This window comes from Erpetoichthys calabaricus, chromosome 16, assembly GCF_900747795.2.
Source record: "Erpetoichthys calabaricus chromosome 16, fErpCal1.3, whole genome shotgun sequence".
Taxonomy (NCBI): domain Eukaryota; kingdom Metazoa; phylum Chordata; class Cladistia; order Polypteriformes; family Polypteridae; genus Erpetoichthys; species Erpetoichthys calabaricus.
This window is the reverse complement of record NC_041409.2, coordinates 92,489,603-92,612,943: the sequence shown is the minus strand read 5'-3', so window position 1 is coordinate 92,612,943 and position 123,341 is coordinate 92,489,603. Positions and strand designations below refer to the sequence as shown.

General features: G+C 44.2%; 4 protein-coding genes across 6 annotated transcripts; 1 reads left to right on the top strand and 3 right to left on the bottom strand.

Annotated features, from left to right (window-relative positions):
- Positions 1-22,424: 22,424 nt before the first annotated feature.
- On the bottom strand, positions 22,425-53,083 carry isoc2 (isochorismatase domain containing 2). 3 transcript variants are annotated; one of them, XM_028821610.2, is made up of 6 exons: positions 52,944-53,083; positions 31,963-32,164; positions 31,656-31,868; positions 23,820-23,890; positions 23,391-23,508; positions 22,425-22,573 (listed from the first exon to the last, which is right to left on the bottom strand). In XM_028821610.2, the coding sequence occupies exons 2-6, from the start codon at positions 32,095-32,097 to the stop codon at positions 22,499-22,501; spliced, it is 612 nt and encodes a 203-aa protein (XP_028677443.2). In that variant the 5' UTR covers positions 32,098-32,164; positions 52,944-53,083; the 3' UTR covers positions 22,425-22,498. The 3 variants fall into 3 exon arrangements, with proteins under 3 accessions (XP_028677443.2, XP_028677441.2, XP_051775796.1); XM_028821608.2 differs by lacking the exon at positions 52,944-53,083 and adding an exon at positions 52,143-52,256; XM_051919836.1 differs by lacking the exon at positions 52,944-53,083 and adding an exon at positions 37,464-37,487.
- Positions 52,600-67,937, top strand: atg12 (ATG12 autophagy related 12 homolog (S. cerevisiae)). The gene is made up of 4 exons (XM_028821612.2): positions 52,600-53,042; positions 53,435-53,571; positions 61,243-61,305; positions 65,243-67,937. The coding sequence occupies exons 1-4, from the start codon at positions 52,895-52,897 to the stop codon at positions 65,300-65,302; spliced, it is 408 nt and encodes a 135-aa protein (XP_028677445.1). The 5' UTR covers positions 52,600-52,894; the 3' UTR covers positions 65,303-67,937.
- A 9,825-nt stretch (positions 67,938-77,762) lies between these two features.
- Positions 77,763-107,052, bottom strand: si:ch211-149k23.9 (germ cell-specific gene 1-like protein). The gene is made up of 7 exons (XM_028821453.2): positions 106,842-107,052; positions 99,432-100,082; positions 99,099-99,287; positions 92,433-92,480; positions 86,195-86,347; positions 85,893-86,004; positions 77,763-80,075 (listed from the first exon to the last, which is right to left on the bottom strand). The coding sequence occupies exons 2-7, from the start codon at positions 99,637-99,639 to the stop codon at positions 79,643-79,645; spliced, it is 1,143 nt and encodes a 380-aa protein (XP_028677286.1). The 5' UTR covers positions 99,640-100,082; positions 106,842-107,052; the 3' UTR covers positions 77,763-79,642.
- Positions 107,053-107,838: 786 nt separating this feature from the next.
- Positions 107,839-116,094, bottom strand: rcvrn2 (recoverin 2). The gene is made up of 4 exons (XM_028821583.2): positions 115,901-116,094; positions 111,252-111,702; positions 108,381-108,492; positions 107,839-107,996 (listed from the first exon to the last, which is right to left on the bottom strand). Exons 2-4 carry the CDS (start codon positions 111,630-111,632, stop codon positions 107,908-107,910), a joined length of 582 nt encoding a protein of 193 aa, XP_028677416.1. The 5' UTR covers positions 111,633-111,702; positions 115,901-116,094; the 3' UTR covers positions 107,839-107,907.
- Positions 116,095-123,341: the final 7,247 nt, after the last annotated feature.

Below are 123,341 nucleotides of genomic sequence, written 5' to 3'. Positions count from 1 at the left end.
GGCACCTTGACTGCCATTAGGTAGCGGGATGAAATCCTTGGACCCATTGTCAGATCCTATGCTGGTGCAGTGGCTCCTGGGTTCCTCCTGGTGCACGACATGTGGCGAGAGTATGCAGGCAGTTCCTGGAGGATGGAGGTATTGATACCATTGTCTGGCCCCCATGCTCACTCACCTGACCTCAATCCAATAGAACACCTCTGAGTGGGACATTATGTTTCGGTCCATCCGACGCCACAGACTGTCCAGGAGCTCAGTGATGCCCTGGTCCAGATCTCTGGAGGAGATCCCCCAGGACACCATCCATCATCTCATTAGGACGTTGTCGGGCATGCATACAAGCACGTGGGGGCCATACAAACAACTGAGCACGATTCTGAGTTGCTGCAATGAAATTTTGGCACAATGGACTCGCCTGCCTGCCTGCCACATCATTTTTTCCCTTTGATTTTCGGGGTGTCTTTGAATTCCGCCCTCTGTACGTTGATCATTTTCATTTCCATCAAACGATGTGCCATCCTTTCATTCCTAACACATTACCAGTCCATATCAGCAGAGACAGCCAGCAGGATTTTTTCCCCATTGAGATCTGATGTGTTTCAAAGCGTTCCTTTAATTTTGTGAGCAGTTTATAACAAATGATAATAAAATATTCAGACTAAAAGATTTTTTTGTGTTTGCATCATTAGTCATCTTCATTCAGAACACTTTCATCATGGGGGTGCTGGTCTGGGGATTTGTGGCTGGTAGTCTGCCAGTCTGACCTTTACCGGAAGGGGGTCAGTGCAAGGAGAGCATTTCTTTAGATTAAGATTTCAGACATTAAAGTCTAGAGAGCAAAGAAATAGCAACCAACGTCTTCACCATTTAATGTTTTAACACCAGGGATAGCAGTGCTGGTGCTCCTAGGGGAGGGGGGGGGGGGGGGGGAGTTCAGTAATGGAGGACAAAAATTAGAAGAGAAGAACAAGCAGAAAGAAGAAAGAGGTGCTAAGAGAAACATGGTGATGGGCACGGCCAGGAGAGTGCCAGAATGTGTGAGTGGAATGGCTGGTAACACGAGCTGAGGGTAATAAGATGGCCGGTGGGGGGAGGGCGGGGGTCCTTTCGGTTATGGACAGTAGAAGACAGGTGCCACCTGTCAGCGGAGGGAGGGGGTCACCCTCACCATGACATCATTGCTGGACGAAAACAGCTGCGTCGACATGAAGCCGTCATGTTTTCAATCAGCACTTTTGCACCTGGGAGCCTCCTAAGTGATGCCAATCTGTGGGGTGAGGTGCGGAGGTTAACACAGATCAGGTTGTCCCTCGTTAAAAAGTCATTATTGTGATCGGTCAGCAGGGAGGATAATTATAACAAGTTTTGTGAACTTAATCCAATTTGTTTGGTGCTTTTAAAACAACATGAAATGCACCCTAAAAAGTGCTCGCTCCTCATCTGATTTTGATTCTGTTGTATTTGGTTTCTCTTAGTTCTGCTACTTTACACCCGGGCTTCTGCCACTCAGACATGCCGAACATGTTGTGCCAGGCACGTAATGAGGTTGCTCAGTGATGTGGGCAATGCAAGTCGGCAAGTTGTTGTCTTCTCCCTAATCTAATGTCTGTCTTCAGCTATGCCATTCATTTCCTCGAGTTATGCTCTGCCATGTGTCTAATTTTCCATACCCTGTGAAGATGGCACGTCCCTCCATCTTGCATGTATATACGGTCTAAACAGGCTGGAAACCCACAAAAAGTATTATGTTTTGTGTTGAGAGTGGCTAGGTTAGCCATACATGTCACACAGAAAGTTTCATGGGCCACCAAACCCACTCAAGTCTGCTGTAGACATGGCTACCCTGTAAAGTACCCCCCCCCCAACACACACACACACACACACACACACACACGTCCCCCCCCTCTCTCTCCAAAGGGTGGGAGGGATTTAAAGTAGGTGGTGTCCAGTGGAGAGACACTAGCAGGACCACCACATGGAACGTGCTTATGTAATTGCTGCCCTCCATCTCAAACTCCAGTCCTGGAGAGCCACAGTGGCTGCAGGTTTTCATTCCAACCCTGTTCTTAAGTGGTGACCAGTTTTGGCTGCTAATTAAATTCTTTTGAATTCATTTTAATTGCCTTGTTTTTTAAGATTTGTTCCCCTGAATTTCTTCATCGTTCCTCTGAATTGTTTCAGTTCTTTCCTTAAGCAGAAACGAAATGTGAAGTGAGTGAGCCAAAGGGACACAAACTCCAACCAATTTCACTCCAACCGGTTAATTAATTAGGCACAGAGTCCTGTCGTTCACTAAACCCGTTCTTTAATTCCATGGCTTGTTGCTGCTCTCGTTGTGCAATAGCAGACATTTCTGAAATTATTGATTTTTCTCTTTTCTAAGAGAACCGTTAAACTGATTTGAGGACCTGAGCAGATCAGCATTCCTGAGACCTCCACCCTTTTAATGTTCAGATATTGTGTGATGGACACCAGATGTTTTGGCTCATTTTGTATCTCATTATTGTTTGGCTGCTAATTAAGGAAAAAGAAACAATGAAGGGGTCTGAGTCTTCAAGATCAACTCAGTTACAATGAATTCAAAAGAAGTTAATTAGCCGCAAGAACAGGTCACTAATTAAGGTCACTGTGGCCCTCCAGGACCAGAGTTTGAGACCACTGGTTCAATTCAGTTTGTGGACAGGCTGCCAGTTTCCATTACAACTTGTCATTATTGTCTGAGGTGAATTCCCATTTGAAGCTGAACTACTTTACCTTTTTTATTAACACAATGCATAAACTTTGAGTTAACTTTCATGAATTCATGCTGTGGACGGCGTGGTGGCGCAGTGGGTAATGCTGCCACCTTACAGTTAGGAGACCTGGGTTCGCTTCCTGGGTCCTCCCTGCATGGAGTTTGCATGTTCTCCCCGTGTCTGCGTGGGTTTCCTCCCACAGTCCAAAGCAGATGCAGGTTAGGTGCATCAGTGATTCTAAATTGTCCCGTGTGTGTATGTCCTGCAGTGGGCTGGTGTCCTGCCCGGGGTTTGTTTCCTGCCTTGTGCCCTTGTGTTGGCTGGGATTGGCTCCAGCAGTCCCGCGTGACCCTGTAGTTAGGATGTAGCAGGTTGGATGATGGATGGATTATTGTTTTGCTGCTAATTAAGGAAAAAGAAACAATTAAGGGGTCTAAGTCTTCAAGAGCAAGTCAATTAGGGTTAGGGTTAGGGAAGCAGCAGAAGCCAACACATTACACCGATTTTAAAAACCCTACACTGGCTGCCAGTTAGATTTAGAATTGATTTTAAGATACTCCTCTTAACCTATAAGGCACTAAATGGTCTAGCCCCTGCCTACTTGAGTGTCTTGCTCCATCGTCACAATCCCCCTCGTGTTCTTAGATCCGCAGATCAGCTGCTCCTAACTGTTCCCAAGGCACATTTTAAAGTTCGTGGTGAAAGGGCTTTTTCCATCTGTGCACCTAGGCTCTGGAACTCCTTACCTTTAGTGGTTAGGCAAGCCGCTTCAGTCGCCACATTCAAATCACACCTAAAAATGCACTTCTTCACATTGGCTTTTAATTCTTAACCTGTCTTATTTCCACTTGCTTTTTGCTATTTCTCTGTTTTATTGGGTCCCCTGACCTGTTTTTAGTGTCTCTGTTTTAATTCTCTCTTAATGTTTGTTTTCAATATTTTGCTTTTAGTCTTGCTTGTTTTAACTGTACAGCGCTTCGGTCAGTTGTAATGCTGTGTTTTTAAGCGCTTAACAAATAAAAATGGTATGGTATGGTATGGTAATTAAAATTAGTTCAAAAGATGTGAATTAGCAGCAAAAACAGGTCACTCATTAAGAAAAGGGTTAGAATGAAAACCTGCTGCCATGGTGGTCCTCCAGGACCGGAGTTGGGGACCCCTGCTGGCCTAAACCAATTTATATCAGTCCCAGATAAACCAATCCATTCCTTAAGATGATTTAAAAGTATATTGTGGTCAACTGTGTCAAATGCAGCACTTAAGTCGAGGAGCACAAGAACAGAAGCATTATTCATTCAGTCCAAAGAGATGCAAGTTAGGTGCATTGGTGATTCTAAATTGTCCCTAGAGTGTGCTTGGTGTGTGTGTGTGTGTGTGTGTATCCTGCAGTGGGCTGGCATCCTGCCCGGGGTTTGTTTCCTGCCTTGCACCCTGTGTTGGCTGGGATTGGCTCCAGCAGACCCCCGTGACCCTGTAGTTAGGATATAGCGGGTTGGATAATAGATGGATGGATGGATGAATTCATGCTGTGCTCCGTTGACTCATAATGGGGGAGCCTACTCTTTAACGGGCTCCATATTCTTTTGCTGTGATTTGCATCTAGTCAAAAGGAAGGTTTGTGTTGAAAGGGTGGTTATGTTATTAGTGCTCATATTTCTTTACTGAATTGCACCTCTTCACCCAGAATTTTAAAAATGTATAACCCTGAAACAGGCCCTTCCATGAACTGAAATTCCATCTGCGCATTTCCTGACTGTAGTTTTGCCTTTTCTACAACTTGCCATTTCAAGGCTATACTGGCAGTCATGGGCTCATAACAGGAAGGAACAAGCTCTATTGACGCAAACGATATCAGCCGTGAGAAAAGTGTCTCTGATTGAGATTTGTTTCACTTTTCTCTTAGTGTTTAGTATTTGGCATATGAAACATCCGATGCTGCTGTCCTTCATGCTTATGGGCACTATAAACCGTTCTTCATTTAATCAGGGTGTGCTGTTGGTTGCTGAGCACAAGGTCAGGAAAACACTTTAAAGGAATACTCCACACAAAAACTTTTTTTTTTATATGCTACCCCTTTGTGATTTGTACTGATGGGTGAGAAAAATTTTGAATCTCATGGTTTCATGGTGAACGGAGATAATAACGGTTCTGACAAAGTGGGAGCCTTTGGTGAATAACACTGTACTCTTAAAGACAGGACTCTTGACCAATAAATGGTGGTGGGGCGGGTCTTCAATTCAAAAGCACGATCCAACGTGCAGGAACTTCCCATTTGTGAAATATTTTTCATTTTTCCAGTGGTATTTATTTAACAATATTTCCCTGAAAAATGCATTCGTTTTGTACATTGTGAGCATATGACTGGATGATTTGACAAGTGCATTAGGCAACATGAATAACAGATTTTTTTTCATGGATATTTTTGTTTGCCGTTGTCCAGCATTTGTCAGCACAGGCTCCCATTTTATCAGAAACATTGTTATCTCTGATAAAAAAAAACAATCTTGGTCATCACTACAAACCACATGGTACAAGCAATATATAAAAAAAACTAGCTGTCCCCCGCGGCTTCGCCCGCGTAGGAGTGAAACAGGACAGTGAGGCGGGACCCCACTCCTGACGTCACGTTTCCCCCTCCCCTCGGCCCGCAGCCTCCGTCTCAGATTAGCGTTAATATACAGTGGTGTGAAAAACTATTTGCCCCCTTCCTGATTTCTTATTCTTTTGCATGTTTGTCACACAAAATGTTTCTGATCATCAAACACATTTAACCATTAGTCAAATATAACACAAGTAAACACAAAATGCAGTTTGTAAATGATGGTTTTTATTATTTAGGGAGAAAAAAAATCCAAACCTACATGGCCCTGTGTGAAAAAGTAATTGCCCCCTTGTTAAAAAATAACCTAACTGTGGTGTATCACACCTGAGTTCAATTTCCGTAGCCACCCCCAGGCCTGATTACTGCCACACCTGTTTCAATCAAGAAATCACTTAAATAGGAGCTGCCTGACACAGAGAAGTAGACCAAAAGCACCTCAAAAGCTAGACATCATGCCAAGATACAAAGAAACTCAGGAACAAATGAGAACAGAAGTAATTGAGATCTATCAGTCTGGTAAAGGTTATAAAGCCATTTCTAAAGCTTTGGGACTCCAGCGAACCACAGTGAGAGCCATTATCCACAAATGGCAAAAACATGGAACAGTGGTGAACCTTCCCAGGAGTGGCCGGCCGACCAAAATTACCCCAAGAGCGCAGAGACGACTCATCCGAGAGGTCACAAAAGACCCCAGGACAACGTCTAAAGAACTGCAGGCCTCACTTGCCTCAATTAAGGTCAGCGTTCACGACTCCACCATAAGAAAGAGACTGGGCAAAAACGGCCTGCATGGCAGATGTCCAAGACGCAAACCACTGTTAAGCAAAAAGAACATTAGGGCTCGTCTCAATTTTGCTAAGAAACATCTCAATGATTGCCAAGACTTTTGGGAAAATACCTTGTGGACTGATGAGACAAAAGTTGAACTTTTTGGAAGGCAAATGTCCCGTTACATCTGGCGTAAAAGGAACACAGCATTTCAGAAAAAGAACATCATACCAACAGTAAAATATGGTGGTGGTAGTGTGATGGTCTGGGGTTGTTTTGCTGCTTCAGGACCTGGAAGGCTTGCTGTGATAGATGGAACCATGAATTCTACTGTCTACCAAAAAATCCTGAAGGAGAATGTCCGGCCATCTGTTCGTCAACTCAAGCTGAAGCGATCTTGGGTGCTGCAACAGGACAATGACCCAAAACACACCAGCAAATCCACCTCTGAATGGTTGAAGAAAAACAAACTGAAGACTTTGGAGTGGCCTAGTCAAAGTCCTGACCTGAATCCAATTGAGATGCTATGGCATGACCTTAAAAAGGCGGTTCATGCTAGAAAACCCTCAAATAAAGCTGAATTACAACAATTTTGCAAAGATGAGTGGGCCAAAATTCCTCCAGAGCGCTGTAATAGACTCATTGCAAGTTATCGCAAACGCTTGATTGCAGTTATTGCTGCTAAGGGTGGTCCAACCAGTTGTTAGGTTCAGGGGGCAATTACTTTTTCACACAGTGCCATGTAGGTTTGGATTTTTTTTTCTCCTTAAATAATAAAAACCACCATTTACAAACTGCATTTTGTGTTTACTTGTGTTATATTTGACTAATGGTTAAATGTGTTTGATGATCAGAAACATTTTGTGTGACAAACATGCAAAAGAATAAGAAATCAGGAAGGGGGCAAATAGTTTTTCACACCACTGTATCACTCCTACAAGCGAACTATGATACTTAATGAGATGAAAGAAGTCGCAAAATCAACCGGAATGTTCAAGCAAATTCTAGAAAAAAAAAACAATCTAAATCCGTTCTCTCATTCGCTAGCTAAGCGGAGGTAAGGTACACACCTCGAAGGCTGGGGCGTGAGTGAGGAGTGCCCTGCCCCTCTCTTGTTGGTGCGCTGCGTCTCTCTCAGCTTTGGCAAATAAATCGGCACTGCAAGACAACTATGATACTTGACACGATGAGAGTTGCAAAAACAACTGGAATGTTCAATCAAATTTTAGAAAAAAAACCGATCTAAATCCGTTAAGCGGACAGACATACAGACATGTGGACGCTGGATTTTATATATACAGTGCATCTGGAAAGTATTCACAGCGCATCACTTTTTCCACATTTTGTTATGTTACAGCCTTATTCCAAAATGGATTAAATTCATTTTTTTCCCTCAGAATTCTACACACAACACCCCATAATGACAACGTGAAAAAAATTTACTTGAGGTTTTTGCAAATTTATTAAAAATAAAAAATTGAGAAAGCACATGTACATAAGTATTCACAGCCTTTGCCATGAAGCTCAAAATTGAGCTCAGGTGCATCCTGTTTCCCCTGATCATCCTTGAGATGTTTCTGCAGCTTCATTGGAGTCCACCTGTGGTCAATTCAGTGGATTGGACATGATTTGGAAAGGCACACACCTGTCTATAGAATGTCCCACAGTTGACAGTTCATGTCAGAGCACAAACCAAGTATGAAGTCAAAGGAATTGTCTGTAGACCTCCGAGACAGGATTGTCTCGAGGCACAAATCTGGGGAAGGTTACAGAAAAATTTCTGCTGCTTTGAAGGTCCCAGTGAGCACAGTGGCCTCCATCATCCATAAGTGGAAGAAGTTCAAAACCACCAGGACTCGTCCTAGAGCTGGCTGGCCATCTAAACTGAGCGATTGGGGAAAAAGGCCTTAGTCAGGGAGGTGACCAAGAACCCGATGGTCACTCTGTCAGAGCTCCAGAGGTCCTCTGTGGAGAGAGGAGAACCTTCCAGAAGGACAACCATCTCTGCAGCAATCCACCAATCAGGCCTGTATGGTACAGTGGCCAGACGGAAGCCACTCCTCAGTAAAAGGCACATGGCAGCCCGCCTGGAGTTTGCCAAAAGGCACCTGAAGGACTCTCAGACCATGAGAAAGAAAATTCTCTGGTCTGATGAGACAAAGATTGAACTCTTTAGTGTGAATGCCAGGCGTCACGTTTGGAGGAAACCAGGCACCGCTCATCACCAGGCCAATACCATCCCTACAGTGAAGCATGGTGGTGGCAGCATCATGCTGTGGGGAACTGGGAGACTAGTCAGGATAAAGGGAAAGATGACTGCAGCAATGTACAGAGACATCCTGGATGAAAACCTGCTCCAGAGCACTCTTGACCTCAGACTGGGGCGACGGTTCATCTTTCAGCAGGACAACGACCCTAAGCACACAGCCAAGATATCAAAGGAGTGGCTTCAGGACAACTCTGTGAATGTCCTTGAGTGGCCCAGCCAGAGCCCAGACTTGAATCTGATTGAACATCTCTGGAGAGATCTTAAAATGGCTGTGCACCGACGCTTCCCATCCAACCTGATGGAGCTTGAGAGGTGCTGCAAAGAGGAATGGGCCAAACTGGCCAAGGATAGGTGTGCCAAGCTTGTGGCATCATATTCAACAAGACGTGAGGCTGGAATTGCTGCCAAAGGTGCATCGACAAAGTATTGAGCAAAGGCTGTGAATACTTATGGACATGGGATTTCTCAGCTTTTTTATTTTTAATAAATTTGCAAAAACCTCAAGTAAACTTTTTTCACGTTGTCATTATGGGGTGTTGTGTGTAGAATTCTGAGGAAAAAAATGAATTTAATCCATTTTGGAATAAGGCTGTAACATAACAAAATGTGGAAACAGTGATGTGCTGTGAATACTTTCTGGATGCACTGTAAATCCGTTAAGCGGACAGACATACAGACATGTGGACGCTGGATTTTATATATATATAGAGATATAATTTCTGGGTGGAGTATCCCTTCAATAAAAAATTCAATAATAGAAGAAGCAAATAAGAAAGACAGCATAAGGACAACATACAGTACAGTTAGTCTGTGCATCTTGGCTTTGTGAAAGTCTAGTGCAGCCCCCTGGTGGATAAGGTGTTGAACTGTGACTCACGATGTTGGTTATTCTATCTGTGATAAAGCCGTTTGGATGAAGAGTTAGCAAATAAACTAACGTAACTATCTGAGTTGAGTGTCTAGCAGGGGGCACTCATCTCCCGTTCACTGAGTTTGCAGAATTCTTTCCAAGTCACCTCTGAATGCCTAGGGCTGCAGTGGTCTCACCTTAGAAAGGCACTTTGGCATTGATCATCTCTTGCCATTTGAAACTGCTTTCATTCTCACCCACATTTCTCTCTGTTCTGACCTACATGATAACACCTTTTGCTCACAACTGATTTTGTCACAGTGATTAAAGACACCAAAATACTACTTTGTAACTTCATAGACTCCATGTTCCAACCAGTCAGGTTGTCTTCTGAGGCAAACACATCATAAGGTGACGTATGTATTGTGGTAACTGGCCCGGGCACAGACAGGCGGACACCGATGGTTCACCCAACACACATTTATTATACATCCAACCTGCTATACCCTAACTACAGGGTCACGGGGGTCTGCTGGAGCCAACACAGGAAACAAACCCCGGGCAGGGCGCCAGCCCACCACAGGGCAAACACACACACCAAGCACACACTAGGGACAATTTAGAATTGCCAATGCACCTAACCTGCATGTCTTTGAACTGTGGGAGGAAACCCATGCAGACACGGGGAGAACATGCAAACTCCATGCAGGGAGGACCCGGGAATCGAACCCAGGTCTCCTAACTGCGAGGCAGCAGCGCTACCCACTGCGCCACTGTGCCATCCTTTGTACAGGATATGTAGGAGGGAAGTGTGACAGGTCTGCGGTAGGAGTGATGGAGGTGGCATTACATCAGGGATCGGCTCTGAGCCCTTTCTTATTTGCAATGGTGATGGACAGGTTGACTGACGAGATTAGACAGGAGTCCCCGTGGACTGTGATGTTTGCTGATGACATTGTGATCTGTAGCGAGAGTAGGGAGCAGGTTGAGGAGACCCTGGAGAGGTGGAGATATGAGAGGAGAGGAATGAAGTTCAGTAGGAATACCACAGAATACATGTGTGTGAATGAGAGGGAGGTCAGTGGAATGGTGAGGATGAGGGGAGTAGAGTTGGCGAAGGTGGATGATTTTAAATACTTGGGATCAACAGTACAGAGTAATGGGGATTGTGGAAGAGAAGTGAAGAAGAGAGTGCAGGCAGGGTGGAATGGGTGGAGAAGAGTGTCAGGAGTGATTTGTGACAGATGGGTATCAGCAAGAGTGAAAGGGAAGGTCTACAGGATGGTAGTGAGACCAGCTGTGTTATATGGGCTGGAGACGGTGGCTCTGACCAGAAAGCAGGAGACAGAGCTGGAGGTGGCAGAGTTGGCAGAGCTGGAGGTGCCTGGCAGGCGTTTCAGCCCCTCTTCTGATCCTGGCCCTCTCATTCAAACCAATGTAGGCGACTCTCTTTCCATTCTGTACCTTGCAGTTATCATTTTGTCTCGAGCCTGGCAGATGACTCTTTTACACCTGGACGGCATCTCCTGGTCAGTATGCCAGCTGTCTATACCAAACAGGGGTCTCTCTCTCTCTCTCTCTCTTTTTTACAACTAGCAAGCAGTTTTGTGTTGTTGTCCACAGTAACAAAAAGACAGGAGCTCAGACAGAGCTGGAGGTGGCAGAGTTAAAGATGTTAAGATTGGCATTGGGTGTGACGAGGATGAACAGGATTAGAAATGAGGACATCAGAGGGTCAGCTCAGGTGGGATGGTTAGGAGACAAAGTCAGAGAGGCGAGATTGGGTTAGTTTGGACATGTGCAGAGGAGAGATGCTGGGTATATTGGGAGAAGGATGCTAAGGATAGAGCTGCTGGGTAAGAGGAGAAGAGGAAAGCCTAAGAGGAGGTTTATGGATGTGGTGAGAGAAGACATGAAGGTGATGGGTGTGACAGAACAAGATGACGAGGACAGAAAGATATGGAAGAAGATGATCCGCTTTGGCAACCCCTAACGGGAGCAGCTGAAAGAAGAAGAAGAAGATCACAATTGAGAGTATCCTCACCTATTGTGAATTTCCCCTTGGGATTAATAAAGTATCTATCTATCTATCTATCTATCTATCTATCTATCTATCTATCTATCTATCTATCTATCTATCTATCTATCTATCTATCTATCTATCTATCTATCTATCTATCTATCTATTCCATCACAGTCTGGTTTGGGAGCAGTACAGCAATGGGATCACAATACAATTTACAACACCATTTATTATTGTATAGCCCAAAATCCCACTAGAAGTGCCACAATGGGTTTTAACAGGCCCTGCCTCTTGACAGCCCCCCAGTCTTGACTCTCTAAGAAGACAAAGAAAAACTCCCAAATAAAAAAAAAATGGAAGAAACCTTGGGAAAGGCAGTTCAAAGCGAGACCCCTTTCCAGGTAGGTTGGGCGTGCAGTGGGTGTCAAAAAGAAGGGGGGGTCAATACAATACAATACAATACACAGAACAGAACACAAGGCTCCACAGCGGGTGATAAAATTGGGGAAGAATATCATTGGAACAACACCGGCTGCCCTACAGGACACCGATAACAGCAGAGTTCTCAGGAGGGCCCAAAATCTTATTAAGAACACAACCCTTCTTCAACATGAACTGTTCATACTGCGACCGTTAGGGAGACGCCACAAGAGCAGAGCAGCGAGAACATCAGGGTTCCCTCATGCCAGCAGGCTTGTATAGTAAACCCTTCGACTGACCCTCTCCTCAGCACTGCAGGCCAGCGCGCGTCTGGAGGATCGAAGGCCATCTTGATACCCCATACCTGCAGAGCTTACATTGAATCAGTTCTTTATTTGCACGTGCACTCTTAACTTCTGTTTGTTTTCTCATTTCGTTTGCACCGGAGTGTTTTTGGTTATTGTTGTCTATTCTTTGTATATTGCTGGAGGACTCTGAATCTTCTGGCTCTGAGGTTAGGGATCTGCACTGGCAATCGGAAGGTTGGCGGTTCGAATCCCGTAAATGCCAAAAAGAGGGACTCTGCTCTGTTGGGCCCTTAACCTGCAATTGCTGAGTGCTTTGAGTAGTGAGAAAAGCGCTATATAAATGCAAAGAATTATTATTATTATTATTATTACTCACAGATTTTATAGAAAAATGTATTCTTGAAATTGGTAATCTCTACGTATTAGAAAAGTATTATAAGCACATGAGTAGTACAGAAGTAGATACTGAATTTCACTAAGCATTAAGATGTAAGAGTTAGGATTTATGCCGACATATTTTTTATTATTCTGTATGAGATAGAAACCACCAATAGTTCATAAGGCTAAGGTTCGATGTGCAGGAGAGCTGGAGAAGGATGGACCCCTCGCTCAGAGCGGGAATGTGAACTCTTTGGCTGTAGATAATGGCAGCCAAGTGAGTAGGGAGTACAGGTAGGCCTTGTCAGACTGACATGATGGACAGAGAGGGGTTTAACACAAGCTGAGAAATAAAGGTGGAATTAAGTGTTGAGGAGTCAGATGAGGATGAATAATGACTTGTGTGATAAGAACTGTAATAAATAGAAGAGCTGTCCATGGTTACTCGCTCATTGCATCGGAGTTGAGTCTGTATGCGCCCTGCGGTGGGGTGGCGCCCTGCCCGGGGTTTGTTTCCTGCCTTGCGCCCCGTGTTGGCTGGGATTGGCTCCGGCAGACCCCTGTAGTTAGGATTTAGCGGGTTGGATAATGGATGGATGGATGAGTCTGTATGTACACCGTACAATAAGGCCTGATTCTGCTGCCTGTCCCGAGACTCTGAGTGACTTCTTTGGGGCTGAGGGTGCCCCGTGCCAATCTGCTCCAACAATTTCCATTGTACTGAGTACTTATGACAATAAAGTTTATAAAATAAAGATCACGTAACTGACTAATACCAAAGAAATGAAATTGTCTGTTTTATATGGGGTCTGTCTCAAGGAACTTGACTGCTATACCATAAAGACACTATATAAGATCAATACTGAGTGTTTAAATAATCTTACACAGCTCCTTTAAATTATAATTATTGCACATTTGTTTACATGCCGCCCCTTGGGTTACTGGAGTTGGCCAGAGCCGCACATTGAGTCCGTGTTGACTACTGAATTGAAAACCTCGAGGTTTACAGGCCAGTGCCAAAGTCTCTAGACCAGAACAAAATAAATGTAAAGTACTCCAATATTAGAATCACCATTAAACACGCTATATAAACCAGACAGATAATAATAATAATAATAATACATTTTATGTATATAGTGCCTTTCCCATGCTCAAGGCACTTACAGAATATAATAAAGAACGGCAGCATATACAGTATATAGCATTGTACAAACCAGATAAATAAATAAAGAAGATTAAGACAGTGAATTCTGAAAAAAAACAGATAACATAATTGATGGTCTCGCACACACATACAGGTTACATGAGCATCTTGACAGAGAAGTAAACTGAGAGAAGGGTAATAAAGTCAAGTAGAGCTAAAAGCCTTCCTGAACAGATGAGTTTTGAGTTGTTTTTTAAAAGAATTCATGGAGTCAGCTGACCTGATTAATTTTGGTAGGTCATTCCAGAGTCTGGGCGCTATACAGTTGAAGGCCCTGTCACCCATGGAGTGTAGATTAGTGAGGGGCACAACAAGATTGCCAGAATCAGATGGCAAATCAGATGGAAAATCAACTTTATTCTGTAGAGCAGGGATGTCAAACTCCGGTCCTGGAGGGCCTCAGTGGTTTCAGGTTTTCATTCTAACCATGTTCTTAATTAGTGACCAGTTTCTGCTGCTAATTAACTTTTTTCTTTAGTTTTAATTAACTTGATTCAGGCCCCTTAGTCGTTTCTTTTTCCTTAATTAGCAACCAAACAATAACGAGACACAAAACAAGCCACCAAATGACCAGCTCACCTGTGCCCATCACACAATATCTGAAAATAAAGAAAGGTGAAGGTCTCGGTGAGGTTGATCTCTCATGTCACCAAAACATCTTGATGGTGTTCTTGGAAAGAACAGAAAATCAGCAGTTTTGGAAATGTCTGCCGTGGTAGAATGAGAGAAGCAACAGGCCAAGGAATTAAATAACAGGTTTAATTAACAGCAAGACTCGTCTTCTCATTAAGAAACTGGTTGAAGTTTGAAGACCCAATTTAGTTGGTCACCTGTTGGCTCGTTTCACATCTCATTACTGTTTGGCTGTCATTTAATGAAGGAAGGAATAAATTCAGAGGACCGAATCCTTAACAACAGGGATACTAAATTGAAAGGCAAAGAAATTAATTAGTAGTGAAAACTGGTCACTGATTAGGAAAATGGTCCGAATGAAAACGTGCAGCCATTGTTGTAGAGCATCTTTCTACAACAGACACCATCTGCAGGTGATTTGCATGGACGGAGTTTACTGTAGGTAATATTGTTCACAATCAGAGTACAGGCAATTGCAGTTATGTGTTCAGGTTAACTCAGCAAGTCGATGGCAAAAACAGAGCCATCATCTTTGTGGTGTAAAATAATAATAATAATAATAGATAATAAATTAATAAATAACGTTTTAATAAAGTTGTTAACGCAATAGTCATATTGAATATCTGGTCGGATAGGGGACACAAGGCATTCGCATACCCATTCTAAGCAAAATGAAGAGATTTCGAGTACAGTACACGAAAGCTGGCAAAACGCAGCGGCAAATTTCGGCAAAAGTTCGGCAACTCGGCACAAGGCGGCTATGCAGTGTCCGCAACGGACGTGGCCATACGCCGTGCATAAGATACCATATTGACACTGGCGGGCGAAGGGGCCACCGATTCTTTCTCTGCCCAGGTCCGCCACGAGCCTAGAGCCGCCCCTGGTGGCAGGATTGGCACTACCTGCTACACTCGGGTCCCAGTCCAGGTGGATCGTCGTGTGGTGGGTGCGGCAACGCGCTCTCTGCGCCTGCTCCTAACCTCTCTCTCTCTCTCTCTCTCTCTCTCTCTTTCTCTCGCTCTCTCTTGCTTGACGATGGCGTTGTGACGAATATCAGGGCAGACAAACTTTTTTGCTTATTTATTAGTGAGAAGTTAAGCAAAATGGCACCTTTCATTGCCTAACGTAAAAGATTATTTTATTAGATATTGAAGTAACAGGGGAATCTGAATAGATAATTCAAAGAATGTGTTAGTATTCTTTCCACCACTAGGTGGCACACTTTATTCAGCTTTGAGCTTCAGTGGTTACAAGCCAGTTGATTTTTTTTTCAGCTAAACAGTTCTAATTTATCGTTCACATTTGTTTTTGCCTAAAGTAGGATGGAGAACATCTCAATCATGGTCTGCAGTGTGATTCAATCCACCAATCCATTTTTAAACTCTTCTCTCCCATACAATAGTGAATACAAATATACAGGAATTCACCTTGAAGGAGACACACTGAGGCTAAGAATCTGGAAGGTTGCACCATTACCCCACCAGCAAGCCTGAACTGCTGATACAAGGCAGAATGGATCCCTGCTTTCATGTTGTTGATGCCAAATTCTGACCCAATCAATCGAATGTCGCAGCAGAAATTGAGACTCATCAGACCAGGCCATGTTTTTCCAGTCTTATATTATCCAATTTTTGGCCTGTATGAATTGTAGCCTCAGTTTTCTGATCTTAGCTGACAGGAGTGTCACCACGTGGGGTCTCCTGCTGCTGTAGCCCACCTGTTTCAAGGTCTGACGTGTTGTGCGTTCAGAGATGCTCTTCTGCACATCTCGGTTGGAACGAGTGATTATTTGAGTTCCTGTTGCCTTTCTATCAGCCTGGCGATTCTCCTCTGACTTCTGGCATCAACAAGGCATTTCCACCCACAGGTCTGCCACTCACTGATATTTTCCATTTTTCAGATCTTTCTCTGTAAACCCCAGAGATGGCTGTGTGTGAAAATCCAAGTAGATCAGCAGTTTTTGAAATACTCAGTCCATCTGGCACCAACAGCCATGCCACCCTCAAAGTCACTTCAGTCCCCTTTCTTCCCCATTCTGATGCTCGGTTTGAACGTCAGCAGGTGGTCTTGTCTACAGGCTGAAATGCTTTGAGGTGGCACCATGTGATTGGCACATTAAAGATTTGCATTAAATACAGTTGAGCAGGTGTACCTAATATAGTGGCCAGTGAGTGTATATAGCAACCATTTTATTCAAAAAGACAGAAAAGTATCATAATCCAGACATTCAGAGATATCTATTACAATGGACAAAAATATTCAGTAGGTGATGATTCACACTAAAAATATGGGCAATGTGTCACAAGAAATGCAGAGGGCCATAAATATGAAAAGAGAGGACATCATGGTGTCACGTAATGACCTGTAGATGCCAATGATGTAAACACAGCAAGCAATAAGTGGAAAGGCTACAAGATGTTCTTCTTTAGCATCATTATTCATTTGTAAGGCTCCATAAAAGGAAGCTAATGGTTTCAGAACACTGAAATAGTTTTTAAAATAGACACCAGGGCAGATATGTCAATAATATCTGAGTCAACACTCTCAAAACTGAAATTTCTGCCTTAATTAAAGAATGCAGGACCAGCTGCAGTGAGTCCAGAAAGGGAAATGCCGCGCCTGGGACAGCTCATTGCTAAAATGTGAGTCAGCGACTTACTAGGCCAGGATGTTGTGACATCATGAGAACACCAAATAGAGGGGGGCTACACTCAGTGGCCACTTTATTAGAGATAAGAGTATCTAGTATCGGGTAGGAACCCTCTTTTTTATTTCCAGGACACCTGAATACTTCAGGGAATGTAAAAAAAGATGATGGAAATATCCCTTTGGTCCCGGGACATTCTCACTTGGTCACATCAAGCACTTCCTGCAGGGTTTTGAGCCACACATTCATAACGCAAATCTGTCAATCCACCTCAGCCTAAAGATATCCTAATGGACTGAGATTTGCAGGTCTTTGGAGTTGACAAAGTCAAGAACATATTTGGGAGATGATGCATACTCCAGGTCATGGTGCATTATCCACCTGAAAGAACGGCAAGGTTAGCAGGTTAGGTGGACTGGCGATTCTAAATTGGCCCTAGTTTGCGTGTGTCCTGCAGTGGGTTGGCACCCTGCCCGGGATTGGTTTCCCGCCTTGCACCCTGTGTTGGCTGGGATTGGCTCCAGCAGACCCCCGTGACCCTGTGTTCGGATTCAGTGGGTTGGAAAATGGATGGATGGATGAAGAACGGCAACGTTAGCAACAACACATATGTCCTGAGGAGTTACGAGGGAAACTTTAAGGAGTTAAACCTTTAAAGTTTAAGCAAATTGAGCTTAACAGGTGACATAACTGCAGTTTTTAAAATTATGGAAGATGTAAGTGCAGTGGTGCCTCGTACTTCAAATTTAATTCATTTCAGGAGGCATTCAGACTTGTTCAAAGTCCGAATCCATTTCCCTAATAGAAATAATGGAAAGTGAATAAATCCGTTCCCAGACCATACACAATACCCATATCGATAAACTTAAACAGCGAATACACATAATTTATGGCCAAAAATGGCACAATTAAATGCATAAAGTAAAACATGAAAACAATAAATATGTAAATACCGTTGTAGCCGCCGAAGTATAAGGCGAGATCGAGCACGGGTAAAACGCGTGCTGAAAGAAATCTCTCAGTCCAAAAGTTTGTTTTAAAATTATTTAGTGAAAGTTAAATGCAAATAATCCACACAAGAATAAAGGAAAAAATAGTTACACACGTAGAATAAAAGGCAAAAACAAAGAAAAAATGTAACTTCTCTAAACTTAGCTTTTCTTGAGAAACTTTAGTTATTTCTGTACTTAAAGGTTCTTTCCTTCTTCTTTCTATACTTAAGGATTCTTAGCTTCTTCTTCTGTACGCTTTAAATGTACGGCACAGTAGTTAAATAAGCGCCGTTTTCTTAAGAGTTATTTCACACACTCAAAAGGCCCGTAGGCCTGTAGGCACGAGAGACACAGTTTAAAACCTTATGTCTTCTACACCTTACACATGGCAAGGCTGGTCACTAACTGAAGAATAACGTTTACTCAAAGCTATTAGAAATGGCAAGAATATACCAATACAATTCTACTTATGGGGGTTTTAAGAACCTCCCACAGATTATGCATTGTCATCTTAGTAAAATATTTATGAATCTTATAGAACTAGGAAAATGGCTCTTACAACCGTATAATAAAATGAAAATTGCTTTTACTGTACCTTCATGCTTCGCAATAAGTACCTTATTCGCCTCAATCGTCGATACTACAACCTTCCTCTTCGGCTTTGTTGCTTCCACACTCTTCTTGGATGCCATGGTTAATAGACAAGGGTTTAAAAAAAAAAAAAAATATATATATATATATATAGTCACGGGCGGCACGGTGGCGCAGTGGGTAGCGCTGCTGCCTCGCAGTTGGGAGATCTGGGGACCTGGGTTCGATTCCCGGGTCCTCCCTGCGTGGAGTTTGCATGTTCTCCCCGTGTCTGCGTGGGTTTCCTGCGGGCGCTCTGGTTTTCTCCCACAGTCCACAGACATGCAGGTTAGGTGGATTGGCGATTCTAAATTGTGCTTGGTGTGTGGGTGTGTTTGTGTGTGTCCTGCGGTGGGTTGGCACCCTGCCCAGGATTGGTTCCTGCCTTGTGCCCTGTGTTGGCTGGGATTGGCTCCGGCAGACCCCCGTGACCCTGTGTTCGGATTCAGCGGGTTGGAATATGGATGGATGGATATATAGTCACACACATGCACATGGAGGAGGAAGAGGTTAGGAGCAGGTGCTGATACAGCGCATTGCCGCACCCATCACATGACAAACCAACTCAGGATCCCAGGTTAGGACTCAAGTGCAGCCATACAACGGGTGACACCTCAGCACCACACTAGTTCAGTTGGAATGGAACGCAGGCAGCTGAAAGCAACAAAACAAGGTAATTCAACGCCAAGCCAGGGGGTGGCGGGGTACAGTAATCCTGTCTCTTTTGTTCCTGAAGACAAAACATGGGAAGTTCTGCCTGGACCCGATGATGTCATTTCCAGTTCCGGCCACGGTGACATCACTTCCTGTTCTGGCACCGATTATGTCACTTCCTGTCCCAGCCTCAGATAGATAGATAGATAGATACTTTATTAATCCCAATGGGAAATTCACAAAAAAGTAAATCAATAGTCTTATTTCCCCGGGTGTTACAGTCCACATACTGGGAGAATGCAGGTAATGTTTTGTCCAGCGTCACATGGTTAAAGTCTCCAGCAATTAGCACAAGCGCCTCTGGGTGCTGCGTTTGTAATTTAGCAACAGCAGAATGGATGATGTCACTCGCTGACTCCACGTCTGCCCGAGTTGGGATGTATACAATAACAACGACGTGTCCAAACTCTCTGGGCAAGTAATAGGGACGTAAACTTACGGCCAACAGTTCGATGTCCCTGCAGCAAGTGGAGATTTTGACGTTAACATGTCCAGAGTTACACCACCGTGTATTAAGGTACTTGCATCTCTGTCCGCTCTAACTGTGCTAAACCCGGGTTTAATTAATTCAATTTAATTTAATTCAATTACATCATTTCTGGTTCTGGCTATGACAACATCACTTCCTGTTCCAACCCCTCTGACATCACTTCCACCCACCTGCCTTAAATACCAGACACTCTTCCGCTTGCGAACTCAGTTCAGTTTTGGACTTTATCTGTACACAACTGTACTACCAATTTTCATTTCTTTGTAGCCTTATTCAAGTATACGGGTGGCTGCCCCAAACCTTTTTCCTGTGTCAAGGCATTTCCTTTCACAATATATACTGTATATATATTGTGAGGGACGGCCGGCATTTCAGTCCAGTCGGGACGTCCCTCAACAAAAGACAGCCTTTTTAGGGCACTACATCCCCCGGGACGCTAGATGGCAGCTTCCATGGATGGAAATGGTTCCTCGGATTCCCACAGGGCAGCATGGAACATGGAGTCCGCCTCTTCAGCCCTGTTGGGTACTATGGGTGCTGCCAGGGGGAGCTCACCAAGAACCAGGGGGATATTATGATGATGTCAACCCGGAAGTACTTCGGAAGCCCGCAATACTTCCGGGATAATTGATAAAGGAAGATGTGCAAGATTACATCTTGCCTGAAGAAGGGGCCTGAGTTGCCTCGAAAGCTTGCATATTGTAATCTTTTTAGTTAGCCAATAAAAGGGGTCATTTTGCTTGGCGTTTCTCTACATTCATAATGGCTAACATGGTACAACACCCTAGTACTATACACAATAATGATACTTACAAGTACATTTTGAGTCAGGGCAGAACTCCTGGCTAAAGCACGACAGCTCATGTAAGGTGTGATATTGAAGCGACACTCAGCTTGGTAATAGGAGGCCTAACATGTGACAGTATGCCCCACACCTACACTCTAGACAGTAGTAACATACATTAATGATGCAGGACAGGATGGCTCTATGGACTCATGGAGTTTATACCAAAATCTGACCCCACCGTCTGCAGCACAAACCGAAATTTGACAGATCAAGGGGCATTACTTTCAGTCTTCAATCACCCAGCTGTGGTAGCTTCCTGTGCTTAATGGATAAGATCTGAACCTCGGCGGAGTTCACTGGTGCATTTAGAGATGGCCTGCTGTGCACCACTTTTATAATGAGCTGCTGTTTGAGTGTTTGTGGCCTTTTTTTGAGCTCAGACATGTCAAGGCCTAGTACATGTAGGCCAGTAGGCTTCTGCTAGGAAAGGACATTTTGATAGATCGGTTATGATGGGCCATTACCCAGCTGGGATGCCAGCTGAATGGAAGGGGAGAAGGCATCTGCAAGGCACTACCTTCCCCAGGACGTTACAGGGCATCCCTCCTGGGCGGCTGTGGCACCATGGATTCCCGCAGGACATGCTGGGAGTTGGAGTTTGGCACAGCCCTGTTGGATTCCGTGTTGGCCACCAGGGGGAGCTGCAGAGCCCTACTTTGTACCTGGAATCACTCCCAGGTGTGGTGAAGGCCCCGTCGACGAGCCACCTGGAACCATCCCAGGGCCAACATAAAAGGAGCCGCCTCACTCCATTCAGGGAGCCGGAGTCGGGAGGAAGAAGGACGAAGGCTTGTGAGGATGGGGTGGAGGCGGAAGGACTGTGAATTGAGCTGTGGTGCTCTATGGACTGTGCTGTACTTTGGGGAGTGAGGTACAGTAGATGCACTTGCTCAGCCGTATATAAACGCGTGCTGTGCTGAACTCGTGTCTCTGCCTGTCTGTGTTGGGTTAGGGCGGCTGTACATGCTCCAGTGGTCCACATAATATTTAGGAGTAACGCACACAAAAGAAAAACTAAATTCCCTGTCTGTCCCCCTGGAGGAAAGTTGTGGCCCCCACTGGTTCTGTGAGTAGATCAAGACCTAGTCATTTGACAGAGTGAGGAGATATTGAGGAGATAAGTAAACTGACTGAGCCGTGTGTCCTTATTGTTCCAGTTGAGCCGTCAGAACATCACAGCATCAGATAGCAGCCATCGCTTGGTGTATTGTGGGAGACTTGGATCCTGCTCCGTTATAAGCGGAGAGAAGAAAGTGACAGTGAGAGAGCTGCTCAAAAACAGCGCAGGAAGAGCAACACGCATCATAATAATAATAATAATTCTTTACATTTATATAGCGCTTTTCTCACTACTCAAAGCGCTCTCCACACAGGGAGGACCTGGGAAGCGAACACACAATCATAAACCGTGTGACTTGGCAATCCACGCAATTGGTTGCTTTAAACGGCATCATACATTTCAAAATTGGCAAATGCAGAGAGCTCATACATTTGCTAGTTGGGTTTTCCACAATCTGAGTAATGAAAAATAAATTTGACATTTTTGTTTTATTTAAGCACGTGTTTAAAAAAAATAAAGTCACCCTCAAAAGATTCCATTCAATTTGGGGGTACGGGGACCCACAGTTCGTTCCAGCTGACCACTGATGAGGCGCGGATACTCTCACCGTCACCCCTACACTCATTCATACTGGAATAATTTAGGGTGATCAAGTGAACATAAGTGTGTTTGGGGTATAAAAGTAAAAGATTACCCAGAGGAGGAGACAAAACAACACATAGATATGAGACGAACACACAGACTGCATGGAGACATGGTGACCGGGCCACTGACTTGGAAATTGGTTCCCTTTTAGTTTTTTCCACAGTAGTGCGATAGATGCACCAAACAAGCACCACGGCACCACACAGCAATGTCATCCACTTTGCCCACAGGACATTTATTTTGGCTAACATTTAAACAGAAGACAGTTTAACAGACGAGCAGCTCATCCAGACAGGGGGCTCTGAAAAAATGAGAGAAGGCCAGTGTCCGCCGAAGGCTTAGTGATCAGCTGCTGAATCTGAAGGGGGGAAAAGGAGAGAGCCAACTTTACATTCACTTTATCCAAGGCGACTTACAACATTTATGACATAACTGGTTACATTTCTTTTGTCCCCCCCCAAACCCCCCAATTGGAGCAAAGGCAGGTGACGTGACTTGCTCAGGGTCACACATTGTGGGATCTGAACCCACAACCTCAGGGTTTGAAGTCTAAAGCCTTAACCACTATACCACACTGCCTTACCAAATTACCAAAGAGGTCTCCTAGCCCGCTGCCAGCGTGGACCCCCACACACATGCAGCCCAGAATTCAGACTCTACTTGTATTAGTGTCCTGGCCCAGCGACGGAGACACTGGGCTTCCAATCCGCTGTGTGATGCTCTGTGAGCCACTTGACCTGAAGGTGCATGAATCCTAAAATTTTGGGTAACAATCGTACTATAGTCCTGTATTTGTAAAGTCTCTTTGGTTGTGATGCTCACTACCATTTTTTGTTTCCAATGTAATCCAATGCCGCCTTTGCAGGGGGCAACACTGAATAGGGCACCAGTCCATTGCAGGGCCCACTCATAAATTCAAGGGGGGAAAATTTAGAGGTTCTAAGCAACCTAATAACGTGTGTCTTTAGGATTTAGGAGGAAACCCAATGCAGTCACATTCAGACCTTGTGATGTGATCCCCTGATGTTGAAGCTATGAGGCAACAGGACTATCAACCATACTATAGAAACGTGCGATATAAAACATTACTTGTGCTTTATGGTTATCTCTGTCCACTTTTATAACACTTGGGATCACCCACTGTACACTTCAGTTCAGTGTTCCTGCACACATACCTCTTTAAAATTGGGGTGAGCCGCGTCCCGCACGAGCTGCAGCATGGCACCCTCGACTGTGGTGAGAAAGGCTCCGTTCTGTTTCAGCATGGTCATGGCGATCATCTGGTCCACCTGACTATGACATAAATTGGAGGTAAGAAAAGCAAGGACCCCAAACCAAGACAGAAGGAAGTTATTACAAGATGGTGTGGGTTGAGTGGGATCTTCAATTGTAGACAGAAAAGGTCAGCAAAGCGCCAGAGTGATCAAATAGACAATCATTACAACATGAGACCATCTACTTGATCCCATAGTGTTCTTAAAGACAACCAGATATCTATAATAAAAGATGGCGAGAAGTCACCCACAATGGTCTTGGATAAACATGTGGGCCTGAGCTGAAATGCAGAAGGCCAACAAACCCAACATTAAAAATGGAGGTCTTACGTTCGTGAGGAACAGGCGTCTGCCACCAGATGGACTTGCAAGCCTCTCTCCATCAGGTCAAGCGCTGTACACTAAAGAAACACAAAGTTAACATTTATGGCAGTGTGACAGGATTGCAGGGTGGCAATCATCTTCTTCTTCTTCTTTTGACTGCTCCCGTTAGGAGTGACTTGTGACAGACGGGGGACCAGCAAGAGTGAAAGAGAAGGTCTGCGGGACGGTAGTGAGACCAGCTATGTTATATGGGTTGGAGACGCTGGCACAGGAGACAGAGCTGGAGATGGCAGAGTTAAAGATGCTAAGATTGGCATTGGGTGTGACGAGGATGGACAGGATTAGAAATGAGGACATTAGAGGGTCAGCTCAGGTTGGACGGTTGGGAGACAAAGTTAGAGAGGCGAGATTGCATTGGTTTGGACATGTGCAGAGGAGAGATGCTGGGCATATTGGGAGAAGGTGGAGCTGCCAGGTAAGAGGAAAAGAGGAAGGCCTAAGAGAAGGTTTATGGATGTGGTGAGAGTGGACATGCAGGTGTAACAGAGTAAGATGATGAGGACAGAAAGATATGGAAGAAGATGATCCGCTGTACCATGTATTCTCCTTAATGATAGGCAGAATGTGAGCCAGAAAGGCTGAGCTACGGAGCAGAGCAGCTTTAGAACAAGGAGCCTGGTAATTGATGTTTGGCGAGATGGCAGATGGGTAAACTATTGGGTGCCTTTAAGGTCAAAGAAGATCAAAAGGGCACAAAGAAGGGGTTGGGAGGAGAGAAAAGCTGAGATGTGTGGCACCAAACTTAAACAGATTTATAGATACCACCTGCAAAATGTGAAGGTACCAAAACAGGACGTTAGCACCCATCTAATTCTTGTTTTGTACACCTGGCAGATGCTGCTTGCCCTCCTTATTGTACCCAACACATTACCCTCTCGTGTAAGGCTGGTTACCCTCTCAGTTTTCTACCTGGCAAACAGCAGCAGCTCTCTTTTCATCCTGGCAGGTGTCTCTCCCAGTTCTCTACCTGACTAGATCTTCTTTTCCCTCCTGCAGTTCCCACTCTTTTTGCTGTACCTAGCAGGTGCTCTCTCTCTCTGTATTTCACCTGACACCTCTCCTTGTCCTATACCCAGAAGGGACCTGTTTCTCCAAGTTCTGTACCCTGAGGGTTACACTCTCGCATTTCCAACAGGCATAATCTCTCTCTCTCGGTCTCACTCTCTCTCAGTTTTTACACCTTTCAGGCAGTTCAGACTCTGTTCTGGTTGGTGTGCCCAATCATTTACACTTGGCAGGTGGCACTCTGTTGTTTACCTTGCAAGCTATCTTTCTTAAACCTGGCAGATGACACTTTTACACTTGGAAAGCATCTCTCTGTTGGTTTTCAACCTGCCAAACATCTCTCAGTTCTGTATCTGGCATGTTGCTCTCTCATTGTTTTCTCCCTGGGAGTCGTCTGACCTCTTTCAGTTCTGTATCTAAAGGATGGCTCTCTTCCTCTTTATACCAGACAGGCATTTTTGTATCCCAGTCTTGCATCTATCAGACAGTGCTGGCTAATGTCACCCTCTCAGTTCTCTGCCTTGCAGGCCTCAGCTTCTCCGTGTTTAACACCTGGCAGCAGGGGCGCATCTACCATTAGGGCATTTTGGGGGTGAACCTAGGAACTCATGATGGCAAGGGGACTTTCTAAAAATCCCCGACCTTATTAATTAAACCCCATACCCATGTGATGAAACGATAGAGCATCACGAGCCAAAGAGAAACCCCACCCTTGCCCGATGAAACGATCAAGAACTAGGGGGACCCCTCGCTGCTGAAATGAACAAGGAGGACCCGATCAAATCCCATGCCGAAATCAAGAATAAGAAATGCCACGCTGCATTATTAAAAGCATGACCAACTCTGTTTAGGAACTAAGTCACTTGGGGGCTTGTGGGAGGTCTTAATCGGGCTCATTGCTCATTCACACCAATGTAGGTGACTCTCTTTCCATTCTGTACCTTGCAGTTATCATTTTATCTTGAGCCTGGCAGATGACTCTTTTACACCTGGACGGCATCTCCTGGTCAGTATGCCAGCTGTCTATACCTAACAGGGGTCTCTCTCTTTTTTACAACTGGCAAGCAGTTTTGTGTTGTTGTCCACAGTAACAAAAAGACAGGAGCTCAGACAGAGCTGGAGGTGGCAGAGTTAAAGATGTTAAGATTGGCATTGGGTGTGACGAGGATGGACAGGATTAGAAATGAGGACATTAGAGGGTCAGCTCAGGTTGGACGGTTGGGAGACAAAGTCAGAGAGGCGAGATTGCGTTGGTTTGGACTTGTGCAGAGGAGAGATTCTGGGTATATTGGGAGAAGGATGTTAAGGATAGAGCTGCCAGGAAAGAGGAGAAGAGGAAGGCCTAAGAGAAGGTTTATGGATGTGGTGAGAGAAGACATGAAGGTGATGGGTGTAACAGAGCAAGATGGAGAGGACAGAAAGATATGGAAGATGATGATCCGTTGTGGCGACCCCCTAACGGGAGCAACCAAAAGATGAAAATGATGATAGATAGGTAGTTTGGAAGAGAGGAGAAGAAGAGACTACACGAAGGGCGGAGTGGCTTCAGAAAGTGTCATATCAGCAAGAGTGAAAGGGAAGGTCAACAGGATGGTAGTGAGACCAGCTATGTTATATGGGCTGGAGACGGTGGCACTGACCAGAAAGCAGGAGACAGATCTGGAGGTGGCAGAGTTAAAGATGTTAAGATTTGCATTGTGTGTGACGAGGATGGACAGGATTAGAAATGAGGACATTAGAGGGTCAGCTCAGGTTGGACGGTTGGGAGACAAAGTCAGAGAGGCGAGATTGCGTTGGTTTGGACATGTGCAGAGGAGAGATGCTGGGTATATTGGGAGAAGGATGCTAAGGATAGAGCTGCCAGGGAAGAGGAGAAGAGGAAGGCCTATAAGGAGGTTTATGGATGTGGTGAGAGAGGACATGCAGGTGATGGGTGTGACAGAACAAGATGACGAGGACAGGAAGATATGGAACAAGATGATCCACAGTGGCAAGAGCAGCAGCTGAAAGACAAAGACAAATGCAGGTTGGTGTCAGTTCGTAACCTGGCTGATAGATTTTTTGATAGCGGCTCTCCTTCTGTTCATTTTTCTGTGTCCTGGCAGCTTACTCTTTCACACTTGGAAGGCATTTCCCGGTCCGTTTTCTACCCGCACCAGTTTTCTGAACCTGGCAGGCAGCTCTCTCATTGTCTTCTACATGGCAAACAGTTCTTTCTCTGCACTGTATCTGGCAGATGCCCTCCGAGTGTTAAAGAATCATCTGTTTGTCGGCTTTCTACCTGCCAGGCTTCTCTCAGTTCTGTACCTGGCATTATAGTCTCTCATTGTTTTCTACTTGGCAGGTGGCCCTCTTTCAGTTCTGTATATGCTGGACAGCTCTCTCTTCATCTCTCTTTATACCAGCTGGGCATTTGTGTTCCAGCTGACGGCTAATGCTGGTTTGTGACCCTCTCTTAGTTTTATACCTGATGGGGACCTCACTCTCCTGGCAAGCAGTTCAGTCTCTTTTCCGATTCTGGTTGGTGGCACTCTCTTTCTATTCTGTATCTTCCAATCATCTCTCTCGCCTTTAAGCCAGTGTCATACGTGTCACAGGGTCACCTTCCAAGTTCCTCACAGGCAGGTGAAATCCTCCCAAGCCGAGAGGGGGCGCTGCCTCAGTTAACTACCTTGTCTTCTCTTTATTCTGCAGCACGCGAAGACCACCCACTGAGGGCAACTAACTCCACCCTTTCTTCTCCCTGGGCTATAAATTCAAGACCATCCTGAGGAAAATGTCAATTACGGAGTAAGCAATCAAGAAGAGCTTCACCAGCTGACTGAGAGCCTTGAGAGACACATTATCTACCCAATCACTGTGGGACAACCTTATTTTGTTTATATGCGTGTTAAATGCCATCAAGCATCGTCTTACTTTGTATAATGGAGACAGCCAGCTTGGCACCCCAAAGAGCTGTGAATTGTATCGACCTGTAATTCCTCGAACCACCGCACCAGACAGTTAGAAGGCACATCCCGGTCAGTTTTCTACCAACAGGAGCCTCCATCTCAATTCTGTACCTAACAGGGGGTCTCTCTCTCTCTCTCATTCTCACGTTTTTACAATTGGCAGGCAGTCTGGTGTCAGTTCTTAACCTGGCTGGTTGCTCTTTGACGGCGGTGGTCTTTCTGTTTGTACCTTGTAGTCATCTCTCTGTGTGTGTCTCTCTCTCTCACATTAACCTGGGGGCAGTTCTCACAAATTGGCAGACAATGGTCAATTGCTTTTCAGTTCTGCACCTGGCTGGCTGCTCTTCTACCAGTGAGGTGGCCGTCTCTCCCTTTTTAGACTGGGAGCAAGGCTCTCCTCCAGTTCTGTATCTATCACGTTTCTTTCTCTTTGTTTTACACCAGGGGTGCAGTTCAGGGTTCCTTAACTGGCTGCTGGTCCTCACCGTGTGCTGTGTTTTATAATTGGCCCTTGTGTTAAACAATCATCTTTAGCTATTCTAAATTCTAAATTATAGCCTTCAGTTAATTTTATGGCCAAAAAAACAAAAACTTCTCTCCCAAATGTCTCCTTTGGTTGTTCAGGAGGTGTCTGTATTGAATACACAGATTGCATATTTACTCAATTCTCTGGAAATTCCTAGTTTGGATTTGTCCAAAGCTAAAGCAAAACATTAAAAGGCTTACTGTACAATCTGCAACAGACTTCTTAACTAGTTGGCTCAGTAAACCTTAGGATTCTTTTTGTTTATGTGTTTAGGATTGTATAGTGCATCCCCTTCCCCAATCCTTATCTTAACCCTTTTCTTTTGAAGGCCCTAATCTTACGATTGTATTTGTAGGACTTTCTTTCACTTTTGTTTCTCTTTTTACCCTATGCATAGGATTAGTTAAGTTATTATATAGGATCTTCAGGAGGTGGCAGAGTTAAAGAGGCTAAGATTTACATTGAGTGTGACAAGGATGGGTACGATTAGAAATGAGGACATTAGAGGGTCAGCTCAGGTTGGACGGTTGGGAGACAAAGTCAGAGAGGCGAGATTATGTCGGTTTGGACATGTGCAGAGGAGAGATGTTGGGTATATTGGGAGAAGGATGTTAAAGATAGAGCTGCCAGGAAATAGGAGAAGAGGAAGGCCTAAAAGAAGGTTCATGGATGTGGTGAGAGAGGACATGCAGGTGATGGGTGTAACAGAAGAAGATGACGAGGACAGGAAGATATGGAAGAAGATGATCTGCTGTGGCGACCCCTAACGGGAGCAACCAAAAGATGAAAATGATGATAGATAGATAGATAGATAGATTGAGTAACAGGTAGTTTGGAAGAGAGGTAAAGTAGCGAGTGCAGACAGGGTGGAGTGGGTGGAGAAGAGTGTCAGGAGTAATTTGTGACAGATGGGTATCAGCAAGAGTGAAAGGGAAGGTCTACAGGACGGTAGTGAGACCAGCTATGTTATATGGGTTGGAGACGGTGGCACTGACCACAAAGCAAGAGACAGAGCTGGAGGTGGCAGAGTTAAAGATACTAAGATTTGCATTGGGTGTGACGAGGATGGACAGGATTAGAAATGAGGACATTAGAGGGTCAGCTCAGGTTGGACGGTTGGGAGACAAAGTCAGAGAGGCGAGATTACGTCGGTTTGGACATGTGCAGAGGAGAGATGTTGGGTATATTGGGAGAAGGATGTTAAAGATAGAGCTGCCAGGAAAGAGGAGAAGAGGAAGGCCTAAGACAGCGGTTCTCAAACTGTGGGGCGTAAATGTTGCCATATGTGGCGTACTTTCACTATTTGTAGGTAAATTTTAAACTTGTAGCAGTGTATCGGCAGCAAAAATATAGGAATAAATTTTATTAGGGTTTCAAAAAAACGTTAGGGGGGCGCGATTAAAACTGTTATGAAAACTTGGGTCGCAAATACTTAAAGGTTGAGAAACGCTGGCCTAAGAGAAGGTTTATGGCTGTGGTGAGAGAAGACATGCAGGTGATGGATGTAACAGAGCAACACGCAGAGGATAGAAAGATATGGAAGAAGATGATCCGCTGTGGCAACCCCTAATGGGAGTGACTGAAAGACGAAAATGATGATAGATAGATAGATAGATGATAGATAGATAGATAGATAGATAGATAGATAGATAGATAGATAGATAGATAGATAGATAGATAGATAGATAGATAGATAGATAGATAGATAGATAGATAGATAGATAGATAGATAGATAGATAGATAGATAGATTAACAGGTAGTTTGTAAGAGAGTTGAAGAAGAGAGTGCGGGCAAGGTGGAGTGGGTGGAGAAGAGTGTCAGGAGTGATTTGTGACAGATGGATATCAGCAAGAGTGAAAGGGAAGGTCTACAGGACGGTGGTGAGACCAGCTATGTTATATGGGCTGGAGACGGTGGCACTGACCAGAAAGCAGGAGACAGAGCTGGAGGTGGCAGAGCTAAAGATGCTAAGATTTACATTGGGTGTGACAAGAATGGACAGGATTAGGAATGAGGAAATTAGAGGGTCAGCTCAAGTTGGACGGTTGGGAGACAAAGTCAGAGAGGCGAGATTGCGTTGGCCTGGACATGTGCAGAGGAGAGATGCTGAGTATATTGGGAGAAGGATGTTAATGATAGAGCTGCCAGGAAAGAGGAGAAGAGGAAGGCCTAAGAGAAGGTTTATGGATGTGGTGAGAGAGGACATGCAGGTGATGGGTGTAACAGAACAAGATGACGAGGACAGGAAGATATGGAACAAGATGATCTGCTGTGGCGACCCCTAACGGGAGCAACCAAAAGATGAAAATGATGATAGATAGATAGATAGATAGATAGATAGATAGATAGATAGATAGATAGATAGATAGATAGATAGATAGATAGATAGATAGATAGATAGATAGATAGATAGAGTAACAGGTAGTTTGGAAGAGAGGTAAAGAAGAGAGTGCAGACAGGGTGGAGTGGGTGGAGAAGAGTGTCAGGAGTGATTTGTGACAGACAGGAATCAGCAAGAGTGAAAGGGAAGGTCTACAGGACGGTAGTGAGACCAGCTATGTTATATGGGATGGAGACGTTGGCACTGACCAGAAAGTAGGAGAAAGAGCTGGAGGTGGCAGAGTTAAAGATGCTAAGATTTGCATTGGGTGTGACGAGGATGGACAGGATTAGAAATGAGGACATTAGAGGGTCAGCTCAAGTTGGACGGTTGGGAGACAGTCAGAGAGGCGAGATTGTGTTGGTTTGGACATGTACAGAGGAGAGATGCTGGGTATATTGGGAGAAGGATGTTAAAGACAGAGCTGCCAGGAAAGAGGAGAAGAGGAAGGCCTGAGAGAAGGTTTATGGATGTGGTGAGAGAGGACATGCAGGTGATGGGTGTAACAGAACAAGATGATGAGGACTGGACGAGATGGAAGAAGATGATCTGCTGTGGCAACCCCTAACGGCAGCAGCCGAAAGAAGAAGAAGAAGAAGAAGATTGTATAGGGTCTTCCCCTCCCATAGTCCTTATCTTAACCAACTTTGTTTTTAGGCCCTAATCTTAAGTAGTTGTCCTTAGGGCTTTTCCTTAACCCTGGCCATTGGGTAACCCTAGTGTTTAGTAAATGTTATGCTATTGTCTAGTGTCTTCTCTTCCTCAGTCCTTAGCTTAACCTTTTTTACTTTTTAGGGCCCTTATGTTAATAATTTATTGATAGGGCTACTTTTTAGTTTTTGCTTTACTTTAACCCCGGTGTCCTCAACCTTATGCACTAGGGCTAATGTATGTATTGTTTTTCTTTGTTAACCCTCACCGCAATGCACGCCTGGGCCTCGATTCCACACAGGATTGCTCTTTTGAGATCTGGAACACGGCTCAACTCTGCTTCAACCTCAGGAGTCAACATTGAGAAAGTGGTCTTGGAGAAAGTCGGAACGCCTTGTGCCCCAAGCTCAGGCACGGTTGGACCAAGACCTCGAGGGTACTGTTCAGTTGCTAGATGAGGAAGCCCCAGTATTCGAAAAGCCTGCAATAGACCCCCCCCCCCAAAAAAAAATGAAGAATTATATCAGTGGTGCATAGGCAGTAAAATAAAAAGAGAGATGGGCAGATTCTCCTACCTGCAGAAGCCTCGCTGCGTTGGACACAATCTCTCCAAAGTGGACAATGTTTGGGCGGAACTTCTCCTGCATATCACAGAGAAGGAGGACGGTACCCCGCATCGAAAGTCTTCCAATCTTTGATGGAGCAGACATGTTTGGCTGAAGTTGTCTTCGCTTTGGGTGTACCGGCCAATAATGTGACAAGCGAACAATGGGTCACCTTATAAAAGTAAATGACATGACATGATAAGAGAAGGCGATTTGCCGATTTCAGTTTGTTCTAACCTGCTTAATCCAGACCAGAATCTGGGGTGGGAGCCTATCACTGGGGGCAAGGCAGGAACAAACCCTGAAGAGGGTGCCAGTCCATCGCACTGCCTGGTCTTTCACGCATTTGGACATATGCCCACCACACTTTAAAATATGTAAGTAAATGGCACAAAGTAAAACGCTCATATAGGCCTCCATCCTTAACTCTTCTTGAATGCAACTTTATGGTGCCCATCCTTAGTCAAATGTCTGACAACGAGGACCAAGAAGCACAACCTAATCTGTAACCCTTCCTTTCTTCTGTCTGTCGGTCTTATCGATTTCAAAGCCACCAGACAATTACTGTGTTTCGATTGGCACTGTCACCCCACTTGCTGTGCCATGTGAAAGAAATAATGAAATAAATGCATCCAAGAGCAAACAGTTCCAGACATGAGGCTTGAAAAAGGTTTGACTTAACACAATAAAATATAAAAGGGTTACTTCAATGAAATGAAACCTGGAAACTTGAAAGAACTGCACCGATTTCCTAAGAACTTGTTTTTTTTTGTAGTACAAGATCTTTGCTCCAGGCATTTTTTTAGTTACCGCATATACTAGCGGATAAGTTCTCCCGTGGATAAGCCGGGGCTTGATTTTACTGTATAATTTCTGGTATTTTATAATGTCAGTCATTTAAGTCGAATGCAGGAAACTCACACTATTGGTCCAAGAGATTCTGATATGCTAACGCCCACCTGAGAGAGTAACCACGGAGCACACGGCCTTTATTTTCTCTGTATTGTGCCTACGTGACCACACGGTAAGACCCGAACTATTCCGAAGCGACGTTTGCACTGATTTGTGTTTTTCGTATCTCACACCCTCATACGCATTTATCGTAAGAGCATCCCTTATCTACGAAGGAGCGTTCGATCAGAAGAAAATATGAACCTGGTTTTAAATTAAAAGTCATTGAAGCGGCGAAAGAAAGTGGTAACTGCGGTTTTGAATGGGCATATAAGTCGGGGTTTGATTTTATGGTCGATTTTTCAGGTTTCAAGACCCGACTTATAATGTGAGTGTATACCAGCGTTTCTCAACCTTTAAGTATTTGCAACCCGAGTTTTCATAACAGTTTTAATCGCGCCCTCCCTAATGTTTTTTTGAAAGGAGCCCACTAATACCAATTTGTTCTTTTTTAATTAATGATATATCATAGATACATATTTTATTATACCTACTTAACTTTTATTGACATTTATCTAACTCTATATTTATTTTTCTAGTATCAGAATGTTGTTTAAGTTAATTTGTTTTGGTTTCAATAGATGTATTTTTCATATTTTTGATTCTTATTTTTCTTTTTATAACATCTTCACGCCCCCCTAGGGGGACCCGCCCCACAGATTGAGAACCACTGGTATATACGGTTACGGTGTTTTGGGTCATTGTCTTGTTGGAATATCCAACCCCTGCGTAACTTCAACTTTGTGACTGATGCTTGAACATTATCCTGAAGAATTTGTTGATATTGGGTTGAATTCATCCGACCCTCGACTTTAACAAGGGCCCCAGTCCCTGAACTAGCCACACAGCTCCACAGCATGATGGAACCTCCTCCAAATTTGACAGTAGGTGGCAGGTGTTTTTCTTGGAATGCAGTGTTCTTCTTCCGCCATGCAAAGCGCTTTTTGTTATGAATAAATAACTCAATTTGTGTCTCATCAGTCCAAAGCAGTTTGTTCCAAAATGAATCTGGCTTGTCTAAATGAGCATTGGCATACAACAAGTGACTCTGTTTGTGGCGTGAGTGCAGAAAGGACTTCTTGCTCATCACCCTGCCATACAGATGTTCTTTGTGCAAATTGCGCTGAATTGTAGAATGATGTCCAGATACACCATCTGCAGCGAGATGTTCTTGCAGGTCTTTGGAGGTGATCTGTGGGTTGTCTGTAACCATTCTCACAATCCTGCTCATATGCCGCTCCTGTATTTTTCTTGGCCTGCCAGACCTGCTGGGTTTAACAGCAACTGTGCCTGTGGCCTTCCATTTCCTGATTCCATTCCTTACAGTTACAGAAACTGACAGTTTAAACCTCTGAGATGGATTTTTGTAGCCTTTCAACAATCTTTGTTTTCAGATCTTTTGAGAGTTGCTTTGAGGATCCCATGCTGTCACTCTTCAGAGGAGAGTCAAAAGGGCAGCACAACTTGTAATTGACCACCTTAAATACCTTTATATCTCATGATTGGACACACCTGTCTATGAAGTTCAAGGCTTAACAAGCTCATAAACCAATTTGGTGTTGTAAGTAATCAGCATTGAGCAGTGACAGGCATTCAAATCAGCACAATGACAAGGGGACCCACATTTGTGCTCAGCCAGTTTTTCACATTTGATTTAATTTCATACAACTAAATACTGCTTGACTAAAAATCTTTGTTCGGAAAACACCGCAGTACTCAGATGTTCCTAGGAAATGAAAGACATACCACTGTTATCTTTATTGTTGAAAGGAGAGTCAATTATTATGCAGGCTGAGAGGAGTTCCCAAACGTTTTCATATGACTGTAAATGTAGAAGAGAAGGTGGGGAGAAGTTCTAAAGTATAATACCTTATAAACAGTGGTAAGTCTGGGAGATTTGAGGCATTCTGACAAAGACTACATATTAATAACACAAAAGGGGAAAGTAGAGTAATATATTTCTCTACCAAGACAAAACACATACGTTGAGTAGCAGCAAGAGAACATCTAAAGAAGCAAAACCGCAGCAGAGCAGCCATAAGGAGTGAAGCTCATTTCTTCCACAGCCTATTTGTTGTAAACCTTTCCAGTCTGCCATTTGGGAGGTGGGAATTTCCCCTTCAGCATTAAGTTGTATTTATTTATTATCCGTATTAAGAACATATACGTATTCCATTCATGATTTGGTGGGGGGGGGGGGGGGGTCCAGTGCTTATCCAAGGTCTGGATGAATAGGACACACTCACTTCCACAAGGCCATTAGAGTTAAAAAGTGAGCAGGAGGTGGAAGCTGAAAAAGAACGCTTGGGGATTTAAATTCCAGCAGCTCAGGGCCTGCCATCGCATTGATTACGACTGCCCTAAATGAATATATAATGAGGTTTATGCTTTATTTCCACACTAATCTGTAAATGACATGCAGAACACTCTTTCAGTTTGAATGAGTCACAGAGTGTGAGGCCCTGCAAGGGACTGGCACCCCGTTACAATGCTGTGGGAATGGACTCTGGTCCTACAACACTTACAGTGGTGTGAAAAACTATTTGCCCCCTTCCTGATTTCTTATTCTTTTGCATGTTTGTCACACAAAATGTTTCTGATCATCAAACACATTTAACCATTAGTCAAATATAACACAAGTAAACACAAAATGCAGTTTGTAAATGGTGGTTTTTATTATTTAGGGAGAAAAAAAAATCCAAACCTACATGGCCCTGTGTGAAAAAGTAATTGCCCCCTGAACCTAATAACTGGTTGGCCACCCTTAGCAGCAATAACTGCAATCAAGCGTTTGCGATAACTTGCAATGAGTCTATTACAGCGCTCTGGAGGAATTTTGGCCCACTCATCTTTGCAAAATTGTTGTAATTCAGCTTTATTTGAGGGTTTTCTAGCATGAACCGCCTTTTTAAGGTCATGCCATAGCATCTCAATTGGATTCAGGTCAGGACTTTGACTAGGCCACTCCAAAGTCTTCATTTTGTTTTTCTTCAGCCATTCAGAGGTGGATTTGCTGGTGTGTTTTGGGTCATTGTCCTGTTGCAGCACCCAAGATCGCTTCAGCTTGAGTTGACGAACAGATGGCCGGACATTCTCCTTCAGGATTTTTTGGTAGACAGTAGAATTCATGGTTCCATCTATCACAGCAAGCCTTCCAGGTCCTGAAGCAGCAAAACAACCCCAGACCATCACACTACCACCACCATATTTTACTGTTGGTATGATGTTCTTTTTCTGAAATGCTGTGTTCCTTTTACGCCAGATGTAACGGGACATTTGCCTTCCAAAAAGTTCAACTTTTGTCTCATCAGTCCACAAGGTATTTTCCCAAAAGTCTTGGCAATCATTGAGATGTTTCTTAGCAAAATTGAGACGAGCCCTAATGTTCTTTTTGCTTAACAGTGGTTTGCGTCTTGGAAATCTGCCATGCAGGCCGTTTTTGCCCAGTCTCTTTCTTATGGTGGAGTCGTGAACACTGACCTTAATTGAGGCAAGTGAGGCCTGCAGTTCTTTAGACGTTGTCCTGGGGTCTTTTGTGACCTCTCGGATGAGTCGTCTCTGCGCTCTTGGGGTAATTTTGGTCGGCCGGCCACTCCTGGGAAGGTTCACCACTGTTCCATGTTTTTGCCATTTGTGGATAATGGCTCTCACTGTGGTTCGCTGGAGTCCCAAAGCTTTAGAAATGGCTTTATAACCTTTACCAGACTGATAGATCTCAATTACTTCTGTTCTCATTTGTTCCTGAATTTCTTTGGATCTTGGCATGATGTCTAGCTTTTGAGGTGCTTTTGGTCTACTTCTCTGTGTCAGGCAGCTCCTATTTAAGTGATTTCTTGATTGAAACAGGTGTGGCAGTAATCAGGCCTGGGGGTGGCTACGGAAATTGAACTCAGGTGTGATACACCACAGTTAGGTTATTTTTTAACAAGGGGGCAATTACTTTTTCACACAGGGCCATGTAGGTTTGGATTTTTTTTCTCCCTAAATAATAAAAACCACCATTTAAAAACTGCATTTTGTGTTTACTTGTGTTATATTTGACTAATGGTTAAATGTGTTTGATGATCAGAAACATTTTGTGTGACAAACATGCAAAAGAATAAGAAATCAGGAAGGGGGCAAATAGTTTTTCACACCACTGTAAGTGGACCAGGAGGGTTCAATGCTCAATACGTAAAAGCGTACGAGGATAAAAAGTGCAAACCATGAAAGTCACCACATATGCACAAGATGGAGTAGTTGTTTAAAACAAACAATTTGAAGGCTTACCCGAGTCAGAAATTCCATGTGCATCTGTTAAACATGACAAATGGTAAGTTCTAGTTTCCCGCCCCCACAGTATCTGCACATTTAATTAATGCAGCAAAATCTGTGAAAAGCTCAAGCAACACATTTTAAGAGATGTCTGGAGACGGCTTTCTAGATGTACAGTAAACTGAACTGCTTACATCTACTGCAATGGACCCCACAGCACCCAGTCCAACATATATATTTTTTTTAGGGTTATATAATAAACATACTCAGTCGGAGTTAGGTGTGCCTGTGATGGTCTGGTGCCCTGTCCAGGGATGGTTCCATCTTGTACCCAGTCATTCTGGGTTAGGCATTGGCTCCCTGCCACTCTGAAATGGATAAACAAGTTAGAAAAGTAGATGGGTGCAGGGTGGGTTGATTGAAGCTTTTTTGGGTTCCTCACTCCCAACATTACCCCTTTTCCTGTGTGTGGGCTGGTGGGGGGAGGGGGTCTTCCACTGATCTGGGCACCCAATGATGTCTTAGCCTACTTATGCTAGGAAATAACTGCAGATGGATGAAATCTAAATGGTCTTATGAAATATAAAGGTATGGGTCGGAGATGAGCACAGGTCCCTTGGGGCTCCCTCCTGTGGCGCCGCTTACGATTCCACGCTGTGTTAAGGGTACTCCAGTAGTGGCCAACAGTTGTGGCAGTGACACAAATGTTGTGTTTTGCAAAATTTGCGGTGTCACACACATGCGATTAGGAAGGCAGTCAAAAAGCCTAAAGGTGAGTGAAACATCACAAGTTGAAGGGTTGTCACATGGTACTTACCGGAATCTCTTCTCTCAACAGAAAAACCAAGGAAAAATAAACATCAACATTTCCAGTTTTCAAAATGGCCACCACGATGCCACTTCCGGTCACATGAGCCGACGTCACTTCCAACATTTACAAAGGACATCACTTCCGGTTTTCATCAAACGATGTTGTTTCCGCTTCCTGTTGCAACGTCACCTCCTGCCAACCATTTCCTATTCCCATAATACAACTGTACAAAAACGCCATTTTGTAATATAAGCATCATCAAATGTTACCTCTTTGGTTTGTTTTGATCATTTATTTTGCTACTTTGTGTCGGGGACGGTCCCCAACACTTTGTGTTGTGAACTCTTCGTTCTTTATTTGAAGATTCTTTCACAGCGGCTTCCGTTTTTGTGGTGGTGATTTACGTTGTTTTTATATTATTGTGCAGAGAGATCAGAGGCATATGGATTCATTGCATAAAAAGTCCACTTTATCACAAAAACCCATTTTTACTTCTTTTGGCCCTGGCACAAAATGATCAGCTAAAAGTGTCCAGTGAGTGCCAGGCTCGTCTCCTCCTGAGAAGTCAGCTACAGAATCAAGTTGCCCACCAAGGCGGAGCTCACTCAGTGTTGGCACCAGGTGGGTGTGAGTGAGGCAAAGACTTTAGGACAATGGCCTTGCGTCAAGAAGGGCATCAAAGAAGCCCCATCAAGGACAGACTGAAATTCTGCAGAAAGTACAAGGACTGGACAGCAGAAGACCGGTGCAAAGTTATTTTTCCGGATGAATCCTCCTTCCGACTCTTTGGGTCATCTGGAGAAGGAAAAGGTGAATGCTACCGTGAGTCTTGTGTCACTGTGCCAACAGTGAAGCATCCTGAGACAATCCATGTGTGGGGCTGCTTCTCATCCAAGGCAGTGAGCCCACTCATAATTCTGCCCAAGAACACTGCCATAAATAAAAAATGGCGTGAAAACGTCCTCTGAGCTCAACTTTTCCTAACAATCCAGGCGTAATTTGGTGACGATGATCTGTGTATTTTCCAGCTTGATGGAGCACCATGTCACAAGACAAAAGTGACAATGAAGTATCTCGGAGATCACAACATTGAAAGTATGGACCTGTGGCCAGGAAACTCCCCAGATCTTAATCCCATTGAGAAACTGTGGTCAGGATGTGGGTGGACAAGCAAAAGCCCTCCAAATTGTGATCAACTCCAAGCACTAAAAAGGCAAGAATGGATCAGCATCAGTCAAGATTTGGTCCAGAAGCCGATATCCAGCATGGCAGAGCGGAGTGTAGAGGTTATGAAGAAGAAGGGTCAGCACTGCCATATTGACTCTTTACATAAATTCGATGTATTTGCCAATAAAAGCCTTTGAAACGTGTAGATTGATAAAAATTGTTCATCAGTATACCATAGAAGCGTAACAAAAAATAATCTTCGGTGGCCATTTTTAAATGTTTGTTATACTGAATTTGCACTTTGTTAAAACAAAACTTATTTAGCATGATGTTGTGAATTTCCCATTGGGATTAATAAAGTATCTATCTATCTATCTATCTATCTATCTATCTATCTATCTATCTATCTATCTATCTATCTATCTATCTATCTATCTATCTATCTATCTATCTATCTATCTATCTATAAACGTTTGTCCAGGCCCATAAAAAGTATTTGTCTTCTTAAAACTTCATTACTTTGGTATTCGTTATTAACGGTATTTGACCCTGTATTTGTAGTTGGAGGTGTACAGAATGAAGAGAAAAGGTATCGTTCAATAAGGGCGCACACAAAAAGGCGAGCTTCAAAAGGGTGACCTCAATTGAGCGCGGCGAATAAAGGCGTTCGTAGATAATTTAGATAATAATAGATAGATAATAATAGTAGATAATAATAAAATATCTACGTGGCATTGCACATACTGTAATCTACAGCTTCAAGTGTAACACAACAATGAGTAAGAGCAGAAAACAACGAAATATAGAGAGCTTTAGAAATAGTTTGTTAGAAGTTCATGCATTAATTAATTGGATGTTTTAATATTCTTGCTTTCGCCTTTTTATACGTGCAGTCATTGCCTTTATCTAATAAATTTTCAGTAATAATTTTGTTGCGTTTGCCTTTATTCGCTGCGCCCAATTGAGGTCGCCCTTTTGAAGCTCGCCTTTTTGTGCGCGCCCTTATTGAACAGAACCAAGAGAAAAGGTCTAGTGCTGCTCACAACCTGCATATCTCCGAGTTTACCCCTTACAGGGGTGACTGGATGATACTGAAGCCACTGGAGAATTCAAATGGTCTCAAACCACCATCAGCACTCCAACCACTCTCCTGTTTAGTTGTTATTGAGGCCCATTAGTTAATTCTCTGGCTTCTTAGTCTTCTCATTCTGCTACACCAGTCACTTGTAAAACTGAGTGTCTTTTTGCAAAAATCACCATTCAAATGTTCTGCTAATCACAGACCTTCACTTTTTTCTTTTCAGGTATTTCATTGAGACATATTGTATAAAAGAAGTACAGCAGTAAATAGGATATACCACCTGCACTTCAGAAGCGGTCATCCACCTGATGCAAAGCATGTTCAGGCCTAATCAAGCTCAATCCTGTGGGGAACTGCGGATGGTTCCAGAGCCATGGACTGCAGCACTTCTGCCACACTAGGAAGTGCTGCTGGAACAGGAACCAGGTGCACTCGGAGTGCTTCTGGGTGCCCATGCAGGAACACGCCAGGAAGTGCTGCAGGAAGGCCATCAGGGAGCACCTGGAGCACATCCGAGTGCAGTAGAAAAGGAGCCGCCTCACTCCATTCAGAGAGCTGGAGTCAGGAGGTGGTGGACACAGCTTGTGTGTGGTGCAGTGAAGGCAGCAAGAAAGAAAGAAAGAAAGAAAGAAAGAAAGAAAGAAAGAAAGAAAGAAAGAAAGAAAGAAAGAAAGAAAGAAAGAAAGAAAGAAAGAAAGAAAGAAATTTGTGCACTGTGCTGTGCATAGGAGAAAAGAAAAATAAAGAGTGTGTGTTCTGGACATTGTGGGTCTGCGTCTCTGTCTGTAGCTGGGCTGATCTTTCCACACTCAATAGGAATACTAGCTTTATTAACTCAATTATTGTAAATAATACAATAAATTCTGTATATACTTGTGTATAAATCGGGTCTTGAAACCCAAAAAATCAATCATAAAATCAGACCCCGACTTCTATGCCCGTTTAAAAATGTGACACTTTTTTCTTTTTTGTTACATCTTCTTGCCTCCTCCAATCTCTCATCAGTTTCTCAGACCCATCAAATTTTGTTGCAGCAGCACAGTTACCAATTTCTTTTGTCACTTCTATGACTTTTAATTTAAAACCAGCTTCATATTTTCTTCTGATCGAATGCTCCATCGTAGATAAGGGATACTCTTACGATAAAGGTGTATGAGGGTGTGAGAAAATATAAACACTGCTGGCCTTCCCCCTTAGGTTCACATGAGAACCTCAGAGATGTTAATACCAAGAAATTTAAAATATCCATCCATCCCGCTATATCTTAACACAGGATCACAGGGGTCTGCTGGAGCCAATCTCATCCAGCACAGGGTGAAAGGCAGAAACAAACCCCAGGCAGGTTGCCAGCCCAACGCAGGGCACATACACACACACCCAGCACACACACACACAATTTAGGATCACCAATGCACTTAACCTGCATATCTTTGGACTGTGGGAGGAAACCCACGCAGACACGAGGAGAACATGCAAACTCCACGCAGGGAGGACCCGAAAAGCGAATCCAGGTCTCCTTACTGCGAGGCAGCAGCACTACCACTGTGCCACCATGCCACCCTCAAGCAGACCTATCAGTTATTATCTGTGCTACCCATCCAAGACAAATTCAAATCTAAACCTGAAAAATCAATCAGAAAATCAGACCCGACTTATACGTCTGTTCAAAAATGCGACACTTAAATTTTTTTTTTTTAACATTATCTTGCTTCTTCCAATCTTGCACCAGTTTCACAGACACATCCAACTTTGTTGGAGCAGTGCAGTTACCAGTTTGTTTTTATTTATTTATTTTTAAAATTTTATTGATTTTATTGTAATTATTCCATACAAATAGATCAATTTTTACAAAAAATAGGATTGAAAACAAATCAACCCCCACCCCTGAGAAAGAGAGCATGGCCAACGGAGTAAAACTTAAAGCTAGTAAAAATAAATAAATTGATGAGTTTAATAGGCGGATAAAGGAAGAGAATCTATTTCCTCAGCGCTTTAAAAGCTTATTCTAAAATATTATTGATCAGATCCTGCCAGGTTTTGAAAAAGTTGTGCACAGATCCTCTAAGTGAGAATTTGATTTTTTCCAATTTCAAATAATATAAAACATCAGTTACCCACTGACTTAAAAGAGGAGAGTTAGGATTCTTCCAGTTTAGCAAAATAAGTCTGCGCACCAATAGTGTAATAATAATAATAATAATAATAATAATAATGCATTTTATTTATAGGGGCACTTTACATTAGCAGTAAATCTTAAAGTGCAAATTAGGGTTAGGGTTAGGGTTAGTGAAGTGAAGGCAATCACAGTTTGTTTGTCCTTCTCCACTGTAAGCCCCTCTGTGAGCCCACCAGTCACAGCTGTTACTGGCTTAAGAGGGATTGGGACACCAAGGGTGACTGAAAGGCGCTTAAAAACTTTGGTCCAGAATGATGTTAATTTGGTGTAGGCCCAAAACATGTGACCCAGTGAGGCTGGGACTTGATTACAGCGTTCGCAGGTTGGATCTCGCCCTGGAAACATTTTGGACAGTTTTAAGCGAGACAGATGTGCTCGATATATAATTTTGAGTTGAATAATTGTATGCTTTGCACATATGGAGCTTGAGTGAAATCTCTGCATTGCTACCTTCCACTCCTGTTCTGATAGGTTGATCAGTTACCAATTTCTTTCGCCGCTTCAACGACTTTTAATTTAAAACCAGCTACATATTTTCTTCTGATCGAACGCTCCATCGTAGATAAGGGATGCTCTTACGATAAAGGTGTATGAGGGTGTGAGATACAAAAAACACAAAACAGTGCAAACGTTGCTTCAGAATAGCTCGGGTATTACCGTGTGGTCAACGTAAGCACAATACATAGAAAATAAAGGCCGTGTGCTCCGTGGTTCCTCTCTCAGGTGGGCGTTAGCATATCGTAATCCCTTGTACCAATAGCGTGAGTTTTCCGCATTCGATTTATACGACCGACATTATAAAATACCAGAAATTATACAGTAAAATCAAGGCCCGACTTATTCGCAGGAGAACTTAAACACGACTATATACAGTACATACACACAAGAATAAACTCTGTGTTTTGCATACTCACAACTGAAAAGCTACTTTTGCCCACCCCTGCGTATGGTTGACACGGCAACAAAAGTCTTTGACTTAACCCTGGCCTTGCTGACATCCCAAGAACCCTGATATTCATGTCTTGTGGATCATCCGTTGACTTTAGTGGCACCCATTTCTGCGGAACTCACTTTCCATCTATCTGTGTGTGAAAACGGTGAAAATGGTCAGCAAGCCTGCACTTTTTAATAATCTTCAGATCGTAAACAGCTGCTTTGATCATTTTCTGCAGGTAATCCTTACCACCCAATGCATATTTCTTTTGGTTATTTGGCCGTTTATGTGATTGACGAATTTATTTTATAACACTGTTTAAGGGCAAGAACCTTACAAGCTGCTACTCGGGGTCCTTGCACGTTACGTCCCGCCGCTCACCGTGAAATGTTACAGCTAACCCTAACCCTAACCTAATGAGAGGCAGACTTCACACTGCCTCAGTGAGTGCTGGTAACTTTGAATGATTGGTACAGTTTTATACAGGCTTTGTTATTTTACAAATATAGAAAGCAAGCAGTAGTAGTTGGGTCATAAGAAGTTAGTTATTCTACTGTATATAAGAAGGTAAAGTAGTAAAAACCACAGATCATGGCAGCGCAGTGTGGCGACGTGTTGTGTGTTCATCAGCACATGCAAGTTAAGAATTTCACTGTACTCTGCATATGGAAAAATTTCCGACTCCATGACCTTATCTCTCTCCCCCCGGGTCTATCTGTAAGACTCCATGAAGTTCCGTCCCCTTTCCATCCCACTCTCCAGGTCCGCTGTGCCCCCATTTCATTCTTTTATAGCCGACTCTTCTGCGCCTACTGTACTAATGCGGACTCTGCTGTGCTCTCCATCAATTCTTACTGCCAGTCAACTCCCACGTATGTTCAGCGCATTATGTTTCTTTCTGATTTCATGTCAGAACATCAGCAGGCTGCACTCCTTATATATGAAATTACTGATGTGGGTTGAATACTTTTTCATGATGTCAGCTTTCTCATGTTCTGAAAGCTCTTGCTATGCAAGTCTCTGCAAATGAATATTCCCCTGACGGCGAAGTCACCCCAAGTCTGTCTATGAACCCCACACATGTCCCTCTTTTGCATTTTTGGCATCTTATTCCATAATAAAAGTATAATTTCAAACCTGTCTTAAACTTGTAGCGGGGGGCACAAGGCTGGAAAAATTGTGGGACTGAGTGCTAGTCTAATTGGTGATGGCTTATTCCTACCTTTAATTCTGCCTGCACAGCCTCAGCCTTGACGGGCAGCTCTGGCCATTCACTCCTTTGTTTTATAGTCTACATTGACATCACATTTGCAGGCACCATCTTGTGTCTCCATATTACCCTGTGTGATGGACGGCCGGCGTTTCAGTCTTGAAACAGAAAGAAGGAGGAAGAGCAGGCTTTTTAGGACACTGCCTCCCCCTGGACACCAGATGGCAGCTCCCCTGGAGGAAAATGGTTCCCCGGATTCCCTCAGGGCATCATGGGACATGGAGTTCGTTTCCTCAGCCCTGTGGCGTGCTGTGGGTGCCGCCAGGGGGAGCTTACAAGGACCCTGGGGACTCTTACTATTATTATGACCCAGAAGTAGTTCGGAGGCACGAGGACGGAAGCCCGCAGTACTTCCGGGCTACTTGAGAAAGGATGATGTGGCGTTTGACCCAGAGAAGGAACACTTCCGGGCCATGAACTATTTAAAGGACTTTGGGAAACCCAGCAGCAGAGCTGGAGCTGCTGGGAGGAGTGGAGGATTGCGATTATTGTATTGATTATTCTTTATTATTATTGTTATTGGAGAATTGTGGAGTGTGCAGAGCTTTGTGCACTTTATTTGAAGAAATTCTTCTTGGTGCTTTTAAACGTGTGTCCTGGACGTCTGTCTGTGGGGTTTCACGGGGCAACAGTGCCTCTAGCGTCCATTCCTGTCATACAAGTTATATTTTATTGTACTCCATAGCTTCATAAGTTCATGTGGTGAGAGTTCGGTGAAATTCTTACTCTCAAGTGCTGATCAACTTGTAACACGTCGCCACTGCCCGGTGCCAAGATCGGCGAGTATGCCAACCTTACCTTGTAACTTCTGCCATTCTTAGCATAAGACTTTGGTCTTCCTAACCTCAAGTACTTTAAAATGTTATTCCTGTTTGCTTTATATAACTCCTTGGCACCATGCTGTGATGAAATGCAGTCAATCTCACACCCACCTAATCCAATTCTTACCTCATCACTACTAAGAGCAAGGCAGAATGCAGTCCAGGAAAGAGCGCCATTTCACTGTAAGGCCCACCTATGGACGCATTCACTTTCACACACACACACAAAGGACAGGACAGGGCAACATGCAAACTCCACACAGATAACAGCTGGGTGTTGGACTCAAACACTAACTGCTATGCCACCGTGTCACTCTGTTTGTGAAAGGCACTACATACAATGATTCTTACAATGTCGTCACCTTAGATGTGGCACTCTTGTTTGTTACACACAGGGTCTTCCAATTTGGCCATCTGACATGTCTTCTCTCCTTTCTTCCTCTTAAGAAAAAAAGTTCAGCGCTTGGCCTGATTTATATAAGTAACAGCCAGAATCAGATGACATCATTTTCTAACCCACTTATTGCTGAACAGGGTTGTGGGGGGTGTTGGAGCCTATCCCAGCTAGCACAGGGTGCAAGGCAGGAGCAAACCCCTGGACAGGGTGCCAGTCCATCACAGGGTGAACTCTCACACACACACACACACACACACACCATCCACAGACTAAGGTCGAGTTCACCTAACTTGCATGTCTTTGGACTGTGGGATGAAAGCGGAGAGAAGCAGGTTTGGGCCCGGCCAGTACTCGGATGGGAGACCAACCAGGAAAAGTTTGGGTTGCTCCTGGAAGAGGTAATAATAATAATAATAATTCATTACATTTATATAGCGCTTTTCTCAGTACTCAAAGCGCTATCCACACAGGGAGGAACCGGGAAGCGAACCCACAATCTTCCACAGTCTCCTTACTGCAAAGCAGCAGCACTACCACTGTGCCACCTGTGAGGTGTTGGTTAGGCCATCAGGGGGCGCTTACCCTGTGGTTTGATTTTTGGATCCTAATGCCCCAGTGAAGTGCAGTGCAGTGCTGTTAAGATGGTGCCATCCTTTAGATGAGACATAAAACTGAGGTCCTGATTCTCTGTGGTCATAAAAAGATCCCTGGACATCCTACATAAAGAGTAGGGTGTATCCTGATGTTCAGGCTAATCTGGTCATTCTGGCCCCCTAATCACCCCCCTGTCTCTAACTGGCTATCTCTCTCTCACCACTTCACCACCTAACAGCTCACGTGTGGCGAGTGTACTGGCACTAAAATGGCTGCCGCCACATCATCACTGCACATGAGTGGTGGTTGAAGTGGCTCCCCACTCACTGAAGCGCTATATAAATGTAAAGAATTATTATTAAAATGTGATATGCTACTGTAAGACTAATTACTGTGCCACCATCCTGTATCTCTAAATACAAAAATGCTCAAACCTAAATTGCTATTTAGAAATTTTAAAAGGTGCTTTTAAAATTGCCTAAGGTGTGCTGTTATCTTGAGCCCAGTCTGGACGAGGAAGGCAAATGGCTACCCATAAACCTGTGCTGGTTAAAGTTAGAAAATGGTTTGAAGGATTTTTTTTTTTTAATTCTGTTCATCCAGATTTTAAAAACATCAGTAACCATCCATTTTCCAATGAGAGCCCCAATGCACCTGATGCTGTGAGCCTCCACTGGGAGCACTGGACCCAAGGTAGGCAGAGAATGGGAAGTCAGTGCGGACTCAGACACTCACAACGTACCCTAACAAATCTAGCACTTGTGGCAGACGACCAGGGACCTTGCCCCACCAGGATGCCCCTGTGATGGAAAGACCAGGGGGAGAGGACAGATTTGGAACAATATGTCCACCAGAACAAGAGAGGACACCACTGGCTCGAGACCACGGGCTTGGAGCTTGGAAGCACAACCCTATTGGGACCCGTGGTCACTGCCAGGGGGCACTTGAATGGTTCTGAAGCCCTGCCGGAGGAGAATCCGTTGTGCACCTGGAATACTTCCGGGTGCCCATGCAGCACTTCCGCCCCACCCGGGAGTGCTGCCAGAACAGGACAGAGCAGCACTTGGAGCACTTCCGGGTGCAATATAAAAGAGGCCGTCTCACTCCATTCAGGAAGCCAGAGTCGGGAAGTGGAGGACAAAGCTTGCAAGGAGAGGAGTGGAGATGGCAGAGAAGAGAGAGAAAGAAAGAGAAAGAAAGAAGGAACTGAGCAATTTGTGGGTGATTTCTAAGCATGAGCCTTCCTGCTTTTCCAGTTTTCAATCATGTATAAATTTGGCATTCTGGGACACAACCTGCAGTTCACTTGACTCCTGCCCTCTTGACTGGACGCACAAGAAGATACCAATCAACACCCGTTTGACTCCACGACAACAGAAACCACCACTGATCTCTCTAATTGTGTTAATTTTACTGGATACTAGCCAGCTTCACACATAGACCTGATCCGGAACAATAAACCATTTCTGAGGTACAGTTTATAGGGCATGCTGGTTCACAAATCCAGGTTCCTGGGGCCTCATGTATAAACGGTGCGGGCGCACAAAAATGTTGCGTAAGAACGTTTCCACATTCAAATTGCGATGTATAAAACTTAAACTTGGCATAAAGCCACGCACATTTCCACGGTAGCTCATACCCTGGCATACGCAAGTTCTCCGCTCAGTTTTGCAGACTGGTGGCATCCAGCGTCAAAGCAGTGCTACTGTTCCTGTGTGGTTACCTTTTCTTTTCTAGATCCACATTCCTGACGCAGCTTTATAAATACACTGAAATGAACCGCATATTGTTTATTAGTTTAATGCATCTGATTGTAATTAACCTGTAACAATATAATGGTCCACAGAATGGTCAAACTATTCCAAATACCATAACTGCTTTAGCGTTGTTACTCTCACTGCACCTTCTTCTTCTTCTTTCAGCTTCTCCCGTTAGGTGTTGCTACAGCGGATCATCTTTTTCCATTTTACTCTCATTGCACCACTCGGAGTATTTATATCACTGTATCTGAGTGTGAATCACAGCTCTACAGCAGCTGACTGGAAAGAGAATTATCGGTATACAGCATCAAGCACACGCTGCCTCAGCCACGCTGTCTATTTGAACTGCTCTCATACAACAAACGCTTCAGAGCCTTTCCTGTACAGACCTCGCGGTTCACAAACAGTTTCATCCCAAGAACTCTAAATGCACTCAATCAGTCCATCAAGTGCTCCTTGTAGGACTGTTTGTACTTATAAGTACAATCACCTCACTGTAAACTTGCGATACAGTTATAATATTGCACAACCTGAGCCACTTTATAAAGCGCGTATTTATATATGATGACGATATCATTTTTAAGATGAAATGCAGCAAAATATGTTTATTATATTATACAGATAAAACTTTAATTTTAAGTATACGGTGCTGCAGCGCTAGCGAGGAGCTGGAGCTCCACTCACGGATTGTTCCTGCATTGCGTTGTATTCTTGCTGTGCCTGGCGCGACACTGGAAGGATAGATGGATAGAATAATTAAACATGTACTACAAAGATATTTCAATGTTCCTTAAAAGTTTTGAAGAATCAGCGTTCTAAGCTTACAGATGGCTTAACGTCTATTACAGAGCTGATTGTGTGGCGATTGGTTACTTGGAGAAAGAAAAGTAAAGACAGGAATTAGGGGTTAGTACGTTTGAAAGAGACAGTACTGCTACAATAAAGTATTTCATCGAAGGTCGCGCATGGCGCAGCAAGCATCTTGCGTGAGATATGAACAATCACTGTGCCATCGTGTTCCCATGTTTAATAACATGCTTTAACTCCTATCATCATGAAAATGATATCACGTATACATCTCAGTATTTTAATTATTCAGAGAGCTGTAATATTATGAATGTAATGGATTCTTTGTCCTGTCAGAGGAAGAGAAAGCCCGTTTAAGAAGCAGGTAGTGATTCACACACATAGAGCACATAGAAGATCACATACAAAACAAAGCATTTAATGTGCTACTTTAGTTACAATGGGATTTGAGAAACTAAACATTAAACGATTTTAAGATAAAGTTTATGATGTTCTACTTTAAAGACAAAATAAACTATGTGATTAAAGTGGAAATTTCGAGATTAAAGTTGACATTTCGTGCTTTTTCCTCCACTGTGCCCCTATTTTTTTTTTCTCTGTACCCTAATAAGCTTTCATGTGACACTCAGACGGTGGGCTACGACTCGCCTTTTCACAGTGACTTTGATATGTGACAGCTCCTTTTTTATTTCGGGCACTGTGCAACTTTGTGAACTTGAGCTTTCGAGTTTCTCCGACACGCTATGTCACTCGATCAACTTCCTTTTATTGTTTATATCACTGTTTAAACCAACAAATGGTATGTTTTTCCTTTGCCTCCACTTGGTATTCGCTCAAATCCTTCTATTTTCCCCCGTGCTTTTCCCATTGTCTTTTCACAGAAGGCTGATCTTAAGGGCTATTTATATTGATTTGCATATTCAAAGAGGCGTAATTCTGGGAGGAGTTGGGGCGGGACAGCAGGTGCGTGCAGGTGCGTTACTTTTCACGCTGACCGGGATTTATGTAGCGGAAGAACGTGGAAGCTGGCGTTCGCACAGATTTATGCATCTGGATTTTTTTGTGTGTAAGCACATTTCCACTTTTGTGCTTACGTCATGTTTTAGTGTGGATTCTACGCAAGGCGTTATGCATGAGGCCACTGGGGGTCAAATCTTACACCAGGCAGTTGTCCATGTGTAGTCTGCACATTCTCTTTGGCGTTCCTCCCACATCCACAAAGAAGTCCTGGTTAAGTTAGGACCCAGTGTGACACGTGTGCGAGTGGGCCCTGCACTGGACTGATGTTCTGTCCAGGGACGTTTCCAGCCTTAAACCCAGTGCTACCAGGGGTAGGTCCACATGACCCCTAAATACATTAAAAGGGTTTATGACTGGGGATCACATGCCGGGTTCTCTCTGCATGAAGTTTGCATGTTGTCTCTGTGTCTGCGTGGGTCTCCTTCCACAGCCAAAAGCACGTAGACTAGGTGAATTACCAATGCTAAACTGGTGTGTGTGTTCAACCTGTGATGGACTGGTGGCCTGTCATAGTTTGTCCTGCCTTGTGCCCTATGATTGCTGGGATATGCTCCGCTGGATGAGCGGGTTAGGAAAATGGATGTCTGTTCTAGATTTGAAATAATTTTTTACTTACATATCACCTGCTCTGCATGCCATATTCGTTGTAATTGGACTGGTAGACGTACACTTAATTAAGGAAATACACATCAAATACCAACATGGAGAACAAAAAAATGTGATCTCAGTGATTTCATGGCATGATTGTTGGCGCCAGATAGGCTGGTTTGAGTGTTTCTGTAACTGCTAATCTCCTGGGATTTGCACATGCAACAGTCTTTAGAGTTTACTCAGATGGGTACGAAAAAACAAAAAACACTCAGTGAGAGGCAAGTTCTGTGGATGGAAACCCCTTGATGATGACAGAGGTCAGGCGAGGATGGCCAGGGTGGTTGAAGCTGACACAAAGGCCACGGTAACTCAGATAAACACTCTGTACCACTGTGGTGAGCAGAAAAGCATCTCAGAATGCACAGCATGTTGGAACTTAAGGTGTTAAGGGCTACAACAACAGAAGACCACGTCTGGGTCCTCTCCTGTCAGCCAAAAACAGAGATGAGGGTGCAGAGGGCACAGGCTCACCAACACTGGACAGTTGAAGACTAGCAAAAATGTAGTCTGGTCTGAAGTATCTCAATTTTTGCTGAGGCACACAGGTGGTGGGGTCAGAATTTGGCCCCAACAGCATGAACCTCTGCATCCAACCTGCCTTGTGTCAACATTCCCAGGATGATGGTGGTGGTGGTGATGGTCATGTGATGGTGTGGGGAATGTGTTCTTGGCACACTTTGGGCCTGTTAATGCTAATCAACAATGCTACAGCCTATTTGAGTATTGTTGCTGACCAAGCGCAGCCCTTCATGGCCACAATTGACCCATCTTCTAATGGCTACTTCCAGCATGACAATACACCATGTCACGAAGCAGAATGGCTTCATGAACATGACAATGAGCTCAGGGTTCCTCCGCAACCTTCCCAGTCACAAGATCTCGATCCAAAAGAACACCTTTGGGTTGTGGTAGAAGAGGAGATGCACAGCATGAACAGGCAGATGACAAATCTCACTTACAATCCTGTCAACATGGACCAGAAAGTCAAAGGAATATCTAGTGGAATCCACGCCAGGAAGAACGGAGGCCGTTTTGAGAGCAAAATGAGGCCCTACCCAGTATAAGTATAGTGTTTGCACAACGAATGCATACATTTTGTGTATACATTCACATTAATACCCATTTAATTTTCTAAATCTGTCATCCAGACCAGGGTCACGGACAATCAGTACTCATCCAAGGTGGAATGTGCCCTGGAAAGGACAGCCCCTAACATGGATCACGCACACCCATAAACCTAAACTCAGCCACACTAAAGCCAGTTTATAGCCGCCTTTATATTGCCAAAAATTGCCTGCAATAAGACCGTGATAACATTACACAGACAGTGTCCAGCCTGGGATTCAATCCCAGCACCCAAGACAAAATACACACTTTAACAAATATTCCTAAAAGGAATGTATATACAAATAGGATTCATAATCATTATAATGATAATAATAAAAACATGAAATACCCGTGCGCAGGCCTGCCTTCTTTTCTCTTTAAAATATCCACAAGTTTAAGGTCAGCGCAAAGGTGGGCCATGCCAATAAATTCTTGGAGCCCTGGCAGTTATTGGTCGTTGCCATAACGACTAGGTTACGCCCCCTCTCGTCGTACCCGCCCATTTCTGTTTATGTCAGCTTGTTGGGAACATTAAAAAAAAAAGTCTGTTGACAGGTTCTGGAGAAAACGTCAAACGATACTTGAGTGCGATGCTGGAACGTAAAACGTAAAACGTCTGCATGTCGAAAACTTAATTCGTGTAACCTACGCGATTACAATTCTTAAAAGCTGAAAACATGAATGCTCATTTCAATGTGACAGTTCGTTTTTTTAGAAATGAAAAAAGGAAAGGGTTACTTCTACGCTGATTAAGAAATAATCTGAGGTAAAGCTACTTTTAATGCTAACACAATTGAAACGCCAGTGCTTCTTTCCATTTTTTAGTGTGGAAATTTTCTTATTTTGCTTTTTGCAGGTGCTAAATAAATAAAACGTTTTAAAAGTAAATGAACCAGTTAACGATTTTTACCAAGAAGTCGCATCATCAACGAACATGAACACCACTTTGAACCCTTGAACGCCAAATACAATACGATCAGTACAACTCAACATGAAGTGAAATGTGTAGTTTTAGAGAATACAGGAAGAAATCAATCCACCCCCTATAGTCTGTAGCCAATAGAAATTACAGCGTTGCTGATAGACAAGTACCGACACCCAATGAAATACCAGAATGTTGTCACGTCCCAGAAGTCGGCTGTACACTTACCCAAGATGTCAGAAAGCGAAGACTGCACTGCAGAGACCGGTCCAGAGGCAGCGCCAGCAGCGACAGAGGACTTGGCCGTTGCTGAAGAGAAGAAGAAAAGTAAGCTGCCTTGATTGTTTCCCAGAATGCGTATCCTCGGAAAACTTTCCAGTAAAAATAAACAGAAGTGGGTTCATCAGAATGCCGCCATAGCTGATAATAGTCAGCATGTAATGACTGACAGTGAAGTTGTCCAATGGGTGAGAGGCGCGTTGGGAACTAGCCAATTGAATTTATCTTATGGTGTAAGGGCGTGTAAAAATTCCGGAAGTGGGTTTTTCAGATTTTTTTCCCGAAGACAAAAATATTATGTGTTTCTTTTTGCTGTAGTTTGTTAAAAAAATAAAGCGTGAAGTAATGTCTGAATGTGTTAAGGCAGATCGTGCTGTTTTATATTTATTACACTTCATGTTCTTTCTCTTTCCTCCATGTGCTCTTCTGGCGCATCCAAGTTGATATCCTCCTCAAGGCTGTAGGAGACACACCGATTATGAAAACTAAAAAATGGTCCGTGGAGCGCAGCCGGACTATCCAGGCTCTTGTGCAGTTTATCAAGAAGTTCCTTAAACTGGATTCAACTGATCAGCTGGTTAGTTTCTTTATCTGCAATGTATCAGTTTTATTTAGTGATCGTCTTCAGTGTTTTATAGCACCGTTAAGATAAATAAGATTACAATACAGTATGAAAATAAACGTAGGAGCTCAACAAGATTAAACCATGTGTAATTTTTCCATGAGATCAATAATGTATGTTTACTATCACTTTGAAAGTAATTTTAACAAACACTAAGGGGTCTGATGTCTAGACGAGTGAAACAATATTATAATGTAGGGGACCCTCAAACAGACTTAAGGAGAGAGGTCCAGTAAAGAAGAGGTATAAAGCTGTGTACGGGTCAATGTAATGAGGCATTGGTAGGGCAAGAAAGGAGATATTGGAAGATCTTTGTTCCCAGGGGTTTATCATGGTTTAGCAGTGTAGACCAGGCATGTCAAACTCACTATCATTGGTGGGCCGCTTCGACTGCCATATGTGCGTCAGCGGGCCGCACTGTAACAAATACTATTATACAAAGTTACTGTAGCTTTCTTTCCAATACTGAAAACTTTAAAAAATGTAACACTTAAAGTTTAAAGAAAAGCAATTTATTTCCATACAATCTCCATACAACAGCGTACAATTAGAGTCTTAGCCTCTTAGCTAGGTCCATATATTATTATATTATATTCATTGCTTATATTGGAGTCTTACAGTGTGAGATCTATTTCTTTTATCCCGACAATTGGCATCTCTTGTTAGTAACCAGTTTGTCAATATCAGGCTTGAAATCTTGTGCAGCTGTAACTTTTATGAGGGATCAAAGGTGCTCGACGGTAAGTCTTGAGCGATGTGGGGTTTTGGTAGCCTTCATTAACGAAAATAATTGCTCACAAAGGTAAGTGCTTCCAAACATAGACAGTACACTCAATGCCAACTTACAGATCTGCACATACGAGGGTGGCAGGTAAGCATACAAGCCTGGCACACCAACTTTGTTGTATTTTGCCTTCAGAATAGAATCTGACTGCACTTCAATCAAATCCATTTGGATATTCTCAGGCGCATTCACAACGTTGTAAGAGTAGGGTGATGTAAACAGCGCAAAGTCCTGTTCGTGTGAACTGAAATTACGAAAACGCTCACTGAATTCATTGCTCAGTAATTCAAGTTGGAAAACAAATCCTCCAAAAATCAAATTTTACTTTACTAAGTTTACTTCCCAGTTTATATTGTAAAATAAGCCGATGTGCAGAAAGCCCCCTGACCTACACTGATTTTTTACAAACTCAAAATCACAAAAATTTGATAATAAACAACTCGCCAACTTGTCACGTCCACTTCAGATCTTCAGCTGTAGTCTGCACTAACTGTTCGTTACAATACTAGCACAAAATTACATAAAACTAGAGCAAAAAAACATGAAAATATGCGAGCTATTACTACTCATGATGGTCAGTTCTGCCCAGTGGAAAGTCTCGGCAGCCCTGCCAGGGGCGGCTCTAGGCTCGTGGCGGCCCCTGGCAGAGAAAGAATCGGTGGCCCCTTTGCCCGCCAATGTCAATATGGTATCTTATGCACAGCAGATGGATGCGAACACTGCATAGCCGCCACGTGCTCATGACATGCTTCTATATGCGCGTTTCTGTAACTTGAAAACCAAGTGGCGGCCCGTGATATTCTCATTACGGCAGAACGTTATAATACTACATATAGCTTACTGCTCCGACTCGAGCGACATTAGTAAATACAGCGTACTAATTAACAAGAAACATAATGTTTTTCGGCCACATTGCCGTCAACTGTGTCGTTATTTTCTCTTTCTGTTTTATATTCAATATATATTGGCGTGGCGGCCCCTGTGCAGGTGTACAGTTTGCACATGCCTAAGGCCGCCCCTGCTGTCAGGCTGCTGCAGCCTAGCACTTCAGTTGTGACGCTGCGGCTCATTAACTTTGCTCAAGGCTCGTGGCTATACTAGCAGATGACGTTTCTGGTACTGTAATGCCATGGGAAAACATGCTTTTGTCAGAAGGCAGAAGTAAGAAAAGTCAATAAGTGAATCATTCTGCATCTTCAGCGTTAATCACAAACGATAGTAATCGTTTTGTACAAGTTTAGTGCTAACTAGGATCTGTCATGCGGGCTTTCTGTTGCGGGCCGCATGTTTGACATGCCTGGTGTAGATGGATAATTAAGGGAAATCTGTGGTGACAACTTATTAAGGTTTTAGCAGAGCTTTATTGAGGAGTGAGTGTGGGTGACCCAGCTGATTTGATTTCTGTCACTGGTCTGAGTCAGGACTCTAATAGATGCATTTTGAACTTCTAGGCAGCTAAAGGCTATGTGACATTACATGATTTTTTCCATAGATTTTCAGTCGTAACCTTTGTTCACATAATCTTATAGCATTGGAGGCAATTGGTGGTGTGCTCAAGTGCCTCCCAGTCGCATAATGTGACACACCCAGAAGCTCGCTCCCAAGAATTTTGTGACTCACTCCAAATAAATCAAACAGGTTTAATTTTGTGTTAGGGTTAGGGTTACGAGCTCTGTGTGCGTGAGAGCTGACAACCAATGAATGCTCATCCTGCAGTACAATGCGTAGAATGTTGTGAAGAGGCATAAGGGTCACAGGTGTTTTGAACTTCACAAACGGAACAGATGTCTCGCATTTTATGTACCGTGACAGAATGGAAAAAAGAAAACTCTGGCCTAAATGGCGGCTGAACTCGCCGTATCTGTCAACCGTTTGTACAGCGCCGGCTCTGTCGGGCAGCATGTGCTTATTGGCTGTCACAACCGTGCTGGAAATCCGTCATGCAGTTGGTAAATGTGACGCTGTCAGTGATTTTTTTCCGTTTTTTTAAACTGACATGGTCCAGCAACAAGATCAGCAACTGTAGTTGGCAAGTCTGACATCAGCTTAAGACTTTTATAATGGAAGCCATCTGAAGAAAGAATTTCTGGATTGCAAACAACAGGTGATGTGGCCAAGTATCGGACATGAAGATGTAGGGATGGTCTGCGGCTACTGTGAGGAGTTGCCAGCCAGGGAAGACAAGTCTAATGCCAGAGGCAGCTTTAAGCTTAGATAGATAGATAGATACTTTATTAATCCCAAGGGGAAATTCACAAAATTTGTATGTGCTTGATGTAAAACTCAAAAGACAACAAAAACTGCTCCGCCAATAGCAGGAAAGGTCTGGAAAATAGAAAAATAGGGCATAAACGGCGGCTGAACCCGCTGTAAATGGCAAATGCCAGTGTAAAAGACTAGCTCTCTTTTGGGGGTGGCAAACCCAACATGCATTCTGTGTGCCCGGGTGAAGCATTAGGAAGTGTGGTGGCAGAATAGAGCAACAGGTGTACCTGTACGCTAGAACACAAGTGACCCAGTGCTGGCATGGATGCCCTACCCGATTCTGAAGAGAGTGGGGCTAAAGGGTAAATTCCAGAAGTAGCAGCACCTCTAAGCCCTTTAAAATCCAATCAGTTGTTCAGTGACACAAAAGGTTCCTGATGCAAATGTAGCGCTGCCAGGGACCCCAGAATGAGTTTTTAGAGCCTTTACTCTGCAAGATGTTTGTAACGTGTAGAGTTGGGAAAGTGAGATGCAAATGCTTTATTTCTTTGTTCCTAACTGCAGATTAGCCAGTCATGCCATATTTTTAATATCCGTGTCCCAGTGAGTAATACGGAGTGTTTACGAAGGAGATAGATAGAATTCTTTTATTGTCATTATGCATACACATAACAAAATGTTTTGTTGGTGGGACTCTGCTTCAAGGCAGAATACTTAAATACACAATATGCTATAAATAATAAAATGAACATAATAAGTATAAAAGACAGCAGCAATAAAACCTCATCGAGTCCTGACTTTTTTCCTGAGGTAGTACGCCTGTAGAGACCAGTGATCTGTGTGCGTGGGTCTGCAGGGGAGGAATACGAGTGTGTGTGTGTTTGATTACCAGGGAAAGCGCATGTGCATGTCTACAGGGGGGCAGGTTAGGGGTAGACGTATGTGTGGGTATCAGCAGGGGCAGATGGACTTCACAGCGTTGGGGAAAAAGCTGTCGTTTCAGTCTGCTGGTACGTGTTTTAATGTTTCTGTACCACTTTCCCGAAGGCAATGGTACAAACAGTCCATTTCCCAGATGGGTGAGATCCGCAGCTATACATTTGGCCCTCTTCTGCACCCTTCCAGCATATACAGAGTCCAAGTCTAGGAGAGGACTTCCTACAATCCCCTGTGCTGTTCTCACCATCACTACCAAGTCCTTCCTGTGCTGTGCAGCTGCCGTACCACGCTGTCATACTGTGACAGAGAATACTTTCTATAGCGGATCTGTAGAAGTTTGTGAACAGCCGAGAGAAGAATCCAGCACGTCTCATATTCCTGAGGATGAGAAGTCTTTGTTGGGCCTTCTTTACCAGGTGAGATGTGTTCAAAGACCAGGGGCCTCATGTATAAACGGTGCGTACGCACAGAAATGTTGCGTACGAACCTTTCCACGCTCAAATTGCGATGTATAAAACCTAAACTTGGCGTAAAGCCACGCACATTTCCACGGTAACTCATTCCTTGGTGTACGCAATTTATCCGCCCGGTTTTGCAGACTGGCGGCACCCAGCGTCAAAGCAGTGCTACTGTCCCTGTGTGATCACCCTTTCATTCTTAAATCCACATTCCTGGCGCGGCTTTATAAATACACTGAAATTAACTGCATATTGTTTATTAGTGTAATGCATCTGATTGTAATTAACCTGTAGCAATATAATGGTCCAGGGAATAGCCATAGTATTCCAAATACCAGAACTGCTTTAGCGTTGTAACTCTCACTGCATCTTCTTTCAGCTGATCCCGTTAAGGGTTGCCACAGCAGATCATCTTTTCCCACATTACTCTCACTGCACCACTCGGAGTATTTATATCACTGTATCTGAGTGGGAAATCACAGCAGCAGCTGATTGGAAAGAGAATTATCAGTACACAGCATGAAGCAGATGCTGCCTGAGCCACAGCAAACGCTTTAGTCCCTGTACGGACTTCGCGGTTTAGAAACAGTTTCATCCCAAGAACTCTAAACGCACTCAATCAGTCCATCAAGTGCTCCTTGTAGAAATATTTGGACTTATAAGTACAATTACCCCACTGTAAACCTGCACTACAGTTATAATATTGCACAACCTGCGCCACTTTATAAAGCGCGTATTTACATGTGATGACGGTATTCATTTCTAAGACAAAATGCAGCAAAACATGTTGATTATATTATACAGATAAAACTTTAACTTCATTTAAATAATCTGTATTGTTTATAATTAAACATGTGAGGACACGTTTTGCCGCAGCGCTAGCTAGTTCAGTAATTGTTCCTGCCATGCTCTGTATTCTTGCTGGTGCTGACGCGACACTGGAAAGACAGACGGATATAATAATTAAACATGTACTACTAAGATATTTCAATGTTCCTTAAAAGTTTTGAAGAATCGAAGTTCTAAGCTTACAGATGGCTTCACGTCTATTACAGAGCTTATTGTGTGGCGATTGAGTTTTTGGAGAAAGAAAAGTAAGGACAGGAATTGGAGGTTAGTACGTTTGAAAGAGACAGTACTGCTGTGATAAATTATTTAATTGAAGGTTGCGCATGGCACAGCAAGCCTCTTGCGTGAGACATGAACAAGCACTGCGCCACCGTGTTCCCATGTTTAATAACATGCTTTCATTCCTATCATCATGAAAAAGATATCACGTATACATCTCAGTATTTTAATTATTCAGAGAGCTGTAATATCAAGAATGTAATGGAGTATGTGTCCCGTCGGAGAAAGAGAAAGCCCGTTTAAAAAGCAGGTAGTGATTCATACACAGAGCACATAGAAGATCAAATACAGAACAAAGCATTTAACATGCCACTTTAGTTACAATAGGATTTGAGAAACTAGTAAATTAAACGATTTTAAGATGAAGTTTATGATGTTCTACTTTAATGGCAAAATAAACTACGTGATTAAAGTGGAAATTTCGAGATTAAAGTTGACATTTCGTGCTTTTTTCCTACTGTGTGCCTATGTTTTTTGTCTGTCCCCTAATAAGCTTTCATATGACACTCAGACGGTGGGCTACGACTCGCTTTTTCACGGCGACTTTGATATGTGATTTCTTTTTTATTTCGGGCACTGTGCGACTTTGTGAAGTTGAGCCTTCGAGTTTCTCTGACACTCTGTCACTCGATCAGCTTCCTTTTGTTGATTATTCCACTGTTTAAACCAACAAATGGTATGTTTTTCCTTTGCCTCCACTTGGTATTCGCTGAAATTCTTATATTTTCTCCCGTGCTTTTCCCATTGTCTTTTCACAGAAGGCTATTTATATTGATTTGCATATTCAAAGAGGCGTAATTCTGGGAGGAGTTGGGGCGGGACAGAAGGCGCGTGCACGTGCGTTACTTTTCACGCAAATCGGGATTTATGTAGTAGAAGAACGTGAAAGTATGCGTGCGCACAGATTCCTGCATCTGGATTTTTCTGTGCGTACGCACAATCCCGCTTTTGTGCTTTCGCCATGTTATAGTGTGAGTTCTACGCACGGCGTTATACATGAGGCCCCAGGTCAGATCTGATGTGATGTGGATACCCAAGAACTTGATATTGTCCACACACAGTACAGCCTCATCATGTATAAATATAGGAGTATGTTCTGTTCTTCTGGACCTCCTATAGTCCACAATGATCTCTTTGGTCTTGCTGGTGTTCAAGATGAGGTTGTTGGCTGGGCACCATAGTGCTAGGTGTTGTATCTCCTCTCTGTAATGAGTCTCATCATTGTCTGATATGAGACCCACCACGGTCGTATCATCCGCAAACTTCACAACCATATTTGTGTCATGGATGGCCAAGCAACCGTGCGTAAATAACGTGAAGAGTGCTGGGCTGAGCACACGACCCTGTGGCGTGCCTGTGTTCAAAACCAGCGTGGCTGATGTACGATCTCCAATTCTAACCTCCTGAGGCCTGTTAGTGAGAATGTCCCTGATCCAGAGACACAACGATGTGGACAGACCCAGATTATGAAGCTTTTGTACCATCTTGTCCGGGATTACGGTGTTAAACGCTGAACTAAAAATCAACGAATTCCATTCTAACATAAGTGTTAGGGCACTGCAGATGAGTCAGGGCTGTGTGAAGTACCATTGAGACGGCATCCTCTGTAGATGTGTTCCTCCTCCTGTAGGCGAACTGATGGTTGTCAAATCCAGCAGGGATGGCATCCTTGATGTACTTTAGGAGGATTCTCTCAAAGCTCTTCATTATTACTGGGGTCAGAGCCACAGGGCGGTAATCATTAAGGCAGGTGACCGTTGATTTGTTTAGGCACTGGCACAATAGTGGAGGATTTGAGGCAGACAGGGACCATTGCAAGTTGTAGAGACTGGTCTCATTCTTGAATTACGAGGATCATCACTTTGAGCAAATGGTCACGAACTGCTTTGTAATCGAGTAGCTGATTATTGGTCCCTTTTGACAATCGTATCACAGTCCACTCTTTATGGTCTTATCAGTTCAGTGGCGAACAGGCCTTTGTTTTGTCTTCTGTTGACTAAAGACATCTACAAGTCTCATATCTTGTCTTGCATGTTGTTATTAATTAAATATACTGAATTGTGCACAAATAGTTGGGTGACTCTTTCTTTTTTTTTTTTTTTTTTTCCCCAGTTTATTTATGTAAACCAGTCCTTTGCACCCTCACCCGACCAGGAAGTTGGAACCTTATTTGAGGTGAGCTGCAGTTCAGACTGATTTTTCTGTAATCTTATTTATTATTAGACTGTGTTCATATGTGCTGTTGGCACTTCAGGTGTAAAGAGACACGGTTTAAAAAAGCCAATTAGTCTGTCGGGTTGGCACTGCCTCACAAATTCAGCATACGGGAATATTTTCGTAAAAACACAAATAGATACCCTGACATGTGGATTATGCAGCAGGAGTAAAGTGAGATTTTTTTCATAGACACTCTAGATAGATAGATAGATAGATAGATAGATACTTTATTAATCCCAAGGGGAAATTCACATACTCCAGCAGCACCTTACTGATGCAAAAAACAATATTAAATTAAAGATTGATAATAATGCATGTAAAAACAGACAATAACTTTATATAATGTTAACGTTTACCCCCCCGGGTGGAATTGAAGAGTCGCATAGTTTGGTGTAGGAACGATCTCCTCAGTCTGTCAGTGGAGCAGGACGGTGACAGCAGTCTGTCGCTGAAGCTGCTCTTCTGTCTGGAGATGATCCTGTTCAGTGGATGCAGTGGATTTTCAATAATTGATAGGAGTCTGCTCAGCGCCCATCGCTCTGCCACAGATGTCAAACTGTCCAGCTCCATGCCAACAATAGAGCCTACCTTCCTCGCCAGTTTGTCCAGGCGTGCGGCGTCCCTCTTCTTAATGCTGCCTCCCCAGCACACCACCGCGTAGAAGAGGGCGCTCGCCACAACCATCTGATAGAACATCTGCAGCATCTTATTGCAGATGTTGAAGGACGCCAGCCTTCTAAGGAAGTATAGCCGGCTCTGTCCTTTCTTACACAGAGCATCAGTATTGGGCAGTCCAGTCTAATTTATCATCCAGCTGCACTCCCAGATATTTATAGGTCTGCACCATCTGCACACAGTCACCTCTGATGATCACGGGGTCCATGAGGGGTCTGGGCCTCCTAAAATCCACCACCATCTCCTTGGTTTTGCTGGTGTTCAGGTGTAGGTGGTTTGAGTCGCACCATTTAACAAAGTCATTGATTAGGTCCCTATACTCTTCCTGCTGCCCACTCCTGATGCAGCCCACGATAGCAGTGTCGTCAGCGAACTTTTGCATGTGGCAGGACTCCGAGTTGTATTGGAAGTCCGATGTATATAGGCTGAACAGGATCGCAGAAAGTACAGTCCCCTGCAGCGCTCCTGTGCTGCTGACCACAATGTCAGACCTGCAGTTCCCAAGATGCACATACTGAGGTCTGTCTTTAAGATAGTCCACGATCCATGCCACCAGGTATGAATCTACTTCCATCTCTGTCAGCTTGTCCCTAAGGAGCAGAGGTTGGATTGTGTTGAAGGCGCTAGAGAAGTCTAGAAACATAATTCTTACAGCACCACTGCCTCTGTCCAAGTGGGAGAGGGATTAGTGTAGCATGTAGATGATGGCATCCTCTGCTCCCACCTTCTCCTGGTATGCAAACTGCAGGGGGTCGAGGGGCGTGTTGAACCTGTGGCCTCAGGTGGTGAAGCAGCAGCCTCTCCATGGTCTTCATCACATGTGATGTTAGAGCAGCAGGCCTGCTGTTGTCCAGCGTTGGTCACCATAGACACTGATTTTTATCAAAAACCTTTTCTTTCTGTTCTGTATAACATGAGATTAAAACTTTTTCTCCACCATCACGACAAACAATATGGGGGTAAGTAACACATAAAAAAAATATCATTTTTGGGAGCAGTATTCCTTTAACATTCTTAAATCCTGCTTTAATTTAATTCAAATTTATGGGGTGAGCAGCCGATCTCTGCAGCACCGGGCACATGGCTGGAACCAAGTTGTGGCACAGTGCCAATCTGTCATGTGGGAGGACATGAGGAGAACTCCATACAGACTGTGATGGGGCCCTGGATTTGAACCCAGGATGTTGGATTTGGGGGGGGGGGGGGGGGGGAGCAGCACTTACACTCTTTTTGTATTATTTTTATAACAATTAAGTAAGATGGCCACACAGACAAGGACCAAGCCAGAAGTGGATCTGTGAACAGTGAGACAAAGTCACAAATAACTGCACCTCAGTGCTGTCTAGTCAGCGTTAACAATGATACTAAAGGCCTGTGCCCACTGTCAGCAATAGTGTGGCTGAGAAATATTTGCCAAGCCTTTTAACCCTACGTGTAACGGGCGTTCATGTTGGGCACTGCCAGGTCTAATGGCTTTCGTACAGTGGTGTGAAAAACTATTTGCCCCCTTCCTGATTTCTTATTCTTTTGCATGTTTGTCACACAAAATGTTTCTGATCATCAAACACATTTAACCATTAGTCAAATATAACACAAGTAAACACAAAATGCAGTTTTTAAATGATGGTGTTTATTATTTAGGGAGAAAAAAAATCCAAACCTACATGGCCCTGTGTGAAAAAGTAATTGCCCCCTTGTTAAAAAATAACCTAACTGTGGTGTATCACACCTGAGTTCAATTTCCGTAGCCACCCCCAGGCCTGATTACTGCCACACCTGTTTCAATCAAGAAATCACTTAAATAGGAGCTGCCTGACACAGAGAAGTAGACCAAAAGCACCTCAAAAGCTAGACATCATGCCAAGATCCAAAGAAATTCAGGAACAAATGAGAACAGAAGTAATTGAGATCTATCAGTCTGGTAAAGGTTATAAAGCCATTTCTAAAGCTTTGGGACTCCAGCGAACCACAGTGAGAGCCATTATCCACAAATGGCAAAAACATGGAACAGTGGTGAACCTTCCCAGGAGTGGCCGGCCGACCAAAATTACCCCAAGAGCGCAGAGACGACTCATCCGAGAGGTCACAAAAGACCCCAGGACAACGTCTAAAGAACTGCAGGCCTCACTTGCCTCAATTTAGGTCCGTGTTCACGACTCCACCATAAGAAAGAGACTGGGCAAAAACGGCCTGCATGGCAGATTTCCAAGACGCAAACCACTGTTAAGCAAAAAGAACATTAGGGCTCGTCTCAATTTTGCTAAGAAACATCTCAATGATTGCCAAGACTTTTGGGAAAATACCTTGTGGACTGATGAGTCAAAAGTTGAACTTTTTGGAAGGCAAATGTCCCGTTACATCTGGCGTAAAAGGAACACAGCATTTCAGAAAAGAACATCATACCAACAGTAAAATATGGTGGTGGTAGTGTGATGGTCTGGGGTTGTTTTGCTGCTTCAGGACCTGGAAGGCTTGCTGTGATAGATGGAACCATGAATTCTACTGTTTACCAAAAAATCCTGAAGGAGAATGTCCGGCCATCTGTTCGTCAATTCAAGCTGAAGCGATCTTGGGTGCTGCAACAGGACAATGACCCAAAACACACCAGCAAATCCACCTCTGAATGGCTGAAGAAAAACAAAATGAAGACTTTGGAGTGGCCTAGTCAAAGTCCTGACCTGAATCCAATTGAGATGCTATGGCATGACCTTAAAAAGGCGGTTCATGCTAGAAAACCCTCAAATAAAGCTGAATTACAACAATTTTGCAAAGATGAGTGGGCCAAAATTCCTCCAGAGCGCTGTGAAAGACTCATTGCAAGTTATCGCAAACGCTTGATTGCAGTTATTGCTGCTAAGGGTGGCCCAACCAGTTATTAGGTTCAGGGGGCAATTACTTTTTCACACAGGGCCATGTAGGTTTGGATTTTCTTTTCTCCCTAAATAATAAAAACCACCATTTACAAACTGCATTTTGTGTTTACTTGTGTTATATTTGACTAATGGTTAAATGTGTTTGATGATCAGAAACATTTTGTGTGACAAACATGCAAAAGAATAAGAAATCAGGAAGGGGGCAAATAGTTTTTCACACCACTGTAGGTGTCGACTTCCATTTAAACTGCTTGTCATAAATAACTTCATTCAAGACAGATAATTATTTGAATGTTATGTTGTCCTCCTCTCCCCCACTACCTCCCTGTTGTTCCCATTTCTCCTAGTGTTTTGGCAGCGACGGAAAGCTGGTCCTTCACTACTGCAAATCACAAGCTTGGGGCTGATGTGAGGTGAAGAGATTCGTTTCCTGTTAATCACCACCCTTAAAGCTTCCTGCCCGCATTAAGGAGAGAATTTCTTTAGTTTTTTTGTTCATGCCATCCATGGAGGAGATGGATTTTTCTTGTGTCACCGACATCTGGTGCCATTTGCTTCCCAACTTTTACGTGGGGCCTGTCCGTTCTGTTCATCTCTATTTGTGCACATATCTTTCATTTAGATTTTCTTAACTTTGAATGCATTTTTTTTTTTACTATTATGGGAAATAATGTGGCAGTAGCTGCTGGTGCCATACATTCTCACAACCTGGACGTGTGGAATAAATGCAATCCAAAGCAGCTGGACTGTACTGTGCTGCAGGCTGCAGCAGAGGGTGCTGTTGCGCTCCTAGAAGACGCGCTCTGTGACACTTGGATTCGTGGACTGCAATGCCAGCAAACTCGAGTTAAAAGTGTTTAACGTTTTAAATCTCGCGTCTCCAGGATGTTTGTCTTTCTTTCTAATTACCAGCTGTGTTTTAATTTCATTTAGTGTACGTTGGGACATGCTGTCATAATGTGAGATTGTGTGTGGTCTAACAATGCAAATATACACTTTAATGCCTAAAAATGGAATTTAATCCTATAATATATATATATAATATTGTACAGTCAAACTAAAAAGTATGTGAACCCCTAGGAATTATCTATCTTCTTCTTCTTCTTTCGGCCGCTCCCGTTAGGGGTTGCCACAGAGGATCATCATCTTCCGTATCATCCTGTCTTCTCCATCTTGTTCTGTCACACCCATCACCTGCATGTCCTCTCTCACCACATCCATAAACCTTCTCTTAGGCCTTCCTCTTTTCCTCTTACCTGGCAGCTCTGTCCTTCGCATCCTTCTCCCAATATTTAAGCTTTTGACAAGAAGCATATCCAGATGGGAATCACGCCTCGCACAAAAGAGCTGTCTGAAGAGCTACAATCGAGAATTGTTCATCTACATAAGGCTGGAAAGGGTTACAAAGTCATCTCAAAGATCAGAGATATTCATCAGTCTACTGTGAGGCAAGTTGTCTATAAATGGAGACAGTTTGGTACTGTGGCTACTCTGCCTAGAAGTGGGTGCCCTGCTAAGATGACCCCAAGAGCACAATGCAAAGTCAACAATGAGGTAAAGAAGAGTTGACAGCAAAGGACTTAAAGAAGTCATTAGAACTGGCTAACATCTCTGTTCATGAGTCAACACATGTGAATTTCCCCTTGAGATTAATAAAGTATCTATCTATGCGCAAAATATTGAACAAGAAAGGAGTCCATGGCAGGACACCCAGAAGGAAGCCACTGCTATCAAAAAAGAACATTGCTGAACACCTGAAGTTTGCAAAAGAGCACATGGACACTCCAAAACGGTACTGGGAAAATGTTTTGTGGAGTGATGAAACCAAAATTGAACTATTTGGGAGGAACAAGCAGAACTTCATTTGGTGTAAGAAGGGCACTGCATATCAACATCAAAACATCATCCCTACAGTCAAGTATCAGTGTGCTGCTGCTGCTGGAGTAGGTGAATTTCCCCTTGGGATTAATGAAGTATCTATCTATGCAATGCAAATCTTAACATCTTTAACTCTGCCACCTCCAGCTCTGTCTCCTGCTTTCTTCTCAGTGCCACCATCTCCAACCCATATAACATAGCTGGTCTCACTACTTTCCTGTAGATCTTCCCTTTCACTCTCGCTGATACCCGTCTGTCACAAATCACTCCTGACACTCTTCTGAAGCCACTCCGCCCTCCGTGTACTCTCTTCTTCACCTCTCTTCCAAATACCCGTTTATCTAAGTATGGTGGAGGGAACATCATGATTTGGGCCTGCTTTGCTGCATCAGGGCCTGAACAGCTTGCCATCATTGAGGGGATAATAAATTCACAAGTTTATCAACAAATTCTCCAGGATAATGTGAGGGTGTTTGTCCGTCAACTTAATTAAGCTAAGAAGAGGCTGGATGATGCAACAGGACAATGACCCCAAACACCACAGCAAATCCACAGCACAATGGCTTCAGAAGAACAAACTCGGCCTAATGGAGTGGCCCAGTCAGAGCCCAGATCTCAATCCTGACTTGAAGGGAGCCATACACAGAAGACAAGCAAAGAATATGGAAGAGTTAAGACAGTTGTGCAGAGAAGAATGGGCACAAATTCCCCAAACCCCCCCCCCCCCCCCAGCATGATGTGCAGGTCTGATTTGCAGTTACGGGACGCGCCTGGGTGAGGTCATTGCTGCCAAAGGAGGGTCAACCAGTTATGAAATCCCAAGCTTCACTTACTTTTTCCACTACCACTGTGAACGTTGAATGCGTTTGTAAAATAAAGACATAAAAGAGTAGAATTTTCTGTGTGTCATTGGCTTAAACTCATTGTGTACATCAGGGCCTGTGACAGAAGAAGATCAGGTCACTTTTTATGACCAATTTATGCAGTAAACCAGATCATTCCAAAGGGTTTAGACATTAATGGCTGTGTGTTGAGTTATTTTGAAGGGACAACAAATTTACACTGTTGTACAAGCTTTACACGGACTACTTTACATTGTATCAAAGTGTCATATCTTCAGTGTTGTCCCATGAAAAGATAGAATAAAATATTTACAAAAATGTGCGGGGTGTACTCACTTTTCTGAGATACTGTAGATAGATAGATAGATACTGTATATACAGTATGTGTATTGGTGTGTATATATATATGTATGTGTGTGTGTGTGTGTGTGTATATACAGTATATATATTCATGGCATTCGTAGTCTGAATCACAATCTGATTGTATGGGTGGTCACCTACCAGGTAACGCTTGTGGTTGGTCAGCAAGTCGGCTAACATCCGCTACGGTGCCCTCTTTCAGTTGCGAGGGCGAAACACGTGTCGTGTACTCTTTGCATTATTTGACAGTAAAAACTATTACAACCATTCTATGATCTGCTTCTCGCAACTGAAAGAGGGCACCGTGGCGGATGTTAGCCGACTTGCTGACCAACCACAAGCGTTACCTGGTAGGTGACCACCCATACAATCAGATTGTGATTCAGACTACGAATGCCATGAATGTAATTTATCCCGATCTACATGCTGTCAAATGAACGAACCACACGCCGTGGCGCAACATTATAGGCTTCGCCTCTAGCGCTGACGTCCGAGGTTTGATTCCCCAAGAGGGGGGTGCAGTGAGTGTGTACGCCTGATGAGCCCAGAATTAGGGCGAAACACGTGTCACGTACTCATTATTTGACAGTAAAAACTATTTCAACCATATATATATATATGTGTGTGTGTGTGTGTGTGTGTGTGTGTGTGTGTGTGTGTGTAGTCACCAGAATGACTAATAAGAAAGAAAACAAAAAAGTAAATTTCTGACTTGGCAGTGCCAGTCCCAGTGGTTGCTGGTTGACATATGGCTGTTGGTATAAAGGAACCCCCTTAGCGTTTCTTGACACACTTCTGCCGAACGATTCGTGTGTCTGAATGTCCTCGGTGCTGGTTTGTCACAGAAAGGATGTGCAGCTTTGTTCATAATGGCACTCAGTTTTCTTTTCATTCTCTCCTCCTCTCTACCTCCAGGGGGTCCAGAGTGCATATTATAACCAAGCCTTCCTTTCTAATTAAGCTTGTAGATTCGGTGGGCCTCACATGAAGTGATGTTACTGGCCCAGTATGCCACTCTGGCCATCACAAAGTTGTAGAACATGTAAAGGATGTCATTACCCACAATTAACCAGCGCAGTCTCCTAAGAAAATAAGAGCCCACTCTGCCCTTTCTTATACAGCTCTGTGTTATGAGACCAGTCCTTCCTGTCATTGATGTCGACCCCCCAGGTACCTGTAGCAATGCACCACCTCCACTTCCAGACCCTGAACAGTGACTGGACCTTGAGGCTCTTTGGGGCGTTGAAAGTCAATCAGTTGGTTTTGCTGATGTTGAGTGGCAGACACTTCACAAAGTTCTCTACCTGACTCCTCCCCCTTATCGATAGACCCCCATAAGTGCAGAAACAGTTCTGCAAGGGTAATGACCTGCTGTTACATTCAGAGTCTGAGGTGTACAGAACAAAGAGGAGAGACACAGAGACCTGCTCCTTGTGAGTTACAAGGCACGAGCACAAAGTCTGTCATTTGGGGGTTCCTACTCGACAAACAGGGATCATCTTAGCAGTTGAGCTTCATGCTGGGTTTTGTTCACCCCCCCATCGCTGTTTACATCATGTCAGCAGTGAGGCACCATGATGCTAATCCCTGCTTCTGGAAATGCTCTCCGCACCAACTGCTTTCTGCTTCAGACAATATTGAAAGATAATCTTAGATTATCCTAGGTTGGCGGTGGGCAAGTCGTTTGGCAGGGAGGGAGGAGAAGTGCTTGTCGCTGCTGTCATTAACTTTTAGTATTTTGTGTTTCTGGGGTGGGGGGGTAGGCTTTTGTATTTTTGTAATCTTCTTTCAGGGTCTGTCATTGTGTTATTTTCTTTTCTTTTTTTTTTTGTAAAGGAGATTGAGTTTGTGTAATATTGCATGGTGGCAGTGCAACAGGTGGGGCTCTAATCCTTAACAGAGTGTCTCGGGGGGATTAGGAGTGTAATCCGGTGTTTAAGAGGAGTCATCTGGGACAGCGCACTCCCCCCTCTCCCCCCACGGCCTCTCTGCTTCATCCCAAGCCACCAGCTTCCTTCTCCAGAAATCTTCACTGCGCCTCGGTACTCCTCCATCCATCCATCCATCCATATTCCAACCCGCTATATCCTAACTACAGGGTCACAGGGGTCTGCTGGAGCCAATCCCAGCCAACACAGGGCGCAAGGCAGGAAACAAACCCCGGGCAGGGCGCCAGCCCACTGCAGGGCACACACACACACACAATTTAGAATCGCCAATGCACCTAACCTGCATGTCTTTGGACTGTGAGAGGAAACCCACGCAGACACGGGGAGAACATGCAAACTCTACTCGGTACTCCTTCTTATTTTAATTAATTGTACATATTTGGGTTAAAAAGTCAAATGAAACTGCTGTGGCTTCTGGGAGTGCTGAAGGAGGCTGACCGGTGACACAGTTTTTACTGTTGCCCACTCATGGCACTGGAACCCCCTTTATACACTTTGCGTCTTGTTCCCCATGTTCATGTCAGCCTTCTCTCGAAGTCTAAGGATGGGCTCTAGTCCTCCGAGACCCTCTAAGTGGAGAAGTAGAAGTAAAAAAAAAATGGATGGGAGAAACAGCACAGCTCACTACTCTCTGATAATTGTAATATCTGGATGAACATTAGAACACTCTGGACGAGAACAGGCCAGTCAGCCCAACATAGCTCACCAGTCCTCTCCACTTATTTCTTCCAAAAACACATCAAGTCGAGTTTTGAAAGTCCCTAAAGTCTTACAGTCTACCACACTACTTGGTCGCTTATTCCAAGTGTCTATCATTCTTTGTGTAAAGAAAAACTTCCTAATGTTTGTGTGAAATTTCCCCTTCACAAGTTTCCATCTGTGTCCCCGTGTTCTTGATGAACTCATTTTAAAGTCACCATCTCGATCCACTGGACTAATTCCCTTCATAATTTTAAGCACTTCAGTCAGGTCTCCTCTTAATCTTCTTTACCTTAAACTGTAAAGGCTCAGCTCTTTTAATCTTTCCTCATAACTCATCCCCTGTAGCCCTGAATCAGCCTCATCGCTCTTCTCTGGACCTTCTCTTGTGCTGTTATGTCCATTTTGTATCCTGGAGGCCAAAACTACACCCAGGACTCCAGATGAGGCCTCACCAGTGTGTTATAAAGACTTGAGCAAAACCTCCTGTGACTTGTACTCCACACATCAAGGAGCTATATAACCTGACATTCTGTTAGCCTTCTTAAAGGCTTCTGAGCACTTTGTGAAAGTCGATAGCTTAGAGTCCACTACGACTCCTAAATCCTTCTCCTAAGGTGGACTTTTGATTTTCCGACAGCCCATTGTGTATTCAGACCTCACATTTTTACTTCTGATGTGTAATTCTTTACATTTACTGACATTAAATTTCATCTGCCACAAATCTGCCCAAGCCTGTCTGCTATCCAAATCCTTCTGTGATGATATCACGGATTGAAATTTATAAAGAAAGCACAGATTTTAAAATGTGGTGTGGAGCAAGGGGTTCATGTGAAATAGCTAACTACCAGGTTCATTAATGGCATATAAAAATATTATTGTGTGAAAGAAGTTATTTTGTTCCCACATGTAGTCGACATGAGCCATCCATCCATCCATCCGTTATCCACCGCTTATCCGAGGTCGGGTCGCAGGGGCGGCAGCCTAAGCAGGGAAGCCCAGACCTCCCTCTCCCCGGCCACCTCCTCCTGCTCCTCTGAGAGGACCCCGAGGTGTTCCAAGGCCAGCTGGGAGATATAATTGTCCTGGGTCTGCCCCGTGGCCTTCTCCCAGTGGGACATGCCCGGAACACCCCCCTAGGGAGGCGTCCAGACCAGATGCCCGAACTACCTCAACTGACTCCTCTCAATGCGGAGGAGCAGCGACTCTACTCCGAGTCTCTCCTGGATAACTGAACTCCTCACCCTATCTCTAAGGGAAAGTCCAGCCACCCTGCGGAGAAAACTCATTTCGGCCGCTTGTATCCACGATCTTGCTCTTTTGGTCACTACCCAAAGCTCGTGGCCATAGGTGAGGGTAGGAACGTAGATCGCTCATGTCATGAGCATTTACAAAAAATGATAATCTTCACTTGTGTGAAAAAGTAAGTGCACCCCATATGGACGTATCTTGCGTCCTGTCTTGCTATATAGTTGTGAGACATGGATGCCATCCAGTAACCTGAGATGAAGACTGGACTCCTTGTGTCTCTTTGGGGAATCCTTGGGTACCGCTGGTTTGACTTTGTGTTGCTCACGGAGTCCCGAATGAGGCACATGACCTGCATTGTGAGGGAGCGTCAGTTATGGCTGTGTGGTGTGATTACCCGAGGGTGATCCGGCTCATTGTTGAGGAGTCGAGTGGCTGGACCAGGCCAAGGAGATACCCACATAACACCTGGGTGTGGCAGGTAGAGGGTCATTTCTGGAGGGTGGGACTGGACTCTGTGTCTGCCTGGGGGGTTGCCAACCAGGATTCTGAGCTGTTTCGTTGTGTGGTGGGTGCGGCAATGTGCTGTACCAGTGCCTGCTCCCTAACCTGACCTGACCTGACCTGGACATATCAAGATTTGATCTTCATTTAAACAGAATCTTTAGATAATAGGAGCTGTAATGTAACAATCATCATGCCACGTTTACATTTTGTAGTCCATAAATGAACAATTTAAATAATCATAAATGTAAATTTCACATGTGGATAAAGTAAATCCACCCCTCTATTTACCACCAGCTCAAATCACATGGCAGCACCTCAATGCATGTCGGCCTGTAGACCTTGTCAAGACAACTCGCTGAAATTCAAACCGAGTGTCAGAATGGGGGAAGAAAGGGCACTGAAGTGACTCTGAGGGTGGCATGGTTGTTGGCACCTGACGGGCTGCTCTGAGAATTTCAGAAACTGCTGATCTACTGGGATTTTCACACACAGCCATCTTTGGGGTTTACAGAGAATGATCAGAAAAAAAGACCATATCCGTGAGCGGCAAGTCCTGTGGGTGGAAATGCCTTGTTGATGTCAGAGGACAGAGGAGAATAGCCAGACTGATAGAAAGGCAACAGAAACTCAGATAAGCACTCGTTACACCTGAGGTATGCAGAAGAGCATCTCTGAACACACGACACGTCAAACCTTGAAGCAGATGGTGGGCTACAACAGCAGGAGACCCCACCGGGTGCCACTCCTGTCAGAACAGGAAACTGAGGCTACAATTCACATGGACTCACCAACATTGGACAATAGCAGATTGGAAAAACGTGGCCTGGTCTGATGAGTCTCAATTTCTGCTGTGACATTCAGATGGTGGAGTCAGAATTTGGCAGCATGAAAGCAGGGATCCATCCTGCCTTGTATCAACAGTTCAGGTTGCAGCTGGTGGTGTGATGGTGTGGTTGATATTTTCTCGGCACACTTTGGGCCCCTTATTACCAACTGAGTGTCGTTTAAATACCACAACCTACCTGAGTATTGTTGCTGACCATGTCCATCCGTTTATGACTGCAGTCTTCTGATGGTTCCTTCCAACAGGATAGCGTGCCGTGTCACAAAGCTCAGATCATCTCAGACTGGTGTCTTGAACATGACAAGGAGCTCACTGGACTCAAATGGCCTCCACAGTCAGCAGATCTCAATCCAGTAGAGCACCTTTGGGATGTGATGGAACGGGAGATTCACATCACGGCCATACAGATGACAAATCTGTAGCAACTGTGTGATGCTGTCATGTTAGTATGGACCAAAATAACTGAGGAATGTTTGTAGCACCGTGTTGTATCTACGCCAGGGGTAGGGGGTCCAACCGGGTACTAGTGAGGTGTACCTAATAAAGTGGCCAGTGAGCGTATGTTAAAAAAGAAGAAATATTTCACAGGATGCACTTATTTTTTAACACTGCAGAGTATAAATTCAGGGCAGTGCCCACATGCCCCCCACCTAAGGTGGCTAACAGGTTGAATTACTGAATATCAAGTTATTGGTTCCATCCCCACCAGCGGCTCCTTGTGTTGGGGTCTGCTATGTAAAACGTGCTTTAGAAAAATCTCAGAACTGTCCGTTTACACCCCCACCGCTGACTCCTTTATCATGCACTTCACCAGCTCGAGTTTGCAGTGTTAAAATATCAAACTGGTCACACTGGCCCTGTGACACACCCTGAATGGTGTTAAGCTGAAGTCACAAGGTTTCTGTGCCACTGACTGTGGGTGCCACCGGGACTGAGTGGCTCTGTTCAGCTTTACTGATTGCAGTTTTTCTGTTCTCTATGAAAGGCCGTTCAAATCCCACTTGTGTGACCAGAACTGGGTCACTTCAGCTGCCAGTGACTCATTAGTGGGAGATTCCGCCTGCAAATATGTGATGTGATATACAGATGTGCCATTTCAGAGTGCACCCCACAGCTTTACAGGTACCATTCATTTATCCTCATATTTGCATAATGAGAGTCGTAGCAAGGGAGCAAAACAGCGAGGCATTTCAGCCCCATATCAAGTGACTCACTTATTGGCCCACATTTAATAATCATTCATTACGGAGAGGCGCCCCAGTGTTCATTCTGACTGGGCGTAGTTTGACATCAACATACTTGGTAGTTTTGGCTTTGAATCCCTGCAGCGTCTTTACTCTCAATTTGGAATTCTGTCTTCTTCAGTCACTTGCTGCATGTTCTTGTGGTCAATTCCTCTACCCAGTCATCTTCTTTTACTCCCACACAAGCTCCTTCTTCTGTCTCAGTAGACCAGTTTCACTTTTCTGCCCCATGCGATGCTAGTCCTTCTATAAGCTTCTCCCCCTGTCTCTTAGTCATCTCATGTTCTTTGCTTGGATCACATCTTATAAAAATACTAGCTGTTACCCACCTAAGACAGTTTGAAAGCTATGCAATCAAGGTAGACCTCACTGATAAAGACTGCAGTGCCTATGTCTCTGTTATGTGCCATTTGGAAGTGGATTTGTAAAAGCAGTCCTAATGTGCGCAGTCCGTCATCTGCTGGAATGACAAATGCAATGCATATGTCTCTCTTAAATGCCAATTGGAATGGGATTTGTATATACAGACCTAATGTTTGCAGTGTGCCATCTGTTGGAATGACAAATGCAATGCATATATCTCTCTTATATGCCATTAGGAATGGGATTTGTGAAAGCAATCCTAATGTTTGTGGTGTGCCATCTGTTGGAATGACAAATGCAATGCATATGTCTCTGCTATATACCATTTGGAATGGGATTTGTAAAAGCAATCCTAATGTTTGTGGTGTGCTATCTGTTAGAATGACAAATGCAATGCATATCAGTCAGTCAGTCATTCTCCAACCCGCTATATCCTAACACAGGGTCACGGGGGTCTGCTGGAGCCAATCCCAGCCAGCACAGGGCGCAAGGCAGGAACAAATCCCTGGGCAGGATGCCAGCCCACTGCAGGACACACACACACACCCACCCACACACCAAGCACAATTTAGGATCACCAATGCACCTAACCTGCATGTCTTTGGACTGTGGGAGAAAACCAGAGCACCCGGAGGAAACCCACGCAGGGAGGACCCAGGAAGCGAACCCAGGTCTCCTTACTACGAGGCAGCAGTGCTACCACTGCACCACCATGCCACCCTGCAATGCATATGTCTCTGTTATATGCCACTTAGAATGGAACTTGTAAAAACAATCCTAATGTTTGTGGTGAGCCATCTGTTGGAATGGCAAATGCAATGGATATGTCTTTGTTATATGCCATTTGGAATCAGATTTGTAAAAGCATTCATAATGTTTGTGGTGCGCCATCTGTTGGAATGAAAAATGCAATGCATTTTATTACTGTGAGGCACCATCTTTTGGAATGACAGAGGCATAGCAAATGGATGGACACATAAACAGACACGCAGATGCTTATCCTTTTATTAAAGTGAGTAAAACATTCCTCGAGTTAACCCTAATCATAACTTTACTCAGTTTAAATGTGTGCTTAGGCTTTATCTCTCAAACTACATTCAAACAATTTGGACAAGAACCGGCCATTTAACCCAACAAAGCTTGCCAGTCCTGTCTAATTAATTCTTCTAAAATAACATCAAGTTGAGTTTTGAAAAGTCCTTTGAAGAGTCCTCCTGTCTACCACGCTACTTGGTGTCTGTGGTTCTCTGTACGAAGAAAAAGTTCCTAATGTTTGTGTGAAATTTACCCATAACAAGTTTCCAACTGTGTTCTTGATGAACTCATTTTAAACTCACCGTCTCGATCCACTGGACTAATTCCATTCATAATTTTAAACAGTTCAATCACGCCACCACTTAATCTCTGCATTGTTAAACTGAACAAAGCTTCAGCTCTTTTAATCTTTCCTCACACACTATTTGAGCAAATGTTTATGGACACCTGACCATCACACTTCTATGAGCTCGTTGGGTCAGGTACGGTTGCTGGCTGAGAAGACCTGAGTCACAGTCGACCTTCCAGTTTATCCCAAAGGTGTTCAGTGGGGTTGAGGTCAGGGCTCAGTGCAGGCCACTTGGGTTCCTCCACACCAAAGTCATCAAACCAGGATCTTTATGGATCTACACTTATTACTACAAGGTGATTAATACTACAAGGTGAGCACTGGCAAGTGACGTGACTTAAATAGGGGGGAACAAGTGAGCCAGTGGAGGTGCTGCAACAGGCAATTCAGTTTCCAGTGAACATGATAGATAGATGCAAAAGGCACTATATAACAGATAGATGGTATAGTAGGCAAGATAAAAAATTAAGATAAATTGACACGAAAGATGTTTTATTATAGATAGATAGATGGTATAGTAGGCAAGATGAAAAGTTTAGATAAATTGACGATGTTTTATTATAGATAGATAGATGCAAAAGGCACTATATAATAGATAGATGGTATAGTAGGCAAGATAAAAATTAAGATAAATTGACACGAAAGATGTTTTATGATAGATAGATGGATAGATAGAGATAGGAAAGGCACTATATGATAGATAGATAGATGGTATAGTAGGCAAGATGAAAAATTTACACAAATTGACAAGAAAGATGTTTTATTATAGATAGATAGATAGATGCAAAAGGCACTATATAATAGCTATATGGTATAGTAGGCAAGATAAAAAATTAAGATAACTTGATACGAAAGATGTTTTATGATAGATAGATAGAGATAGGAAAGGCACTATATGATAGATAGATAGATGGTATAGTAGGCAAGATGAAAAATTTAGACAAATTGACAAGAAAGATGTTTTATGATAAGATATATAGTGCCTTTCACATCTATCTATCTAATAGATAGATGGATAGATGGTATAGTAGGCAAGATAAAAATTAAGATACATTGACAAGAATGGCATTTTATTAAAGGTAGATAGACAGATAGAATGTTACTAATCCTTGTTGTAAAATTCAAAGGTTCCATATGTTTGCACCCATCTTTCATTTCAGCTGTTTTCTCACATGGAGACAAATTTACAGAACTTGCCCATTTTTAAGTGACGGAGATCCTCCAGACTTACTCACTATGTAGATTTTCTTTCTTTATGAAGTTGGGCCCATAGAGAGTCTCTGCCATTCACTGTGTAGAAGAGACCATCCTCGGTGACTGGACCCTCCAGTGGTCACCAGGCATGTTGCTTGGACATCGGCCTCCTGGAGATGCTGTTGTATGACTGGCTTGCATGGAGTTGGGAAGAAGAAGGTCTGAGTCTTACAGATTTGTGTGTTTGTGTTGGCTTGGCATCCCAGCCAGGGTTGGTTCCTGTTTCAAGCCCATTGCTTTTCTGATTGGGAACGTTCTGGAAAAAGTGTGTTCAGTAAATGGGTGGATGGACAGATGGCTATTAAGTTTGAGTTTATTGTCCTGTGTATTCAGTACAATGAAATACTTACATGCCTGACCCCCCGCCCCCCCCCCCCGACCTGTGACAGTAATACAATTGTAATAAAAGACAAAAACAACAATGAATACAGCAACAGTTTGAGAATGTAAATGAATAGTTTGATGGATCTAGGAGATTGTGGTGGTTGCTATTTCCATTATATGTATTGTTTTGTGATTTAAACAAAATGGGAATCATCCATCCATCCATCCACCCATTACCTGACCCACTTCATCAAGTTTAGGCTCACATCGAGTGGATCTTGTCATAAATGCCCCAGGGGTTGGACAGGCATCCTGACCAGAAAAGGGGATGGTTCTTCACTCAGACAGGAGGCTCCGAGCAGGCAGATGGGCATCCCAACCAGGAGAGAGGAAGGAGCCGACCCGGAAGTGATGGCTGGAGTGGATGGATGGACGCTAGATGGCAGTGGCCCTGTAAAGAACCAGCAGGGCATGCTGGGAAGTGTCCAGCAACACAACCCTGCTGGGGTCTGTGGGTGCCACAAGGGCGAGCTGCAGGGAAATGTGCTAACAAGTGGGACATCCGTATGATCATCAGGCAGTGGCCCTGGCACCAGAAGTACTCGCGGGGTCTTAATAAAAGGGGCCGCACTCCCTTATCCAGGCGAGTCGGAGCTGGGAGGAGGTGAAGCGACACTCACTGCGGTGAGAAGAAGGGAGTATTCTGGAGAGGAATTGTGGAAAGAAAACCTGCGATTTGTGCTTGTGCTACTTTGTGGTACTGTGTGGAATAAACCTTCCATTATTTGAACCCGGGACTCAGTGTGTGTTCGTGTTTGGGGGATTGGGGCTTGCTAACACCCCGGGGTTCCATTACACTGTGCAAGGCAGCAACAGAGCCCCAGCAAGATGGCAGTCCAACACTGACCAATTTAGAGACGTACCTTTGAGAGGAGGTGTAAAATTATTACAGAGGTTGGCCGGGCTGTGTTTTGAACCCGGGTCCGTAGAGCTGTGAGGCGGCAGGGTGCTGTTGCTCCACTCTTGTCTGAAATCATTCATTCATTTCTATTGTGTCTGTGTATCTGTGTGCTGATGGTCTGTCTGTAAGGTGCTACAGAAGACACCACCAAGAACACTGTGAATAAACTCTTGAAAATCCATCGTTCTACATTCTGTACAATCGTTTATCACGTCCTCACCTAACACTCTAGACAGTCACTGCAGAGTGGTGACCAACAGCGTTTGGCCTTCTGGTGCTGATGCCAGGAAGAATTGTCTAGCAGGTACGTGAGACCTGGTCCACAATGTAGACCACCCATCTTATCTTTTCAGGTTTCTTCTGCATGTCCGGTCCAACTTTTAAATGTCTCCCTTTACGTGACGTGATATTACAATTGCGTCCCTTGTGACGTTAGGTGAATGTTCTCCCTAACTGTCCTCGTTTTCCTCTCTTGATTTATCCTCAACGCTCGTCACATTCTGGATTTGTGTTTCTGTTTGGTTGGTCCGATGCTGACAATCTGATGAGAACTGATGGTGAAGGGCACTATATAAATAAGACAGAAGCCGAGCCAGGCCTCAGAGAAGCCCTTGTTTTAATGCCCGTCTCCTTGCCACTAGTTTCAACACTTTCATGCTCATTTATGTCCATTCCCAGTCCAGCCAAGTTCATTGACCATTTTTATTTCCAATGTTCACAAGAACTTTAATAGTAACAAAGGTCTGCCTCTAATTGTTCCACACCAGTGCTAGCGGTCCGTCCCGTCTCACTCTTGAATCCCGTTCCAGGAGTTTTCACGGACTGACGGTCCCACCTCATTTGGATCTTTCTAGACGCCCTTTGCCGTGGCTCACGTCTCCCTCAACGTTTCAACACAGCAGTTCCTTCTCGGCCGCGTTCTCCTTTTCTCTTTCAAGCTCGCAGTCCTCACATTCCACCGCTGGCACTCTGGGTACCTCCGTAAATACAATGGGCCGCTCCCCCTGTGGGACCCATGTGCGAGGTGCTTGCTTGACGTCAAGGGGAGGGCGGCGTGCCGCGGCTTTGCCGTTGTCGCTCCGCGTGTCCTTGTGCTGCAGCAGAGCAGTGACCGAGTATATGGACTGTGACACGGCGCCCAGCGCCACGGTGCCAGCTTCCACGTCGGCCAACACGATGTCATCATAAGAAGGGACGTGGCTGCTCCTGCCTTCCTCCATCCGCAGCCTCTGCCTGTGTGTGAGCTCTAGAGCTGTCTTGGTGTAGGAGTTCAGGGTGAGGACTGCGGCGGCCATGCAGCAGCTGAATGACAGCCAGGCCAATCTGCAATGCAGGGAAGGAGAAGGACATTAAGGCGAGGAAGGGCGAAGGGGAAAATCAATTTTACACAAACTGTGCAGTCTGGTATTTAAAACATCGCAATTTAAACGTAGAAGTCAAAAAGGACCAGACGCCTCATGTAGAGGTCACTATGCATAAAAAAATTCAGATGTGTAAAACTGTGTATAAGCAAAATTCTACACCCTTTCCCTTTATAAATCCTAATCAATGTGAATTTTAATGCATGTGCACGTGTCTACAGCCCCACCCTGACTCCTCCCAGGATTACACCTATTTGAATATGCAAATCAGTGTTCAGCATTTTGTTAAAAGACAATGGAAAGAAGCATGTGTAAAAAAAAGAATGAGAAATGGAGGCAAGGAAAACAAAGGTACTGTTTTGGTGGCTTAAGCAGTGGTATAAGCGACAAAAAGAAATCGATGGAGTGGCACAGTATGGCAGAGACACTCGAAAGTTCCAGTTCAGAAAGTCGCACAGTGCCCGAAATAAAAACAGATTTGGTCATGCAGTGCATCTGGAAAGTATTCCCAGCGCATCACTTTTTCCACATTTTGTTATGTCACAGCCTTATTCCAAAATGGATTAACTTCATTTTTTCCTCAGAATTCTACACACAACACCCCATAATGACAACGTGAAAAACGTTTACTTGAGGTTTTTGCAAATTTATTAAAAATAAAAAAACTGAGAAATCCCATGTACATAAGTATTCACAGCCTTTGCCATGAAGCTCGAAATTGAGCTCAGGTGCATCCTGTTTCCCCTGATCATCCTTGAGATGTTTCTGCAGCTTCATTGGAGTCCACCTGTGGTCAATTCAGTTGACTGGACATGATTTGGAAAGGCACACACCTGTCTATAGAAGGTCCCACAGTTGACAGTTCATGTCAGAGCACGAACCAAGCATGAAGTCAAAGGAATTGTCTGTAGACCTCCGAGACAGGATTGTCTCGAGGCACAAATCTGGGGAAGGTTACAGAAAAATTTCTGCTGCTTTGAAGGTCCCAATGAGCACAGTGGCCTCCATCATCCGTAAGTGGAAGAAGTTCGAAACCACCAGGACTCTTCCTAGAGCTGGCCGGCCATCTAAACTGAGCGATCGGGGGAGAAGGGCCTTAGTCAGGGAGGTGACCAAGAACCCGATGGTCACTCTGTCAAAGCTCCAGAGGTCCTCTGTGGAGAGAGGAGAACCTTCCAGAAGGACAACCATCTCTGCAGCAATCCACCAATCAGGCCTATATGGTAGAGTGGCCAGATGGAAGTCACTCCTTAGTAAAAGGCACATGGCAGCCTGCCTGGAGTTTGCCAAAAGGCACCTGAAGGACTCTCAGACTATGAGAAAGAAAATTCTCTGGTCTGATGAGACAAAGATTGAACTCTTTGGTGTGAATGCCAGGCGTCACGTTTGGAGGAAACCTGGCACCGCTCATCACCAGGCCAATACCATCCCTACAGTGAAGCATGGTGGTGGCAGCATCATGCTGTGAGGATGTTTTTCAGCGGCAGGAACTGGGAGACTAGTCAGGATAAAGGGAAAGATGACTGCAGCAATGTACAGAGACATCCTGGATGAAAACCTGCTCCAGAGCGCTCTTGACCTCAGACTGGGGCGACGGTTCATCTTTCAGCAGGACAACGACCCTAAGCACACAGCCAAGATATCAAAGGAGTGGCTTCAGGACAACTCTGTGAATGTCCTTGAGTGGCCCAGCCAGAGCCCAGACTTGAATCTGATTGAACATCTCTGGAGAGATCTTAAAATGGCTGTGCACCGACGCTTCCCATCCAACCTGATGGAGCTTGAGAGGTGCTGCAAAGAGGAATGGGCGAAACTGGCCAAGGATAGGTGTGCCAAGCTTGTGGCATCATATTCAAAAAGACTTGAGGCTGTAATTGCTGCCAAAGGGGCATCGACAAAGTATTGAGCAAAGGCTGTGAATACTTATGGACATGGGATTTCTCAGTTTTTTTATTTTTAATGAATTTGCAAAAACCTCAAGTAAACTTTTTTTACGTTGTCATTATGGGGTGTTGTGTGTAGAATTCTGAGGAAAAAAATGAATTGAATCCATTTTGGAATAAGGCTGTAACATAACAAAATGTGGAAAAAGTGATGGGCTGTGAATACTTTCTTGATGCACTGTAATTCAAAGGCGATATGAAAAGATGAGTCGCAGCCCACCGTCTGAGTGTCAGCACCACTGGAGGAGATAACAGAATTCTGGAATTCACATCGTTTGGGCAGCAAGCGGCTGCAATTATTGGTGAGACACATATAGCTGGTAGGATGGAGTGGTGGCTCTGAGGCAATCAGAAGGTTGCCGGTTCAAATCCTATAAATGCCAGAAGTGACTCTAAGGCCCCTAACCTGCACTTGCCCCGTCCTGGGTATGATGTTACTCTGCATCCAGCCTCCAATCTAATGGGAAAACTTGGGGGTTGGTGGCAGGATTGGCGCTCCAGCCACCGTAAAAAACCTCACAGTGTTCCAGTGTGGTGCTGAGATGTCACCCGCTATGCTTGGCTCCCAATCCAGGTTGTTCGTCGTATGGTGAGTGCAGCAACGTGCTGTTGGCGCATGCTCCCAACTTATAAGCAGCATTTTACCAGTGCCCGAGCTAAAGAGTGGAGCTCATTATAACGTCACTCTTGTTCAGTCAGTGGGTTTGGCGAGCGGGGTGTGAAGCCACGTCTTCAGATGGTACCCGCTGTTACCTAAGTAATTGTGTTCTATGGTTACATCATACAGATAATTGACAGATTTGACCCAAGGTGTAATATTAAATGTCTTACCTTACCTGAGAAGCCAGCCATAACACATAACAGCATTTTCAGGTTTGTTCCCAATGCTACTATTTCTCAAAATGAACGGATCACGAGTTGCGCCACAACTTTAATGAGACGCATTTCCACACCACAGGTAATAGAGTGGAAATGCTTTCTGTTTACATCAGCAAATTCATTCTCTGAAGGCGCCTTTATAGCAATGTTGACCGCTCCGATTACATTTGGAAAACCGGACATTGCTGCGAATTGCGTTTTTATGTTTGGCCGTTTGACCAAAGTGTGAGGAAATCTTATCTGTCTGCATGACAAGTGGATAATACCATCCTATACAACTGGCATGGCGCGACTTGCTGATGTTTGTGAAATACCCAATCGTCAGCAAGTTCACTTTGAAAAGCTCCTGTGGCTAAAAACCCGAGAGTGGACAGAACTTGTAAAGGGGGCAAACAGAGCACAATTAATCGGTGTCTGCCTTTGGAAAGCCAGTGCCAGTTCAGCACCCAGCGCCAAGAGGAGAGCTCTCAGAAATCAAAATCGACTTAGAAGCCAGTCATCATCACGGGACAGGAAATTCGTATGATCTCTAAATACGTGTTGTGGCCTACAGGGGGCGCACCCGCTGCCCAAACCCAACACAGATAGACACCAGGCGCAAGTGTTGCATTATTATAAGTGGAGAGGAACTTCTCCCTCGTGTCAAACAGCAATAACGCACTTTGTCTTCTTTCTTTTTCTCTCTTTGTCGTTCCTCTTCACCTCCACTCCTCATTCGCTAAGCTTTGTCTGCACCCTCTCGACTCTGGCTCTTGGAGTAGTGGCTAGCAGCTTGGCTGCTTTTATAGAAAGGATATCATGGGACACCAGGAGCACTTCTGGGCGTGGTGGCACTCCTGCCATGAAAGGGCTCTGCTGTTTCCATAGCACCCCCTGGCAGTATCCACAGAACCCAACAGGGCTGCAGTGAACTCCAGGACCGGGAGAGAGAGAGCGTGCAAATGTTAACACATTGATTACTTAGCCATCTTAGATGGGTAGCACAGCTAGTAAATACATAAAAACGCAATGATGTGTGAGCATAAATAATTAAATGTTTCATTAAATAGAAAGAAAGAAAGAAAGAAAGAAAGAAAGAAAGAAAGAATAAAAACTTATTTCTTTCTTTCTTTCTATGCCTTAAAGAAAAAAACTCGTTTTCATCTGCCAATTGAGATGAGATGGTGGGCTCTAGCGAGTTCTGTGTTTTGATTGGTGAATTATCAGTAGCGGGCACTGCACACAGGTCTAGGGCCACTGATGGGTGTTATGCTAGGCACACTACCAGTATTTTATGATGGTGACTGGGGAAAAAAAAGACACATTCAAAAGCTGAAACAGAAGTCAAAACTGGGAGGTCAATCAACACCACAGCCAAAACCAAAATGAGAGATGGAAATTATAGTCCAAAAAGCAAGAAAATACAAATAAAAAAAGTTTTGAAATGGCCAAAAGAATGTTTGAAAAGGATTACGTTGTCCACAAATTTGAATGAGGAATTGCACTGAAAGACGACCTTTAAACCTGTCATATCATTACCGGGAGGTCACGACCTCTGAAGACACACCCTTAACAACATGGCTTACTGGACAAACTGGTGAGGAGGGCAGGCTCTATTGTAGGCACGCAGCTGGACAGTCTGACATCTGTGGCAGAGCGACGGGCGCTGAGCAGACTCCTGTCAATCATGGAGAATCCGCTGCATCCACTAAACAGGATCATCTCCAGACAGAGGAGCAGCTTCAGCGACAGTCTGCTGTCACCGTCCTGCTCCACTGACAGACTGAGGAGATCATTCCTCCCTCACACTATTCGACTTTTCAATTCCACCCGGGGGCGTAAACGTTAACATTATATAAAGTTATTGTCTGTCTGTTATACCTGCATTGTTATCACTCTTTAATATTGTTCATTATCAGTGTGCTGCTGCTGGAGTATGTAGATAGATAGATAGATAGATAGATAGATAGATAGATAGATAGATAGATAGATAGATAGATAGATAGATAGATAGATAGATAGATACTTGAATTTCCCCTTGGGATTAATAAAGTATCTATCTATCTATCTATCTATCTATCTATCTATCTATCTATCTATCTATCTATCTATCTATCTATCTATCTATCTATCTATCTATCTATCTATCTATCTATCTATCTATCTATCTACTGCCCTGACAGTGAGAGAGCCAAAATGGCGGCGCCCATTATTGCACGAGGCTGGGGGTCAGACCCGGCCGGGATGCCTGGAAGGACTGAGAGGTGGCACATTTGTCCTCCGGGCCACAAGGGGGCAACCGCCCTGGAGCAGAAGAGGCCCACGGAAGGGGAGCAGGGAGGCTCAAGCCCGTTGGGGCCCATATCCACTGCCAGGGGGCGCCCCGAGACTCATGGAGCCCAGGACATATTTACTTCCGCCACACTCCTGGAGGACGATCCTTCCAGGGACACCCGGAGTGCTTCCGGGTGCTCTCCTGACGTTTCTGCCACACCAGGAAGTGACGTCAGGCAGAGCACCTGGAGCTCATCCGGGTAAGGATAAAATGGGCCGCCTTCCTCCAATCGGGGATCTGGAGTCGGGAGCAGGAGTAGGACGAAGTTCCTGGAGAGAGAGGACAGGTGGCCCACGGACAGTGAGAGAAAGGCCCAGTGAAAAGGTGATTTGGGCGAGGAGCACAGTGTGTTGTGTTGGAGAGCAGAAAATAAAGGTGCATTTTGTAAAGATGCGGTCTCTGTCTGATGGTGTCCGGGCGAGTCTCACACCATAAATAACCAGTTTGGCAGAGGGAGTGGCCCACAACGTATAACAACAATTACAGCAGGCTTAATTTCAACACACTGACTGTAGAATCAGATTCCTGGGCTAGAAACTCCTCCGAGGACCTTGAGGGAACAAGACCTTGACATTCTTGTGTTACTGTATGTATCAGCTGACTTCATGTTTAGCTTTTAGAAGATCTAAAGACAAGAACTTACGCAAATGACCACCCATAGTCCCAGCTCTGTGGCCTCCAGTCTTTGGGTCCGAGGCTGACGGTCACTTGGAATACGGTTGTGTACATCATGTGAGCCACCATTCCCAGCAAGCCTGCAAATGAAAGATCACTTAACTGCTGTGAAGTTAATCAGTGGGCTTCAGTCCAACCACCGCAGCACTTCATGTTGTTGGAGGGGCTATCCCATTCTCTTTTATTCCACTTTCATTGGAACCCTAACCCTAAGGACCACCCCACCCATGTCACAGCTGACCAGAGCCCCCCACGGCACACAAAACTCACCGGAGAGGACGGTGAAGACGGCAGCAAAGGCGTTGATCTTTAGTCGGCTCATCTTATTCTGGGAGCAGAGCACCTCCAGCCACATCAAAAGGAAGCCAACGGAGAGCAGCGAGATGTAGAGGAATTCCGAAATGACCGAGAGCCAGAGGACCCCTGTGGAAGCAAGGAGATGAATGTCCTGAAATGTGAGCTGAGGACCCTAAAGGCGAGCTCTAGTGGGGCATGAGAATCAAAAGATGGGCCTGACAAGAAACTTGGGGAGACATGAAAAAATCTGCAAAGGCACATAAGATGGAAGATAAACATCTAATCCACTTACCCACCACTCCCTCCATCCGTTATTGAACCCACTTAGTCCCATTCGGGTTCAAGAGGGCCTGGGTCTACAACACCCCCCCAAATCCTGTATCTCAGTGAAAAGCTGCACAGCCTGAACCAAAACCACAGGAGGCCTGACCTCCTCAAATGAAGTGGCCTCCAAGCCAAAGACGCTTGTGCAGGGCTGTGCAACCGATGCCATCAATGTTAGAGAAACTGCTTCATTACTTCCAAGCCAGTAGAAAGCAGCAGGGGCCATAACAGCCATGGGAGGATCAGCAGTCCATCACTTCTACATTCACAATGAGGTCATTTAGATTGGCCTGTCGTTTGTGGACTGTAGGAAGAATCTTCAGAGGAGTCCCACATGAGCACAAGGACGGCAAGCAAACACCACACTAAAAGCCCCCCACAGCTGGGAAACCCACCACAATCCAAATACTATGAGATTTCAGTGTTAAAATCAAATGGAGAGCCCCATGCCACCTTACTCATCGGCCCATTTTCCAAATCAGTTCTTCATAGTGAGGGATGGAGGAAGCCAAAGGTCATTAGGCATCAGTGGACACAATGTGAGACTCCACCATGGAAGGTGAGCTTATTCATTTCAGCACAAAGTTTGTCAATTTGGTTTATTTGTTGAGGAGTCCTTCATGCTCAGCTGAGCTCAAGCACATCACAATGATGAGGTGCGAGGGGCTGACGTGTATGGAGGCAGGAGCAGGTAGCACTTAACACAAGGATCATCAGGAGACCTTCACTTGTCCACTGTTTTCATCGTGAAGCGACATTCAAGAAAAGACTGCTGAGGGTGCAGGATCTCCCTGCACTTACTATCTGTCCAATTTCTAAACCTGCTTCTTGAGCCTATCCCAGAAAACACTGGGCACAAGGCAGGAACAGTCCCTAGACAGTACACAACACTCCATCCCTGGATAAGCACACACAACACACACATCGCCAATCTAACACACGTCTTTGGACTGTGGGAGGAAACCCATGCAGACACAGGGGGGCAACATGCAAATTCCACACAGGGAGGACCTAGAAAACAAACCCTAGTCTGTGATTGGATGCTAAAGTGACATACGCAACTAAATAGCATCAAGGGGACAAAGACATCCCCTCCCCACCTGCAAGCCCCGACTGACATGTACCATTTGCAGAGTGAAGTGACCAACACACTTTTAATGGAGAAAGGGCCGGCCTAACATGGAGCATCGTCCAATGCATAAGCAATTTGTCAGACTGAATGCACTTAATATGAGTAAGAACGCAATACTGCCATCTACTGGTAAAGCCATGAATTCCATATTATAGTGTTTAAACAAGTTTTTAGTATTTGAATATCTTTGGTTTATTTTAGTATTGGGGTCTGTTCTCTGCTCTACATTTTTACTGTTGATGGTCATGTGTGCCGACAGAGTCCGCCATCTGATGGAGTGAACAGTTAAATGCAGGGATGTATAAGGATGGCTATAACAATCCCCTTGGCATCTGTGGGACTTCTGTATTGGTGTGGTGGTCAAAGTGAGGTTCACCCCAAAAGGAAAATGCAAGTATGGCATTTGTTGTGGAAACTAACATTTCATGAAGAACTTTTTTTTTATTCCACTTCTGTTACTGGTAGGCATGGTGGCACAGTGGTAGCGCTGCTGCCTCACACTAAGGAGACCTGGATTCGCTTCCCAGGTTCTCCTTGCATCTGCGTGGGTTTCCTCCCACAGTCCAAATACATGCAGGTTAGGTGCATTGGCGATTCTAAATTGTCCTTAGTGTGTGCTTGGGGTGTTTGTGTGTGTGTGTGTGTGTGCCCTGCGGTGGGCTGGCACCCTGCCTGGGATTTGTTCCTGCCTTGCGCCCTATGCTGGCTGGAATTGGCTCCAGCAGACCCCTGTGTTAGGATATAGCGGGTTGAATAATGGATGGATAGACTTCGGTTACCATTTGACAACAAATGTCAATTGCAAGACACCAAATTTTGAAAGGCTAAACGTATCCATTGTGCTCAAACTATTGTGCTTTACTGGAAATCTCTGCAAAAGGACAAAAGTCCAAGTCTTTAGAGTCCTGGTGCTTCCTGTCTTGCTATATGGTTGCGAGACATGGACGCTATCCAGTGACCTGAGATGAAGACTGGACTCCTTGTGTCTCTTCGGAGAATCCTTGGGTACCGCTAGTTTGACTTTGTGTCAAATGAGCAGTTGCTTGTGGAGTCCCGAATGAGGCACATTACCTGCATTGTGAGCAAGTGCCAGTTACTGCACTACTGTCATGTGGCACGAATTCCCGAGGGTGATCCAGCTCGCAAGATCCTTGTTGTTGAGGACCCTAGTGGGGTTCAAGGGGTTCATGTGAATAGCTAACTACCAGGGTCATTAATGGCATATAAAAATATTACTGTGTGGTAAAAGTTAGATGTAGTTGACATGTCATGAGCATTTATCAAAATTGATAATCCACACTTGTGTGAAAAAGTAAGTGCACCCCATTAAATGTACTTTTCTTTTTTAACCAATGTGGACATATCTTTGTTCTGTTTTGCTTATATGGTTGCAAGACTTGAACACTATCCAGCGACCTGAGACGAAAACTGGACTCCTCTCTTACTGTGTCTCCTTGGAGAATCCTTGTGATCCCACTGGTTTGACTTTGTCTTGCTCACGGAGTCCTGAATGAGTCACATTACCTGCATTGTGAGGGAGCGTCAGTTACGGCACTACGGCCATGTGGCGTGAATCCATGACGGGGATCCTCAGGGTTGAGGGCCCGAGTGGCTTGAACAGGCCAAGGGGACGTAACACCTGACTGCGGCAGATAGAGGGTCATTTCCGGGGGATGGGTCTGCCAGGGGGGGTTTCCAAACCAAGATCCCAAGCTGTTTCGTCGTGTGGTGGGTATGGCAATGCACTGTACCAGTGCAGCCTCCCCAACCTGACCTGACCTGACCTATTTCATCAGCATACAATATTGTGATAACAGAACTACCTGCTTCCTTGGAAAATGTTTGTAGTTACCTGGTTTGAAAATGAACGTCTTCTGGGGACATTGGTTTCTAATCAGCACACAGTGCTATTTGAAATTCTTAATTTTTTAAACCAATGAAAATGTGTTTACACTTATTGATAACATAAGGAAATTTGTATATACCATTGTTTCATCGATAGGCATGTTGATCCAGGGAGAGACTGAAGCAGTTATATACTTATGGACAGTAGGTGGTGTTCGGTGGGTCGAAGCGAGAGAGTGTGAGCAGAAGAAAGAGAGAGTGAGTCCAGAGGATGGCATGAGTGGGTAGATGGTGTAAAAGGAGACAGTCCACCGAGAACGCTGCCAAGATCACACATACTGAGCGCCGGGACTCGCAGGCAGACGTGGGCACGTGGCTGACAAGACGCCAGGCACACAGAGGGTGACACCAACCTCCAGGGAACACGAGACAGTTTCATCTGAGAGACGCCGGGTCAGGCGAGAGAGGGAAGACTCACAAGAGGACCAATGGAAGCAGGCGGACAAGAAGCAAGACTTTCGTTAGAAAATGGACAATCGGTGAACACAGTGTTCAAGGGGGACATGTTGGACGATTCATCATTGTGTTAACACAGCGTGCAACTTGGACTTCGCACAACCAAAGGTTATATTGTCCACTGTTATGTTTTAATGGCCCTTTAGAGTGTGGACTGTGTCCTCTCTTTTTAAAAGGTTTTCATGCCTGATTCTTATGTACTTTTATCTTCTTGGTAGATTTTATATTGGCTTTTGTAATACAAGTTGCTGTTGTTTTTCTTGAAATTGCTGTCGTGTCTCTCACTGTGTGTTTACTCGTCACTCAATGTAAAGAAATCTGTGTGCTGTTATCCTTAAAATTCAAGAGTTCCCAGACTGACAGAGTGGCGTAGTCGGACATTTTAATGGTGTTTAGGTTAGTTTAACTATAAGTGTGACTTAGACACCTGTCCCAAACGTGTCATCACACTACGACCTCTCTCTGCTCATATCAATCACACTGGGGAATTATACACGATACTGACGACCACCTTGTGTAGCTTTGTTGTTTGGCTCAGGTTTTAAAATCCATTCACCATTTCTGTACATCACTTTTCAGTCACACTGGACCATTGCTTCTGGGCCCATTTTTTTTAACATCTAATGTATAATTCACCAGCCTACTCACTCACTCACTCACGTCCGTCCAAAGCCGAATGCGCAGTCGCCTTCTGCACAGCTGCTCGAAAAACCTTACGAGACCGACATCCAACCCCAACATCGCGGCAGGTGGCGGATTTATGGCCACGAAAATTCAAAGAGAAAGGCGACTTCGATTAAAGCTCTAGAGGCCTGAAAGGCGATTTTGACTACAGCTCGAGGCCTAATTATGCATTCATACCGACATCGTGGCAGGCGGTGGATTTACGGCTGCAAAAATTCAAAGAGAAAGGCGACTTCGACCGACATCCAACCCCAACATTGCGGCAGGCGTCGGATTTACGGTCGCAAAAATTCAAAGAGAAAGGCGACTTCGATTAAAGCTCTAGAGGCCTGAAAGGCGATTTCGACTACAGCTCGAGGCCTAATTACGCATTCATACCAACATCGCGGCAGGCGGCGGATTTACGGCTGCGAAAATTCAAAGAGAAAGGCGACTTCGACCGACATCCAACCCCAACATCGCGGCAGGCGTCGGATTTACGGTCGCAAAAATTCAAAGAGAAAGGCGACTTCGATTAAAGCTCTAGAGGCCTGAAAGGCGATTTCGACTACAGCTCGAGGCCTAATTACGCATTCATACCGACATCGCGGCAGGCGGCGGATTTACGGCTGCGAAAATTCAAAGAGAAAGGCGACTTCGACCGACATCCAACCCCAACATTGCGGCAGGCGGCGGATTTACGGTTGCAAAAATTCAAAGAGAAAGGCGACTTCGATTAAAGCTCTAGAGGCCTGAAAGGCGATTTCGATTACAGCTCGAGGCCTAATTATGCATTCATTCAATACACCTATATCAGGTTTGTGGTGCTTATACTTATTACTATTCCACTCGTGCCCGTTTCATCTTACATTTGTCGAAACGAGCTCTTTGTCTAGTACACATATAAAAGGCAAAGCCCTCACTGACTCGTCATTAATTCTCCCACTTTCCATATAGGTGGGAAGCTGAAATTAAGCGTGCTCATTCCTTGCAGCATACTTAGAAAAGTTAGGTATGTTTCATGTCCTATTGCAACACCCAAGGGGGAAAATGGGTGTACCCCCTAAACTGTATATATAGATTGGGAAAACCCCTCCTCACTATTTTTGCGACTTCCAATATACGTAGGAAGCCCAAATTTCCCACGCTCATCCTTTACACTGTACTTACAAATGTTAAGTATGTTTCATTTCATGCCGTGCCCCGTAACATACTTTCGAAAATAACGTCTTCTTTTTGGCAGTTCTCACCATTATGCCATAAGGAACTTTCGTAACTGACCTCTCCTTTTGGCGGTTTCATTCCTTATTTCCGTTAACAGACGATTTATTTCACGGCAGAGATGCACAAGGGCCGCCCTTCCTTTTTCCACACCTACCCCGTGGTTGGCTTCCTGCCTATATATATTAATGACATCCCGCGCTCATGTGCCTCCTCACTCGCTTCCTTACTTTCCTCTGCTGTTTGTCGTTCTCACTGCTCCCTTCTTCTTTACTCCACCGCTTCAAGCCTGTTATTGTTGGCCTTGCTTCATGTCTTCCTGCTGGTGACTCCTGCCTTTTCGTTTACAAAGATTTAAATATGGTGAACTGAGACTAATGCAATTTAATTTCTTTCAATTTTTATCTAATATTAACAAGCTTTTAATGAGACTGATGTAATATGCTCGAAGAAGGTGGTCACTGGCCCACAAGAAGGCCACATTTCAGTCAGAATGAAATTTCATCTCACCTTGTTCTGAGGCTGGCGTCAGCTCAATGAAGCTGCGGCATTTTTCTCCTAAATAAGAAAGAAAAGACAAACAAAGTTAGGAATTCTCCTCTGTGTGGAGTACAGCCAGTCCTAACAAGACAAAGGAGTCCAGCCGGGTGGTCACCAAGTCTGGTCTTTACGGTCCAGTCCAGTGTTTCTCAACCATTAGGCTGCTGCCAGTGAGTGGCGAGTTACTAGTGTTTATAAAGGTAGTGGGTTACACTGGCACCCTCCATTCCCACAGTCAGTCACACACACACACACGCTCCAACTACCGTACTCTGATGGCTGGTCATTTTGCCAGATGGCACAGTCCCCACTGTAATGACAGCACTCAATTCACCAAGAGGCCCCCCAATAAAATAGCAAGTCGTGAAGACATTTGAAAGGGAAAAAGTGGGTCGTGACACCAGAAAGGGCAGAGAAACGCTGGTCCAGTCCAGTTTTTTTTGGCCATTTTATCAATTCAGTGGAGACACTGAAGCAAAAGTGTAAGATAAGTGGACAGCACCGCCCCCCCCCCCCCCCCCCACATATTCAGTTGGATTAAAACAAAGGGTCGCTGTTGAACGATATGGAACCCACCACAAAGTGCATTGTAACACTACTTAGTGCAGCCTCCCGGCCCACTTAAATGGTGCTCATGGTCCCTTTCCAGAATTATCACCCAGTGGCCTACCATCATAAAAAAAAAAAACCTGGAGTGCCCACCACATCCAAGCCTGACATTGCAACATATCCATCTCAATCCACTGAACACGTTGTGGTGTGGTTGTCTCAAGTTAAGGATCCATTTATATCAAAATGACAAACTCTGCACCACTGGGCCAAAGTGATGGCAACTGACTAGTAGATCACCTAAAGTGCTCCTCCGCAAAGTCACCGAGGGACATCAGCAAGGTCAGACTGACCCCCAAGAAGGCCTTCTAGTTCACTTGACTTCTCATTCTTTGAACAGATATCACCAAACACCCAGAAGATTTCAAATGGACATTCTACCTCATTGGAAGATACCACAAAACTTCCAAAGGCACCAAACTTCACTTGGCTGATACAATCATGGAGATACAGAGTCCGCAAGACAAAGTTACATCACAGACTTATTAGTCTACAGAAAGACAGCGTGTGTCTAGTTGGCTTTTAGTGATAATCTACCACTTCACAGCGTCAGATTAGTGCCAGGCTCTCATGTGGCACGAGAGACTTCAAAATGACGGGGGAAGATTGGGGTCACACTAGTGAGGTCAGTTCACTATTTGATAGGAACGAGAACAGAAGTGGAATTGCAGTCCAAGAAACGTAACATACCAAAGTAACTGAACCAATTAGGCGGTCGGATCAAAGTAACGAAACTAACTAATTTGTAGCGTCAAAGCAAGGCAAATAAACTAAATGGTCGGGTCAAAGCACCATAACTAACTGAACGGTCAAAGAAACATAACTAGCTAAACAGTCAAAATAACATAACTAATTAAAAAGTCAAAGAAACTTAAGTAACTAAATGGACAAAGAAGCGTAACTAACTAAATGGTTAACTTAACTTATTACAAAGTCGGGTCAAATTAACACAACTAACTAAACACTTGTGTTAAAGAAACGTAACTAACTAAACTGTCAAAGAAACGTAAGTCACTAACTGGACAAAGAAATATAACTAGCTAAACAGTCAAAATAACGTAACTAATTAAAAGGTCAACGAATCTTAAGTAACCAAATGGACAAAGAAGTGTAACTAACTAAACAGCCGGGTTAAAGTAATGTAACTAACTAAACAGCTGAAGAAACATAACTAACTAAATAGTTAAAGTAACTTAACTTATTATACAGTCGGGTCAAATTAACATAACTAACTAAACACTTGTGTTAAAGAAACATAACTAACTAAACTGTCAAGTTAAAGAAACGTAACTAACAAAACAGGCAGGCTAAAGTAACGTAACTAACTAAACAGTCAAAGAAACTTAAGTAACCAAATGGACAAAGAAACATAACTAAGTAAACAGCCGGGTCAAAGCAAGGCAAATAAACTAAATGGTCGGGTCAAAGTACCATAACTAACTAAACAGTCAAAATAACGTAACTAATTAAAAGGTCAAAGAAACTTAAGTAACTAAATGGACAAAGAAGCGTAACTAACTAAATGGTTAAAGTAATTTAACTTATTACAAAGTCGGGTCAAATTAACACAATTAACTAAACACTTGTGTTAAAGAAACATAACTAACTAAACAGTCAAAGAAACGTAAGTAACTAACTGGACAAAGAAACATAACTAGCTAAACAGTCAAAATAACGTAACTAATTAAAAGGTCAAAGAAACTTAAGTAACTAAATGGACAAAGAAGCGTAACTAACTAAATGGTTAACTTATTACAAAGTTGGGTCAAATTAACACAACTAACTGAACACTTGTATTAAAGAAACGTAACTAAACAGTCAAAGAAATGTAAGTCACTAACTGGACAAAGAAACATAACTAGCTAAACAGTCAAAATAACTTAACTAATTAAAAGGTGAAAGAATCTTAAGTAACCAAATGGACAAAGAAACATCACTAAGTAAACAGCCGGGTCAAAGCAAGGCAAATAAACTAAATGGTCGGGTCAAAGTACCATAACTAACTAAACAGTCAAAATAACGTAACTAATTAAAAGGTCAAAGAATCTTAAGTAACCAAATGGACAAAGAAGCGTAACTAACTAAACAGCCGGGTTAAAGTAATGTAACTAACTAAACAGCCGAAGAAACATAACTAACTAAATAGTTAAAGTAACTTAACTTATTATACAGTCGGGTCAAATTAATATAACTAACTAAACACTTGTGTTAAAGAAACATAACTAACTAAACTGTCAAGTTAAAGAAACGTAACTAACTAAACAGTCAAAGAAACTTAAGTAACCAAATGGACAAAGAAACATAACTAAGTAAACAGCCGGGTCAAAGCAAGACAAATAAACTAAATGGTCGAGTCAAAGTACCATAACTAACTAAACAGTCAAAATAACGTAACTAATTAAAAGGTCAAAGAAACTTAAGTAACTAAATGGACAAAGAAGCGTAACTAACTAAATGGTTAAAGTAACTGAACTTATTACAAAGTCGGGTCAAATTAACACAACTAACTAAACACTTGTGTTAAAGTAACGTAACTAACTAAACCGTCAAAGAAATGTAAGTCACTAAATGGACAAAGAAACATAACTAGCTAAACAGTTGAGCCAAAGCAAGGCAAATAAACTAAATGGTCGGGTCAAAGTATCTTAACTGACTAAACAGCCAAAGAAACGTAACTAACCGAACAGTTGGGTTAAAGCAACATAACTAACTAAATGGTCAAAGAAACTTAAATAACTAAATGGACAAAGAAACAAACCCATTGTAAGTCGACTGTTCAGTTAGTTACGTTTGTTTGACTGTTTAGTTCAGGGGTGTCAAACTCCAGTCCTGGAGGGCCACAGTAGCTGCAGGCATCTTTTTCATTAGTGACCAATTTTGGCTGCTAATTAACTCCTTTTTATCTGTAGTTTTAATTAACTTAACTCCGGTCCCTTAGTTTTCCTTAATTAGCAGCCAAACAATAATGAGACACAAAACGAGGCGCCACATGACCAGCTCACCTGTGCCCATCACACAATATCTGAAAATAAAGAAAGGTGAAGGTCTCAGTAAGGTTGATCTCTCAGGTCACCAAAACATCTTGACATGTTCTTAGGGAAAACAGAAAATCAACAGTTTTAGAAATGTCTGCTGTGGCAATTGCTGTTGTGTTTTTAGTTGGAGGCTCCGCCCACTCATGAATATTGATCAATTACTTTGGAGTTACTATAAAATGGCAGAAAGCACAGAAATATTCATTTTTTGCTGCATGATGCTATTTCACCCACTAGATGGCAGCAGAAAACTGTCTCAAGGGTTATTCAGACTGTAGAGCAGATCACATTACACGTCACTCTGCGTCTGACTCGGGTTTAACCGTCATTGCACAGAGTCACACTCAGGGTCAGCGCCAACCTGTTGTCCATGTCTGCATGCTATAAATACTCATTGGCAGGCATGTGATGGAGGAGCAGCCGATTTGTCCCAATGAGGAGGTAAACCTAATTGTTGTGATCTTAAAACACATAAAACCCTGTCACACACGTGTGAATATGAGGCAGCTGAAGGGCTTGGAGATGAGTGCTAATACATCTGCCCAGGGGGTGGCGGGGTGCACTAACGCTCTTTCTAAGTTCCCTACAGACCTTTCCCGGGAAATCCCACCAGGAGCCACCGCCTCGACTCGGGACACCCCACTTCCGGTCCCGGCCCCGAGGACGACATCACTTCCCTCAGACTTCCTATAAAGCCTCACTCCTTTTCCCTGGAATTCAGTTCTGTTCTGGACTCGTTGTTGTAAACTTGACTCAGACTTAAAACATTTACTTTTTGCAGCCAGGATACCGAATTATATGGGTGGCTGCCCCAAACCTTGCCATGTCTCTTGTCTCTTCTTATCACAACCCAAAAAGCACTTCTAAAAATGCCCACTAGAGGGCAAAACTGTCCAACCCGGCTAGTAACAAGGGGGGACACAGAACTTCATAAAAATAAAGAAGGTTTCATTTCCATGAGCACTGAAGCTCCGATTTGCCCAATTAGGCAATCCCAAAAATCACAAATCCAAAGCGAGGTAAAAAAAAAATCCAGAAATGTCAAAACGCATCAAAACCTCTAAGCGCATTCAAAACGAACCACCTGGAACAGTGGGAGACCCTCCAGATTGTTTAGGTTGGAAGGCAGTTCTGGGCAGTGGGTCGCCTCTTCGGGGACCATCCACAGAATACATGGAACATAACACAAGGCAGCTTATGGATGAGAAGGGAAACCAAAAGTAAAGCACAGAATCAGCCAAAGTGATCTTAATATAAAGAAATGGCACAAAAATGAACAAAAAAATGAGACAAGGAACAAGACTTTGAACCCCTAGCTGAAACATATACACATAATCATGTAACCATAAAATAAACATTGTGTGAGAGATGGCCGGCCAAATATTCCGGTCCACACCTCCAGGCTGCCAGATGGAAGCATGGAAGTTCCCCAAAGTCCAGCAGGGCATTATGGACATCGTAGTTTTTATAAACAACCCTGCTGGATATCATGAGGACCACCAGGAGCCGCTGTAGGGAGGCTTACGGAGTGCTACGTGCCCTATAACCTGGAAGTGCGTCATGATCACATGACCGGAAGGAACGATGTTTTTCCGGGTTGAAGAAAAGGATTTTTAATCTGACCTGGAAGTGATGAGGACTTATGGATTGTTGGGCTGGAACCACTTCCGGGTCAGGGACTATAAAGGATTCTGGGAAACCCCAGACGAGTGAGCTGAGCTGGGTGGAAGGGTGGCAACGCGTCTGGGAGAGGAGGATTGGTTATTGTATTGATTGTTGATTTATATGAGTAGTGTGGAGTGCAGGGTGCTTTGTGCACATTATTATTATAAAGTAAATAATAATTGGATTTTTACCCAGTGTTTGGAGTGGTAACCGAGGTTCAAGGGAGCAATAGCGCCCCCTACTGCTACAATTGCCAGCCCAGTCCTCAATCACATTCTGTGACCCCGAGCTAGTCACTTCACCCATAAGGAATGGCGCTGTAGATCTGTACTTGTAAAATGCTTTAAGATGGAAAGGCGCAATATAAAATAACAGCGGTTGGTTTTTTTTTACTTGTTTGAACGTTTGTTGGTCAGATTCATGGGATATACTGGCAATCAATCCAAATAATGGGCCATAATGGAAGGATCCAACTTAAGCTGCGACTATAAGTTCTATGGCGTGGAGTCAGATAATGACCTGAATATCCAAAAAGGGTCTCCCAAAACACCGGCCTGACTTGACACCACCAACAAGAGAAGAACAAACGTTCAATCAAGTGCTAAAATGACAGATTAGTAGTTGGGGTCATTTTTACCCACAACACACCTGACATCCCCAAACGCACCCAAGCCTGATATTATAGAATTCCTACTCAGTATACTGAAGGAGATCTACCAAAGACTTCATGGGCTTAGATATACTGTAGCAGCAGCATCCCACCACAAATGTATATAAAGTTAATGACCCATGGGGTTTCTACAAAAACCTGATATTGCAGGATGATCAAAGGGTCCTCAACCTTTAGATTACATTAGTAAAGTAAATACACTCAAGGCATTCCCTGACAGAATCTTCACAAAATCATTACGTTACTGAGCTATCAATAAGGACAGATCTCTCAAACTGCCCGAGAAGATAACCAAATCTCATGGTTCATATCCAAACACCCCCAGGGACACCTCATGCCATTGACTGACAGCATCTGAAGCATCGCATCATACATTGATACCACAGAATACCCAAGGGGTCTACCGGTACTGCTGCAGGACACTCAAAGGGTCCGCATCTTAGCTAACACTAGTAAACATTTGAGGTGGTGACCCATCATTCCTGTCTGAGTGGCTTATCTCATCTTCAAGTCTGGCTGGTCTCACTCTCAGTGTCCCCACAGAGCAGTCTTGTGCCTGTGGTGTCACCCTCCCCACCTTGTTGTCCCCTCTCACTTTACTAACTGGTCAGGCCCATTGGGTACACAGGTATAAGACTTCATTTCTGGTTCTCTCACCATCATGGTGTCTTTCACAGGACAGCCAAAAGCCGGTGTGGAAGTAGCGAAAGGTGAACTTATCCTCGCCCGTCTCCCAGATGTAGTGTACCGCGTTGGCCAGTTGCCCCTGCCGCTTGATGTCCTCCAGTCGCTGTATCATCGTTTTATTGGAATTTTCTGCAGAATCCAGTGTCATTTGCCCAAATCCTCCATGCAAAAGATAGATAGATAGATAGATAAATAAAGATGTGTTGAGTCAGGGGGTTGACAAAGGGGAGACAGACAAGGAGTGAAGTGGTGCAGATGTCATACACACCCCCACCCGTACCAATGAGAGAAGCAAGTACTCACCAGTGGCTGCCAATGAGGTCAACATATCGCTGTAGTTGGTTGCACAGTTCTTCATCTTGATTGGAGACAAACACAAGGGTTTGACCACCTTGTGGGTGCCCTCGCACCAGTAGCTGGTGGTGAAGGCCAAAATGGAGAAGGTGAGGGCGAGCGTGGTGAGCGAGAGGGAAAGGAGAGAGCGGGCCCGGTGGTTCATGGAGCTCAGCATGCTGGCAGCACAGCAGATAGGGAGACGTGCCCAACTGATGCCACCGCTACCACCCTCGATGAGGTGTAATCACCATCTGTCTTCCCTACCTGGAGTTCTTTCAAGCCATCCCTTCTTTCTTTCCCTTGACTGTCCCACTCCAGTGACTTTAGAAGGAGTGATGTAGTTCAGTGGCCGCCGTTCAGTAGATCACTGCATGATGATGTGGGGGCTTCTCGTCTTCTCTGCACATTCTCAGCGCCGGCCTTGTTTCCTTTCTCCCTCTCTCTTTCTCTCTCCTTCCCTCCAACCCCAATTAACCTCTTCTGTCCTCAAATTTCTCAATTTCAGGCTCCTTGGTGTATCGTTTCTTCATGCAAACATCGCCGAGTTTTCAGGTTTAGGTGTCCACTAATCCCACCGCTGACACCTTGCTATGGAAACATCATACAGGGGCATCGCATCTGCCATCACACAAGAAAACATGAAGCCATCACTTTGAAAAGAAACTGAGGCCAGCAAAGAGAAAGAGAGGAGAAGAGTCAAAGTGAAAGTCCGAGAGGGGGAGGGAGACTCGGCTCTGAGGGGCTACCAGACTGACAGATAGGAGATGCAACAGATTGCTTCCCATTTATAATCGCTGCTTCCTAATCCTCGACTGTGCAAGGCCATGGACGGAATCAGATGAAGATTTCTCTCTCTCTCTCTCTCTTTCACATCCAAAATCCCAGAATTATGTGGACTTGACATCCATTCAGTCTGCAAGCTTCTTCCTAACTAGGTACAGTGCCCCTAGTGGTGTGCACCGTCAAATCTGAAACGTTTCCCACATAAAATCTCAAGAGCACTCTCTTCTCAAAAGCCCACATTCAAGTCCTCTTGCAAACGACATGTCCCATTCAGCCTCTCCTCTCCACAAGTGTTCACACTTCCAGTTGATCCAGTCAGTCCACCAGCTAGGTCTTTCAATCCTATTTACATCTGGTCACGTTTATGTCCCCCAACCAGTGCTTGAAGCGAGCCAGGTCTCATTGGTACTCTGTACCGGGCACTTCTCACAACCTTTTGGTGTAATAATGGCACACATGTCAGCTGGCAACTATCTCCTTGGGCATGGGGTGGGCAATGTCGGTCCTGGAAGGCTGTGGTGGCTGCAGGTTTTGGTTCTGACCCCAGTTTCTTAATGAGAAGCCAATTACTGCTGATGAAGCTCTTATTGCTCAAGTAACATTTTGATGCTTCATTTTGGTGGTCTCGCTTGTTAAGGTTCCCCACCCTTAATTGCTTATTTCAGTCTTAAACCGCTGCATTCAGTGCTGTAATGGCTCCTTATTAAGGACAAAGTAGCCAGCGGTTCTCCATGTAGCTTGTGTCCATTTACATCTGTGTGTGTTCCTCATGCACTGTTTGATTTAATGAAACACTTAATTGAAAAATGTGACAGACTGAAAATTATCCATTTTCAGCTGCAAATCATTTGGTTGATATCCTTGGAAAGGAAAAATTCTACAATATAAGAACCTAACTAACAATGTGCAGACTAACAAGCCATAAAATTAAATAAGGTCTGAGATTGGCAAGGATTGGTTCCTAATTAAGCAATTGGGTTGGAATGAAAACCTGCAGCCACTGCTGCCCTCCAGGACTCAGTTGCCCACCTCAGTCCTTGGGAATTGTAACGAGGTGGGTCTCCTACCTAAAATCTCTCTTCTTCTCATTTATATATATATCTGAGGAGGAACCTTAGCCTGAAGACACTGAAACTTGAGGCGTACTGCCTCTTCTCTCTTTCCCACTTCAACCATTACCCCCTCATATCCATTCAGTCGCCCCTCACAACCAGTTGGTCACACCTGACCAACCCTAGAACTTTCATGCCTATTCCGTCCATCCATTCGTCCAGCCACCCAGTGTCTCATGTCCAGATAGTCATGCCCAGCTCAATCAACATTCATCTCCACATGTCCAGTTAGCTCACAATAAAAACAATTGCCCCCTCACTCGATCCATTTTCTCATTATGCACCAAATAATCTCAACCTAAACCTTCCAGATGTAGCACTCCTACAGTATGTCCATTGGGACAACGCTCATGTCTGTTCAGTCATCCCTCTCAGGTGTCACACACACACACTCCAAAGTAGCACATCCAAGTCAGATCAGTCACTAGTACTACTTAGTCACACCCAGAACACACTAGGACAGGATAGACTCTCAGGTCCATTCAGTCACCTACTGGCCACCAAGATGTTCATACCAGCCCAACACCAGATTCCCATGAACATTCATTCAGGCCTCCCATCCATCATCCAGTTGATCACACCCACACCAGCACTAACATGATTGTTCTCCCGAAGATAATGATGGTCCTCTCAACTGCAGTACTCTCATGTTTGTTTGGTTACTTCTACCACCCAGGTAGAAACACCCTGCCCAGCATGTAGTAGCACTCTAATGTCTACTTAGTCACCAATACTTGTGAGCATCTCACACCCAATTAATCAAGCCTAGCACACAACTCTCAGGTCCGTTCAGTCACCTACTGGCCATCAAGATGCTCACACCTGCCCAACACCAGACTTGCATGAACATTCATTCAGGCCTCCCATCCATCATCCAGTTGATCACACCCACACCAGCACTAACATGATTGTTCTCCTGAAGATAATGATGGTCCTCTCAACTGCAGTACTCTCATGTTTGTTTGGTTACTTCTACCACCCAGGTAGAAACACCCTGCCCAGCATGTAGTAGCACTCTAATGTCTACTTAGTCACCAGTACTAGTGAGCATCTCACACCCAATTAATCAAGCCTAGCACACAACTCTCAAGTCCATTCATTCACCTACTGACCACCACTGGCCCAAAACTACACTCTCATGTGCATGTACCACCTATCATTCAGTTGATCACACCCACATCAGCGCTAAAGCTGTTGTCTTCCTGAAGATGAGCATGGTTCCCTCAACTGTAGCACTCTCATGTTCATTCAGTTACAACTCCCAACCAGGTAGTCACACTCAGCCCAGCCTGCCATAGCATTCTTATGTCTAGTCAGTCACCAGTACTAGCAAGCGTCTCACACCCAATTAATCAAGCCTAGCACACAACTCTCAGGTCCATTCAGTCACCTACTGGCCACCAAGATGTTCACACCAGCCCAACACCAGACTCCTATGAATATTCATTCAGGCCTCCCATCCATCGTCCAGTTGATCACACCCACACCGGCACTAACACGGTTGTTCTCCTGATGATGAGCATGGTTCCCTCAACTGTAGCACTCTCATGTTCATTTGGTTACAACTTCCAACCAGGTAGTCACACCCAGCCCAGTAGGACTCCCAAGTCCATTCAGTAATCTACCCACCACCGAGATTTTCACCCAAGCCCAAAACTAGAATTTCATGGGCATCCATTTGGCCCCCCAACCCATCATCCAGTTGATCACACCCATACTAATTCTAAAGCTGTTGTCCTCTAAGCTGTAGCACTCTCATGTTCATTCAGGTACCTGTCCACACCAGATAGTCACACCCAGCTCACACCAGGACCCTTAAGTCTATTCAGTCCACCACCCACCCACAAGATATTCACACCACCCAAAATGTGAATTCATTTGAGCCTCCCATGATTCACCCCGCTGGTCACGTCCTGACAAGCCCTTAAGCTGTTGTTTTCATGAGGATAGCGATGGTCCACTCAGCTGTAGCGCTCAGCATGTTTATTCAGTCACCACTATTAGTGAGCACATCACACCCAGTTACTCACACCCACCACACAGTAGGACTCTCAAGTCCATTCAGTCAGACATCCACCACCAGCCCAGAAAGAGCCTCTCAGTCTGATATCCCACCCATCCAGTGGGTCAAACCCACACTAGTGCTAAAGCTGTTGTCCTCCTGAGGATGAGGATGGTTCCATCAACTGTCCAATTCTTATGTCCCTTTAGTGACCCCCTCTGGCCCAGTTAGCTACACCCAGCCCAGATCAGCACATTCAGTTACCCCTCATACCCACTTACTGACCCCCAGCACACTTTCATGTCTGTTCAGTCACCCCCACTCTCTTCATGAGTCTCACACCAGCCCAAAGGGATCACTCTCATGTGCTTTCGGTCAGGCTTTCCACCCACACCAGCGTCACACCTCTCATGTCCATTTAATCATCCACATCCATTTACTTAGTCACACTATTGAAGATGCCCCCCAATCACCTGTTGCACCTGCACATCCATCTAGTAACTCCATATATCTCTCACACACTTAAGCAACAGCTTTTGCAGACTCATTTATGGAGCTCCAGTCTACTCAGATGGTCTCATGTCTGCTTTGTGACACCCATCTTCACTAATAACCCACCCCACACTCACACCAAGTTATTCACAATTACATGTCTCCTTCCTCCACTAGTGCTCTTACAACCATCCATCCATTTTCTATATCCCCTTATCCAGTGCATGGTCGTAGGAAAGCTGGAGTCTATCCTAGCGGGCATTGAGCGCAAGGCAGGAACAATCCCTGGACAGGGTGCCAGCCTATCACAGGGCAGACACACACACACACCCATGAGGGTCCAATTTCGCAGCAGCTACCCACCTAACCTACGTGTGTTTAGAATGTTGGAGAAAAACGGAGCACCTGGAGAAAATCTTGCAGTCACAGGGAGAACACATACACTCTACTCACAAAACTTCCAGTCTCCATGTTGCTGCCTGACACTGCTGTCCTCCTGCAGATACATCCACACTAGTACTCTTACTTCCAGTTAGTTCCACTGCCCTGCTAGTACTCCATTAGTCTGTTTCCACTAGGACTCCATCCATTCATCCTTCCATTTTCAAGCCCACTCACAAAGAAGCTGGAGCCTATCCCAACAAGAATCAGGTGCTAGACAGGAACAACTCCTGGACTGGGTGCCAGTCCATTACAGGGTGTACACACATTCACACACACACCTTGCAATTTAGAAATGTCAAACCCACATGAATACGAGGAGAACATGCAAACTCCACATAGGGAGGACCTGGCCTCCTGGTACTTCTACTATTTTAATCTTCATAGAGTGGTCCCTTTTTTTTAGTACCATACACGCACTTGTCACAGCCTTTCAGTACTACTGTATGATGCCACATAAGTTAATAGTAGTGAGGAGGGCATTCCATATAACATCTCTCTTCTCTTAGCTTATATCTTCATTCACCTGTTGGCCTGACATCTTTATCCAACATTTGAGATACAATTGTGGCCCAGGCAGGTGAAGTGACTTGCTCGTGGTCACATAGTGTCAGTAGTGGGATTTGAACCCACAACCACAGAGTTTGAAGTCCAAAGCTTTAACCACTACGTCACACTGCCTGCTACATGTCTGAGGGACAACCTTGGCCTGAAAAACGTCAAAACACTTGGAGTATCGTCTCCATCCATCCATTTTCCAACCCACTGAATCCGAACACAGGGTCACGGGGGTCTGCTGGAACCAATCCCACCCAACTCAGGGCACAAGGCAGGAACCAATCCCGGGCAGGGTGCCAACCCACCACAGGAGTATCATCTCTTCTTTTTGTTTTCCCAACTTTAGCCAGTGCTCTCACGTGTGACATCCTCACGCTCATTCGGTCACACCTTACAATCAATTTGTCACCAACACTAGCACTTTCATGGCTGTTCTACTGCACTGATAGATAGATAGATAGATAGATAGATAGATAGATAGATAGATAGATAGATAGATAGATAGATAGATAGATAGATAGATAGATAGATAGATAGATAGATAGATAGTTTATTAATCCCAAGGGGAAATTCACAATTCACTGTGGTGCCACCCTTCCACTAGGACTCTCAAAACATAACCTCAGACTCCTGTTCTCCTCTTCAAACACTGGTGGTCTCCCGTCCATTTAGTTACATCACTCGCTTAGTAACATAACAACACTCTCAGGTCCACGGAGCCCAAACCTTCCACACTCGTGTCCAAGCTAATTTCTCATGCCCACACTGATCCCGCACACACGGCCATTTCATAGATCTGCACATCCCTCACTCTTGTGGTGACACTTTGACGTGGGCAGTCACTCTCACACATCTGCACCCCTGGTCAATTCCTGTAATCATGCTGTCCACACATGCCAGTCACTCACTTTTTGGACACACGATTACCACCCACCAGTAGGGACATTCACAGATCTGCACATACCAGGGACCACTTGTGAGCCCGCTGACCAGACCATGAACTCTTCTTGAACCTACGCTGACCACACTGCACAGGCTAGTCCAGAGATTTTCACGCTGCTCCCTTCTCATGATCACACTGTCCACACACGCGGCCACTTTGTAGACCTGGACATCACCTGTCACAGTCACGCACCTGCAGCCCGGTCAATTCCTGTGCTCACACTGACCACTCATGTTAATTCAAATACTTGCTCATCACTCACTCTTTGGACACACACAGTTAAGCACGTGCATTCATACATCTGCACATCAGTGACCATGCAGAAACAGGTACACACCTGACGCCTCAAGCCCACGCTGAGCACACTGTGCAGGCCAGCCCAGCTGCTCCCTTCTCGTGATCACACTGTCCACGCACACACAGCCATTTCGTACATCAGTACTCTCGTGCCAACACGCACGTCTGACCAGCTACCACCCACTTGTAGGAACTTCCATAGACCTGCACGTCAGTGACTTCTCAGCACACTGAGCACGCAGGAGCAAGTACTGCACACACTTGACTTCACAAGTCCACTGAGCTCACATTGCATAGGTCAGTCCAATAGTTCTGCATACCGCTCCCTTCTCATGATCACACTGTCCATGCACACACAGCCATTTTGTGCCAACACTTTGACGTGGGCAGTCACACTCGCGCATCTGCACCCGGGATAATTCATGTGATCACACTGACCACGCATGTTAATTCAGAGTCTTGCCCAACACTCACTCACTAACTCTTTGGACCCACAGACATCACCTGCAAGCAGTGACAATCATAGATCTGCACACCAGTGACTTCTCAAGCCCACTTTGACCACACCACACAGGCCAGTTCCTAGGTCTGCACGTTGTGCCCTTTTCATGATCACACTGACCAAGCATACTAATTCAATTGCTTGCCTATCACTCACTCACTCTTACTCTCTGGGACCCACAGTTACCACCCGGCAGTGTGGACAGTCACAGATCTGCACACCCGTGACCTCTCGTGAGCACACTGACCTGAGCACGCGCTCTTCTCGAGTCCACGCGGACAGTCCTCAAGTGTCAGTTATCACACCGACCAATCGCCGCAGACCCTCACAGCTCCTGTCACACCTCAGTCTCGTCAGCACCTGTCGGCAGAAGGAATGGCCCGAGACTCCAGCGCGGCTCCGTCGAGACGTCCTGCGGCTGGACACTGCGCGCCGAGTCGTGCGCTCGACCTCCTCCTCCTCCTGCCAGCGCCAACGTCGCCGCTCTCGCTCTTTCACTTTGTCACTCCTCCCCTAACGCTGGGCCCTCCCCACTCCTGGATTCCCTCCCACCATACTTGGTCTTTTCTCGAACTCTCATTTTCATCCGTCCGGTGTTTTTTCCTCCGTCTGCTTTTTCTGAGCGCACACCTGTGCGCGCCAAGCCAGGCAAAGGCGAGCATGCGCAGTTCTTCCGGCGCGCTCACCCACCCACCCACACAGCCCAATAGCTGCGATGTATATAGCGCCGTTCAAAAGGCAGCCCGAAACAACAAAGTAGAGTAAGTTCACACGCACACACAAGAAGGAATGCTCGAGTCCGGGGGTCCCGCCTTGTAAGTCTTTATTCGTGGCTTTGATTTTTTTTATTTTGGGGAACAGTTGACAATTCCAAATGCAACGTTATGCTGCCCACTAAACCTCTTGTACAAGGTGGTCGGTGTGAGAGGCGCCGGATTGGGGTTTGGGTCATCACTCTCAGGCCAGCGCCCCCTCTGCTGGATCTTTGAAGCATCCCACAGTTGCTATTACCTGCTCGATGTGGGGGGCGAGGTCTCATTTGTGGAAATACTAAACATGTTTACAATAGCAGGTGGGCAGATTGGGTTTACACAAAACACAAGTAAACGTGAAACTAACCCCCTCCACCCCCATCACTGTGACCACCACCCGTAACCCTGTGCTTGCTTCAGAGGATCCACAAGTGCTCGGTATAAATTTAAATATAAAGGAATTATTGGATTGTGTTTTTTTTTTTGGGGGGGGGGGGGGGTATTTGAGGGGAGCGATATAAGGATGTGAAGGGCAGTGGATGGGGGTGAGTGTGCAGCTGGTCACTTCTTCATTGGCTCGTACTGGATCAGTCTGAGGGCATTGTCGTTTTCCATCACCCCAGAAATAAACTCCCCTTCAGCCAGCTTGTCTGCAAGAAAGGAAGGTGAGAAATAGAAAGTCTAATACACAGAACTAGAAATTAATAAAATAAAGAAAGAAATGATTAAAATGTGAGCTTCAGCTGCCAGATGGGAACAGTCCATCCCAGAGCAAACCCAAACTCATTCATCCCGGGACAATTAACCTATGGGACACGTCTTTGGGATGAACACTTGGAGAAACATTCAAGTGCCACCCTGACCATGAAAGTCCTGGGATTTACACCCGTGCTCTGGAGGTGGGAGACCACAGCACCAGCAATTTAGATACCCAGCTGTCCATGACCGTCTGGGAACAACACTTCTGGGGCAGGCACGCTGTTCATTGCAGACCCCCCCCAAGGGATCCAACTGACCATCTACACATTAATTACCATTTTCTCCTTTGCCAAAATATCCCCAGAGTTTGTCCGCACGCTTTTCTGGTGTATTCTCATCGTCGGGAAGAAGATCATGATCATCTTCAGGGATCAGCTTGAATATGGCCTGTGGGGTAAGACAAAAAAAAATCCATAAGCCCACCAAATGGTCATCAACACGTATCTATCTATCTATCTATCTATCTATCTATCTATCTATCTATCTATCTATCTATCTATCTATCTATCTATCTATCTATCTATCTATCTATCTCTTATATAGTTCATATCTATTATATAGTGCCTTTCATATCTATCTATCTATCTATCTATCTATCTATCTATCTATCTATCTATCTATCTATCTATCTATCTATCTATCTATCTATCTAATATAGTATATAGTGCCTTTCTATCTTCTATGTGATGCCTTCTCTATCTATTTATCAATCACGTAATGCCTTTCTCTCTGTCTGTCACAGTATATAGTGCCTTTCTAACTTTTATGTAATACCTTTCCTGTTTATCTATCTATTTACCAATTATTATTCATTTTATTTATTGCTGTATTTGTGCCCTCCACAGAAGATTGGTTGTGAATCTTGCTCATTATTGTCATTGTCATGAATAATATTTAAGTTAAATTGTTTTTATTACAGTGCCTTTTCACTTGCCTCAGGGATCTTCTAATAATAATGATGCTAATGATAACGACAGCACATTTCTCGATAGCAGCTCAGCTGATAGTCCTGGTCATTAGTCAGACCTTCTCAGACGTGCTTAATCCAGCAGCTGGAGTCCGCCCCAGCCCCCCTGTGTACAAAGCAGGAGGCAGCCTCGCCCAGGTTGCCTGTTAATGGCAGAGGGTATTTTTAGTGAGTTGATTGTCATATTTTGACAGGCAGTGTGGTGTAGTTTTTAGGACTTTGGATTTTAAACCATGAGGTTGTGGGTTCAAACCCCCCTACTGACTCTGTGTGACTCTGAGCAAGTCACTTGACCTGCCTGTGCTCCAACTGGGAAACCAAAAGAAATGGAACCAATTGTATCAAAAATGTTGTAAGGTACCTTGTACTGTATTATTAAGGCGTCAGTCAAATAAGTAAATGTAATGTAATATTGTAGTGAATATATATTTATCACTTCCTTCACCATTTGGGATCTGTTTGTAATGTTCATGTAAGTTCTTTTATCTGCAGGAAGTTGCTTGTCGGATTTGCACGTTGTTTTCCTTATTCTTCTTCCTATTAATAGTGGTCATTTATTTTCGAACAGCACGGTGGTGACACGGCTAATGGTCTTTCTTCACAGGTGCCTTTATGCGCACAGACACGAGCGGCGAGTCACAAAGACACCGGCTGGTCCACTTCTCAGTGAAACTTTCGGTCAACGTGTGCATAATGAGTGAGGGTCGCGCCGGTGTGCGTGTGTGTGCGCGCGTGTGCGAGAATGAACAGCAAATGAAGGAATATCAGCAGATGGGGATGTGCAGCTCCGAGCTGCCAGCTCATCGGCAAGTACTGCAAATAGTGCGCCTTCCGAGGTTGGTTCTAGCTAGAAATATACTCAGACACACTATGAAATATATATATATATATATATATGAAAGGTTGCGAAGGACTGGCGTCCTGTCCAGAGTTTGTTCCTGCCTTGCGCCGATTCCCTACACGGCACACGACCGCATGCAGGGCAGATTATCGTCATGGAGTAGCCTCACATGCACATCGCTAAAATGAAGAGTGCGCCAAGGAGAAAAATCACTGAGAGAAGGTGCCAACTGTGCAGACGGGAGCTGGGCAAGGGACCCACTTGTGCACCCCCAGGCCGCTAGAGAACAGCAGGAGGCTAAAGAGCTGAACGGCAGGAAAAAGCAAACCCGGAAAGAATAGGGCACAAAAAAACAAGAACAGCTGTGAGTGCGAATGACATTAGAGCGGCAACCCGAAGTGGATCAATCTGAAAACGTGATGGGACATTATTATTAGCATTATACGTCCGAGGGTTAGATTATTATTATTATTATTATTATTATTATTATTATTATTATTATTATTATCAATAAACCTTAACTGAATCAAGCAAATATGACAATATTATAATTATACATTCGATGTTATTATTATTATTACTTCTGCAGCCCAAATTTAATTAATCAAATATGAAAATACTAGATTATTATTATTATTATTATTATTATTATTATTATTATTATTATTATTATTATTATTTGTGCAACCCTAATTGAATTAATAAAATCTGGGAATATTTCTAAACTGTTATTATATGTCTGAGATTAGAATGATGATGATGATTATTATTAACCATTCCTGCAACCCTAATTGCATTAATCAAATCTGAGATTATTATTATTATTAATATTATTCCTCTGAGATTAGGTTATTGTTATATTATTAGTATATGTCTGGGATTAGATTATTATTATTATTTCCTAATTGAATTAATGAAATCCAAGAATAAACTTCTGTATAATAATAATAATAATAATGTGCATCACGTGTGAGGCAACAACCAACCCTGAATGGGTTGCCAGTGTACTGACAATTAAAAGTAAGAATGACATTAAACAGAATGAGAATGTTAAAATGTGATACCTTATAATATTTATCATGATAATAATAATAATATCATCATCATCATCATCATCATCCTAGCGACTCTGTAGTGATGTTATGAAAATAGATCAAATGTTGTACAATAAAAATTAAAATAATCACATTATTTTGAAGATATTTAAAATTAGCTGACACTGCTTACTATTACTTCTGAGGTTCTTCACCTCCCTAAGGAGGGTCCTAGGTGTGGACCATGACAGACCTCTCACAGCTAACACCTCCTCCACATTGACATTTATGGCTGAAGGCTCACCTTGGTAATCTCTAGCACTTCATTCTTGCTGATGTACCCGTTGCGATCGACGTCAAACAAAGAGAAGGCCCATTCGAGCTTGAGGGCCGTCTTCCCAGAGGAAGTGAGGTGCAGGGCGATTATGTACTCCCTAAAGTCCAGTGTCCCGTCTCCATTGGCATCAAAAGAGCGGAACACATGCTGTGCGTAAGTCTTGGCATCGCTGTTGGGAAAGAACTTCTCATAGATTTTTTCAAACTCTGCTCTGGAAATGCGGCCATCTGGACACTGCTTCCGAAACATGTCGTACCACTGTGTTAATTCCTGCTCGCTGTACTTGGTGGACATCTTCAGGTCCTCCAGGATCTCCTTGGAGATGGCACCACTCTTGGAGTTGCCCATTGCAACGTTTTACTTCTAAACGTTTGAAGATGCAGCAAAGAAGATGATCTTCTATGAAAGTCACCCACGTCTGTGGAAGATGCAAAAAACATCGGATATTTAACAAGAGGAGGAAGCAGAGAATGCAACACTTCCTAAAGCAAGACAACCTGATCTCCAAAGTGCGCATTCATCCTTTAATTCAGGGTCATGCAGGCTGAAGCCTACCCTGGCAGTCTCAGATCCCACTTGACAGGGTGCCGGTCCATCTCAGCACCAATGATCATTTCTCTGCCTGCACACTCACCCTGATGGCTCCATCTCAAGCCACACATTTCAGGTCTGAGGTAGCATCATTGGCATTCACTTCTTTCCAACTACATGAGCCAATCCAACCAAGGGATCCTTCATGAGATCGCTGGCAGCCATATAACTAGGCCAATGGATTTAAGCAGAGGGGTGGGCCTCACACACACACACTCGCACCCACGCACCCACAAACCCCTCTGTACAACTTCTCAGGATGACTCTGCCCTTCCTGCCAGTGTCTCTCTGTCTCCCAGGTCTGTGTAACGCCTCCGTTTTTATCTCAAAAACACCACTGGTAGCCCAACAAAGACCTCTACATGGAAATGTGAAGTTATGCATCCTGTTGGCTCCACCCAAACCTTTAAATCTTCCATCTTTATTTGACATCATGATAGTTGCTATTGCATTCTATTCCCTGCAGTGCTGTGACTTTTCAGAGGTCATTACCCATGTTTTGTTAGTCACCATAAGCCCTTAACCTTCTCCCCCAGTCTTGCTTCTTTGGAGAACGGCATACTGTAGAACGGCTATTCAGATTTTTTTTCTTTGCTGATACTCAATGACTATGCTTCATTCTTGAAGACCTCGGCGAAGCTGGAGTTTCATGCACTTCACCTGGATTAGAAGCTAGCAATGGTGGTTGGGGGGTTACTCCTTTCCAAACCACTAATCTTTTAGATAGATAGATAGATAGATAGATAGATTTTATCCTTTTTTCTCCTTCTTCTATCAGCAGAAAGTCTCACTGGTGTCCTCTTCTTCTCCAATGAAATCTCCCACCCTCATCTACCAAACATAATAATGACACACCAATTGATCGTCTTGTCCTCTGTGTTCATGATGCGTCCTTCTTGGAGACCTTGAAGAACTGCAGAACCATGAATTAAGTTTTCGGCTTCATGGGGCTTCTCTCTTTCTCATTGTTTTTGGTGTTCACCATGTCACAAACTTCGACAGTCTCCATTTTGACATTGACAAAGCCTCCCAACCTACCAGAGAACCTGCTATTCAATATTTGTATCCCAAACATTCAGTCAGCCAGCCATTAATTTCTACAGCTCTTGAATACAGGAGATACCCCATTGACCTTCTCAGTCCACTTTTCCTATTTTCATTTTTTTTGGATACCCACCATATCTCCTTCCCTCATTCTGAGTTTCACCTTAGATAACAGTTGGATTCCACAGACTTGGAATCCAAACTCTTTGTTTACTTGTTTGTGTTTCTCTACTTACCATGTTGCAGAAGTTCCACTAATCCAACGTTTACCATCAGCAAAGCCTCCCAACCTTCTTCCCCAACTCTTCTAAATCTCGATATATATAAAATCCAACGTCTGTCTGTCTGTCCGCTTTTCATGAGAGAACTACTTAACGGATTTAGATCGGGTTTTTTCTATAATTTGCTTGAACATTCTGGTTGATTTTGTGACTTCTGTCATTGTGCTAAGTATCACAGTTCGCTTACAGGAGCGATATATTGGTGTTAATCCGAGAGAGCAGCTGTGGGCTGAGGGGACAGGGAAGTGTGACTTTAGGAGTGGACGCGGTGGACGGCTAGTGTGGCAATAACACTCTTATTTGCATTCCAAAATATTCAAGGAATCAATTTCTATTTCTTAAAAACTGCAAGAGCAGGACTGGACTCTGTGAATTAGAAATTCATACTCAAGTGCTGGTGGTCATGATGAAGCACTTCCTCAGTCCACTTCTCTTTTTTATCACCATATCTCTGTCCATCATTCCTATACAAGTTTCACCTTAGACCAAGGTCCTACCATATAGACAACAAATCCAGGTTCTCTATTCCTGTTTATTGTCCCTAACCACTTTATTAGTGTCAAATATCTGCAGAAGATCCACTAATCTACCCTCAACCGCTGACAAAGCCTCCCAACCTTCTTCTGCAACTCTCCTAGGTTTTGTAATAACAATCGAGCCATCATTCTTGTTTGCCTTTCAAATGTTCAAGGAGTCGACGTCTATTACTTAAAAATGTCAGGAGTAGGTGAGTACCCCCTTGATTAGGAATTCAGACTCAGATTCTGTGGGTCATGGAGATGCTCCCTATCAGTCCACCTCTCTCCTTGTATTTCTTTTTTTGCATACTTGCCATATTTCCTTGCATCATTCCACACAAATTTCACTTTAGACAAAGGTCATACCCCAAAGTCTAGAACTATCATTTCTCATATTCTTTCCCTACTCACCTTACTATCCTGGATTTTGGGGTAGGAGCTCCACTAACCTCCCTCTGTCATCAACAAAGTCTCTCAACCTTCTCATCCAGTAGTCTTTAATTAGATAATAACAATGCAGTATCCCAAGTACTATACGGATGAGGATAGAGATATGAATGGTGACTCCACAAAGAAGTCCATCACCATTTCTCAAAGACTTTTGGCATATTTTATATATTATGTTTAAAAAAATCTAGGCTGATGCACTGGTGGTCATGGCTTGGATAAGGATCATATTCTGTGAACTTGGAAAATAAGCTCTCTTCATTTCCTTGTTTGTGTTCCCTACCCACCCTACAGTTCTCCATCTATCTGCAGAAGTTCCACTAATCTCCTCCTAAATTTGGTAGTAACAATGGAGCCACCAGTCCAATCGCTCTTTCACATCAGGAGCAGGTAAGCAGCCTGTGGTTCAGGAATTCAGACTCATGTGGCGGTCATGGGGATGCACCCTCTCAGCCCAACTCTCTAATTTATATATATAAATATATTTTTTGATACCAACCATACCTTCTTCCACCATTCTGCTCAAATGTGACCTTGTTGAAAACTCACACCCCACAGACTAGGAATCGAAGCTCTGTATTGTTTCATTTTCTTTCCCTACTCAAGTCATTGCCCTGGATCTACTAATCTTCTTTTACCGTCAAGAAATTCTCTCAACCTTCTCATCCAATACTTCTCTATTTGGCAATAACAATAAAGCCATTGTTCATCTTTGGTCTCCAAATACTGTATGAATGGAGATACACTAATGCATGGTGGCTCCACAACCTCACCGATCATCATTTCTCAAGGACTTTACTTAGTATATTTTTCAGCACATTTAGTATGTTACGATTAGGAATCTAGACTCAGGTTATGGTGGTCAAGCTGTTGCACCCTCTCAGTCCACTGGGTACCGATCATAACTTCTTTCTTCCATTGGTTTGCAAATGTTTCACCTTGGATAAAGGTTATACTTCACAAACTTAGAATTCAGACCTTCTCTTTCCTTGTTTTTGTTTCCTACCCATCATATTTCATTCCATCTATCTGCAGAAGTTGGACTAATATCTCCCCTTTACCATCGACAAAGCCACCAAACCTTCATCCCCGACTAGTCCCAAATTTGCTAATAACAATGAAGTCGCCATTCATATTTCTATCCCAGAACTTTCACATTTTCCTCAAAGCAGTACCTTGTTGATTAGTAATCCAGACTCAAGGGCGGGTGGCCATGGTGTTGCACCTTCTTAATCCATTTTTATCTTTTTTTTTTTTTCTTTTTTGGATATCAAGCATATCTCCTTCCATCGACCTGCACAATGTTCACTATCGACAAAGCCAATACTCCATGGACTTCTCTTTTCTCCTTTTCTCTCAATCTATCTGCACAACTCTTTCCAATCTCCCCTTTGCTGTCGGCAACCTTCTTCCCCAACTCCTCTCCTTGAGGAGTCGCCACTGATACTTGTGTGCCCATTGCTCACCAAAACCATTCATTCATTCTCAAAGATCTCAGGTGCAGGCAGTACCCCATGGACTAACATTTCTCTTTTCTTATTTTTTTCACCAGCCCCACCATATAACCCATTTTAATGTGCCACCAATCTCCCCTTTGCTCCTCTGCCTCTCCCTAAATTTCCTTGATTCACGCTTAACAATAGACTGCCTATTCGTTTTTCTCCCCTTGCGTATACCCAAAGTCCTCTTCCTCCTCCTCCTCTTCCTCCTCAGAGCCCTTGAACCCAGGAGGTACCTCTTGGACTTGGATTCCGAGCTCAGGAGATGGCGGTGGTGTTGGCGGTAGTGCTGTACCTTCCCAGACCAGTCCTCTCTCTTCGGCTCTTGTCTCACTTGCAATCCCTTTTGGCGTGTGTGCCTCCTTGCTCCGTATCCGCTGACTGCGGACCACTCCCGTCAAAGGTGACAGCTATAAAAGCTACTTTTGTAAGATCCTCTGCAAAGCCCTTTTAACGATTAGCTGCAGGATTACAACGACGAGATTAGCTGCAGGACTGCATCCAGGCAGACCTCTGATCACCCGCTCGTTGGTTTGCTGCCTCCTCCCTTCCAGCTTTGTATGTCTCTGCTATTTTAGTGACCTTTCAGCTCGCCTGATTTTGACAGACCGCCGTCTTGTCCGACCCGGCTACACCACGTCTGCCAGATGCTACAGAGAGAACTGGGAGCATATAAGTGTGCATCCCACCATCTTGTGGACCTGCTTTATTCACTAGAACATCATTAGGTGCAAGGCAGGAAGCAGGCCTGGATGTGACATCATGCAACCCACTCATCCAGGGCCAACTTAGAGATACCAATTAAGAGAACTGGCACCCTACCCAGATAAGACTCTATTACAGTTTTTCTGAATTGCTAAAACACATTTCCTAAAATCTCATCTCTTTGTCTCAAAACACTAAACACAAACTCTAAAATTCAAGCTACACTCACAAAACCTTCGACTTGTCTTGCAAAACCAAACATTTGACCCAAAACTATGTTAACGTTACTCAAAATCAAGCACTACTGTCAAAAACCACAAAAAAACAGCCAATGTGCAAACACAACTTAGCAACGATTACACACTACATAAATAAATACAAAACACTGTGGGATAGTGGGAAAATAATATTTATTTATTCATTCATTTATTCTTGTACTCACATTTTAACAAAAAAAGAACTGCAGCAAAAAAGTTGTCTTATACATAATTCGCCTGCCTCCTCACTCACTCACTCACTCACTCACATCAGTCCGAAGCCGAATGCGCAGTCGCCTTCTGCACCACTGCCCGAAAAACCTTACGAGACCGACATCGCGGCAGGTGGCGGATTTAGCCTACGCATTATACAACTGTCTTCAACAGGTACATTCATGACTTAAACATTTCAAAGTTCGTCTCACTTCCAACACCGAACTTCAAGTAACATTCCTGGATGGTCTACGGGATGCTTTGCTTGAGCAGAGAGATGTGAGCTTTCACCTGGTGTCTGGTGTCTGGAACAAGGGCTCAAGGGAGCGATAGCGCCCTCTATCTGTTACAATATATCCATCCATCCATTTTCCAACCCGCTGAATCCGAACACAGGGTCACGGGGGTCTGCTGGAGCCAATCCCAGCCAACAACAGGGCACAAGGCAGGAACCAATTCCGTGCAGGGTGCCAACCCACCACAGGTTACAATATATATATATATATATATATATATATATATATATATATATATATATAAAGTCAAAACTGTAAAATCTACCACAATGTCAAAGTCAAAATGAGGGTCAGAAACAGTAGTCAAAATGTCACAGGCAAGAGTTGAAACCAAAAAGAAACCAAGCGGAGTGAATACAGAAATTGGGCATCAAAAGGGTTCTTGGAATCCGTAAACTCGGGCAAGGAAATGATCTTAATTATGTTTTGATTTTGATTTTAAACCCAATTCATCAATAACGTGACCTCTGAGGGCCACACTGGAGCTCTCCTACTGACGGTGGATATAATAAGGTGAGGGGGTCTCAGACTTGGTCCTGGGGGTCCACTGTGGCTGCAGGTTTGTGGCCCAGCCAGATTCATAATCAATGACAACACCTGATACGCTCATCTCATTTAATTAGCTGCCATTTTTTTTATCTCTTCTCTTATTCTACATTCAGAAAAGCCCAGTAGCATATTTTTACATTTTTAAGACATTTAGAAATATTTCTTTTTTTGCTATAGATTTAAATTCTTAACTCTTTTGTTAATTTCATTATTTTTTTTGCCATTTCTCTGGGCAGTTTGCTTCCTTCGTTGTATCTTAATAATGACAAATAGAAACGAGCAGAGCAGACAACACTGAATCATGAAAGGCCGCAGCTACTTTAGCGTCAGACCCACTAATTAGTAAATAACAGATTAATTAAACAATTAAAACACCCAAAAAGTAAAATGAAAATCAAGATGAAAATATTGTTAAAAAGAAAAATAATACATTATTCCCGTAAAACTGCTTAGCACATTTTAATATATTTTTTCAGCACGGTGGTGCAGTGGTAGCGCTGCTGCCTCACAGTAAGGACTCCTGGGTTATCTTCCCGGGTCCTCCCAGCGTGGAGTCTCCATGTTCTCCCCGTGTCTGCGTGGGTTTCCTCCCACAATCCAAAGACATGCAGGTTAGGTGCATTGGCGATCCTAAATTGTCCCTTGTGGGTGTGTGTGCCCTGTGGTGGGCGGGTGCCCTGCCCGGGGTTTGTTCCTGCCTTGCGTCCCCGTGACCCTGTAGTTAGGATATAGCGGGTTGGATAATGGTATGGATGGACAAGAGCAGAGCAGAATTCAACAGGAGATGATATTACATAATAGGATTTGGATTTGTAATTGTAATAAGAGCCAACATCACAATAGGCTTAGTGGTAATAACTCCTGTAAAAATTGGAAATGAAAGAAATCAGTTCTTAGGGTGCGGCGTGAGGAGTTTTGAAAGGACAGTATAAAAGACTTGATAAGGAATAAGGCCATCAAAAAATGAATTGAAGCCGATCATTTACTTTGTCTTAAATAACGTTTTTCAAATGAGCTTCATTAATACCTGCGGTGGGCTGGCACCCTGCCTGGGGGTTTGTTTCCTGCCTTGCACCCTGTGCTGGCTGGGATTGGCTCCAGCAGACCCCCATGACCCTGTGTTAGGATATAGCGGGTTGGACAATGACTGACTGACTGACTGACTGACTGACTGACTGACTGACTTAGTTTTCTAATTTCTATATTGTTCCCAAAACACAAAATCTGGGAAATTAACAGTTCACTTAATTAGCCCAGGAGTCCAATTAAAAACAGAAGCTGCTTGGAACAACAACCTGCAGCCTCAGGGGGTCCCCTGTAACAACAGATATTTAGTAGCAAAAATAGTACAAAATTATTCATAACAACCAAAGAACATTTCAAATCCAAAAAAACTAACACGAATTCAGAGCTGAGGATACCCTCAGGACAAGTGCTCAGCCTCGTAAACTGACGCAGAAAATCACATCAAAATTAACAACGAACCCATTTACAACCATTTTGGGTGGATTGTTCCTTTGATGGAGTTATATTGTAATACGTTTTTTTAAGTTCATCAGAATAGAATTTCTATTTTTCTATACGTTTAACCTAATTGGTGTCTTCATAGATCGCTGTTTCTGTTATTGGGCCGGCACCCCTTTTTTTGCAGACTGCTCCTGCTTTGCACCCATGCCTATTGGGTTTGGCTCCAGCTGCCCCAGACCCTGCTCTGGATAAGCAGGTCCAGAGGTTGGATGGATGAATGGATGTTCCTGTCACGACTTTATAGCCGTAAATATGGCAGGCAGTGATGGGCGCTATACAAGAATCACATGGATTTGAACTCAGCTAGCACATTCCCTCTGGCTTGTGATCCATCCACTCCTCATCTAAATCCAACCATCCATCCGTATTTTAATTTATTTATTTTAGGGTCATAGGGACCCAGAACGTAACCAGGCAGCCAGGAACCAACCATGGGCATGACTCCAGTGCCACATGCGGCACGGTCACACTCAGTCACTCACACTGGACTCGTTTAGATTCTCCATGTGGGAGATGGGAGGAAGACCCATGCAGACTTGGTGGAGGACTTTGGAACTCTAAACTTGCACTGCCTCATTGCCACCAAAAAAGTGCTAAGGTGGATCCTGTTCTGGCAGCATGGGGCACAAGGCAGGTCCAACACTGGAAGTTCACATCTCGTATGTGGCCAGCAGGGCCGGATTAAGAGCTTTGGGGGCCCGTAGCACATTTCAAATTTGGGGGCCCTTTTGGTCTGCATCATCTGAAGTTTAGATTCTGAACAGTTCAAACCGGACTAAATAATTATTTTACTCTCGATTATAATAAGAATCTTATAATATTTATGTGAATTTTATGTGTTGGGCCCCTAAAGTTTTGTTGTGTAAGAAATTTACAGTTTAAAAACGTAAAGATAATATTTTTAAAGACCAGTTTTTCAATGCTACACTTTTTCATTAAATATTGGGTCCACCATTTGGGGGCCCCCGAAATTGCGGGGCCTGTAGCATATGCTACATGTGCCTATTGGTTAATCCGGCACTGGTGGCCAGGGGTCTAGTTTTGGGACTCTCCGCCAATGGCTGGCATCTCTCTTGCTGTGAGCAGCATGGACTTGTGTTCCCGAAGGTCTAAGACTTTACCGACTTCAGGTTTTTGTGCAGCCGGTGGTATGTGACGGCGAAGTCTTACTTTAATGATCAATGAGTGGACTCCGATCACGTAAGCCAGTGTTGACAGGCCACAGCAGCCACCGCCACCCCCAAGTTACACAAGCGTGTCCCGCTCTGACAGTGATACGCTATAATTACAGCTGCTCAAGCCTGTCAAGGTAATTATACTAATTGAAGCCTGACTCCAACAAAGCAGGGGTCGCAGATTCACTGTGCCATCTGCCCTCAACATTTGTAAGCAGATTGAGAGTGAAGAGGGAGGGATGGTGGTGGTGCTGGTGCTGGTGGCAGTGCTGGTGGGGAGGGGAGCCTGGAATTAATCTCTAAACAAGACTGGCGAAAATGAAGATCTTAATCTAGAAGAAAACACAACCGTCACCTCAACCCCTGCAGCTGTTATCACAGAAGCCTGCCATGTTCTACTGAAGCCTAAGGACCGCTGAGGCCTGCATCCCGGACCACCGGGCAGGCAATGTGCAGCTCCACAGCCCACTCTCTCCTTATTCCCAGGCTTCCTGTCAGCAACCTGCACACAAAAACATAGCGAAACCTTAGAAATGAAGCCGCGCTGTTCATCTTCAGGAAAAAAACAACAAGGAAGGCCCCGTGAAACTACGTTAACACTTGATGAGTGCGCCCATCAGGACCTGAAGAGTAACACTGAGGATGGTGGCCACTCGGATCCATCCACTTGTGTATGACGTCTTCATTCCAGTGTTTCTCAAGAAGCCAGAAAGCTGATATGCCAATAAGGGAGGCGCCCCCAAAACAGAAAAAGACAAAATCCCAAAGCCCGAACTCTTCAGCAGGCTTGTCATGACAGTGTGGTTCGGATCGGTGACTAAACATGACAAAGACGGGCTAACATTAAATAATGGAAAACACCATTGGTGCCAGTGTGCCCACTTTACAGGACCCGTATACTTCCAGGGGCTGGGAGAATCAAAACTGAGCCCTCACAGCCAGGCCACAACCTTTTTGAATATCTTCCATCAGCTAGGCGTTATCTCTCTCTATATGAAATCCAACGTCCGTCCGTCTGTCCATCTGTCTGTCCGTTTTCACGAGAGAATTACTTAAGGGAAATTTGCTTGAACATTCCGGTTAATCTTGCGACTTCTCTCACCGCATTAAGTACCATAGTTTGGTTGCGGCACTGATTTATTTGTATGAATCCGAGAGACACGCAGCGGGCCGAGGAGAGCGGGAGGCGGGACCTCAGGAGTAGGGAGACGGGTGGGACCCTCCTAACTCACACGCCAGCCTCTTTTTTCGAGTCGCTCTACCTGTCGCCACGTGTTGGAGTGCACCTTGCTTCCGCATAGCTAGCGACACCTGCTTGTTCAGCAGACATTATCATCTACAGATTGTTAAGGAGTAACGTTTGCCATTTCTGAGAGAGAGATCGGAGCTCCGTGTGTTTTAGAGGGTAGCTGCTCATTGCCAGAGATATCACGACCACGTGCTTTTCACTCCACGTGGGGTACCCTTTCTCGTCAGAACTGAACACGACCAGATACAGTGGCAGTGTTTGACGTTGGAGTGTAACTACCTTTCGCTTGGCCAGAGATACCTCACCAACTTTTTACATTTTTGTGAAAGAGATCACAGATACATTCTCACCCCTGATAGCAAAACCAAAAATATTGTATATCAAGAGGCCCTTGGATATGAAAGCTATCAATATAAATTATTACATTTTTTTAATATTTTTTTATTGATTTTTAAAGTTTGTCCCGCTTCACTACTGTGCGGGTGGAGACACGGGGGACAGCTAGTAGATTAATAAACGCCAAAACAACCAGAAAGAGGAACAGCTTTTTTCCCCACCGGTCATCAAGCACACAAACGGTTAATTTCACTCCCTATGCCTCCCAGGGTCTTGCAATACAATTCACATACTGTATTATTAATACTTGTTTTTTTTTTGTTTATTTCAGCATTTCTTGCACTTTGTCTGCATATATATTGTCACAGGTGGCTGGGTGTGGTCGGCATTCGGCTGCCTATAAAAGGGTCCGCCTCCCGACAATCAAGTCTGGAGTCGGGTGAGGAGGTGGGCGAAGAGAGGCCCAGTGTAAATAGTGTGCTGAGAAGAGAAGAGGTGGCTGAAGGAAGCCTGGACTGTTGGGACTGTGGGGAACTGGTATTGGTGCACTTATTGACTGTATATAGTAGCGTATGTAAATAAACGTTTGGTGATGGACTTAGTCATGTCTGCCTGCCTGTGTCTGGGTCGCCCTAATCCACAATATATACATATATATATATCTACTGAACATGGTGCTTCCTGTCTTGCTATATGGTTGCGAGACATGGACGCTATCCAGTGACCTGAGATGAAGACTGCACTCCTTTGGTACTGTGTCTCTCCAGAAAATCCTTGGGTACCGCTGGTTTGACTTTGTGTTGCTCATGGAGTCCTGAATGAGGCACATGACCTGCATTGTGAGAGAGCGTCAGTTACGGCACTACGGCCATGTGGCGCATTTCCCCCGATGGTGATCCGGCTCGTAAGATCCTCATTGTTGGGGACCTGAGTGGCTGGATCAGGCCAAGGGGTCGCCCACATAACACCTGGCTGTGGCAGATAGAGGGTCATTTCCGGAGGGTGGGACTGGACCGCGTGTCTGCCTTGGGGGGGTTGCCAACCGGGATCCTGAGTCGTTTTGTTGTGTAGTGGGTGCGGTAACGTGCTGTGCCAGTGCATGCTCCCCAACTTGATTTGACTTGATACATATGTATATATATACTAGGGGGCCTCTTCTCTCGCCCACCCCACAAACCCCGGGGACGCGCTTCACGCTCGCTACTTCTTGTCTCGTGATGATGTGGGGTTGGCTGAACGCATGCTAAGGAGATGCAGAGGGATGAACTGCTGGCTTGCAGCTGCTGCTACCGAGCTGCGTGTTCTGCTTGTCGTGCTGCGCGTCGATCATTTAAAGGCCTGTACAGCAGATGTCCTTTTGTCTCACTTCC

Coding starts and splice junctions, on each gene's coding strand:
- isoc2 (XM_028821610.2), bottom strand. CDS start 32,097: ATGTCTGCTCCATCAAAGATTGGAAGACTTTCGATGCGGGGTACCGTC. Junction 23,891..31,655: donor AGGCCCAGGCGTGCATTGCG/GTGAGGGTTAAC, acceptor GTGTTTCTTTAG/TGTACAGCGCTTGACCTGAT. Junction 22,574..23,390: donor CTCACCCCAATTTTAAAGAG/GTATGTGTGCAG, acceptor TCCCCCCTTCAG/ATTCAGCAGCTGATCACTAA.
- atg12 (XM_028821612.2), top strand. CDS start 52,895: ATGAAATACCAGAATGTTGTCACGTCCCAGAAGTCGGCTGTACACTTA. Junction 53,043..53,434: donor TGCTGAAGAGAAGAAGAAAA/GTAAGCTGCCTT, acceptor GGCGCATCCAAG/TTGATATCCTCCTCAAGGCT. Junction 53,572..61,242: donor TGGATTCAACTGATCAGCTG/GTTAGTTTCTTT, acceptor TTTTTTCCCCAG/TTTATTTATGTAAACCAGTC.
- si:ch211-149k23.9 (XM_028821453.2), bottom strand. CDS start 99,639: ATGCTGAGCTCCATGAACCACCGGGCCCGCTCTCTCCTTTCCCTCTCG. Junction 99,288..99,431: donor GACCTCATTGGCAGCCACTG/GTGAGTACTTGC, acceptor TTTTGCATGGAG/GATTTGGGCAAATGACACTG. Junction 86,348..92,432: donor GACGCCAGCCTCAGAACAAG/GTGAGATGAAAT, acceptor TTGCTTCCACAG/GGGTCCTCTGGCTCTCGGTC.
- rcvrn2 (XM_028821583.2), bottom strand. CDS start 111,632: ATGGGCAACTCCAAGAGTGGTGCCATCTCCAAGGAGATCCTGGAGGAC. Junction 108,493..111,251: donor AAGTGCTAGAGATTACCAAG/GTGAGCCTTCAG, acceptor CTTACCCCACAG/GCCATATTCAAGCTGATCCC. Junction 107,997..108,380: donor TTTTGGCAAAGGAGAAAATG/GTAATTAATGTG, acceptor CCTTTCTTGCAG/ACAAGCTGGCTGAAGGGGAG.